Consider the following 103901-nt stretch of genomic DNA (forward strand, 5'->3'; position numbering starts at 1 on the left):
CCAAGACCTCGTCAAGGTCTTTCACACACACAAAAAAACCCCACAACAGTATCTTACGTTCTCCTGTAAAATGCAACACAGGGACAAAAACCACCGGCACTGTAACGGTTAGCTGCTCCCCCACCTTCCTCTTTTTCTAGCTGTTTTACTTTCCAAGCAGATTCTTGCGGTCCGCAGCCGTTGCACGCCGCCCAGCTGTCTCCTTACCGGGCGGGCCGGTAGCTGCCTTTTCCCGTACCCCACGGCTGTGGCGAGCGGGAGAACCAGCGTGTTTTGTTGAGGCAGAGAATCGGTACTGGGAGGTGCTGTTCAGAGCACAGCGGACACCAAGCGACCGGGATGTAACGAGGAGCCGCCCCCGACGGCAGCGGAGCTCCCACTGCCCCAGCTCCGCTCCCAGCCGCCTCCCGGAGCGCCGCGGCCGTGCCCGGGCCGGCCCGCACCGCCGCCCTCCCGCTGCCCGGGCCGGTCCCGGGGCCGCTCCGCTCCGTCCTGCCGCAGCGCCGCCGGTCGCCTCGGCAACCCGCCGGCCTCCCCGCTTCCCGCCGCCGTCCCACAGTGCTTTGCGCTCCGGCCGCGCTGGAGCTCCCTGGTTGGAGCGACAGAGGGGGCGGGGCTCTTCCCTCAGGCGTCCGGCGCTGAGGGGAGCTGGCGGGGCTGCTTCCCCGCTCCGGAGGCGCCGCTGGGAAACCTTGTTCTTTCCCGCCGCTCCTTCCTAGGGGAGCCGGGTCTACCCTCGCTCCCCTCCCCGAGCGGGCGGTACCGGCCCTGGGCACTCCCGACTCGGCGGGGACCGAGGCTCCGCGCCGGCCCGCTCGCCTCCCGCCGGACACGCCTCCCGCCGCAGCGCGCCGCCGTCCGCTCGCCTCTCAACCGAGCCTGCTCGCCCGCTCCCGCCGCCCATTGGTCCGGCCTGTTATGAATATGCAGATGAAGGCCCGCGGCCGCCTAATGGCAGGCGGGCAGAAAATTAATATTCGCGTTACGGCGTGCGCATTGGCTGGCGCGCGTGCTCCGCCCCGGCAGCGGGGTAGGCTGCCCCCTGGCGGCGGCAGGAAGGGGCGGGCGGCAGGCGCGGCGCCGGGAGCCCGAGATGGTGGGCGCCGGGGCGCGCGGGGCGCCGCTGCTGCCGCCCTTGCTGCTGCTGCTGCCGCTGCTGCGGGGCGCGGCGGGCGGCCTCGCCGACAGCGTCGTCTGGGCCGTCAACGCGGGCGGCGATGCCCATGTGGACGTGAACGGCATCCACTTCCGCAAGGACCCGCTCGAGGGCCGCGTGGGCCGAGGTGAGGGCGGGGGGGACGCCGGTGCCGCGCGGGCGGCCCGCCGCGGGGGTGCCGGTGGGGCTGCTCTCGGAGCCCCGCTCCGCCGGGGGCGGCGAGGCCCGCCGGGGCAGGCGGGGGTCCGGAACTCACGTCCCCCCGGTGCCGTCCCGCCTCCCCCGGCCCCGCCGCGGAGGGTCGGTGGGTCTCCCCGCAGGGCTGCGGTGGCCCGGGCAGGCCCGCAGGCGGGTCTCCTCTCTGTCCCTCGGCCGCCTGGGCCCGGCGTCGCGGAGGGGGCGGCCGGGGGACAGCGAGGGCCCGCGGGGAGCACCGGCCCAGCCCCCGCACGGCACTTGTCACCCGCCAGGACCGCGGCCACCCCCGTCCTCCCGCCGGGCACTGCATCCTCCCCATCGCCGCGGCGGAGCGGGCCCTGGGTCCCGGTGGCGGCGGGATGAGCCCTGCGGGCCTCGGGCTGCGGGGTTGTGTAATGCCGGAGGGGAAGTCGCTCCTCGCGGGCTGGAGTGGAATTTCGGCTGGAAAGGCGACGGGAGCGGTCAGGCTGCCAAGCTGGCCGCATGCAGCCGCCTGGCTTCTTTTTTTTTTTCCCATTTTCCGCTGAAAGACACCAGTTTCCACAACAAGATCTGCCAGTTTGAAGCCCAGCCTGCAGTGCTGTCAGGAAAGTGCGAACATGCTTTGCCTGCTCTGTGCGGCTGAATCGCTCATGGTGCGGGGTGATGCCTGCCACCAGCAGCCTGGTCCCAACAGGGAGGAGCACAGGCTGCTGGCTGGAGCCCCGGTGCTGGGGCTGGGCAGGAGGAAGGTGCAGCTGGCTGGACTGCTCCAGTCCTGGCAGGGTGTTCAAGAACAGGGCAGGGACAGAAGCAGAAGTAGAGCAGATGGGATGTGATCAGCTGCAGTAACTATTGAATTGGTAGAGACAGAATGGAGACCTAATACCACACTTGGCTTACCTTTTCCTACCGCTCCTGAAACTGCCCTGGTTGTGTGAATTTTGTATGTTTCTGAAAATTGGTGCACCACTTGATTCACGCATGTATTGAAAGGATAGCAGTGCTGAGCTGCTCCTGCTGTCAGTTACAGGTGAGTTGCGGAGTGTGGAGATGAGCTGTCTGACTTTGAAGTCTATCCTTCGCTGTTTCCCTGTAGGATGATGAGGATTGTCCTGTGCTATACAGCTAGGACTGGCATTGCTTACCCTGCACAAGTGCTGTCCCAAGCGGAGAGCTGTTTTGGCACAGTGGATACAGGGGGAGGTCACATTTAAATACCAATATGGTTTGTTGGGAGTTTCTCGCCCCTGTGAATGCTGATGCCCCAGTCACACAAGGTGCCCTGGTTGCTGTAGGTCAGCTTATCTTCACAGACCTCTCACATGTGTGACTTGAAGGAGAATGTCCTTGTGGTCTTGAACAATTTATTTTTGAGTTGAGGAGAAAAAAAGGTCTTTTTCAAGCACAGTGTGACATGGCCTTCCCTTGGGGAAAGCCTGGGGTGTCTCCTCTGAACAGCAGGCTGTTACAGTAATCCTGCTTCAGTCAGCAGTGCCAGGCACAGCAGAGGAGACTTTACCCCTTTGAGCTCTCAGCTGCTTTTCCCTCAATGGCTTTTTATTGCACCATTGTTCGGTTTGCTCTGGGCTCCTCTCTGTGTTGATAGGCATGTAATGGCTACAGCAGAAATATGTGGCTGGCTGACTGGGAGGAAAGACGTAGGGATAGCGGATAGCGTTTCTGGGCTGTACTGCCTCTGGGCAAATTAAAACCTTTTTTTTTTTTTTTCAAGCCTCAGTTCAGATGCTGTGCCCTAAAGGACAAAATGTGCTGATGGCAATTACAGAATAGCCAGGTGCCAAACATAGTTGAGTTGCAGCCTAATGTGTACTGCTCGTCTCTCAGTGAGCTACCTTGCAGCACACTGTAAAAGCAAGCTCGCTTCCACAGCTATGTCAACAGACCTCTGATACGCAGGTGATAGGTCTTCCTCTCCAGTTACCTTCTTGGCTATTAAAAGACTTTCTTCCTACGCAGTTTCCTCTAATAGGAGCTGACTTCTGTGGAGTCCTTGGTTCACTATCACTGTAATCTGTAGCTGGACAGAAATATCTGTGTGGGAGGACAGGTTAAACTTTTCACCCTCTGTATTTCTGGTGATTAGAGTCTTCAGCCTTTGTGCCTGGGTAAAGAGAAGCAGAGGATTGCCTGAGTAGTTCTGTGTGAAACTGGAGACTAAGAACTGGCATTGATTTCCTCTCGCTCGTTTGCATTGGCTCCATCTTTGTCAACGTGGGCCGAGTTAGTAGTTCTTGCTTTGTCTTGGCCAGTGCAGTGTCTGTTCCCATGGAAATGGGGGTGGAAGTGGCAAGTGTCAGCAGAGAACTTCTGGATCAACTTCTCCTGCTTGAAGTGCCAGTGGGCGGATGGTGTCCACAGTCTTCCCTCCTGCCCCTACTTCACTGGGGATTTGTTTTGAGTTGGAGCTCTTGAGGTATGCATCAGTTTGCGTTTGTACGGTAACCCTGACACCATAAAGCATCAAGTTGGGTTAAGGTCTTTTGAGGGCTGCTCTAGAGGTGGTGAAACAATGAATGAGAAGAGGCAAATTTTATGATTTCTGTTATTTTCCTAAGTTACTCTCCCATTTGGGAATGATGTTTGGGCCCTTCTCAGCGCGCTGTTCAGATGCTTCCAGACAGTGCCCATTTCAGCTGGCTGGCTGTGAGAACAGCAGCTGATGGAGCTGCTGGTGCTTTTGAAACCCTTGTGTATCTGTCTTGCTTCCTTCTTCCTGTCTTCAAGCTGGCAGGTGTTGCGTGGCTGTGGTGAGAAGAAAGGTTTTTGTAAGATGTCTAATGCTTTTCGCCCTTCTGCCATTCCCCAGGTTTTCACTTGAGGAGGGTGAGTCTCTAAAACCTGATGCCATCGACTGCCAACTTCGAATCTGTTGAATGAATAAGTTGAGTCAGTCCTATGCTGACTTTTGGTTTTGTACTCAGAGTTCATGTTTTTCCTCTTTGCATCAGGAGTCAATGGCCAAGTCCTTTGGCTCTGTGCCCTGTTTGTGAAACAAACTCTTCTTCCTGAAGTGGTGCGAGTGAGTTTACTGTGTCTCAGACTGCAGCAGGTCCAGGCCTGTTTTTCTATAGGACTTGAGTTCTAGGGCTTTGGCTACCTCTGCTTCTGCTCCGGTAGTGCCGCCTCCTGGTCAGAGCAAGGAGAGGAGACAGCTCTGAGGAAGGCATAAGTGCTAATGCCATTAAGGAGTTAAGCACTTCAAGAGTATATAAAGTGTCTCTTCCGTGTGCCTCAGAAATTAACCCTTCCTCTCACTGGTTTGTGCTTGAAACCCAGCTTCTGACTACGGTATGAAGCTGCCAATCTTGCGGTCCAATGCGGAAGATCAGATTCTGTACCAGACCGAGCGTTACAATGAGGAAACCTTTGGCTATGAAGTTCCCATCAAAGAGGAGGGTGACTATGTGCTGGTGTTAAAGTTTGCAGAGGTCTATTTTGCACAGTCTCAACAGAAGGTAAGCAACAGCTCCTTCCTTGTCTTTTTGATGGGAGTTCCTGGCTAAGACTGTGCGTGTCTAGGTTGCCTCTGCTGCTTTGCATGCTGGAAAAAGGAGTGAAGTAAGGCACTGTTGGTTAACTTAGTTCCTAGAGCCTGCATTTGCTCTGAAACTTCGAGCTCTCTTCCATATTCCAGATATAGAGTTGGCCTGGAAAGCTGCATTACAAAGTATTCAAACATGTGCAGCTAAACATAACTAACACTAGAGTTTTATGGTCTGTTTAGGCTGTGCTGGCTTTGAGAAGAAGTGGTTTTGCCTTTTTCCTGAACACTGACAACATGCTTGTGCTGGAGGAATTATTGCACAGATTGAATCGGAGAGGTGATCTGGGTTAGATAACTTACTCAAAACAATTTTTATGAATGTAGTAAGACTTGACACTGGTTCAAGCTGATCCCGAAAGCACAGAGTTAAATTCAACCCTCTTTATTGCTCTTTAGAGAAGAATAATCCTTGTCCACTGTTGAAATCCCTCGTGTACAGACATGGAAGCAGAAGCACAAAGAACTCAAAGCCCTGTGATAAATTGGGAGAGAAATGGTGTGTGTTTTAGGTGGGCTTTCCCTTGACTTCATCAGCTTCTTTAGAGCCCTGCTCCTTAAGCACTGTGCTGCCTTCCTGCCAGAGAAATATTTCAGGGAACAGAACTGGTGGGGCTGGCTTACAGAATGAATGCAAAAAGCAGCCTCAGATTAAACTGAAAGGCTGAGGCATCTTTGGTTCCTCTTCCTTCATGTGGTTCTGCTGGGATTTCCCAGGTGCTGAGTGAAGTTTGAGTCATTACAGCCCTGAGGAGGACTTTCACTCTGAATTCACAGATGTGGTTAGCAGTTGAACATTTTACCTGCTTCAAACCCTGTGTCCTTCACCAGCTTGTTTCCTCTGCTCTGCTCTGCTGTAGGCTGTTAGTTAAAAAAGGCTTAGCTCCCTAGGGCGTGGTGTGCCACAGCCACCCTGGGGTGGTAGGAGCAGGTCCTCGGCCAGTGGGTGGAAAGAAAGTTGTGAAAGAAAGGTATGAGTTAAACCGGAATAAAATTGTGCTGTCCTCAGTTATGAACAGCAGACGTAGGGGTTATTTTAAAAGGAGGCGGCAGATTTCATGATATTTGAAAGCAATGTTAATTCTTCAGTGTCTTTACCTGGCTGTTTTCGGGCTCTGAATCCTTCCTAAGGGAGTGGAACATGTGTGGTGGGACAGTGCATGCTGCAATGCTTTCTGGTCCTGGGTGCATAACAAGCAGAGACCTTTTCTGTTCTGTTCCCCTTTCAACCATCATGTGCCTGAATCCGTTCTGACACTCTGTCATTTCTTCCACCCTGAAGGTATTTGATGTTCGCTTGAATGGCCACGTGGTGGTGAAGGACTTGGACATTTTTGACAGAGTTGGACACAGCACAGCTCACGATGAGATCATTCCCATGAGTATCAAAAAGGGGAAACTGAGTGTCCAGGGAGAGGTTTCCACATTCACAGGGAAGCTCCACATTGAGTTTGTAAAGGTAGTAAGCTTATATGGGCAGAGCCCTGATCTTCCTTTTCCCCTTCTTCCCGAGGCATGTGATGCAGCTGTGTGCTGGAGGAGGAGAGGTCATGGTGGGGGTGGGGGAGGGAGAATATTTCTTGCCTCAAAGCTGCAGCACTGGCTTCCTTCTTTGCTTTCTCTAGGGCTACTATGACAATCCGAAAATCTGTGCCCTATACATCCTTCAAGGAACAGTGGAAGGTAAGTACAGTTTTTGAGCCAGAAGGCTCTTCCCCCTTGGAGAGCAGCCTACTGCTTCTCAGACCATGAGATCATAGCTCTTGCTGACCCACCTCTGCCAAAACTGTTTCTCTTTCAGCAAGTTCCCACAGAGTGCAGTTGCAGAGTGAAATAGGTGTAGTGTCTTCCTACTCCTCCAAGTGCACAAAGCTGTGCCATTTTTTGGAATAAGAAAAAGCAGTTTGGTTTGGGACTTCCTGCATATGGGGTAGAGGAGAAGGGAACATGTGTGGTCAGTCTTAGCTTGTAGCTACAGATAAATTCCCTCTGGCCTTGGATGTCAGCAGCAGCCCTGCAGACAAGTAATTTACAGAGATCTTTTTGCTAATAGTTACATGTTTCTTACCTGGAGCTTTGTTTTACCTTCTCAGCTTGAGGATGAGGCAATGTTTTTTTTCACAGATATCAGTTCCTCTGGATAGCTGTGGGGAGTGCTAGTAAAGTCCTTGCTCTTTCATCACCCTCTTTGTAAGTCTGTGCTGGAGTTGGAGCCCCACTAGCTCCTTGAACAGGGACCCTTCTCTGACCAAAGCATCAGTTTCCTTTACTATTGGTCAAGGATTGCCAAGTGCTGCTGAAGATTTGGTGCATAAGCTTGTGGCCAGGTGGCGCCTTGCTGTGTGGGGAACCTGTAATTCGGGCTCCAGGCTCAGAGGACTGGATTTGAGTGGGGCCATGCTCCTCTGACAGGTCTGGGGTTGGGGCGTGCGGTGAAGTGAGGTAGGACCATTTGTGGAAAGGGTTGTTCCCATTCACACCTGTATCCTGCTGGTCCTGCAGGCAGCAGGTGCTTGTTCTTGACTAGATCTCACTGAGCAGCTGCAGTATCTGACTGTGTATGCTGTAAGTGTGCTTTTGTGCTGTAACTTCTCCTGTGTGACACGTAGGTGGGGTGGAGGGATGTAGTTTTCTTTGCATATTTAGTTGCTCTTGCATCGTGGAGGAAAGAAATAGTGGTGTGAGCCTCTGTGAGGGCGGATGCTCCTATTTCCTGGGGTGCTCTGGCCGTGGTGTTAATGTGGTGTCAGGTGCCCCGTTGCCCATGTTCGTGCTGGATTGGGGAGAGGGGAAGGGAGTGACTCAGGTGATTTTCTGGGTTACATCCTGGCTCCTTGCAACCTTTTGTCTTGTCCAACAGATGTTCCAAAGCTGCAGCCGCACCCAGGTCTGGAGAAAAAAGAGGAAGATGATGATGAAGATGAATATGATGATGGCTCCAGTGTTAAAAAACAGGCAAATAAGAACCGGGTTCAGTCAGGCCCACGCACACCAAACCCCTATGCCTCGGACAACAGCAGCCTCATGTTTCCTATATTGGTGGCCTTTGGTGTCTTCATTCCTACCCTCTTCTGCCTCTGCCGATTGTGAGAGCAAGCCCCACAGAGCATCAGCCAAGGGGCTGGGAGGGAAGGAGTTGGACCAAACACAGTTGCTTTCAATTTCTCCATATTGTTCATAATTTAAGGAAAAAAAAAAAAAAAAGATGATTCATTTGGAATGAATAGCAGGTCCAGGTAAGAGGGAGTTTACCTTCCCCCTGCCAGCAAGCAGCGAGGCCCTCGCCTTCCCCTTCGCACCATGTGCAGCCTCTGATCCTCCCTGGGGCATCCAAGAGTAAACTGAGTCCTGGCTGTCTGTATTGAGCTGTTGAAAGCTGATGCTACCAGTCCTGGGCCACGTCCCACACTGAGAGAAAGCTGTGTGCTGCAAGATCTCTGCCTTTGCTGGGAGGAATATGGTTCCTTAAGCAGGGAAGCAGCTCTTGAAACCAGGCCTGGGTACATGTTTTGGCCGGCAGTGTGGAAGTGTGTGGCACTGTTGCGTGACTAACGACTATGGAGGACGGATCCTGGCTCAGCATCTCCCTGAATGTGTGCAACACGATGTATGGTACTCGCCTGCATAAAGATACCAAGGCTCCAGCTAGCTGCTCAGCCCCTGTGGAGACGTCCCCCTCCTAAGACTGCAAGCTGCGCCGTGAGCAAAGGGATTTATCTGGCCTGATTTGCTGCACCAGTTGGGAGAAACTTTCCTAGCTTGTCAATTGTAATGTTAGATCCATCGCAGAGGGATTCTGCTGTAGCCTGCCAGAGGCTGACGTTGTTAGCGTCTCATCAGTTGCACTTGTTTTCTGTATTGATTATGGCTTTTATTTCCTTTAATATCCTTTTCTTTTCAAAGGTTTCATTTTAAGCCCAGGTCCTTGTTTTGCCCTTTCTAGCAAGTGACCTCTCCTTTGGAAGAAGCTGAGAATCAGAAGACCTAGAGAGGCTGTTCTGAACTTGTTCCATGACCTTCCTGAAGGTTAGCTCCCTGCCCCGTGACTGTGAACAACCTGTGCCATAGGACAGAGTGGAGCAACCTCGCAGATGCTCCCTGTGAGCTCTCGTTCCCTGTCGTAGGGACCAGGCCCACCTGCAGCGGTGAGAAGTGCAGTGGGGTTGGTCAGTGTCTTCGGTTAGCTCGGCCTTTTGCGTATCAAGGCACTGCAGTGAAGGGGCAGATGTCCAGCATTTCAGTACTGTAGAGCAAGGTGGTTTGTTGCCCTCCAGAGATCTGGAAGTGAGCAGAACACTGGAGACAAGGTCACCCGCTTTCCCCAGGGATATTTCTGCAAGAGGCTTCTGTTTCCACATGCAGAGCCTGTGTCTGCCTGGCAGAGGCTGAGCGGAGCGAAAGCCCTCGCTGTGCCTGCTGATCCAGAGCTGCCGGCCCCGAGGACCTGCCTTCCCACAGTCTTGGCCTCTGACACGTTGAGCACTTCTGTCTGGCGGGAGGGAGATGTTCTGTATGCCAGAGCAGGATGTTGGGTCCATATGGGTCAGCTTTGATGCTGGTGAGCTCTGGGCTCACAGAACACTTTACCTCGTGCTATCTCTGTTGTTCTCAGAAGTGCTCACTCTACCCGGAGCAGTGGCACTGAGCCACGTCGTCCTGCTGCTGTTCCTCCCTGGGCCTGAGTTTTCCTAGTGGTTGTTCTTGGGTTTGATCCCCTGCAGCCTTTCTTTGAGCTGAGAAGGGTCTGCAGGATTCCCTAGTTTCTGGAAAGGAAACTGGAGGAGCAGCCTTTCTGTTCTGCTGGGCCCAAGCAGCTGAAGCCTTCGCCTCCTTCTAACCCGCAAGCTGTGATAGGAGCTCGCTAGTTCCAGAAGGGGAGCTGGGGGAGGTGTTGAAGCACTGCTCTCTGCAGCAGTGGCACTGAACCTTGCCTTTCTGGTCGCATACGTCACTGCTAAAGGCCTGACTCTAATTCAGTGTCTATGAGCTGAAAAGCAAGCGCTAGGACCTTAATTACCTTCTCTCCAATTGCACAAGAGGGTCTCTGCCACAGCTGAGGGAGAAGACAGGCTTTAGAGAGAGCAAATCTTAAGAACAAACCTTAGGATGAAAAGGTGGTAAGCTTGAAGTTGTCAGCTTTGTCTTCTAGCTGCTGTTAAAATCCTAGTACTTAAAAACTCCTCTAAAATAAGCTCTGTTTTGCTAGGTGAGGTGCCTGCAGAGATTCTCCAGCATTTTTGGAATTGCTCTAACTGGAGCACAGAGACATGTAGATTTTTGTCAGTTTTGAGAAGCATGAACTGCGCTGATTTGTTAAGCAAAGAACCTCGGCTTGAAAGCGAGCTTCTCTGTAAGGAGCTGTTCTCCTCCAGGCCTTTTAGGTTGCATTTTATTTGAGCATCCTTGAAGCAAGGAATCATTCAGCTTCTTGGGCCTCACCCCGTAATCTCTGCACCTTGCCTAGCATGAGAAAAGGGGCGTGTGTTTAGGTGTTCAAAAGTTGGAGACAAGTCTTCTAGGACAGTTTACCCCTGCCTCTCCTGGCAGCCAGGGCACCTATTTGGTGCCATCAGCTGCCCTAAGACAAAGCTGTGCAGAGTGTGATCTGTTGAGTTCCAGTTGCTCAGTTCCATTGAATTTGCTTATTTGAATAAGAATAGGGAGGAGGAATAGTTCATCCTTCACGGCTTCAATTTAGTTGTTTTGGCTCTGGTTTTATGCATCTTTGTCACTACAAAGCTGGTGTCTGGGTAGTTGGGGGGGTCCTGACTCTGTTACGGTGCTATGAGCAGTTTTCCTTGTTGGTCCATCCCTTCCTGACAGGTTTGCCTTGGAAGGAGCCTTCAGACAAAGTGTGTGGAAACATAGGAGGATGGTAGGGATAACCAGTCAGCACCTTGCTGGGAATGGCGTACTCAGGCTGGCTCGGCTCCCCTTGCTATCTCTGTCTGGCACCTGCAAGCCAGCCAGATGGGTATAATGAGGTACCTGGTCCTGACCAGGGAAAGAGAAAGTTTGGGTTGGCTGTAGCTTTCCAGTACAGGTGTTTCGGGGAATATCCAAGACTTTGTTTAACTGAGACTGGTTAGACACAAGCCCGTTTGTGCTTTGTTGCCTCCCGCCAGCAGCAGGAGGAGCACGTGTCCCTGTGCAGCAGCGTGGGGAGCTGGGTCAGAACAGACCCTGGCTTGATTTGTGGAGCAGTTGTGTAGAGAGGGGCAGATAAGGCAATTTTAATGAAGTTCCACTTAATGAAGGGAAGACGACACCATCAATCATGTTTTGGGCCTGGATCCAGCCTCAGCGTAGTGGTTCCAAAGCCCGTTTTAACTTCCCCCTCATCAGCCCCTCCTTTCTTACCTTTAAGCCAGGCCATTTTCCCCTTCTGTGTGTGTGTGACTAAAACAACAGCTCTGACCCTTGAGTATCCCAGGTGGCAGCGAGCAGAAAGCCAAATGAATTCCTTTCTCTTTTTGGTGCCTTTGTCTCAGGCTTTGAATAAAAGTCTATTTGAAGAAGCTTCTTTTTTTTTTTTTTTTTAAGGAGCTTCTGAGTTGTTTTTTCTTTTTCCCCAAGGGACGGGCATTCCCTGCCCTTGTGATCAGCTGGGGACTGTCTCACTGTCCCTGGATGCCAGCTCCGGAGGTCACAGCTGAAGCAGAGAACTGTGAACGAGTATCTTTGGTTCCAGCCCTTGAGGTCAATGGAAAAAAAGCCTAGCAGGGGATAGAAGAACTGGAAGAGCTCCTTCAGGTCTGGTCTCCCCCAGAAATCTCCCTAAGGCAGGATGGAGAACTTGCAGACACTCTGGTGCCTGTGTGTCTGTGCAGTTCAGAGCTGAGTGAGTCACGGCTAGGTCCTGGTAGTCGTATGGTGTTTACAGCCTCTGGGTGCAGAGTGTGGCTTGGGGGGGTCTTGCCCACCAAACTCGCTCAGTGAGGGCTTGCCCTGCACTGTGTAGGACTGAACAGGGAGCAGACACCCATCCTTTGTCCCTTGGCCTTCCTTTGGGTTGAAATGGGATTGCAACAGCCAGGGAAATGTCTTGATATGGGAAGTCTGGGCTGGTGGAGAACAGCAGGAGGAGGGAGAGGACCAGCAGAGCAGCTTCAGCCCTTGATGTGAGACAGATTCTGAGCAGCTGCAAAGTACCAAGTGTTTCAGGCTCTGTTTGATGCTCAAACGTGGGAGAGATCCGTCTGCTTCTTGCACTTATGTGGTGGGGAGGGAAATATCCTTGCTGAGAATCCAAGGGAAATGGGAGCTGGGCCAGCACTGAGCTAATTTACCTACTGGCGCTCCTGCATCTCTGCAACAAATGCCAAAGTCTAATACAATTCAAGGATGCTTTTTTTACCGTCAGCCTGGTTCCACCAGTCTGTCTTCACTGGCTAGTCCCAAATAGGCTCAGACAAGTATCCTCAGTGGCACAAACAACATCCGGCTGGAGCTGTGAAGGCTCAGAAACGTGGTTACACAAATAGGCCTCCTGTGCTGCGCCCCTGCTTCGTGCGCTGCCCAGCGGGGCTGGGGCACGTGCATTTCACCTTGGATCCGTACGGATTTGTCCCGGGAGTATAGTAGCAACCGCATGGAAATGGTGCTGGGCTGGACGGGAGAGGTGAAAGCAGGTCCATGTCTTCCGGGACTCTGGCTTGCTCAGAGTTTATTGCTGTATATTAAATACTATTTTTGGAGATTGGGGGGAAGATGTGGGAGGGGGAGGGATGTGGTGGTGCTGTTCCCAGTCTGATCAGCGGGATGCTACTGCAGGTTATTGATCGGTTTTGATTTTTTTTTTTTTTTCCAAAAAAGTGCTTTATTTAAAAAAAGAAAAAAAAATCAAGGAAACAGAATTGCTTTCCTCCCTCCTAGCAACAGTGCTGGCTGATTACAAAATGTGAATAATCTTTTGCAAACATCAGAGGTCTCTGCTAAAGAGTTTGTGTGGTGGAGATTCCAAGGCAAGGGGCAAAGTACAGCTTAAGCCAGTTTAACTGGGGAGAGCGTGAATCTAGGAAACGCAGGATCTCTGCCCTGGAGTTGTTCCCAGTCACGCGTAGCGGGGATGTGCTTGCCCATGCTACCACAGCTGCTCTGTCACACTGCAACAGTTCCTGAGCTAGGGTGCTGGAGAGAAGTGTGTCTGGAAACTTGCTGGCAAGTGGGGGTTTGAATTTTTTGTGTTTTTTACGGGGGCTCCTTGTGTTCAGGGCTTTCCCACTCAAGAAGCAGCCAGGTTGGCAAAGCAGCCCTGGAGACCGTGAGAGCAGAGGCAGGACTCGTGCTTCATGCCAGGAGGCAGCAGCCAGGACTGCAAGATGCTGGGCAGGTGACAGTGATGTTTGGGTCCCATTGCTGTAGCAGCTTTTAGCGTTGGCAGGTGGTCCCACTAGTGGCTCCGTGGTGCCTGCCTGTGTAGGCTGGGACATGCGGACGTGACCCCGTGCCGTTGGCATGAAGGACATGTCACAAACTACTTGAAGCTGCAGATCTAAGTTGTCTGTAAAGGCTAAAGCAGTGTGGGGAAAGATCTCCATCTGTGCTTGTTGCCAGTACAAAGAGTTTTGAAGGAGGATTTCTTATTTTACTGTCTATTGTTTTGTGTTATAACAACTTGCAGTGACATTTTTTTTTGTTTGTTTTGCAGCAAGCTTGGGCCCCGGGTAAAAAGCACAGATGTCTATTTCTGATTGCATTGGCTTTGCAGGGACTAGTTTGGGGGAAAAGATGGGTGTGGGGGTGGGTTATTTTATTTTTGGTACATGGTAGCGGTTTTTATTTTTTAATTTCCCCAGGATGTTTGGTTGAGGGAATGTTCTGAAATCTACTGTCTGGCAGTTTTAACCAGCAGTGTGTTAAAGGAAAATAAACAAAATTATATTGTCACTTGGATGAGGTGGTGCCTCTTTTCTAGTGGTGGGGGTGGAGGAGCCCCCTCTGCTTTACGGCTTGTGGTGCGGGAGGCCAAGGCTGACTGCACTGCAGAGGGGACTGCAGGCTGCTGCCGAGATGCAGTTTAACATCCCGAGATGCAGTTTAACATCCCACTGCTGCTGCAGCCCAGAGCCTCTCTCTGCCACTGTCTGCCTCTGGTTCAGCTCCGGTGTTCTCTTGCCAGTTGTTTTGGGTGATTAAGTGCAAGTTGAACAGTAGAACATCCTCTTAAAAGTGCTGATGTGGACCTTGTTGCTTCCTGCTCAGATCAGGAACACCAGAGATGTAATCTACCTTCTGGGGTTTTGCAGGCTGCCCTGATTTCAGCCTGAAACTGCGTCAGAGGCAGTCAGAAGGGGCTGTAGCTGGAGCAGAGAGAAAGCATCACCTTCCTCTAGGTGCCTGCTCTCAAGGGTCTGTCCGCTCTTCCAGACACCCTGAGTCTTTGGTCTGTCCTTCCTGAGGCTCAGCATGGAGGGACCAAACCTGATGCAGTGGGGAGGGTTTGGGAGCGCTGGCATGGGCAGGCTTGTTTGTAATACCATTCGGTTGGCAGTAGCAGGCGCATGCTGCTTACAAGCAGCAGCAAACATCACTAACCACTGCTCTAAATCTGTTTCCAGTCATCTTGAGCGTGTTGAGTGCTGGCTGGAGCCTGAAAAGAGGATGCAGATGTTTCTTGTTCTTGCCCCGGTTCCCTGAAGGGCTGGAGGTGACCCTTGGCAGCTCTTCAGCGCCTGCTGCAGGCTGGTGGGCAGCCCCTCTCGGGAAGAAATGCCGCCTTTCCTCGGTGCGGTGCTCCCGTGGGACCTCCCCAGTCCGTCCCGCCAGGCTCGGGAGACTTGTCCGACGTCTGCCGCTGTCCCCCTGGGGTGTGCGCCCGGGGGGCCCGGGGTGGCGGTGACAGTGGCGCGGCTGGAGGCTGGCTGAGCCGAGGGGAGCCTGGCAGGGCACAGGCGCTCCCTGGGCCACCCTCCTTGGGACACGCATTTCTGTCACTGTCCCTGCCCGGAGCTGGGTCCCAACTCGCCGGGGCCAGCAGCTGGGGTGTCCCCAGGCCAGGGCAGCAGTGGGGTGTGCGCTCCGTGGCATCCCCGTGCTGACTTCAGCGGGAAGTGCCTGCCGCCATTCCCTACAAATGGGGACACCCGCTCTCTGTAATTATCCTCTGCGCGGCGGCGTTCAGATTTAATTAACGGGGGACCCCAGATGCCCCCGCTGTGCAGGGAGGGGGGGAATCTCCCGGCTGCCCGGGGGGGGCTGCAGCGGGAGCGGGGTGCGGGCTGGCGGCTCCCAGTGCTGCCAGCCTGGGAAGGGAGGAGCAGCGGGAGGGCTGCTGGTGGGGTAGGGGGTGGTTTTGCTTGGATCTTGCGTTATCCTCACGTAACTCCCAGCGTTTCCACCCGGCCTGTCCCACTGCCCCCCGCCCGCTGTGGCGGCCCCGGGAGGGAGGTGCCGGGGTTCTGCGGGCGGCGGGTCGCGACGCGGCGCCCGGGTCCCCCCCTCCGGCCGCGCACGCGGCGGGCCCTGCTTAGCTTCGGGGGCCTCCTCTCGTTGCTAGGCAGCGTCCGGTCCGCACCCTCTGACCCGCCGCGGCCCCGCCCCTCGCTCCCATAGCTACCGAGGGAGGCGGCGGCCATCTTGGCGGCGGCGGGGCGATGAGCGGCTCGAAGGCGAGGGCGGCGGCGGCGGCGGCGCCGGAGAAGAAGCCGCCGCCAGGGACCGGGGGGCCGCTCAGCCGCCTGCGGGGGCGGCGCGGATCGGCCGACGCGGCGCCGAGGCCGCCGTGGACCGAGTCCGAGTTGCTGGCGCTGGAGACCGTCCGGCCCGAGCACGTCCTGGGGCTGTGCCGGGTGACGGAGAGTGAGTGCGGGCCGGGGCGGGGGCGCCTCGGGCCGGCGGCGCTCGGCCGGGGTCCGGCTGGCCCCGCGGTGCCGGGCGGGCAGCCTCCCGCGCTGCTCCGTTAATCCCCCTTCGGCCGCGGCGGAGGGGGCTGCGCAGCCGGGGTGGCGGAGCCGGGCTGGTCCGTGCCCCCGGGGCGGAGGAGGGGGCGGCGGGAGCGGCGGAGCTTGAGCGGCCCGGGTCAGCGCGGCCAGGCGGTGCGCCGGGGCTGGACGCGGCGGGGGAGTGTGCGCCTTGGCCGGCGCTGGCCGCAGCGTGCGCCCGTCTTCTGCTTTGTTGCAACTTCCAGAAAGTTTGGGGGGTTGAGAGGTTCGGGGTTTTGGTTTGGTTTTGTTTTGCCTTGTTTTTTTTTTTCTTTTTCTTCTCTTGGCTGCTGATCTCTGCTTTTCTGTCCCGATTCCTTCCCTTTCTTGCTCTTCTACCTGGCACCTGGCGTGCCTTTGTTTCTTCTAGCCCCAATTTTGTCCCGCTTTCATAAAGCTTCTGCAAAACAACTTGCAGTGCCTGTCTTAACGGGCTGGGACTAACTGAAAAAGAAATTATTTTGGTAATTGCTTAGAGATCTTTTGAAATGCTACTATATGTTTTCTCTCTCTTCTAGATTATTTATGCAAACCTGAGGACAACATTTACAACATTGACTTCACTAGGTTTAAGATCCGTGACCTCGAAACTGGAACGGTGCTGTTTGAAATTGCAAAGCCATCTGCAACAGGTATGTCATGCTCACATTGCAGGGAGGCTAGAGAGACTCGGAGAGCTGGGAAGGTGCAATGCGGGGCCCATGCAAACCAAGCAGAAAGGTCCTTCAGTATGTCCTGGTGCCTAAATTCCTCTCCTTTATGCATAAGATTGAGTTTACCTCTGCTGAGGAACTTGTTGTAGAACATGAAGTGATTATTGTGAGATAGGGCATTACAATCAACTGCAAATTTTCCCTTGTTGGCTGGTTATGGTACAGAGTGTCTTTCATGTGCTTTGGCAATTGCGAGAGGGGATATCCTGTGAGGTTGAGGGTGGTTTCAGCTCTGGAGCTGCTAAGGCTGCACCAACTGTTACAGGAGATAGGAGATCTTTTCTGTATTACTTAGTGCCAGTATGAGTCTCAGACCAATTAAACACTTGATACTCAGTGCCTAAGTTTTAGCCAGCTCGTCCTGCTACACCCGCTAGCCAGTATTGCCTTACGTGTACGCTGTTAGCAGAATAACTCTGAGCTCGTGCGTTTTCTAGAGCAAGATGAAGAGGATGAAGATGACAACAGTGAACTGGACGCTAGTGCAGGCCGCTTTGTTCGTTACCAGTTCACCCCAGCATTTCTCCGTCTTCGGACTGTTGGTGCAACGTGAGTATGTGTTCATAGAAAGGAGAATCAGATGTTTAGAAAGTGTCACTTGAGAGTTTATAACAAAACTGAGGCAAAGACTAGAGAAAACACATCTTACACTACAAATATCGAAGTCTGTCTTTCTGGAATGATCTGTTGGATTCTTGTGTAGCCTTGGGTCCAAGGCTCCGTTCTTCCCAATAGGAAGAGGAGTATGTTATCTTAGCTGGTTTTTCCTGCTTTTTGCATGCAGAGTGGAATTCACAGTGGGAGAAAAGCCAGTGTCAAACTTTCGAATGATTGAGAGACATTACTTCCGAGATCGCTTGCTGAAGAACTTCGACTTTGATTTTGGCTTCTGCATTCCCAGTAGCAGGAACACGTGTGAACACATCTATGAATTCCCTCAGCTCTCAGAAGACCTTAGTAAGTATCTCCTTTCCCGCACCGAGTTGTGCTTTGTTTGTGTCTGTGCATGTGCTCATTTTCTCCTTCTCTCTTCTTGTGAAAGAAGTGACTGGGATGGGGGGACAGGAGTAAATAAATACAGATTCTGGGTTTAAGCTGTGTGTAGTCCTGATTGAATTACAGATTCGTGCTGCAAATTCTCCTTCTTTGAAAATGAAAGCCTAAGACAACCTGTGTTACAGCTCATAGGCTGCGAGAACTGATCAGTCACAGGGCTGACGTGCCTGGTGCCTAACAGTGTAGCCCAGAAGACAACACAACCCTGAAAAAGGGTTCACTTGGTAGCCGTGCATCTGTTTTCAGCCCTTGCTTGTTAGAGCTTGAGCCTCCTGCTTTGGAACAGAGCTGGCTCTTCTCTGAGAGGTGTGTTTTTTGAGCCTACCAAGATCTCTGCAAATACACCTTGCGCAGGGTATGTTTGCCCTCGGGGGATGGATAGAGCAGGAGCACGTGGGCCCTTCTGTGGCTGCCTAGGTGCGGGAGGACGTGCAGAGTTTGTGACCCACCTGTGTGCACGTGGGGAGTGCCACCGCTTTTGGTACGTGGATTGCTACCCCTCTGTTACAGACGGGATTGCTGCTCTGCTCTGTGGTGGCTCGGAGAGTTTCTAAGGTCATCTTGTGCGAGACCGCTCGATCCCTCTTTGTTTGCTTTGGACAGCACTTGCCTTGTGAATAGGCAGAATAGGAAGGGGCAGGCCAGAGCTTTTGAAGCGCGCTCAGGAGAGAAGTTTACGTCTCTTTCTTGGATAGGGCAGAGCATCAGCCTGGGAAATCCGGGAGGGTGGCAGAGTCCTTTTTACTGTCCAGTGGAGTGTGGCAGGCCTCTGAATGTAATTGAGCTTTCTCTTTCACAGTTCGTCTGATGGTTGAAAACCCGTACGAGACCCGCTCAGACAGCTTTTACTTTGTGGACAACAAGTTGATTATGCACAACAAGGCCGACTATGCTTACAATGGAGGACAGTAATCGTTCTGTGTCCACTGGATGCTGTGATGCTGTTAACCATTCCAGGTGTCCAGGAGTGGACTGGAGTTGCTGTCTTGTGCAACAAGGCTTCTTGCCAAACCTTTTCTCCTTGCATGAGGCCGAAAAGATGAAGAAACATGAAGCAAAGACTACAGCTCATGAAAGTAATCTCCCTGCAACACTTCTCTATCCGACACTCAGTGTATCCTGCCTCTCATTCTCTATTTCTGGTTACCTTCTGGTACCTACATTAGCTCATGGATCAGAGGCACTATTGGAAAATTCTTACTGTTACAGTCTTTATAGTTAGGTTGCACCTTTAATGATTCCGATGTTTCACCAATTGGGTGACTGCCCTCTTTCAAGAGGTCAGATTGTTTGGGTAAGCTATTTCTTAGCAGGGAAATTTTACCCTTTCAAGTAGCCAGTGACGCCTGAGGAGCAGATCTCTTCTTCAGTTGGATAGATCATCTCTTTAGTGCACGATGGTCTAGTCTGTAGCATGGCAGACATTGCATTCTAGGGTGCATCCCAATATTCTCCAGTGGGAAGGATAAAATAAGAGACTAATTCAGCTTCTAAGCGGTGCAGGAATCTTCTTTCTGCCTCCAGGGGCCTGAGCTGCCCCTGAGAACAGTTTAATCTGTGTCTCGCCAGAGATTTCACTGGAGATATGAGGTAGGGGAATAAAGGGGCTTTACCCAGGTTGGTCGAAGAGTCAGTCTGATAGCATTTCTGTTGGAGCTCTTGTGAGCAAATTGTTGCATTTTGGAGCTCATGGGTCAACCTTAGAGCTGAAGTTAATCTCACTATGTTTACTGTTTCTCCTGCTTCCCTCTGCGTTGGGATTTTTGCTCTTTCTACAGAATGTATTGCTTTTTAGATCGACAGCGCGTTGTCAGTCTAGCTGGGGTGGAGGGCAGGTGTCAGTCTCGTGGGGCTTAGAAGAAAAAGGGAGAGTATGGAAAATTGCTTGAAAAATGTGTAGGAAGCAGAGCTTCCTAGGCTTCAGTCTTTCTATACTTTTAAACCTGAATGATCTGTCAGAGGTGCTGGAAGGAGAGATGGTGACGTTACCAGCTCATTTGCTTTGTTTCAGTTGAGGTATTAGTAGCTAAAAGCTTCCCGGGTCAGATCCCTCAGTGTTACGGAGCGGGATTCTTACAAAGTGAGAATTTACATGATTCTCTTTTTAATTCTTCGAGCTTTGCCTACTTAGCTGCTTATTTATGGTTCAGGAAGTTCTTCTGCCAAGGTAGTTATCGCCAGACCAGAGGGTGTATTTCACAGCTGCGTTTGGGATCTGGGGACAGGAAGTGGCGTCGGGCAGTGGGAAGAGGAGACCCAGAGTCTTCCCAGCAGCCATGCTGGGGCCCAACTCCTGACCGTGCAAAATCTCAGCTGACAAACCCCTGCTCTGCCTATTTTGCTGGCTCCCAAGACTGGCATTTTTCCTGTCCCCTCACTAGGCTGGTCAGTTGTGTCTCTTGTACGTGGGAGTTAGGTTGTGCCTGGACTAGAGACATTTGCTAGTATTAGTTCCATTCGTTCCTTGAGACAGCTGAAACCTCACTCCTTGGTGGATACCGTTGGTTACCTGTTGTGTTAAGGTACATTCAGCGTAGTGTGTGTTTTAGCAGGATTAAGTGGGGTGGGCATCACGGCCTGGAGCCTGTTAATGCGTAGAGAGCAATAGGAAACCACTGCCTTTACCTCGCAGATTAATGATACTAATTTTGGTGTAGAAGACCAGCTGGCATCGGGGTAGGCAGTGAGAGTAGGTGGGGTGGCAGCCATGAAAGAATCTTCAGCTCTTGGGAAGATACTTAATTATGATTAACCACATCAAATGACCTGTTCTGGGTGGAGCATTAGTCATAAGCAACCACAACAAATGTCTTGGGAATGCGGAGGGGCAAGGTCTGTCTGGTTGAAAGCGAAGAGCAATTCTGCGACCATCAGTCCTCTCCAGTGTCTCCAAAGGCACTTAGGCGATCTCATTTAATTATTTCAGAATTAGTTAAAGCTGCTTGTAAGGTGGCTTGAGATGCCTCTTGCAGTGATTGACTTCAGAAGGCCTCGTGCCGTGCCAGTGAGGTGGGAAACATTTGTTTTGCTGGAAGTTACTTGTGACAAGGCAGAACTGCCTGGAAGCGTGGTTTTTGTCCTGAAGTGTTCTGAGATGCTCAGGACAGTGTCTGAAGAGCCTTCTATAGTCCTTCCCCGGGAAATTTTAGCATCTTGAGCTGAATTTGTATGTAGTATAAATCCAGGTGCCTTTAAATGTTACTTTTGTCACATTTTCTGTATGAAGCAACCTCTTGCTTTTCTTAAGAGTGTGATGATTCCCATCTGTTCTCTATGACCCTGCGTAAAGGTTCTTAAAAGGAAGGTGGACTGTTGCCAGAGGGCGCAGCAGAAATTACTGTCCGGGCAAATGCCGACTTGTGCGAGCTGTTTGTAGCTCTGCAGGCCGGGGTGTTGGCAGCGCCGTGGGTGCCATCTAGCCGCCGCTTTGCAGAATGCGACCGAGAGCAGGAGGGACAAGTGTCAGAGGCCTTTGATGCTTATAGGCAAGTGAATTCCTGTCTTTAGGCATTACCTCTGCCAGCAGTGATGAGAAAAAAGCGTTGAAGCGGTTGCTTTCCCATTGGTGAATGTATCAGCTATTCAGCAATAAGAAAAGGAAAACTGGAGGGAAATCGGAAGACTTGCAGGCAGCAGTAGCACCCCTCAGTTTCTAGCTAAATTTGTTTGCTTTGCCACATGAGAAGTTCTTTGCCCAAAAAGCATGCTGCAGAAAAAAAGTCCCTACAAGAGGGCAACCCAGCACTAAAAAAGTAATCCAAAAAGTCAGGGCTTTCTGAACGGCTGTCCCCACTTCAGCCACTTCCCTAGGGTTCCTTTTCTCTTAGATGCTTTCTAAAAGCATCTGCTCTTTGTGGCAGGAATGATGTCTTTGGTAAATGTGGTTTTACAGAGCATCTTCCTTCTGGATTGTGTGCTCTGGTGCTTTAATGATGGCTCAGAGCTACTATGCCAGTGAGCTAGGAAGAAATTCCAGTGGGATCTCATTGCTGTCAGGCAGATGGCCTGTCCTAGCCAGGTGCTGAAGGCGAGGGAGATGCTTTCGGTGTCAGCTGAAGTTTGAGCAGGGGAAAAGGCATCTGTGCAGACAGCTTCTCGCAGGTCCCGTGCTGAGTTGGAAAGAGAAGAGAGTTGGGGTCATCCTGTGTTCTGCTCTGACAAAAAAAGGGACCAAACCCACAAACTCATGCTGAATCTTTCCAGTATTTGTCCTCTTAGCACCAGGACCTCTTTTTCACATTTTGGAGCCAAGTGCTTTGGATCCATGCAAGCAAGCTTCCTGGGCAGCTATTTTCATGATTGACTGAGGAATATGGATTGCGCCTTGTGAAGGAAGGTCGTCTCTTGTACGGACTGGGTACTGCTGTCCTTGTCCTCCATTTTCGGTAGGAAGTGTCTTCCTCTGTGTGTTTTCCTTAGGATTCTCAATGTCTCTTGCTGCAGAGAAGCAGCAGCCTCCTCTCTGGTGTCTGAGGATGTTTATTTCACTTACCCAAGGGTTCAGGAAGATTAAACCAAGTGTTCAGCAGTTGGAAATGAATGAGGAAGGTGGTGGTGGTGAAGCAGTGAGGTCCAGACACGGTAACTGCTTCTCAGCTCTGTGTCTCGTGACGTCCTCTTCAGCTGTTTGCCGGTGTTTGTCTTCTGCCCTGCTGTCCTGTCACATCGAGCTACTGAGCCTTGTGCTGCCCCAGCGCGTGGCATCGGGTCTCATCCTCAGCCTCGAGCACTGCCATCTCCCCGCAGCTTTCCGAGGAGGAGGGAGGGGACCAAGGGACGGCTGCCATCGCCTCTTCCTCTGCAGCAAGGGAAAAACGAACACCAGCAACCACCGTCTCCGCCTGCCTGGATCCCGGTGCCGGTACAGGACACGGATTCGTATCTCACAGCGTGGCCTTGGGGCTGCTGGCGCCGCCTGTCGCTCGGGCCCTCCTCCGGCGGCCGCCCGGGCCCCTCCAGCCCCGCCGTGCTCTCGGGCTGCCGGCGCGGTGCCCGGGTGACGGGGTGTGTGTGTAACCGTTACGTTGTCACCAGCAGCAGCAATAAAGAAACCTCCCGTTTTCGCAGAGGCGGTGCCGGTTTGGGGGCGGGGCCTGGGCGGGGGGCGGGGCCAGGGCAGGGACGGAGGTGGCGGGGCTGCGCCGCCAGGGGGCGCCGCTCCGGCGCTTCGCGCGTGCGCTGTGCGGCCGCCGCTCGCGCTGCCCTGAGGCGAGGGGAGGCGGCCATGGCGGCCTTGGCGGTCCTGGCCCGCGGCGGCCGGGCGACCGGGGGTGAGGGCGCCGGGATTCGCCTCGCCCCGCCGCGGCTGCTCGGGGGGCTGCGGGGCGCACGGCGGGGGTGGGAAGGGGCCGCGGCCTGCGCGGGAGGCGGCGCCCCGGGGCCCTTCAGCGCCCGAGGCGTGTTCCCGCGGCCCCGGCCGCCAGCCCGCGGTGCCCCGGCCGCGCTCCCGGATCCCGGCGCCGGGGGAACGGTGTCCCGACGGCAGCCGCGTTGCAGGAGTCCCGCCTGGGCCGGTTTCGACCCTCCCCTGGGCGTGAAGGGAAACAGCGGCGCTTAATTCCTTTCCTCCTTGCAGCGCTGGCCTTGGGGCGCCTCCGCTGGCTGCACACCGTGTACCAGACTGTCGAGCTGCCGGAGACGCACCTGATGCTGCGTCAGACGTGCCGGGACTTCGCAGAGAAGGAGCTGATGCCTCTCGCAGCTCAGCTGGATAAGGAGCACCGCTTCCCGGCCGAGCAGGTGGGTGCTGCTCCTGCCGAGAGGTGGGCACGGGAGAGGGAGACTGGCCCGCCCAGAGCCCCACTTCCCGCTGCTCTGCGGCGGGAGCGCCTGGGCCTGAAGCAAAATGTACGTTAAGCTCTGGCCTAGTAGAAAATAGAAGTTTAGACCAACCTTTTGTGTGGAGGTCGTAATGCCTACAGGACTTTTTGAGATCTACTTGCGTTTCTCTGTGTCTGGCTTTAGTACAATTGAATTTTCAGTTCTCTTACTGACTTACCTGTGGGCTGTGATACAACTGACTTGTCAAGTCAATGAAACGCTTTTATAGACTGCACAAAACCGTAGAAATGGTTTATAGTGAGGAAGCATGGATGACCTGAGTCCATTTCAGAGAAAAGAAGTGGTCAGAAGATAGGAGATGCATGGTGGCCATCATCTGGGGCTGTGAAGAAATTGAGATTCCAGTCAACTGGCATACATAGAACTAAGTGCTGTCTTTTGTTCATCCTCTGGATTTGAGGTGAAGGACTAGTGGTTGGGGTGCCCTTACAGGAGGGAAAGTATTTGTTTAAAATTCCTCCTGAGTCCTATTAAAGCAAGCAGAGGCTGGTAATATGATTATTTCTGCAACACCAAAAGCTTGACATCTTAAATATAAAAACAGAGGAAAGCTTGTTTTTTCTCTTGTATGTTGCCAAATGTTAACAAGAGACCTAGAGCGAGGCAGTCGGTGCTCTGGAGAGCTGATGGTTAAGAAGCCAGGGGTCCAGCTGAGGAACTTGGGGTGGAATAATTTGGAATGTAACCAACAAATAAATTCTCTTTTGGGAAGCAAGACCTGGCTTTAATGGGAATGAAAAAAATCACCTTCTTGCAAACTGTTCTGTGGGTCATTCATTCTGTAAAATCTTCCCTTGTGCAGTCCTAAGCTGAAGCTCAGCAGACCCCAAGGTAAAGTTCTAGTGGTTTCTATCAGCTAGATTTCCCTCCGAGAGCTTCCAGCTGACTGGAGACGTGCGAGGGGAAAAGCTTTGGTGGGAGGCTGAGGAAATGCTGGTGGGGTTGTCTCTCCCAATTTCACCTTCAAAAGGCTCCCTCCTTTCTGGTATTGAAGAGAGCTCTTTAAATAAACAAGAGGCTCATCTTGGGCAGCAGTGCCACATGCAGCTCTTGTTGTCACCGGGACCCGGGGACACCCGCGTTTGTACAGTCAGATTCCCATTTCACCAGGAGCTCTGCGCATCTTTTCCTCCACTTGTAGCCCCTGTCGTTATCCCCGTGTGTCTGTGTGTATTTGCTGGGACACTGGTGGTGCAGAGGGTCTTACTTCTCCGTTCCCTATGTGCAGGTGAAGAAGATGGGTGGCTTAGGGCTGCTGGCTATGGACGTGCCGGAGGAGTACAAAGGAGCAGGCCTCGACTACCTGGCCTATTCCATCGCCGTGGAGGAGATCAGCAGGGGCTGCGCGTCCACGGGTGTCATTGTCAGCGTCAATAACGTAAGTGTCCGGGTTGTGTGTGAGGGACAGGCGTGGAACCGAGAGTTATTGGAGGGGGGTGCGCGGGAGAAGTGGGCTCTGTTCCTGTGGTGGGCTCTGGTGTGTTGGAGAGCACTTAGACATTAGGGAGTTACAGGGTTTCTTGTACCCTCAAGAGGCACTGACTCAACTCTCAATTCTTAAAGTCCCTGTATTTAGGGCCAATACTCAAGTTTGGCTCCGAAGAACAGAAGCACAAGTGGATTGCTCCCTTCACCAGCGGAGAGAAGATCGGATGTTTTGCCCTTAGTGAACCAGGTGATTGACTGTTACCGTTCCTGTTGCAAAGAGCTTAGGGTAGCTTCTTCCCTTAGTCAGGTTTAGGGTGGACTTCAGGTCTGTCAAGTTCTAGCAGTTCATAGAAAGGTGGTTTGTTTATAGCAGTTCTGCGGAAATGAAGTCTCGGTGCCCAAGGTACTAACTGCCGTCCCCGTGGTCCCTGCTGAAAATTGTCATCCCCTCTGTGTGAGCAGAGCTCTGGAGACGGACAGGCCTTAGGCACACGGGCCTTTCCCCTTCCCGTTCGGGTCCTGCGGGAGGGACTGTGGTGACACTACCGCAGTTACAAGAGGTGATGGGACGGGGCGGGGGCTGTGAGGTGACGCCCCAGGCTAGTGACTGCCTGAGCCTTGTTTGCTGGTGCCTTGCTCAGGAAACGGCAGCGACGCAGGGGCGGCGTCCACGGTGGCACGCCTGGACGGCGACGAGTGGGTTCTGAACGGCACCAAGGCCTGGATCACCAACGCCTGGGACGCCTCGGCCTCGGTGGTGTTTGCTACTACTGATAAATCCATGAAGCACAAGGTGCGTTCCGTGGGTCAGCCAGGAAAAAGGGGGGGGAGTGAGGAGCTGTGCAGGAGCAGCACGAAAAGGCTCTGGGGACACTGTATTTTGAGCCGTGCAGGCACTGAGCAGAGGAGGGGCTGACGGGCGCTGGCTTTGTTCTGTCTTAGCTCTCCCCTCCCTTCTCCTGGTTACCTAGACATGGGGCTTCTAGGAAGAACGGTTGGAGGGAGCCTGTTGACAGCCAGATAAGCGGGAAGTCGGCCCCATTCCCAAGAGTTTGGGTCTTGTTGCAGGGCATTAGCGCGTTCCTGGTTCCCATGCCAACCGCTGGGCTGTCACTGGGGAAGAAAGAAGACAAGCTGGGAATCCGAGCCTCTTCCACTGCCAACCTGATATTTGAGGACTGTCGGATACCCAAGGCCAACCTACTGGGGCAGCTGGGAATGGGCTTCAGAATTGCCATGGTAAGAGCTGGCTCGGGGTGCAGCTGTGGTGGTGTAGAGCTCAAAGCAAGGCTAAAAGCGGTGGTGAGACCTGCTGGCTGTGCTGGCTAACATTAAGCACTTGACCCCTCTTGCCAATGTGGGAGAAATCATTCACAGAGCTTCATGAATCGTTAATTTACCATAGACCCTTGACAGCACTTTTATTGTCGACTCAACGTGGCATTTCTTGGATGAGGGACTGCTGATACTGCTGAGGTGGTGTGTCAGCAGGGGTGGTGTATTTTAATTTTTCTGCTTTCCCAACCCACTATTCCTCCAGTTTTTACCTGTAGATAAAGGGAAAACGTGGCATTTTCCCTAAATACTGTGGTAGAGTGTCTTGGAGGCGCAGGACAACCTCTGGATAGTGTCTAAAGGTGGGTGAAATCTGAGTTACGGCATGTGTGTGACTTCTGAGGGGGAGCCAGGCAGCTGCGGAACAGCGCGTTCCCTGCGGTGACACACTCCCCGTTGGAAGTGTTCCTTGCGCTCTGCAGGGGCAAAACACCAGTTGTTGGCCTGACTTTCTGAAAAAGGCTGAGCTTCCTGGAGAACAGCCCGTTCCATTATGTCCAAAACTAAAAGAGCCCATCAGGCACCAACCGCTTTTTTAAGACGCTCAGCCCAGGACTGAGAAGATGAAGCCTTTTCTTGCTGCGCTGTAAATTCTTCCTGTGCGTAGTGAGGCAGGGAAGCAGTTAAAAGCCCAGTGGGCAGGTGGCTGAGGTAAGTCACGTTATTGACTCAATTCACTGGTCATTTCTGAAAAATGCTTGGTGAGGGCAAAGAGGAAAACTGACCAGATTGCTTTTTTGGTTTTTTTTTTGGTTCAGTGACGTGAGCCAGGGGTCTAGCTGAAGGGGATCTTTTCAGCCTTTCCTAGAGCACATGCCCCTTGTGCTGTTTTGTTTATTTGCATTCACTCCCTCCCTCCCCGCCCCCCGCTAATAAGAAGCACACCCCTCCTTTCTGCTTTACTACTTGTAACCCGGCTTCTCTCTGCAGTGCCCAGGACATCTTACATCTCTGTTCGTGCCTAACCAGGACTATTCTGAATCAAGGCGGTCTCTGACCAGAGAATACGAAGGATGCAGCAGCTTCCCAGCAAGATCAGAAATGCGAGCGTACTGGTTTTGATCAAGTGTGACTTGACTGACTTAACGCATACATTTTGTGTCTTTCTCAGCAAACTCTGGATGCAGGAAGGATTGGCATCGCCTCACAGGCTCTTGGAATAGCACAGGCAGCTCTGGACTGTGCTGTGGATTATGCTGAGAAGAGAACGGCCTTCGGGTCGCCCATCACAAAGCTGCAGGCCGTGCAGGTACCAGCTGGGCGATGGGTCAGTGCCACACGTTGCTGGTGCTGGTGGAAAGGTCCGTGAGGGCGCTCGGGCACGGCTGCAGGCACACAGTGCACTTTGCACTGTCCGGGATCAGCAGGGTAATAATTTCTGTTTTCAAACGCCGTTAAAACTGATCCTTGGGCTGGAGGCGCTCCTTTGCCAGCAACACGGGCCTCAGGGGTGGGAGACTTCTGCCGTACGTGCTTGTGCAGGCAGAGCCCGCCGCCTGCCACAGCGGCAGCGTGCGTTTGTCCTTGCAGTTCAAGCTGGCAGATATGGCTGTGGCCTTGGAGGGCGCGCGCTTGCTGACCTGGAGAGCCGCCATGCTGAAGGACAACGGGAAGCCCTTCACAAAGGTACGCCCGACCCTGCCTCTGCCCGCCAGCGGCGGCGCAGGGCACAGGCTGACGGCAAGAAAACCGCGCTACGTGCGGCATCGCTGCGTGCGGCGCTGGCCTGGCCGGCGCTGTTGGGGTTTCACCCACCAGCGGATCGTGGACACTGTCGGCTGTCCTCGGGCAGCCTGCGAGCCCTGGCTTTAGCCGAGGGGAGAGGGGTGGCCGCTGTCAGCTGGCACCGGCGGTCAGGCCTGTGCATCCGCACAGCTGGTCTGTGAGCGGTCGAGCTCCTCGGGCACGTGAGCTGTTCCTGTTGTGGTAGCTGCACCCTCAGCGTTGTTCTCTTCCCCAAAGGAAGCGGCAATGGCCAAACTGGCTGCGTCGGAAGCTGCAACGGCCATCGCTCATCAGGTGACTGTGCTGAAAGGGAGCTTGTGTTGTCGCACAAGTGCTTGGGGAAGGTGGGATGGAATTTACTACATCTTTTTTAACAAAAACAAACCAACCACCCCCTATGGCTGAAGCTGGTTAGCACAGCCCTCTTCCTGGACTGGAGGGGCGGGGGGGTGTGCAGGGATTTATGCTGGCCTGTGGCAGGTGAATGGGTAAAGTCTTCTTGTGCCTGCTGCTGTCCAGGGCAGCGCCAAGTTTTGAGTGGGATGAGCGATGGGGGAAGGGAGCATGGGTGCAGCAGTCGGGACTACTAGTAAGAAGTGTGCAACATAGCGAGCAAATGGAGCAGGACTTCTGGTGTCCACATTTATTTTTCTCTGTCCTTAAAAGTGCCTGAGCTGACCCTGGCTCCCTAACAAATACCTCTGAAGGGATTCATTCACTGTCTAGGACATCAGTATTGCTCTTACCTAAATCCTGTGTTTAGTCCTCTGATTGCAAAGGGGCTGCAGGCACCCCCCCATGTCTGTCGTGTCCCCCGCCCCGTTGTGCTAGCTCCTTTTAAGGTGGCTGTGTTCTGTAGAAAACAAATTCCTTGACCCTGCTATCTTTGTTTCAGGCCATCCAGATCTTGGGTGGGATGGGCTACGTGACAGAGATGCCAGCAGAACGCCACTACCGCGACGCTCGTATCACTGAGATCTATGAGGGGACCAGTGAGATCCAAAGACTGGTGATAGCAGGTCAATTGCTGAAGGCCTACCGTAGCTGAGGCAGCTGACTAGAGCAAGACCTGCCCCAAAGTGCCTTGTAATGGTGCACAACAGTGATTGAGTCATGGCCCTTTGAATGACCCTAACGATGGAAGTTTTCCTCACCAATGAGTAACTGACCCTCTTGCTAAAATGTGCTGAATCTGTGGACGCAGTGCGGCGCGTGGAAAGGCCGTATCTGGGTTTGTAAGTGATGGCCGTGAGGGCAGGAGGGAGAGGCAGCCTGTCCTTGTAAGGGAGCACAGGTCTTTTCCTAAACTGGAGTGGTGTTTTGGTTTGGTAGCAGCAAAAGGACTTTGCTAGTCAGTCAGGTCAGCAGCTCGCCTTGGGCGCGTCCCAGCCGCTGCCTGTTTGGCAGCTCTGTCACTACCTGGCACGGGGTGACCGGTGCCGGCTAGCGGCACTGAGAGGCGTGAGCGCTGGGCCCTGGTCCAGGCTTCTGAGCAGCTGTTGGCGGGTTCCAGGTGTGGGCCACAGCTGGACTGAGCTGCCTGGGCACAGGCTGTGCTGAGGCCATCCTTGCGGCAGCGCACGCTTCCCCACTTCAGCAGGAGCGGAGCCAGACGGGAGGACACGGGCCCTACCTGCGCACAAAGGGCCCTCCCTCAGGCTGGGGTCGCTGTCTCTGTAGATGTAAAAACAAAGGTCAGGAAAAAACCCTCCATCACGCCCCGCAGCCTGCTCACTCCACCGCTTATGGATGCAGGTGTAAAACAAAGGACAGAAGAGCTGCAGTGCCTGAGACTGATTTCTATTAAAAAAAAAAACCCAACAAAACCACACACACCAAAACCCAAACAACCTCTGTTCCCAAAGCTGCTTTTACTATACTGATAACTACCCAGCAGGAAAGAAAGTGCCTGAAGTGGCAGTAGCAGCCTTTAATCTCTACACATTTTGGGCAACAAGGAGGAAGTGAACAGCAGACACAGAAAACCTCACCAGGAAGCTTTAGCAGTAGCACGTATCCTCCATTAGTTATCTTTGGCAAGACGTTAACTTTTGGAAGATCCAACAGCCAAAAGAAAAATCTCTAAACTCATGAAGAGAGGGAGAGGATTAAGACTGCAGCCTCTATGGGCCGCCTCCTTGTTCTACGGATGAGTACGCCAGAGGGAAAGGGTTGTTTTCCTGCAGTGCCATTTATTTAGATTCTATTGCACGTAAGTGAGCAGAGAGGACAAATAAAACCTGATTTTTTTTTTCAAAGGACCCCCAGTCCCCACTTTCTTTTTTTTTTTTTTTTTTTTTTCTGCAAATGTGAATTCATTTAAAGTATTTTCTTCCAGTCACAAGACACAGAAGCATAAACCAGCAGGGTTTGCACGCACCAGTTAGACACGGCTCAGGTGCAGCGGGTGCTCACCAGTCCCGGCAGTATAAATAATCCCTTTGAAGGTCGCTAGAGGGCAACTGCATGTTGGGGCAAAGTCTTCAAGTCTTGAATTTCTCCTTGCTGCTCTCCCACACCTAAGGATTAACAGACACGGAGCCAGGCAGTGCATTCACCAGGGGTATTTCTACTGGAAAACCCTTCTAGTGACTCTGACTGTGCTGTAAATTATGGATGGCTTCTACGAGCCAGAGACAACTTTTCTAGCTTGATTTCAGTCCCTGTCACCACTTTGATGATGGCTGAAGGCTCGATCTATGATTGTGTAGGAGAAACTGGTATTATTTTACACTTATTTCTCCTTGCAGCCACTCAGCTAGAACAGGGGCTCTAGGGCCACTTGCTGCAAGGAAGCAAGGACGTTGGGAACGCAGAGTTACTGTTCAGTGCTCGTCTTCACTGACCTCGTGGGCTGAGGTCCAGCTGAATCCCCAGTGACCCAGCGCAGTCAGTCACACTTAGGCCATGCCTGCTGCACTGTTTCCCCTTTCTTCATCTAGCTGCTTCTCATACAGCTGCTTTCCCGTACCGTCAGCACTTTCAGACTGTGCCTCTTCAACATCACGCCTCCTTCATTTACCAGCTCTAAACGCCGGCAGCTTCTCCAGAGCAGAGTGAAATTGCCCCTGTACAGGCACCGCGTCTGACCTATGGGGGAGAACAGCAATGACACCTCAGCTGACAGAGAACACACCTGGGGAACTTACAGACCAGACGTACCAAATGCCCTGTGGCCCGTCAGCACAGGATAGGGGCAGGCACCATCAAGGAACTGACTGTCCTGGGGGAGCCCTGCTGCTGCGCCAGTGACTAGAACCTGCTTTTGGGAATGCCTGGATCACGCACCACGCACCTCATTAACAAGCTGCCTGCAAGCGCTGGCCTCTGGCCAACAGCTGACCTGGCCAACACCTGCGTACTTGGCGCTAACTTGCCCTGCTGCACCCCTGCCACCTTACATGGCACACCATCAAATCACAAGAAGGGTGGAGCTGGTCAAAACCCACTGCTCTAGGTCCAGCACACCGGTCAGGTTCCTGAGCCCAGGAACATCTGAAGATACTCTAGAGTTCTCTTTTGTTAGTACCTAAAGTCATGCTTTAAGGGTGCACAGGCTGTCACACAAGCTTTCCAGTAGCTTCCCTGCTGCACAGGTCCAGAGAGGGGTCAGTAACACAGCGGTGCTGTGGGGCAAACGGCACGGTTACGCACAAAGGCCGCCCCAGAGCTCCGAGAGCAAAGAGCTGGCTTTTCTCAGAGCCAGATACCAAGAGCCTACTCCTCGCTGCTGCTGGCTGAGAGAATTTTGGCTGTAACGCCTGTGCGTCTGCTCCTCAGGGCTGTTGCAGAACTGCTGAAAACGCAAAACACAAACAAGTTTTGCAGCGTTGAAGAGGGAGCTGCTGCCGAGAGCCACCCCAGACAGCACTAACCTGGCTGGGCCTGTAGGGCCTTTGGGAAAAGGGTCTAGTTACAGGTGAAGCCAGAAGTTTTTATCCAGTTACAAACTCGGCTGCACTGAGATGGGAAGGTGAGGTCATACATAAATTAGAAAGAGGTGGGGAAGGAGAAAAGCCACAGTTATGCTTTTCAAGGACATTGGGGCTTTCCCTCCCCCAGTGCTGTAAGCGCATGTGGAAGTGGTACAAGGCAGACTACTGGGAATGAAGCAGGGGCAGCCCTAACCAGAATCCTTTCTTGGGAAAGAGTTGCACTGACAAGGAGTTACTCCCCGCCCCCAGCCTTAGGTTTAATGTATTTTATATCATATATAAAGCTCACAGTCTCTTCATGCGAGTTCCCAACAGACTAAAGGAAGAGAGGAGCTGTTCTGGGCTGCCCCAATTCAATGCACACAGGTGAGAAGTACTTAACTCTTCCTGGGGAGCACAGATCTGAGCCACCTCCTTCTTGCCCCACTCCCCAAGAATGAGGAGCTGCCTGCAGCCTGGATCCCCTTCTGAAGCATCCGCCTTCCTCGGAGCACAGCGGGACGGGGCTCACCTCTCAATTTCACACAATTTTGAAAAAAACCAGAAGCGCCATCTCAGCATTCCAAGTTTAAAGCAGTGTATAAAATGTTTTACAGGACTCAGCTGAAATTGCTGTAGTATTGCTTTCACATCAGAATAGTCTCCTCTAATAGCCTTTCCCGACAGTGCTATCTGTAAGAAAAACAGGACAAATTACTTTGATTTTAAATTAAAATTTTGTTCTGCCTAAGTTTAGAGCCCCTGTTATACACACAGGCAACAGCCACACATCCAGGTTATGTTGGGGATCTTGGAAAGCACAAACCCCACCAAATCTGAAAGACATAGTGAAGTGAAAAAGCAAAGTACCTGTAAGAGTAACAGGAAGAAGAAATGGAATAAGGATAAGAAAATGTGTTGTGACTGGAATGAAAAATGCAGGTTTCTACTGTTCAGCTAAAAATTAATTTCAAATTCCACTCACTCACTGCTTGTGTAAAAAGGAAAATACTCGTGAGCCTTCCCTGCACTTAGCCCTCCAGGGAGGTCGGTACTAAGCTGGCTATGTGTTTCCTAATGGACTTCTCCCCTACTCTCACGGAACACACTGTGCTTCCACGCTCCAGACAGGAAAACTTCATCTCAGCAAAAAGCTTCTAAACGTCCCAGGGTTGAAAGGGCAGCGCCGGCCACCCTGGTGTGCTCCCGCGCCTCTGCAGGCAGCGCAGCGCGGCCTCGCAGCCCGGCCGGGCGCGGATTCAACAGCTTCCTGGGCTGCTCCCAACAGGCCACTACAGGCACGGAACGACCAGCTGGCGTTTCTAACAGGCTTTCTCCGTGCTGGCTGGCCAGACAACCCCAGGTCATTTCTGAATTCATGATGTTTGCAGGATTAAGTGTGACCTTAGGGAAATTTCAAAATACAAACAGTAAAATTTCTAAGCCGACTATTCCCAAAGACGCAGCAGAAAACCCACTCCAGAACTGGTCACAGGTTTGTACACTACCATTCTGGTCTGTGTCCTGACAACTTTGCTATAAACACGCTCTCGTCTATCACTTTTTTACCAGTATCCTTCTACCTTCCTCCAAGATGGCTTACGGTAGTCAAGCAAGTATTAAAATATTTTTTCATGACAACTTTTCAGAAGGGCAGGTGGTTTGGCAATCTCACTGCAGGACTTTGTGTCAAGTAGTTTACTAAGGAGTTCAACAAAACGTTAAACCAAGAAGGGAGGAACAACCATGCCAGACCCCACAGGGACAGGGAACGCTAGGCCCCCGGTGGCCTCCGGAAATCCAAAGGACCCGAAGCAGCTTGTACAGTTTCACCCTCAAGCTGAGAAGACGCGTAGTCAGCCAGACTGGAGAGACAAGGACAAGAGGTGCGTCTGCCCAGAGGGCCCAGCAGCTGAGCAGCGGGGTGGGAAGCTGTTTCTAATCCCCCTGAATGCTGAGGTTGTTCTAGACAGGAGAGCTGCGGGACAAAGCTCTGACAGCTCCAGCTCACCAGCCGTAGGAGAATGCTCTTCCCTCTGCAGGTGTCACGGCTCTGCATGGAGAGCAGCGACGCTGCAGTTAACCTCTGCAGAGCACCAGAATCCTCCGCCCGCAGGTGGCGGCTGCCGCTCCGCACTGGAGGGGCAGCAAACCCCTCCCAGGGCAGACTGCGCACCCGGTGGGTGCAGGGCCACCACAAAATTCAGGGTTTCACAAACAACCTCTTGCAGTTACAGCTCAGCCTCTTACCGTGGTGCAAGTCAGGACGTCACACTGTGCAGGAGGGCAAAGCTCAAAAAGGAAGGCCAAGATTTTTCTGGAAAGCTCATTAATTATTACTAAGCATTTGTCACTTAGCACTTCTAGAATTTTTCCCAGAATGCCTTTTAAGTGTAGAAAGTCATTCAATGGCATGCTTTCCTGGCAGGGACTAAAAAATGCCACTGCCAAGCAGAGACAGACCTTTTATTTTCATGGCAAAGGCAGGAGGGAACTCCCGAGATGTGCACTGCTATCAGGCAGGCAGAAGGGCTGGGAAGATAAAGCAAACTGAATCTAAAGATGTTATTCCCCTGCTTAGAACCTCTGGGGGAAAAAAACCCCAAACAACAAAAAAGTGTCTTTTTTTCTCTCTTTGAATATCCTCAGCAATATTTTATTCACCTTCAGTTAGGTGTGTAGCCGATAACCGATGCCTTTCTTTTGGCCCAGGCTGCCTGCGAGTCTGGGACCTGACACCTGCTATGAACAGTAAAGGCAGATCGTTAACGAAAAACTACTTACTTCATTAAAAAGTGACAGTTACCTGACGATGAGCATTGCAGGCACATGCTAGAGGAAATGCTTTCAACTAAGTGAAGGAGACGAAACAGGGGAAAAAAAAAAATCTAAAAACTGAATAAATCAAGTCACACCCTCCCCCTGCCACACCCGCCCCCCCCCCCACGTGCCAGATCTTGGAGCCCCCGGCAGGGCCGCGCGGCTCTTACCCGGCTTCAGCTGTCCCGCCGCCGGAGATGGGGTGCGGCCCCGGCAGCCCCTCCGCCTGCGAGCCGGGCAGACGTGCCTGAGAACAGGAGGGCAGCAGTTAGTGACAGGACACACGTGGCGGGACAAAACCTTCTGCCGTGCTGGAGAGGCTTGGCTGGGGACATCTGACAGCGCAGAAGGGAAGGGGTCAGCTGGTGCAGCGAAGCTCTTACCTGTCATAAGGAATCCGTGCCCCAGAGCACCGTTACCGCTCAGTCAGATCCATCCTTAAACGCTCCTCTTCTCCTTCCAGTCAACTGTTACCGGCATCTATCAAACTCACGAGAGCTACGAGCTTTCAGGAGAGTTCCCCAAACCCGATTTGGCAGAGATTTTGACGGAAAAAAGTTCTGGTTACCTCAAGGAAGCCCTTCAGTCAATAAAACAACAGAACAGGAACTGCTGGTTTAAAGTAAAAAAAATAAAATCCACATTTTAACAGGCCACAGGTACAAAGCAGTCAACACACAAACTCCAACCAGTCACAACAGTAAAGGACAGTTTTCGTTTTCTTTTTCTTTTTTCCTTTTTTTTTTTTTTTTTTAAAGGGGCAGGGGCATGGAAAAAATACAGCACACTAATGAAACAAAATGCAAAAAATACAAAAAAATAGAAAATAGAAAAAATGTATTTACAAGTGATACATTACTATGATCGGAAAGCACAAAGACAATTGCTGCTATAATACATGCACTGGGTCAAGAAGGAACTACTAAAAACCTGCAAGGGAGCTGTTTGTAAAAAATGAAAATTAAAAACAAAAGAAAACAAAAAAAGAAAACAAGACCCCCCACCCCCTCCCCCCTCAAACGAACAGGGTTGGGTTTGAACTTTTTTCTTCCCTAGTTTGCTACATTGATCAAAATCAAATATCCCCTAAAGTCCATCAGTACGATCAGTACAAATACTACACTGGGTTTTAAACTGCAGGTTCAGTTGTAGGAGGGGGAAAAAAAAACAGCAGCTCATTGTAGATCCATATACAAGAAAGCCATAGTAAACTGCTCTACATGCTAAAAATTACAGCAAGCCCCTGTCTGCTACATAGCATGATCTTAGCAGGTTTTCCTTTTTATTTATTCATATATATATCTATATGTGTGTATATATATATGTATAAAAATCGTGCCCTTTTTCACTGCAACATGACATCTGGGTGGAAATGTAACTTGTTACAACAAATTTTTATATGTATACTGCAAGAAGTCACTCAATGTCTGTGGATTTAATAAGTAACCTCACACCACAGGAAATATTTAATAAATCAAAAAAAACCAATATTGTGACAGAAGACCTTCTGTCTCAGTTCTTTTCAAAACCGAAGTCCAGCAGGAAACTGGTCCCAATGTCCACGAGGGGTTCTCTGAAGAAGCTTCAGTTTGCTTAACCGTTTTTTTCTTTTAGTGTTCACGAGTTTTTGAACGACTCCAAGCCGTTTTCAGTTTCAAGTCTGTCTCTTCCTCTCTCACACAGGTGATAGTCTGGCACTAATCCATCTGAGTGAGGAAAAGAGGAAAGTGGCTGCAGTTGCACAGAGGGTCCCCAGTTCCACATCTGCGGGGAGATACGGAGTCACACGGAGCTCCAGGATCTTAGCTTTTTTTTCTTTTCCTCCTTTTAACACAAAGTCCTTTCATACAAGTCCCGTAATTGGTACCTTCCCAAGTACCAGCCAGTCCAGCTTTAGGAAACGACAAAGCCACAAGTTAAAGTGAAAAGGACCAAGGCAGAAGTTCAGGTCACTTTCTATCTGTTCCATCATACTTCCAGGAAACGGGAGCTGCTGGACTTGGAGTGGAAAGGCTCAGACCACATGCGACGTAGATCGCCCTAGGCAGGAAAACAGCAGAAGGACCACGCCCTCAGAAACTTTAAAGCCCACTCAGAACTCAGATTTTAAAGTGCATATATAATTGCAAGCATGTCTTACAGCAAATCTATTTGCAAATTAAAATAAAGACAGTAAAAACTAAATTCTTTCCCTGTCAGGCCAGAACGTCTTATTTGGGTAGCAGGTCTACCCAAAACGGGTTTCTGATAGGAAGGAAATATTTATGCAGGTGGAAAATTCTGCCCTTTCTCACGCTCCACTCTGCAGAGTGCTAGATGTGTGTTTCAACACCAGCCCTGTAACAGGAAAGGCTACAGCTTAAAATTTCGGTTCAGAACAGGTGACTGGAAAGGGGTAACCAAGGATCTGCCTCTCCCATCTCTGTTCGATCCTTGTGCACACGTTCTTTCATGACCAGCTGGGCGAGGACAAATTCACTCACTCAATTAAAACAGCATTTAATACTTCAGAATTTAGTTAGTTTATAATTACGGGTACTTTATGCACATAAATTATCTCCTATTTCAGGAACGCATCTCTCGGCTACTCAGCCCTCCAAAATGAAGATTCACCCCAACGGCAGCGGCACCTCAGTTCTGGGCCAGGGCTGCTGAGGACACGTGTCATCCTCAGGAGAGCTGCTGCCCCCTGCACGAACACCGAACCCGCTTCCAGCTGACCCCAGAGCTTCCTGCTGCGAGTGCTTAATCCTGTCTTACCTTTAAATAGGCCATGGTGAGGAGCGGCAATAAAGTGAACGGTACCAAGTAGAGCAGGGCAGGCTGGGCTGCCCGGTGAATACGAGAAGCTACTGTTGCAGTTAACAGACCTGTAAAAGAAAGAAGTGACTGTAAATATCTCTAGGTTGTGTATGGGTGTTCTCATCGTTTCATCCACAAGCGGCTCCCTTCCCTCCCATTCTGACAGACAGGCTGTGGAAAAGTGACTTATCTGTGCGTTGCCCTCCCTGAAGACAACTGACTCAAACAAAACTGTGGAAAAATTATTCTGTTTTAATCCTAGGCTGTGTTCAGCCCCTTGAATCTCAAAGACTAAGCTAAGAATAACTCAAAACGCCACAGAAGGCGAAGGGGAGGAAGTCGAACGCACCACACTGGAGTGCTAGTCCAGTGCTGGCACCTCGAGACTGTCGGTCTGAGGCCCCAAGCCTGAGGGACAGGGGGCCGAGAGGAAGGACTGTACACACCAGGAACGACTTTCCCGGATACTCGCCGAAAGGGAATGTAGGGGGAAAGACAAGGTGAGGGAGGAGGGAGGCTGCTGGTAGGAAACGATCTTTCCTCGTCATCCTCGGGAGGACTGCAGGAGGTCAGGATGTGCACACACATGTCCTGACCTCAGGGAAAAATCTGGTTTGTGTTAGGGAGCAGAGGGATCGGTACATCAAATTACAAACAGCATGCCAGCTGCGATACTTGCGATTTTCTGTTTGTACTCAAATGTCACAGCATCATAAGCATTAACAGCAGAATACAAAAATGCAGGAATCCTCTAGACGAATTACCCAGATGTACCCCTGCACAGCATAATCCAGCTAGAAACTCCCATGTTTTTCCCATAAAACAGGTATGAGCTACGACACCTTCTGCGCTAGTAAAGCGAAGTATAAAAAGTTGCTAACAAAAATACTGTTAATCTCTTTCAACCTCTAAATAAAATACAACAAAAAAGACCCTCTTAAAAAGAAGACTGTAGAAGGGTTTTTCTCCCTAGACCATGCCAACGAAACCCAAAGAGAGGAGGATTAAAAAGGAACATAACCAAGCGTTCTCTCAAAGCCTCTTTATGCTTGCTTTCATCATCTTTTAAACCTACTACAGTAATCCCACTTCTGCTCACTAAGCAGCTATCCATATTAAACTAATTACTCACCTACAAAATATCCAATAAGTGTGCAGTGAAAGTAAGAGACCTTCTGCATACGTCCAGAGATGTTCCCTGGCCCTGGGGCACCACAGGAATCACTGTTGGCTTGCTTTTTGTAGTTATCGTAACGCAGGACAAAGCAGAGCAGAAGACCTGGCATCACAATATCTCCGATCCCCAGCATGGAGAAGTGGCTGCCTGTGGAACTAGAGAGCAACTGCAATTGGATTCATGCCCAAACCTCAAGGTGACAAGCTCTAGCCTCCTCCACTTTGGTTCTGAGCTTCGTTTTGCGCATCCCTTCTTTCTAGCGGCAAACTTCTATGCAGTAGACGCTAAATGCTGGCTACTGAACATTTTTTCCTTGGTGACTTCACCACCGCCTCAGCTCAGTTCTAAACGTACCCATTTTGACAGAAATGACCTGTTGCTCCAAAGCAGTTTGTTTCTACCAGCAGTGGTTAAGCTGCTTTTGCTCTTAGCTCACTCAACGAAACCCATCCATCAACTCAGTATTTCAATCACCTCTCTCTTCTAAGCGCTGATGGGCGGTACCAGCTGCCCCCTTTCTCATCTGTTTGGTTAACACCGACAGACACTGCACTGTCATTCCCATGTACACAGATCGCCTCTAACACAAGGCAATAAGGCAATGTATGGACTTCTCAGATCTCTGGCCTCACTCAGACAAAACACGCAGAAAACTATAGTCTCACCAGATTCCCAGAAAAGAGCCAATTGTCAACTAGATGAAGAACTAAAATAACCCATTACCTTAAATTCAATATATTTTTCATGAAAATGAAGCCAAATAAAGTTCACACAAAGTTGACAAAATTATAATTTCTGTTTTTATCATTGCAGACCGTCAACTCCTAAACTGTAATTTCAGCATCCCAACATCTAAAGAAACAAGAATAAATATGCCAACAGAACCCCCGGCAGAACTGCTGGCGCACTGGCGCTTACTGCCCAATCAGGCCTGCTCACGTCTGGTTAAACATCTGAGACATCAAGGAACCCCTGCAGCAGAGAGATGTGGAATAACCTCCCTCCACACAGCACTTGCCCGGTAAGCTGTCCTTTCTAACTGCCTTCCCAATCAAATAATCAAGACTGTTCTGATGCTACGACAAACCTCAGGTCTTCTGCTTTTAAACATTCGGTCAAAAATCCTACAGCGGCAGTGGAACTCAGACCGGTACGTTCAGAGGCGCATCCCATTCTGAACAGGGCACCTTTTCACCTGATTAGGATCATTTCTGCACACTAGGAGTCAGCAAATGCGGAGTGTCCAATCCTCACTGCTCACTACATAGCTTTTATCATGAAGAGGGAGTGACTAAACAGGGAACTAAGCTGATATTTCCCAACAGAATCAGTGCTACTACGAAGTACAGGGAGGGAAAATTATTCTTATATAATACATGAAAAGAAGTGCTGGTTTTACCTTGGAAATACAAGTTTACCAGGCAGCGACAGACGGGGAACATCTCTACCCACATTTGGTCCCAGGTGAAGTTTCCGGGATAAAACGTCAAGAGGATTATCAGCCGGTTGTGTGGCCACTTTCACCATAACATTGCTGTTAAAGATGTAGGCAGAAAAAAAGACCTACGGAGCAAGGGAGTCATCTGAAATTACAAACTGCAATTATACAGCAACTCAAACTGCGTGTATTTTTGCTTTGCCTATTCAAGAGGAGAAAGGATATCGTCCAAACTTCCCATATACATATGTTGTGTATACGATAAAAGGCAAAATGTATTTCAAAAATTCAGATAAAGGGTTTTTTACACTAATAATCCTCAAGAATAACTGGAATGTACTTTTTGGTATCCTGATATCAATCAGTATCTTGAGATCCTTTGGCAAAGGATCTGCCCGGACTGCAAGCAGGTAGTCCAGGATTATAAAGGCAGCTAACAAGATACCGAAAATATGAGAGAGCCTGAAAGCAGCACAGAGGTAAGTGCGGTGCTCATCACACGCGGAATGATGCAACACGTGTTTCCAACAGGCTCTGAGGCTACAGCTCATCACACTGGGAAGCGGACTGGCTGCCAGAGCTGTCAGCAGGCGCTTCTCCGGATCAGTGCGCGGTGTTACGCAAAGGTAAAACAAAATCCTTTCAGTATTACAAAATGTGTTCTGTCAGGCTTCTTGTAAAAGCGCAGTAAGATTTTGCACCAGCCTCACTGGCTATAAATCAGTTTGCATTCCTGTTTCTGCTAATCAGAAGTTGGCACGTGCGTACTCTGTGCGAGCGTGGATAAGGCTTTGTGTTTACTTGGAAATGCTTGTTCTGATCTTCAGCCAGGCTTTCAGAATTTGAGGTCCAATTTCTTTTCTTAAACAATATGCCAGAGATGAAACATTCTAATCATGTTTCTGCTTTTGCCAACTAATGAGTGAGGAAATCATTTCTGCATCCTGCTGTAGACTTTAACGTCTCAGAATGGAGCAACAGAGCTGATCTTCTGGCTTCACCAGATTTCATCAACTTTATACCAGTACGACTCATGTGAAAATGGCCCAAGGCCAATTACAAATCCAAAGGATAAAAACAGTTTTAGCAAAACCAAACAAAACACTTACCCAAAAGACATCATAAATTAGTAACCCAGAGAGTAGCAAGCAGGAAACCTTCAGGCTCGGCAGCCGAACAAAGGCTATCATTGCAACACACAGGCCCATGGCCAGAGCTACAAAATGCAAGCACATAATTAGTTCATTAAAAATAGAAAACAAAACAAAACAAAACAACCCCAAACCAATACCTCCCCCCAAAAAAACACCCCAAAGAAGCCTCTGTTTGTACCTCTGCAGCACTGCATGCACTAGATGACTGTCCACTATTGCCAGATGGTGAAATTCTTCTTACCAGAGTTAAGAAAAGTCAAAATACATTCAGTAGCCAACGGCGAACACGCCCCCATGGAAGCAGAAATCCCTCTGCAGGCACGACTGCCCAATCCACTCCACTTCCACTGCCCACCACAAAGAAGTGTTTTCATGTCTTGTGCCCTAGAGACTCTTATCTCCCTGTGAAATGCTGACTACCCAGTTAAAAACAGAAGCAAAAAACAAACTTCGAACTCTTTGTGCCCCAAAGGTTTATGTTTAACCTCTGCTTTTATAATACTAGGAGGTTTTCTAGTAAATGCATAAAATAAATAAATTCCTTGACTGTTAATTCAGAAATAGCATGGTTATGTGACATGTTTAGAACATGATGTGACAAAAACCCACTCAAACCAACCTTCTGCTTGGGCAAGACTGTGTAAGACTGCCCAAACGCAAACTATGAAATACTATTGTTTAGATATACAGGGACTTCCCAGTAACAAAAATCTTCATGAAAGCCTGCCTACCAACGGGGAAAAAAATGGGCAAGTCTTTTCCTAACCCTTCTCCCAAGGGTGAGTTTTCAGCCCGATCAACAAGCTGAACGACATGCCGCAGCTCAGACATTAGTTCTGTTCCAAGGGGAACTTTGTCAGGGTAGAACACTAAGATGTTACACTAAAAAAAAAAAAAAAAAAAAAAAAAAAAAAAAAAAAAAATCCGAGTCTTCACATTTGTGTGATTTCTTGTTTCTTTAGGCCTAGCCGTAGCTACCAAAGATACTCAACTGGCAATTGATATATTTCAACTGGCTACAAGTAAATCCCTAGAGAGATACTCAAAATAAAAACGTAAAATTAAAAAGTAAATCAAGTTTCATCTACGATATCAGTATATTTACAAGGAATAATTAAGCCCTGTTGGGACCAGATTACACCTAAGTATGCAGACATTTGTAAACAAAATGTGTTTGTCTAACATGACACAGAAAACGTAAAAAGTTGTAATCCCATTTTGACCAACTGAAACCGCAGGGAAAGGGAGTCATTACATCTATGCCGACCAGTGCGACAACTTGACTAGGCCAAAATTTACAAGTTAACCTTCAGATTCTCACGCTGTAATTATGCCACTGTGAAATGACCTCACGCTTGCATTTCACCCGAAAGATGTGGAGTTCTTCCATCAAAACACTAAGGAAACATTTCCATACAGATTCAAGGGAAGAAAGTGCCACCAAATGCCTGCCAGCGTGGCTGCTTGAGCGCCAGGGACTGCATCCCAGCAGTGACTTTGCCAAACCCACCTTATCTTTTGAGAATTGACAAGCTTAGCACAACACCAAGTGTCACAGCTGCCAGTTTTAACAAAGTAATGGGATTACTCGGACAAAAACGTACCCTAAATCATGCCGCATGACTGTAACTAGCTATAAAATGTAAGCAAATTACTGAGGTTTAAAGAATTTGACACAGCAAAGCAGCGAGAAAAAGAACTGCATTCAGTAATTCAACATAGCCCTCAGTTACAGACTTCCTCTGGCAGAAGAGCAAATACAAGGGAACAGTCTGTCTTAAATCAAAGAGGTTTCTCTAAAGCCAATGTTAATAATAACTCAAGCGAGCCTATATTTAGGAGAGGATTTCTAGGTTATAAGTAACTAGAAGTGGAAATATTTTAACCAGTGTGAAGTTTTATCTGTTGTTCACACGCTTCAGTTCTCTATCACCGAAGTGAACGCAGGCCCACGTGCAAGACGCTGTTATCACACTGACCAAATACCGAGTAGAAAAGGAGATGGGAAAAGAGCCCTTTAGATGACAGTGAAATCCACACGCCAACAACTGTGCCGTTCTGCAACTGCTTTAGGACGTATTGGTAAATTTTAAAACCAGAAGGGAAGCAAGAATGCCCGAGAGCAAGCAGGGCTACTAAAGGCTAAAGTGCAGTCAAACCACCAACAGGCTTCTCTAAACGGAAGGCAGCGTCCTTTCCCAATTAAAAAATCTTGAAATCATATAAGAAACAAAATCATCCATATTCAAGCTCACAGATGGTGTTGACAAACTGTATAAGGCAGATCTCCATTGAACTATACTCCAAATTATTTTAAAAAGAGAGAGAGAGAAAGAGAGGGGAAGAGAGGTAGCCACAGAAATGGTGGCTCTGGGTTGGAAGTGCTGGACAATGCGTTGGTGAAGCTGAATAAGAAAGAACTGAAAGAGTTAACCTTCAATTAACAGAACCAATTAACTTTGCAGTCCCGGCAAGCACACTCCTTACAGAATAAGGATATTCTGAGCATTAAGAATATTCTTGCATATGTGATTAGACTCTGGATACAGCGTCTTTTTCAGCTCTACTGCACTACTGTGTCCAGAACAGATGAAACCACCGAGATGCTGGTGGTGTGGTGTCTGGTTTACAAAGCATTATGCAAGCTGGCAAAGCTTGAACATCCCCCACAGGCCACAGCCGACCTTTGAAAGAAAACAGGTACTGAAGTTCTGATCTAATCATGTTCCCATAAAACTCTCAAAGTCTATTTTAAAGCATAGGAATAAGAACACGTGTCATGAAGTAGCCTCTGCCCGACTGCTGCAGCAGTTCAGGTGTGCAGCGGTGCCGGGGGTATCCCTGATGGTTCGGATCACTCTGTAGCTACCAACAGACACTGCATATACATCTACAGCATTCCTGTAGTACATCTCCAGCTACGTCCATTCTTTAGGAAAGCTTTTAACCAGGCTTTACCAGAGGACAGTGACCATCCTCGATGATTCTGTCATCAAACAATCCACTCTGAGAAATAGGCATTTCAAGACCTATAAATGCACATCATCACATGCCAGAACAACCCCCTGGAGATAATATCTGCTCATTCTATCCTGTAAAATGTCTCTGGCTTTAGAAACGGTTCAACCAGCTACTGTACTGACAGGGGAATTGTAGTATTTGAGCAATGAAGACTGTTCTGGCAGGAACTGCCATACCTCGATTTTGTCAGGACTGGAAATTACCATCAAGTATTTCCCCTCCTTTTTACTCAGCTCTAAAGCAGAAATAGTCTCTCATAAGGAGAGAATTAACTGCACAACAACAAACCATACACACAAAAATTGAGGTGCATTAAGGAGAAACGCCTGCCCCACTTCTCCCTCCCGCCGCCGGCCCAGGCGATGGGAAGCACGTTCACAACATCTGTTTCATTTTCTGCCCACAGCGAAACAGCAGATCGTCGCTGTGCGAACAGGGAGGAGGAGTCAGATCACAGCACACCCAGCAGCCGGCAGGCGCTGGCTTAAGGACGAGCCAGTGCTCCACTTGCATATATTACCGAGCAGTACTTACAGCCCACATTTCCCTACAAACAAGATTAATTGGGGTCTCAAGTATTCAGAAAAGCAAAGGCTAAAGGCACAGATGATGCGATCCCACTTGCAGCAGTACAGTGTGAGGAGTCAAACTGCAGTCTGCTTCCCTGATGAAGGTCAATAAATGCTGTTCCCTATTGAATGTCACTGACAAACGTTGATTTAATTGGATTTGAGCAAACGACAGGAGGCTTACCTATGTAGTTCAAGCTCCCTTAATACAAACTACACAAAATATTCCAAAGCTAGACAGTATCAACACAATTCAGTACATCATAAACAACCACCAAGAGAAATAAACCCCAGAAACCACTCTGCACCAGTAGTTCAGTACTCTGCAGACCAATTTCCTCAAAGCCCTCTATTGCAGACTGAAGCACTCACAAAAATAGCTATTTTTAAGTAAATGTTTCTGTTGATAACTCAGTGTAGACAAGTCTTTTCAGATTTTGCCCAAATCCACATCTGACACTCCGCTCAGCTTTGAAGCTACTGCAGATCAAAAATCATCCTTGATTTCATGGTGGGCTACTCTGCTTAACACAAACCAAACCTCACCTGCACTTTTGCATTTAGTTTCTGGGTATCTTTAAAAGGTATTCCCTAACATACAACAGGTGGAAGTTTTAAATGCAGCAAAAAGCATGAATGAAACACAACACCTATATACACAAGAAATAATCAAGGTGTCACGAGAGGTTTCAGTGCTAAGGACTTTCTGCCCCCTGTTATTTAGGAGGAGCTGGAAAGCTGATGGGGTGTATCTTTTCCACTGCAACAAACAATCTCAAGGGCAGATAATGTTGTCCCAGCTATTTTTCCTTAAGCAATCACAACCTCAGGGTGCCATTTCATGAGGTGTCCTAAGCCAATTTAGCTGCCTGACACCGCTGAGAAGCAGAGGTCCTGCTCCTGGCCACCTCTTCATCCCTTTGCTGTCATATCCACTCCAGCCTCTCAGATCCCATCATGCTGCCTCTTACCTTTTGCCAAATTTAGCACATACCTGACTGCACAATAATCCAATTCATCTCACAGCAGCAGCAGAAAAATAGCCTGGCAAAAAAATAGCACGCTGCCATTCTAGTGAGCTGAATCAGTTTACCATGTGATTAAATGAGTGCCAGGGCTAGCACAAGAGATTTGGAAGGCAGGAGGGGAAGAGGAAAGCTTTTTTTTCGGAACAGTAAGCTGTGAATTCAGTTCAACCACCATGAAAAAAAAAAATAAATCACACCTTCAAGCCAACTGGATGCCTGCCAGCTTCACCCATCTCACCATCCTAACTGGCAAGCATCAAAGAGATCAAAGACAACCAGCTACTGTGAACTGTCTCACAACAAATTATTTGATCATCTGAACCAAAAACCAACAAGATGCACAACAAAAATTAACCAGATTGTTAAGATCAAGTTATGATTCATAAACAACCACTGTCTCCACACATCTTTAACTAAAACTGACGATTCACCCCACACCACACAGATGCAGAATATCTTTCATGAGTGTTCTGGCACTTCCTTGGAAGCTTTTACAAACCAGAAAAACAGGTGTCCCAAACACTACCCTGGCATGTTCCTGACAGCGGTTGTTTTCAGGGAGTCTACCACACAATATTACAACTCAGCAAGCCATTAATATTAGCAAATTTCACCAACCATCACCAGGTGACTGGAGGTGTCAGAACAGGCACAAAACAGCAGTAAAATCCCTTCATTCACATACTCACCGTCCATAAGGAGCCAGTGGCCGGTTAGGACCCAGATAAGGACAAGCATCACAGACAGAGAAAATGAGAGCAACTCAGCAGCAGTGAAACGCCCGCAGCAGCCAAACGAAATCCTAGGAACAACATATAAACATTAGCTAGAAGACTTTATGTTTCCATTTAAAGAACAGAAAATGGACACTGCTGGAACAAGGCTCAACTGCTGATGAAAGATGCCAAGAACAACTGAAGGGAAGTTCCTTTGCCACAAATAGGTACCAAAAAAACAGCAACAAAACAAAAGCTTTCCTCACATTCAGATGATGTGTGTAAGGCCTGAACTAGAGAGATGGAATAAACCCTGTAAATCCTGGCACCTCCCTTGAAACTGTTCCCGTAAATGCTACTCCTGGAACCACCTAAGACAGTGCTTTTTGCAACATGAACTCCAGTCGCAAGGTAAAAAAATAAAATGTTTCAAAACATGACATTAACAACTGTAATTTTCACCAGTCTAAGTACAGTCTTTGAAAGAGCTAGCATTCAAATCCACAGTCAAACATTAACATCTAATACCAAATCCCAAATTCTGAAATCTCAGCCAAAATAAGCCAAACTTCTTAAAAACCAGCGTCGGGAAATCTAGTCCCCTGCAATGGTACCACACCTCCCAGGCTGGCAAGCGTGCGTGACTTGCAGAAATTATGCTTCCTAGTTTCAAAGTGGAAACATGGTGTTGCAAAAAAAGTATGCACAAACATCAGCCCTGAAGCCCTGAGGTTAACGCTTGTAACCAAAGACTCCATTAAAGAATTCTTATTAAAAGAAATAAATACAACATACACAAAGAGGAGCAAAAGAATTCTCAAGTCCTTACTTGTTTTGAGGTGAACAAGGCCGTGTTAAGTACTGGCACATCGGGAGCAGAAGGAAAGCGAAAGCTATTGTTGCAAGGACTAGAAAAAGAAGAGAAGGTACTATTAGTTCATTCAGACCTAATTTCTACAGTACACAAACAAGCTTCTCCAATTTGAAAAAGCTCTTGCAACACTGTCCTGTTATCATAAGCTGCAGCATTATTAAAGCAAGAGCAGCTAAAGGCTCCAAGGTTTTCTGCAGCACTTCTATTGTCAGTATGCTTGCAAACTTCAACCAAAACAAATGCTCTCAAAGGAATGCAACGCCCCATCCCCAAACCTTTAAAAAAAAAAAAAAGTCTTAAAGCTATTCATGATCATGTCAGCAAGAAAAATAGTTCTCAAATATTCTGAGAGTCCAATAAAATGAAAGAACTTACTACAAATTGGTTGTGAGATTCTTTCAAAATTCTTCAACATGTGACACAGACTAAGCCAGCATAATAAAGGGTTTTTTCCACTTTTTAACTCAGATAGTCAGGGTTTTTTCCCTCATCTCACTCAACCCCCTTTAATCACTACTGAAACACAGTACAACTTATTTTAAGTTATATGCAGTAGCCAGCAACTTAAATTTTTTAAAATACGAAGTGCTTTAAGTTTTTGAAACCAGGATGATAAAAATACATAAATATCCAAATAGACTGTTTCCATAAACATTTTCTTTTTAAAAAAGCATACTTACCCCACCCACACATTTGTAAAAACATTTAGTAACTGCTGGTATTTCTAACCATTTTTCCTTCCAGTTTTTTTGAAAAATAGCAACACTATTTTCACTACTATTACTATGAATTTGAACTGAGGACTGTTTCAAAGGCTGAAGCATGAGGGCAAGGAGACACATTCATGTCAGCAGCACACATCCACAACTGTGGTAGCAAGAACAGACTGAAATAAAAATGGAGGAGTCGCTCAACATTTTCTGCATGCTGCAAATCATCTTTGTGTTGTCTTCCACTCATTCTTTAAAAAATTGGGGTGGTTGTTGTCGGTTTTTAAAAGGGATTTTTTTTTTTTCCTCTTCTCAAATGAAGACAACGGGAAGGAATCAAACATTCTCTTCAGTACACAGCTTAAGCCAACTGGAGAGAAGAAATTGGTTTGGTCAAACCATAACTTTCCCTCAATTCTGCTCTTTCTGGCAGGAATAAGATTTTTTTAAAAACAAAAAAAAGCAATTCATTAAAAAAATTTATTTAAAAGTGTCACTATGCAGACACTCACAGTTCTATCGGTATTTCAGAGAAGAGAAAACCAAGCAGAATGGATAGGGAAAGAATGAAGAACGTGGCAACTCCATATATGTTGAATCTTTTCGGAGGTGCTTGGCAAAGACCACTACGCAGCAAAACCCGTGCCCCAGTTGCCCCAAGTCCTGCACGCCTCGCTGCCTGCCTGCCCTGCTCCCTTTTCACCACAGCGGGACTGACCCTCCCTCACCCCAGACCGCCCCTCTTTGCCCTTGGAACCTCTCCTTCCCCGTCCTCCCCTCCAGCTCTCAGCAGGGAACCCTGTGCCTCCTGTCCTGGTGTCCCCAACCGCTGCCACCGCAGAGCTGGGCCCATTCAGAGCGTATGAGAATTCAGATGCCATCACACCAATGCCCAGTGCCCATGAGTACCCACTCTCAAGCTCCTTCTTGACTATCCAGGCTTCCAGTCATAAGTTTTATCTTCCCTCTAGTCTCAATTCCTATTATTCAATCGGCTTAACTCCTGTCTGCAGGCAACATGCCAGCTCTGCAGCTCTGCCCTCTGCTTAGCGGCTGGTCCTGGCCCTGGGCTGTGTGCCGTACCTACCCTTGCTCCTGACTCTTCCCTGAAAGGCAAACCTTGGTGCAAGGAAGATTTAAAAGGGGTTTAAGAAACCAGACATCGGCTATAATTTACAAGTCCTCCCACATCAGCCTCTAAAAATCTACAAAAAGAGGATGTAAAATAGCACTGCTTGCGCTTCAGGGGACAGAGGGACCAAGTCTCACAGTTCCCAAGGCTGGCAGGGCCCGCATCCTGCTGCATGGCCTCTAACAAAGCTTTGCACTGTAGAGCTTCTAGGGCCACAGTCCCCTGTGCTTAGTGACATCCTCTGATGCAAGAGCAAGGGAAAGCACAAAAGTATCATAAAAACAGGTTCAAGAATAAAGATACCCAAGGGCACTGATCCAAACAGACCCGATCCTCTAAACCTGCAACAAGCCCCAACTGACCCAACAATATCAGCTAATTACACACCACAAATGTTACAAATGAAGTTATAAATGTCAAGGTCATTCTGGAAATAAATAGACCAATAAGCTTGACAAAAGTTGTCTTTTGTCATAAATCTTCTCTTATAATACCTTACATTTATGTGTGTACATATATTGCCCTAGTACCTAGCATATAGTAGAATTTATCTGAAGTAATAATTTATTTTTAATGGGAAAGTTATAGATCAAAGTTATAAAAGCAGTACTGAACAGACCTCTACAGGACTGTGCCTCCAGAATTTGAGGTAGGAATCTCAAGACTCAGGTCAAGAACAGAGATTTAGATTTCACCCATCAACATCAGCTCTGTTTAAGAGCTGGAGAGGATGCACAGCTCAGGACTTAGATCGCGAAGGAAAAAGCCTGCCTTAAATACACATGAAGCAGGAGAGGATGAGAGGTATTTAGGGGTTTAATAATCTTCACAGACTCAGTATGTGGACTGAGGAGAACAATTTTTAAAAGCTGCTGCATAGTTGGAGCAGTAGGAAGAATCTTACTACCCTGAACAGCAGCTGGTCTCAAAGAACTACAAAAAGATCAAAAGGCCAAAGTTTTCAAAAAATCAAAGCCCTGGTATTTACTTAAATGACAAAATATAAACAATAATAAACAGGATCAGAGGACTTGCAATTGATGTGTGGACAACAGTTTCATTTCTGTTCCAAATTCAAGCAGTGCAAAAGAGTAATACTCAAAATGCTAGTGAGACCAGAAGTACTCCTGAAACAAAGGAAAACTGCATAAAAGCAAAAAACAAAATTAAACTAGGAAAAGAAGTCTCTGGATAGGATCTCCAGAGTTATGCTATGATCCTGCAAAGTACCTGAATGATGAAATACCATGTACAGTTCTGAGCACTGCTTTATAAACAAGTAGGTTTAGGAAATCTCTAAGTGGAAAATACTTCTCAAATAATACTTGTCACTTTATTAATAGCTACAAAGACATGAAAATACAACTGTGAAACCTGATGAGTTGGGTTTTTTTAAACATACTACAACATGTATTATAATTCCTATCAACAATATCTAATTACATCCATGCTTTCTGTTCTATTCCGATTCTTATAAAGAGAAGAAAACTTAGTCACCTGCTGTGCATATTGTAAAGACAACTTGAACTGAATCAAAGAAGAAGAACATAACTAGGAGAGACACAGACGCTCCGATCGGCAGGAACAACGCCTGGGTAGAGTCAATGGTTTGAATACCTGCAGAAGAAAGAAAGTGACACTTAACTCAGGCTATTTCTTACCACCCACACATTGACAGCCTGTCCTCACCAACCCAGCTGAGGACTCTGACAATATATTCCATTGCCGTGCTGGTGCAACAGGCGTTTACTCCAAGGTCCTCGTGCACTGCCATAGCCAAGCCCAGCAGTATGTGCAAAAACACGCCAGCTGAACCGCACGGTCGCAGGGGTGGGTGCGTACAGCAACGGCCCTGTTTTGCAGAATCCAAAAACTGAAAGCGGGAAGAAAATGTGTGAATTTTTTCTGGTGCCATATCGATAGAATGAGTAACAAATTTCAAGAATTAACGTCATTTAGGGATTAGGAATCATGCAGTAATTATGTGTTTGCTTCATTTTACACTGAGCAACATAACCATGTTGAGCAGAGCATATGACAGCTTTACTGACCCTCTCAGCACGAGGTAAAGAGCCTGACCAACGGCAGAGCTGCAGACAGCGTTAGGCTGGGTGAGCTCATGCAAGGGGTGCCGCAGCTTCAAATTCCACTTGGGTGAAGGCCACCATGCACTTAAATTGAATCACTGATTGCAATCACCAGATAACATCAAGCCTAACAATAAAGGGCAGTTTTCAAAAAAAACCACCCAAGTCTTTTACCTGTGTATGAAACTACCAACTCAGTTCAGCGTGCACTATAATTGCCTTTTATGCTAAAATCCAACAAAAAATCGTGCTCACATTTTATAGCTGGAAGCAATTTTAAACACTGTGGAGATACTGAAGTATTTTATTCTGATTATTTCCCCCAGCTCAGCCATGCAGTGTGACTACTAGGGATATTAATAATGGGACTGGACATTCGGTACTATATTTTATCGTGAGTTTTTAGAATTACTAACAAAATTGAGAAGATCAGGCTTTGAAAAGCCCACATATCCCTGCAAATTCTATTACTTAACCAGTCTCTGTAGCTGTGTTTACGTTTGGTCATGAGTGTATGCGGGGGAGAAGCCATAAGTAGTAACCCAAATAAAAATACGAGACACACTTGTAGAACATTAAAATAACAGGTAAGATCTGAAGTAGTCACTTGATAAGAACAACCCAAAACGTCTCCAATGAAAAATTAATACAAGACTCAGCCCTTGACGAGATCTAAAACCAGCTTAACATCACTATGTTATCCCCAAATAATTAGACACTGCTGCATGAAGGAGGGTTTTACCAGTTCCAGGATTTCAAGGATAAGCTTTTAGGTTATCAAGCAGAGTATCTGCACACACGTCTGTACGCACGTATGCGGAGACATACACATGCAAGTAAACACATTGTTTGTGTGTGAGAATGTGTCTATTTTACTTTTTCCCCGTGGAAGAGTGGCAAGTTGTCTAAATAACAGGTTACCTACACAACCCGTAGTTACCAATGCACCCGACTATGTTGAAAAACCTCAAACACACATGAAATACACTCGCTACAACTTAGTATCTGTCATAAGTAGTTAACCATTTTCATTAAAGATAAGTTAAACAATGTGCATAGAAGCCATGACACTTGCATTGTATGGTCATTTATCAGTTCAGGTTACAGACCTATTATTCTTAAACATAAGTAGCACAATAAATTTTAAAAATAAAAAGCAGAAGAACTCAGTCCCTTGGGATTTCTATGTTACTGAGGTCTGGTACAAAAGGGTAAAGTACAATACAGATAGTCCAGTGATGACAGTGCAAAGACACAGAAATTCCTTGTCCTAATCTGTGACAGATCTAGTTCTTCCTACTTTCAGAAAGAACATTTATATATTCACATGCCCTTCAACTTCCCAAGGGGAAAAAAAAAACAAAACAAAACAAACCCCCCGAAATTACATACTGCAAACTACTTTGGCATACAGGAATTAGTGCCTGTAGCGTTAAATGTCAAAGTTCTTCATTTCATTTCTGATCGTTTTGACAGCTAATCCCCTTAATGCGCTCGCTCCCCAGCCCCAGACTGTCTTCTCTTACTTCCCAGATGCCAAAAGCCTCAACTGTTCATTGCTGAATCACCAAGCACAGCAACCTCTCTGCTGTGCTGTGAACAGAAGCACTGCTCTCACAACTATGTCAATTCCAAGAGTCTATATGAAAAAAAAAAAAAGGCAAAGCAAGCAAAAGCCACATAGAACATAACATATGTTATTTAATTTATAATTTTGAAGCTATATTTCTTACTTTAAACAAAGCAGCCTTAGCATTCAGGGTTTTGTGCCCAGGGCTGCACATACCTCACTCCTGTCTTCTAAACTTGCAGAAACTATTCATTCAAGAGCCTACTCACAGAATACAGCCACATAAATTGCTGTAAGTTAAACTCAGGTGTGAATTTACAGCACATTGTCTACAACACATTCCACTCTAACTGTTCACATACATCTTTTTACCCGCAAAACAGCGCATCTCAAATGGCCAAGCTGCCTGGAACCTATTTATAGATTACAGAGGGGACAATCACCACGTAGGAGCTGACATGTTCATCTCCACTCTGAATAGATTGTATATAGACATATATTTTGTTGTCCATTATAAATGAGTGGCCCAAAGCCATGTGAACTCTACACTTCAATTTCTCTATTGACAAAGCTGGATCATCCGTACGGACTTGTCAGCATACCATGAGATCTCTCATTGCTTACGGACTGGCTAATACGTCACAGTGACAAACTCCAGACAAAAAGAAATTACACTGCCTTCTTGTAACTGTGTGGTGGTTTTTTTTGAAAGTAAAGCTGTTTCCATTTCCAGTAAAACCTGACAAATTGTGCAGCATACAATTTTTATGCATTATGACAATGTTACATTGATGTTTTAAACTTCGCTTCCACAGGCATGAACTAGATAGCAGTACTCGTGCACAGCAAGACGGCAAGTGCCTAGACAAAACAGTTCCACTGTATCAGGTGGATCTACAACACACGTAGCTGAAACACGTGGACACAGACAGATGAAGCAAAAGAAGATGCAGCATGCTGAAGTGAGGAAAGAGAGAAGGAGTAAAGATAACCCTTACTGTTATTGGTGCTGTTGCCATTAAAAGACCCAGCTGTGCTGCTATTGTCTTTCTCTTTGTCTTGATTCTCAAAGTCCATGTTAAGAGACCTGCAGGAAACAAAGGAAACTTGTTTAGGCTCATCAGCTACGGTCTCATTACCATCCTGCCACAGCACCTTCTGCCTGAAAAAGCCCTTTAATGCTGGTTATTAGAAAAAACGCCACACATAACAGAATTATTAAAAAAAAAAATTTTTAAAAAATCCTTACAGTTACAGATGAGGCACCAAATCACACAGGTTCTAATAGTGAGACTAGTCACCACAGTGTCTGAACTGGTGAGTGTTAGCAACAAACCACAACAAAGACATTTATCTGCCTTACTGGGAAGTGTAGAACATGATGGAAATGCAATAAACGTTTCAATTCTCTGATGAATTTGAACTCTTTCTAAGTTCTCATTCTGATTCTTTTCATTCAAATTTAATGATCGGGTTTCATTTTTAAAACAGTATTATTTCTTTCTTCTAAATCTTGTTATGAATGATGACCAAAACTGGCTTATAAGTAATCGTCTGCTGAACGTAAGGTCTTATTTCATTGAAAAAGTATCAGCAAAGCCTAGAAAGTAACCAGATCTGTGTTCTACATACATGCAGAACAGATGACTAGAGGAAGCTCTGAATAAATAGTACAAATTGATACAATTTAATTAATCCATTGGAGATGACAACATTCCCCTATGTACCCAGCTCAGCTATATTTGATTCATCTTTTCATTTTGATATATGCACTTCAAAACAGTTCCAAAATAACACAGTGTTCCACCCCTTTTGCCACAGTCCTTCACTTCGATGGATCCTCCAAATTACATTCTAATAAATTTTGGCATAACTTTCTGAATCAGGGGAATTTCCCTTAAGGTCTGTTTTGGCCAGCAAGCATTTCTATCGTTAAATTCTACGCTGTTTTTAACAAAAACAGCAGCAATCAAGTTTACCATCATAGTTTCTCATTCTGATACATGCATGTTATCCATGATCTAGCCGCATATTTAATTTATTCAAACAGGCTACAGAGAACCACCAGAAGCACTGTACAGCTCCCACTGTGCAGCTCCTGTCTCAAGTCCGCAGCAGCATCCAAGTGTTTCAATAAAACTTCCAGGTCAACAGGCATTCAACTCCTTTTCAAGTTTAGCTGTGAGTAACAGCGCTATGCAAAGTAAACAAATTCTATTCATTTATCAGACAAGTAAAAAACACACCACAATCTTCTATACAGCTCTATGGGTATCAAAGTTCTCTCATTTTAGTGTGTGTAGGTTACCCACTGCAGTGCACAGGTGAGCAATGTTGTGCTGCAGTCACACAACCTGAAATCACGCACATACAGGTCTACAGCAGAGACAGGTGTGGTGTACTAAAGAAAGAGGGGTTGAGCAGTTTCACTGCATAAAACAAAAACAAGAAAGAAACAACTGGTTTGTTTCTTCTACTTCTATTATGCAAGCGCTCCCAAACAGTGGTATGAAATTAAAGCAACTTTTGGGCTCTGGCAAAATATGAGGAAGCTTCAACCTCAGACACACAGTACTTCTACACAGACTATGGATCATCAACTAAAAAACCTAAATTTTTCTCTCAAGCTACAAAAATCTGGTAGGAGGCTGACAACCCCCCAGGACTTGATCCAAGATTCAGCCAAACAAGGTAATCCTTTTCTCAGTGCAGCGTTCCATTCCTCTCTGAATTAGTGCAGTCCAGCAACAACTTCACACCATCATTCTCCCAGTGGCATCAGGCAACTCATAATTTAAGGGATTGCTATCAGCAAAGAAAACTAGCAATAAAGTATTAGATCTACTGCTTATAAAGAATTTCAGCCCCTCTCCTTTCGTTGCAATAGTGTCAGCAATTATTACATTATTACCTATAAACATCCTTACCTCAAAAATAAGCATAAATTAGGAAATTACTTTCACTTAGCAACACAGCTGCTCATCCAAGACCACTTCTGAACAATCTCCAACCATTTTATGATTTGGCTCTTCCCTCTGCTACAAATTATCTCTAACATATCCAAAAAATTGAGAAGTGATCACTAAAACATCCTCCAAGAAAACATCCTCCAAGACAGTTAAAAATTATACTGTAAAACAAGACACACTCAGAACTACTGGACTGTAAAGAAATGGCAAGCTAAGAAACATTTACTTTTTTGTTCAAGTTTCTGCCGGGCTTCCAAAGGCAACATTCAGCCAGCACCTCCCATCAGGCAATAAACTGCACAGTTGTTTCTTCTGTGGGTCCTCACAGTTGAAGTTGGTAGGATTTCTAGCACAATGTTTCAAAGCAAGCACAGCTCAGCCTCCCACAGGGAACCACTCAGTAGGGTTACACTAAGGCCAAAGGAATGAGTAAGCTGCTGGCACATTACTATCATGAAAGTTCAGATTCAACTATGGATCACTGCCACTGCAGCAAAGCTTCGGGGAAACCCTGCAGGAGAATATTCTTATGAAACAATGGAGGAAATATGAAAGCAAGTAAGTGTCTATAGAGCCGCTTGCAGATGCAATATATTGAGAAGTTCCTTCCTGCTCTACTCAGCGCGGACAGTCACCCATCATAACAGCTCTGGGACTATGAGAATTGTGGGTTGCCACAGAATTGCCACATTTCAATTGCTCTAAATAAAAAATTACAATCAGAATCAGTCATTGACCCGAGACAGTTTATTTCAATCAAATCCCAAAGCGTATTATAACACTGCTACAGTTGCCTGGAAAATGTTCCTGTGAGATTAAAGGACAAGTTCCAAGGCAAGATCTGGAGTGGGAATAAGAACAGGGGAAACAGTAGCAGAAAGTGCACGTAAAAATGTTTTCATTGCCTACATGCAAGAAGAGTGCCCGAGTCCCACGTCTCTGCCAAGAACATCTCACCTTCAGCAGGTATTTTACGTGCACTCACTCGTGTGTGCACATGCAGATAACCTTCGTAGCATGCGGTGAGACGGTCTGTCCAAACCCCTGGTTCTACCCCGCCAGCGCTGCAGCTGTAGATGCTGATGAACTCCAAGCACAAACTTTTGTTGTTGTTGTTGTTTTTTGGTTTTTTAATTGTGAAATATGCATCCTGATTTCCATAAATGCCGGGTCACAAAGCCGACCACAAGGACACCGTTTGAACTACTTTCTATTTACACACGTACTTTAGATACCCAAAGCCCAGAGACAGAAGACAGCAGTTTCATCCTGCGCTTCTTGGTATGGTTTAAAAGCAGACACTTGAACAGGCAGATTCTGGGCTAAATCTGGCTTTACATAAGCTGAGCGACCATGTCTGGGTATGTGACAGGATAGAAGAAGATTTAGCTGTTACCTGCCTGCAGAGTAACCCCAACATTTAAATCACAGAGAAGCACTGGACAGGTGGCTGGCTTGCAAGAACCCATAGGAGACAACCTGTTTCAAGCTAAGCTCACATCTTTAAAAACCCGTAACTAACACATATACCTGCACGCTCCAGTTTACAGCTTGTAACAGTTTAAAGAGTTATACTTGCCCCTTTGGCAGTCAGTAACAAAGTACATTGAGTTCAAGGACCGAGAGAGTCAGAAGGTCTATGGGAGAGACTTTCAGAAGCACTTGAAGCTGAAACTCTTGACCCAACACAAATGTAGGAAGGAAACACTCACTCATCCACAGTAAGACAAGCGGGAACTCAACTCTACAAACTGTACTTCATTCTGGATGTGGACTTCACCAATGATTTATCAGACATTCTTCTGACTATCTTGAGGGTTTGGGGTTTTTTGGTTTGTTTTAGTTTTGGACAAATGCTGCTTGTATGAGTAAGGACAGTGGACCAAGTCTTTCCTTTGTCCCCCTGAAACCTCTTTCACTAGATTAGATCCACCCACCATGCACGTGGATTTTATCCTAATGACTCACCCACCCAATTCTTTCTGATCCTATTACTGCACTTCTGTTTAAGTCACTTGCCAGCAATACCACAGTAACTATTTGCTTCTTTTCAGATTGAAAATGAGAAACCAAACCCACTTTCTGCAACACGAAGGTTAACTAAGGAGTGCTGTTTTCTTTTCATCTTATGACAGCTCCATTTGAGACAAAGCACTCAAACCTAGATGAAGACATCACTGCTGTCATTTGAGAATGAGCACCCTAAGCTGTAACGTTCGTCCTTCCGGCAAGTCACTTTTCTAAGAAAAGCCACCCACTTTGCCAGAAGTTTTCATTTTACTACTTTACAGATGAGTGTAATTTGGCAACTTACTACCACACTTGAATTTCTTAAATAACTTAATTGCATCTTAGACCGCTTTGTTAACACCACCGTACAATTTTCTGTAAAAAACTGCTTTTGACTTCTCTTGCTGACCAAACAGAATGGGAATTTGTCCAAGTCACCATCGTAGCTGTGGGTTTCATCTCAAGACATCTGCTAAAGAAACTACATATAGGAAATCAATTAGGAAATTAATTTTAAAACTATGGGACCCTATCTTGGTCTGCAATAGCTTGCATCTTGGGGTCTTCAGGATACACACAAAGGAAGTGGACGAGAACAGGGCATTTCCTCAACCAATGTGTACCCATCACCATTCCACTACTTCATCAAATAAATTAGATTGTTCTGAAGTTCGCAGTCCTTGTAACGTGAGCAGTTTTAAATGTAAAACATAGGACAAGATGGTAAAAGAGCATATGTATATAGGAATAGGATGGCAAACAGCAGGGGAGAATTTTTTAAGAGCAAGGAGCTCTGAGAAGGGCAGGCAATTTAAGTTCAAGCACTCCTGCTGTTTTATATTGCATTATGTTTTCACAATTGAATTGTAATAAATGATATGGCTTCTTGCAGCCAGATGCATAGTTCCTGTTTACACAACTGCATAAATTCAAATAGTTAAAAATGGAGTTAGTCCCCCAACTATACACTAGATTGACTCAAAACCTGAAGAAAAAAATGAAACAAATAGAACCTTTTATTCTTTTTCATTTTGATCATCTCTAGATTTTGTTTTCATAAAGCCTGCTGTTTTAATTCCCTCAGCAGCACTGTTACCTAATACTTGCTAGCAACAACAGACAGCTCTTACCAAAAATTGTCTCTTTGATTATATGATTTTATTAACTTATGATAGTGATTTAAAACCTCTTCTCCTAACAGCTGCAGCTTACATCATATGTATGACCATGGCTATCACCTATTTCAGGAACACTCACAGCAGTTTAGAGACTTCAGAGTGAATGTATGGCCTTTTATCATAGGCTTGTTAAATGAAGCAATGTTCTTGAAGAATCGGAAAGAAAAACATGCTGTACTTAAGTTTGAAAAAAATAATACTTTCATGCTGTGACTAATTATTTTTTTAATATGTCAGTATGAACCTCATTCCTTAGGTGCCACTACATTAAAACACTGTATAATACAAGATGCAAGTCTAAAGGGACAACTATGTTTTCTCTAAACTATACTCAAGTCTCCTAAAATGGGGCAAATTTGATTTTTGAAGATTCAAACTTATCCTGCAGCACTTCTCAGACACTTTGCTAGAATTCAACACTGACAGTGTTTCCCACTTCTCTATTAAGCTGTTACTCACACTCAAGTAGATAGCACTGGGACTCTGGAATCTCTGTTTTATAGGACTTGTTTGCAATCACACCAAGGACATGCCGAATCGACCAACACTGAAACATTATATATAAAATTCTACTATCGATAACATTACATTCCGATCTCTCTCCAGAATCCTTTTATACCCTCCAAACTACAATTTTACAAAGCTGTCTTCGAGGACTAACTTCTAAGTTATCTTCTATCTGCCTGTAACTTGACATACAATTACATCTTTTAGAAACCCCAACTAGCTATTTTTTCTTCCTTTACCATTTCCTTTTCAGAAGCAAGAAAGATTTAATTTACATTAGCCATCAGTCTGAGCAAGATACAATGAACCAAAAGGCATAAAATGCATTCAGTTTATATTTTTATTCAAAAAAGAAAAATTCTGCAGAACCTTAAAGAAAAATCTTACCTGAAACTGCCGTAGACTATGAGAAGAATAGAAATCAGGAAGGTAGACACTTGACTGGAATCCACAAGGGAATATGCCCTGAAATTAGGAAAAGAAGGCAGGTATGTCATCACGAGTGTCCATTTCTCCAGTGCCATTTGCTAATTCTTTTTCTTATTCTAATACAAATAGAGAATCGGATGACAAATCTTTATGGCAGCTCTCTCTGAAGTTCTTGTACCATCTAGGAATATAAAACCTGTAGCTTGTAAATTAACTTTTTATATTCAAGACTGCAGCACACAAAATCTGTACGACCAAAGGACAATTCAAAAGCCCTGCAGTAATTTGTTCTGAACTCACTTCGTTCAGATTTTTTTTCCCTCAGGCACATTAAAATTGCTTCAATTGCAACTAATGCAACTTTGCACATAAATAACACTATCCTGTTTTCTGTAAGACTTCTATGTCTTAACTGATAATAGTTGTTGCAATGTGATAGTGAAGATTCATTCTGTCCAGAAAAAAAAACAAAACCCAGTAACAAACCAAAAAACCCCAAACCTCACAACAAGCTGCAATATGCATTTATTAAACCACACACAAACTTCCCTATTACGTCTTGCACACCACTTGATTCAGGGTTCCCGATAGAAATTTCGGCAGGAGGCTGAAAGACCAGCTCGATTTAGATCAATTTCCTGATACAACATACCTTTGTGTTCAAAGCACAGAAATACAAATATTAATATTGCCGATTTTTCTTCCTATCCTTGACAGACCAAACCCTACTCTGTAGCTTACACTGAAACTTCTTTTGTCCCGGACATGGGGACCGAAGGCAGCCTCAGCAAGCTCCCAGCTGGCAGCCAGCTGGGGAGAGTGGGGTTGATATACTAGGGGACAGAAAATTCTTTAAGGGAGACCTTGAGGAATGGACCAACAAGAAGATGACAGATCGCAAGACAAAAGAAATGATCACTCCCTCTGCTTAGCACTTGTGAAGCCCTGTTTCAAGGGCTGCCTACAGTTTGGGGGCCCAAAAGAGAAGAACAGGGGCACACTGAAGCAAGCCCAGCAGAGAGCCGCCACGCTGGCTAGGGTACAATGGACAAGGAGTGGCTCTGGGAGTCAGACAACAACTCCCAGCAGTTTTTCCACAACTTGTGCTAAAGTAATGGAAAAGGAGAAGAATAAAGCCCAATGTTAATTGCATTAGTCTTACCCTACAAAAAAAAGATAAATAAACAGTTCTGAAAAATAATTGAAAAGCCTAATTTCAGCAAGACTATGGATATGGAACAGAGATAACTGAATTATATGATAGTTCCAAATTAAATATCACTAAGCTAATAAAAACTAAAGCTACAAGAAAGCTAAAGAATCACTCATCCAATTCCCAATTTAAAAGTAATTTAGAAAAAAATACCAAACCACTAGACACACACTTTAAAATACTTTTTTTAACATATAAACACAAATGCAAACCTTCTACTGTAGAAATTTAATATTAAACATCACTGAAAAACAGACTGCCTCTTTCAGATTAAATTATATACTTGTGCAGTAAGCTTTTAAGAAACGAGAAACTACTTTTGTTAATTATCATAAATAACTTCAACATTACCCCACACTAAAACTGAAATCATATGTCTTATTTGCTCATAAAGTTGGCCAAGACATAAAGACAATCTTAAGCTTCATATATTTGTTTTATTTTGGTCATATTTGGTCATATTTCCAGGCTGTGGAACAGAGGTCTCAAAAGCATCCATGAAGATCAATATACTGAATTGCAAATACATGCCATGTGTAACTAAGCACTTACAATTAGTGTATATATATACACACTGTTCAGGTTATATACAATATAGTTATACACAATATAGTCCATAGCATATTATTTTTAGCCAATGATTACAGCTAAGCACAGACCAAGAAGAAATGGCCTAAGAATGAGAATACTAGATTTATGTTCTGTTACTAACTTCAGTTTCAGAGAGAAGCATTCCCTCACTCAACCCTGAGCAAAGGGAAAGGGAAACTTAGTATCCTGGTTGGATTTGAGAATCAATAATGGAATTAACCTATTAAAAGAATATTCAGGAACTCCGAATCTATAAGAATAGCAAAATGATTGAATGGAATTTCAACTGGGATTAAACACGTCCAGGGTTATGCACTAAACTTTACTAACTGATGTTCGTAGTTTTATGTTCATAAAATTTTATCTTCATAAATTGGCAAATACTTTTGAGATGAACAATGTTTTCTATATAATTCATCATTCAGTGGCAACTTTGGCAGCTATGATAATTAAAATGCCATTTCATCATAATTACTAAACGTCAGTCGAAACAAGGCTGTAAATGTTAGAAAGACTTTTATATAACAGATAATAAATAAGGATGATACATGGATCACGGACCAGCCCTGTGCATAATCCATTAAGTTTCGTATTGAAAACTGAGGGCCCTTTGGCACAATGAAAGAAATGGAATACATGCAACCCATTCTAAACAACCTACTACACCATAACCCTGCTGAGAGGCTGCAGCGACGACTAGGACAGCTATCTGCTGATTCTATGCAAGGGAGAAACGAGAATTAAAGTCCTTCCATCCTGCACAAGAAAAGTGCAATAGTGTAATTAGAAACTCATCGCAGACCAGTGATGTTTCCTGACTTCTCTCCTTCACTTCACAGAGATCCTATAGCAGGACATCCTAAAAACTCAGTGTTGGTATCATGATTACAGTCTAGGAAAACTCATGTTCACTGATACTCCAGCAAACAGGGCCAGGGAGATACAGTCAAACCTTCCTTCTTCCTGAGGCAGCTGGAAAAAGAGCAATGCAAAGCACACGCAGTGTGCCAAGTCTAAGAGTAACTGCACGGCAGGAATCAAGCAAGCAGCTCGGGCATGTCCAGATTCCACACAAAGTTTCCAACACAAGTAGCCCACAAGCAAATTTCAAGGATAATTTTATATTGCTGAAGCAAATCTCATTGTAATAAAATACTGCATCTTTTTAATGTCTAATTTCCCTACATTAATATAATATATTGCACAAAACCTGAAAACAGAACTGCTTCCTAAAATCCTAACCACTGCGCAGTTCATTAAGGGACTAAGAACTCTTGATCCCAAATAAACACTTTCTAATGCATTAATCTAGAGATAATAAGCAAATGACAGCATCACAGGAAAGAATTGAGTCGCAAGATTACTTCAAAGTTTTGAATATTATCCAAAATGCCAGCCAGTGAGCTGCAAACCCATTTGTATTTTTAACTGAAATTTAAATGACCTTCTACAAGTCCAGCAGAGTCCACGTGCATACAACTGGATTCTCCCATAAGCGAATTTCAAGCATGCAAGCTCGCATACTCCCACAGCCAGACATGGCATCAGTGCTATGTTCTTCTCAAATGGGATCAGCCAAAACCAAAACAAAACCCCCTACTTAGGAAATTTTTCAGAAGTTGGAGCAGACTTCATGCAGTCCCATTTAACCAGCCTTCCACTGCACATATGAAAATGAAACCATCTTCCTTCTACAAGTACTTTTGTAAAATTAAGTATTTCATCTCAGAACAAGCAGTGGAAACTTATGCAAGAAAATGCCTGTAACAAGCATGTGCGTAGTTGTCCTTTGACTTAAATACTGATTTTTAAAAGCAATTCTTAGTACTTACTACATGACAATCCATGAAGAAAAGAAAAAGAAAATTCTTCATTCACATTCTGAAAATTAATACTGGATAAGGCCATGCTAAAGACTGCTGTCTTTTGAAGGACTTACTTTAGTGCAGCTCATGTGCATGCCACATTACAAGAACAACTAACAACCCATTTCTGAACTGTAGCATATAAGCAGAACACTGCTCAAAATACACAGACACCATTGGTTTTCACAGGGAAGTACATTCTTTAGGATTCTTCTACTACTACACCTGCAATGCATAAATCCACATAAGGAAGTTGTTTTAGAAGTTACTTAGTCAAGCTTTCAGACAGATTCTTGCTAACTCAGTCAAGTAACAAATAGCTATTTATAGTTATCAGACTATAATATTAGAGCCATATATTAGACCCAAGTACTTCATAAAACCAAACACACTGATGGCTTACTTTTCTCTGTAAGCTCCTTTCCCCAGCCAGCTAGCAAGAGGTAACTTCCCAAACGCCTTCTCTACAACTCTGAACCTGCACCTTTACATGGCTGAGATCCATTTTAGCAAATTCTCTGCCATTAGGCTTCTATTTCTGACAGCTTCATGGGCAAGTGCTTACAAGACAAACCCTGCTAGGGCATGCCAAGACAGAGACACAGCAAGCACTGTTCTATAACATATTCTGTGTGTCAGCCCTACAGCTATACAGTGAAAGTATTGTCCGAACAACAATCCGAGCAGTGAGCTCTCCAGCCTGGCACAGGCTGCTCCATAGACCTTTACCTACAGAACAATTCCAGGGATGCCCAGCCACTGAGACGCACAACCACTTCCACGCGTCCCAAACAGTAACCATGCAAAATACGCCACATCAGCTACAGCTGGCGTTCCAAGCAGCACTCTCCCTTCTTCTGGGAAAACATGAATAACTTCTGTATTCCCAAGGGAACAGAGACATGCTTCATTCCCAGCTAGAGAAGATAGTAATCAGCTAATAAAAGCTGCCACAACAACAGTAATGGTGTCACATTAGAGACACTCCCTTTCTTCTGTATCAGTTGCTGCAGGACAAGCCCTCTTTTCCCCTGTGGCCACAGGTCAATGGTCACCTGTCTTTGACCGTGAACCTTCACCCTACAGGGTCTCTGCCATCTGACTGCTTAGGAATTTCTTATAAAATCTCCTCTTTTGGCCCTACTGTTCTCTTGTTACGTACTTACTTCTTAATTCCTCTGGTTTTGTTACTTCGTTTGCACTTCCAACTCCAGAAAATCACCCAGTCAATGCAAGCGCTGTTTTTCATGTTTCAGCTCTTCCTTATCACCAAAAGATAAGCAGTTTCTTTAGAAGAGTCTCAACAGTCCCTTAGGCAAAGCCTGGCACTTCTTTTTGCCCTCTGTGTTGAGCACTAAGTATCTGCAACTCACTTTGTTCAATGAAGACCCAGACAAAGACAGAACCAAGAACACTAAGAAACGTGTCTCCCGATGACAGCATGGAGCATTTCCCTCTACATAACCTACTTGTCATGGGCCAGTCTGACATGACCACAAGCCAACACTGCTATTACAAAAGCAACTTCTTCTCACCTTTTACCAGTCACCTATTGTCTTTCTTCATCCCATGCCAACACAATCATTTGCAAAACCACATGGAAAACTAGATCAGGGGACTTGTCTGCTTGAATAATAATGGAGAATCAATGGGAAGGTTTCTGAAGTGATTCAGATTCCTGATCTGACATGGTTTTGGACATAAAATCAAAGAGAAAAGACTTTTCAGTGGCAGCATTGGCTTAAGTACCCCAAAACCATTGCCTCCAAGATCTGGGAAGTTTTACGTAATTGAATTAAAAATCTCTTTCTGTTCGCACAAGATGCCTACTAAATGTATGATCAAAGAAATTCAGCCCCTCTCCTGACTTCCAGGTACAAAAGGAATTATTGTGAAAAATTCTGCCGAGAGGGGAATGAGAAGGCTGTGCACTGAAGCTTCCATAGCAGTGCACACTAAAGGCCTTGGACACGAGTCATTCTCATACAAAAGCTGCTATAACAGCAGCAAGATAAACTTCCCCTGCATTTACTGCACGTGTACGAGAACGCAAACAATAGAGCAACAACTTGAAAAGCGCGGTAAATGAACTAACTTCACTAAAATTCGCGTGAAAAGAAAAGATTGTGTTTCATCAGGTATTTTTCTTTATCAGTGATCATAATATCCAAGCATTTCCAAGACTAAGGAAAATAAAACTATAAAAGGAAGGTAAGCATGCTAGATAGGCTAGAGTAAGGACGGTTTAAAATAGGAGACAAGTCTTTTTTCTTTCTTGATGGGACCAAATCTACAACTTGCAGACATCTATCACAGAAATACACTCTTGACAGGAATGTAAGGAGACCATTTAATTCACTGAGTTTATAATTTGATCCTACTTTGGGGAAAGACAATCAGTCAGTCCTGACAGACGCTTACCTCACCTGTTGTTTAAAACACTCATTGGCAAAACGAGATGACTTTTCTTGACATCTAATGTAAGTCTTTCTGACTACAATTTTAGTCCATACTTTTTCTCCTATACAAAAAGTTCTTCAAAACTTACAGGGAGCTTCTCATACCAGACACAACTGGGGTAAACTGGATCCATACAGGAACTCACTTGCATATTTCAGTTTATGAAAGATGTGGCTGCTTGAGAAGTGACCACACAAAACTTTTAATACTCTTCAGCCCACACTAAAAGCCAGGACTGTTTACTCAACCAATATGGTAGTCTTCATCTACACTTAAAATATCAGGCTTATTATCAAATGTCCACTGTCTCCTCACCAGGTAAGTGACAATAATCCATGCCCACCAAAACATGTATCCCACTTTCCCAGTTTCCATTCTACTTGAAACAAAATTCCTCCTATGTAGGTATCAACATTGCAAAGGTGACAATGAAGCATCTCCTTCCCTGCCCTATTACTCATCATTCATTTTCAGAACTTGCTGAATGCATGTGTTCAGTTTGAGGGTCCCAACTCAGCAGACAGCCAATTACTCCAAACCAGAAAAAAAAAGAAGAAAAAACCTCCAAACCCCAACAACCAACTTTTCCTGGAAAACTGGTATTAAATGGCAAAATCAAGGATGGAGAAAGTTCCCACCTCCCTCTCCTCCAAGGGTTTTGTGTATTTCGAAAGCTATTTAACGTGTTTCCCTAGGTATCTATTTTCTTTTGATCACGCAAGAGTGTGCCACTCACAAGGCAAGTGTTTTCTTGAATCTACTTGTCTCTGATATCTTCCAAACATTCTACTATTTTATTCCTTAAAAGAAGTATGATAGAATACAGTGATCAGGACAATTTACTGCTAAAAGCAATCCAGTTTTGATGCACCAGCGCAAGGCATTTGTGAGCTATCACTGTAGCATCATTTATTAAGACGAGCAATTCAAACTCAAGGACTCCAGAGCACAGCCCGAGGGCACACAAAAGACAGGCACCACCACATACACAAAGATCAATTACAGTTAATTGTGCAAATACTCATTTTGGTTGGGGGGCAGACCCACTCCATGGGTAAAACCAATGCTACTTTTTTCCTTTAGTGGATTCCAGGTCAAGAGTGTAACTAAAAAGGCTATTTCAACTGCCTTACATGTGCAAAATATATACATATTTAAGAGCCTCCATTAGGCTTGCTGCCAAACCAAAGTTAAATCTGAGTGTAACAGTTAAAGGTATAATTTTAGGCGTGAAGTCATGGCACCCACAGCTGTAAACATATCTCAACACTATTCCATTCTTCAGTGTCATTCAGAGGAAAACCAAGCACATTGCTATGGCTTCACTTATGTTAAAGGAATAGCTCATTTTCCAAAATAAGTAAGTTTACAATTTCATCTCATTGTCACGTGCAGACATGGTCTACTAAGTCTGAGTAACTTATGGAAACATGGACCACAGAATCACAAGGATCATATCAGAAAAAAAACTTAAAGCAAGCCTGAAGTGGAAAAAAAAAGTAATCTGAGATGTCCCACTAAAACCCGATTTTCCTACGCAGACTTGGTTAGGGCTCAGGCAGGCATTTCAAAGTTGTAACCGGAGAATAATTCTGCTGTTTATCAGACCCATGGCTCAGAACAACACTTTCACGCTATTAGACACCAAAGAGAATTTTTTTCTCTCCCCTCCCCCCCCCCTTTTTTTTTTTTTTACACATCCAACTAAAAAACCCAATTTCCTCTTCCACTGTTTCCAGAAAGCTGCTTTCCTAAAACTATCACCCTAAAACCAAATGCCAAGCTCCCAACTAAACTGCTAAGAGAAAACACTCCTCTGAGCTCACTGTGAGAGGAAATGGAGGTATACAGCCAGTAAGGCATCAGGAGAGATAATCTTGTAAAAAAACATTTTCTGTTAAAAAACATTTTCTGTTAAAAACATTATCTGAGCTACGCTTTTGGTTCGCCCGACTGCTTGCCAACAGAACAAAGAATTACATGTTTCACAGTGTTTAAGAATTACAGTAACTGGAAGATTTCCAGTTTTCACATTCAGCTTGGAGCACTCACTTCCCCACAGGAACGGGAGCACAACTTCCAGTCCCTGCACGGAAGCATAAGAATACCTTACTCATTCAAACGAGCATTACTCCCCACCAACACAGAACAGCGACCTTGTACCTCAAAAGTATTCTCAGCTCCTGACTCCCCGACCGCTCTGGTGGAACCACACTAAACAAGGTACTTGGGAGCAAAACTTGCAATCAATGGTTAATGGAGAAAAATTACATCTTCAACTAAGTTGCACTGGACACACATATCTGTTTAAGTAGCCAGAACCAAAATTAATAACCAAACCCATATTTAATGTCTTTGACATTGCTGCAACAGAAAATACAGGCTTTTTTATTTCATACTACCCATTTGTAGACTGCATGGGAGCCTGAATACGTAATTTTCACCTCTTACCTATACACAAAAATAAACCTACTTTTTGTCGTTCTTTGTTTTATTGAGGAGGGTTGGTTGGTTGATTTGGTTTGAGCTTTTGCTCTAAAACAGACAAACAAGACCTGGGAACCTCCCCTTCTTTCTTTCTTTCTCAAAGAAAGAAAAAAAACAAGATGTTATGAAAAACAAGAAATGCTTTTACTGCCAAATATATGTCACCACCAGCCAAGGAATCCTCTCCAGCAGTAGATTTTGAAACTGTATCACAAGTGTACACAACTGCAAATATTTTTTGAAAATGTGAACAAAGCACCCATACAATAATGTCTGCAATATGGATCCCCACGGAAGAAAAGTTAGTAGGTATCATTTCAATGGTTAAACTGAACAAGAATGTGTGGAAAAACACATTTTATATCAAAATGCAGACCCTGTTATTAGAGAAAGTTTTACTCAATTTTGTATTTTAATTGTGTCATGTTTATTTTAACTGAGCTGTTTCAGATCAGCTAACTTGTTCCAGAACACTGGCATCCTACTACAGACCAGCCCCAGCAAACTGCTGAGCCAAGGCACAGCTCTGGTTTTACTTTTTAAAATAAATTACTACTTTAATCCCTTCTTGACAATTAAATCTAAAGGACTCCAGCTAAAGATAGGATTTGCCTATCTTGGTTTGAGAATCAAAAGTCTGAGGCAAGAAAGACTAACAGTCCAGCCCCACACTGTAAATTTTAGCCACCTTAAGTTAGCTCAGCTCTGACTTCAGCAGCATTAATAAAGCTCTGCCAACAAAACCTCTTTTTTCAAACATTTGCCATTACAATTTGCTAGTAAAACTTATTTTATTCATGGGCAGAAAAAGAAGGAGGTGGAAAAATTGCCCCAGCAAAGCAGTAAGCTGACCTGGCAAACTACCGTTTTTGTGAGGTGAGGTTTCATTGAGGCCAGCAGTTGCACAATTACTAGGTATGACGCAAAGACGAAAGGAGTCAACGCATGGCCAGGAACCAGGTGGGACCAAAACCCTTTCGGGAGCAGCTTACATCTAGGTCTGATGAAGCACATTGTAATACACACCTGAAATCCAAGTTTTACCGGTGCTACTGTAAATTAAACAAAACTAACCTTCCTATTTCCCTCTATCTAACCCTCTATGAAGAAGTTAGCACTGGTTTAATTAAGTTAGTTTTCAAAATAGACCACAGGTACTGTAGTTGCTGCAATCTACGACAATATTTCATAATATTTTGTGTTATTTCAGTCCTTCCAGATTTGTTTTCACTAGTAAACTCTACAGTTGCACCATGCAGTAGTATCCATCTCCTGAAAACTATAATTAAGTTATCTGTCCCCACAAGCCCTCTGATCACCCGTACACTTTTATAACCCCAGATACTTTTGCTACAGCTGCATAGTCCTACCACAGTGTAACATCTTGAGGCACAGGCCAGCCACTAATGAGACTGTCAAGTAAACCCCAGCATCACTAACACGTAAGGGTACTCAGTGAGAGCCAAGAAGTAGCCATACTGCATTTGCAAGGGCCAAACTATTAGTATGTTAAAACACGTTTCACAAGAATGAGAAAAAGAGGTAAGACTCATTTGCTGAACTAAGTAAAGCAACTGTCTTGTCTGTAACTGTCTTCATAGTTTATCAATTTATAGAAGACTTCAGTGTACTGCAGAGGACAGATTCAAGTTTTGCTGTAGCATAACATAAATTGCCAAAAAAAAAAAAAATATAATGCTTTTGGGGAAGAATTAAGATCAGTGAATATCAGCACAAGATGTAAATATATAACTATGAAAATATCCATAAATACATGAGACATCTGACAAAGCAAGAAGGTTGCAGCTTAGCCACAAGAACGAACTGACCACATAGGAAAGTCTTCTCATCTGGAAAACTGTTTCCACCTTCCACAAATCATCAAAAGGAGGACTGGAAGGAGGGAGAAGCGAGGAGGTCAACCAAGATCTGTTACGCACAATCCTTCCTCACCAGAGCCACAAGCATATTTTTTTATGTATCAGATTCCAACAGACCAGTGAACTCTGCAAAGGTCAGTCCAATATTAGCCTACTCCAAAGCTCTGCTGAAACAGTTCTTCTATCCAAATTACCACTTTCAACTGTATGAATTTTCCAAAAATAGCCCTTTTTACATCAGAAAAAAAGGCAAATCAAGGGTGTGGTTACTGTAATTTAAGTCTACAGAGTACCACTGTGCAAGCTCTCTACAGTTTTATGCTAGACAGCCTCATCATGATCCAAACAACATTGCGCTCTCAGGAAGGGCTGTTTGGAAATGTGGTTATCCCCTGGCGCAGGAAAGTTTTGTGCAATTTTGACAGCTAAGACCTTTTTGAGTTATAAAGGTATCAGTTTATATCCCAGGCATATATGCAACCCAGAGTTTCCAGTCACTTGGTAGTACAGTTCTGCAGAAGACAGAAGACTGCTTAGTGCTAGGTTTCATTTTATGGCTCTTATTCTAGTTACGGGAAGAAGACAAAAACTTCCCCAAGGTGTCCACCTTAGGCTCCCATCTGCGTTTTGATCTCTGTAAGCCTTTTTCTACTTAACAGAAAATCTCATTAACAATGACTATAATCACCTAAACCATGAAGATGTTCCTTACTTCCCATTTACAATAAAATACATTTACTGCTTGAACAACGAGTACAAGTCTCTTCTGCACAAGAATCCCGCGTTCAATAGCAAAGCCCCATCCAATCTACACAGCGAGATGGCTACAACCTCACAGTTACTGCTGCCAGCCACGGCACAGTCAGAACAGACTCAATGTGGGTTCAATGTGGGTATTTTGCTCTTACAGGAGCAGGAAGACCTGTTCCGAGCAGGGTTAGAAGCCACTGCAGTAAAAATGCTGACAAGCAATTTTTATCATGACTCAACTTTATTAACACGGCTAATACAGCACAAGTTATTACATTCAGCCAACGGCATCTCAGAGGACTCTTAAGCCGTAACTAAAAGTTGTCTGAGCTGATAAAACGTGGGAGTTTTCATTATTTAGAATTAAATATTTGTCCCAATCTTCACTGCTGCTCCATCTGGACCAGGAAGACAGTGGTGAGCGGATCTCTCATCTCTGTCTCACAATTAAGAGATTTATATTGACTTTGCCAGCTATTGCCAACCCATTAATGTACAACCTCTGACTATCTATCATATGTCCTGTATTGTGAAAACACACAAATGTTTTCACTAAACAAACCAAAAAAAACAAACCAACTAAACAGAAAAAAACCCAAACCCAACCTTCTCTCCCACATATTCCAAGGGCACCACAATAAGCTCATATAATTGGTCATACTGGACTAGCCTTATTAAAACTGTGCCACTCAGACTTTCATTTTTCTAAATTTAGAAAACTGGGTGACAGTAAGACTTCAGCTCTACACTTGTTCACCTCAATAACAACAAAAAGTTTCTTGGGTCTGTAGCAGACTGAAAGCTCTACTGTAGTATCAGATTGCTTTTGCAGACACACACACAAAAGTCAAACATCTAAAATGAATCAATCTATTCTCCAAACATACAAATATGATCAAAAAGTCTATTGATATAAGCAGAAAGTATCGTTATTCCTGCAAAATCCAAGAAAGAAGTGCTATTGTGGAAAAATGAGCTTCAAGTGGGTCAAGGAACTACCAGCAGTTGAACCCAGAGAATTTAAGGTATGTTTAATTTCTTCATTGAAGCAAAAGCACTGACTGAAAGTAACACCCCTTCTATCTTCCAATATAAGTGAAAAGCAAGGAGTTTAAAACATAAAAAAAGAACCAAACCAAAAAACCCAAATCTTACATGTAGTTAGAATGAAAAGCTTTAAGTAAAATCTCACACCAGGTTTTCTCTAATATTGTAATGTTCATATTTCATTGTTCCGTACTTCATTTGTAGAGGAATAATGCACTGCTGTTCATAAAAACAGAAGTATAATAAAAAAAAAAATAAATAGCCACATATTATACTTTTTGAAAAAAAAAAAATGCAAAGCAATTCTTTACAAAGAATAAATTCCTTTAAACGGGCAAAAAAAATCAAGTATCATTAGGATCTACATTACTGGTATATCAAATGGCAGCTTTTTACTGCTGAATAGATTCCACCCAGAGAGAATGCACAAAGCCATATCTGAACGCACAAGGATTCCCATGATTAGTTCAGTTACAACTGAGGCAATGGAGGGGGGAAATTAAGCTTAAAACTGGAATTTTGCTCCTGTTCTGATGCAAGTCAATGACTCCCTATTAACTTGAGTTAAAATTCTCAAACCCACAAGCACAGGACACGCTCCACAAGGTCCCTTAATCAAAGGGAAAGCATGGCTATTTTACTTAGAACAGAAAGAAAACAGAAACAAGCGAATCTGAGAACTACATGTATTTATTACAGGAAGAAAATTTATGAGTATAAAGCACCACAATGACACACTACAAAGAAACAGAGACAATCAATGCAGCATGTTTCCAAGGTACCTGTGCCAAAGGCTCGGTGGCTCAGGGTAACATGAAGCCAGGAAACAGAACTTCAGCTTAAATTGTTAGTATGGCACTAAATGCATATAAACAGACTCTAATGCAATTAACTTGTTAAAACTGCATATGATTTAGTACAGAAGTCAATTAAGGTTTTACATTACGAGCATTATGATTTTCCCATATTACTGAGCCTACTAATACTAGTGTTTTGGACAGACACTTCTGTAGTCACATTTTTCCTGAGGTGTTCTCTCCTCTTCATTTCTCTTCTTTTTAATCCTGTTTTGTAACAACATACAATGAGTACAGCACAGGAAGGAGAGGCGGCTATTAAGGGGGAAGGCAGACACTGGTATTTAAGTGTGAATTCAGCTTTAGTGTGAGCAGAATTATCAGCCTGTCACTGGAACCAGTGCAGAAAAGAGTTCCTAAGATGACTAGGAGAGATAAGAACTGAGTTTATTTAGCCTAGAAAAATACGCGGTACGGGGAGAAGCCGGCACACAGGCAAAAGGAAACACCAAATGGGGAACTATGAGATTAAAATGATCTAAAATTGTGTAACTAGCAATAGGAGAATTCACATTCTTTCCCAACACCAAACAGTAAACTGATCCAGCTGAACAATTTTTGACCCCTCAAATCAAAGTTCATTTTCAGATCAACATCTCCATAGTCACTCGAACACTAGTGACAACACAAGAGATGGCAATTCTTCCACTTTCATGCATTGTGCTTTCGAGGGGGGTGGGGGTGCAACGACACCAAAACCCAAACAACACAACAAACAGACCTGCTCCAAACATATTATCCAATATGCTCTTTTCAGTCCCGAGAAACAAGAAAAAGAAGGGGAACATGTCCTACTGCTCTTTTGTACTCACTTATTCTAAGTAGTAGAGGTTTAATGAAACGATAATGTTCAGACAGATTATTAGAGGCATCTCACATGCCGAGCCTCTGAACATCGCCCTGCTTGTTAACAGCAAACTTTCCTAACAGCAGCCGTCATGCCTTCAATATTGCACCGCGTAAACCTTTCGGACAAACTGAAGTATATGAGGCTTCATGTACAGGACCAAGTGAAATTTATATCTGAACAGTATCAAATCATACCCACTTGAAAATTTAACTAGCTTTATCAGAGAGATACTGTCATTTCATTATGTCCCATTCTTCTACAACACAGAATTGAAATGTACACACCAAATCCAGTGTCAGACAACACAGAGGGTGAGTCTGTAGTATTTCTGCAAGCCCAGGGGTAACTAGGTTCAAAAGCCACTAGAAATCCCAAATGAAACCAAAAAGATGGTAACTTCTGTTCACATCCTCCTCTTAGTGTAACATTTGTTTTATTTCATTAATTCAATGTACTCATTTAATGGACGACGTATGCTAGACAAACTGGAAACACATGAGAGCAGCGATCCACTTGTAAAAAAAAAAAACGTTTTTCCTTAGGTATTCATCAAATGTTACAGCAGAGTCAGATTAAATCTTCAACAACAGAACTCTAACCCAGACAGAAATCCAGTCCAGCACTGCCAGAAGCAGCCACATCAGATTTTTCAAGTGTTACTAAAAGTCATGACACTTCCAACCACATGGACAGAAAGGAAAACTCATAAATACAAGTCAGGTTAACTCCTGGTTTTCCCCATCTTTAATAGCACTGCTCTGCAAAGTGCAAACTGATACTTCTGTATGAACCCTGAAGCCCACTGAAACAATAGTCTCTAATTTTTACATCTCGAAATAGTTTCCCTAAGGATTAGGGAAATAATAGCTCAATACCTGTAGGAAAAATACAGAACCACTGGGCTTGGTAGGGATGTCCATGTACCAGCAGGCTCAGAATGACTTAATATATGCCTGGCATCTAGGAGCTACTATAAAACAAACACTATGTGGTTTTGAAGACATGCTGCTGATGCTATAGCAGAGGACTCCACTTTCCAGGAAATTTTATGTGCTGGAAGCCTAAATGCTGATCCTTCAGCATCTATTTTGATTCATATTTTCATGTAATATATGTAGTAAATAACAAAACACAAATTAAAGTGAATGACCAGGTTTAAGCATTTCGAATAAACAAAACAGCCTTTTCAACTCAGCAACAGTCTCATGCTATCGTAATGCATACAGGTAAAATCAAATAGTATTTGTGGAGGTGAGCAATCTCTTATTAGATCAGCTAATATACAACTGGAGAGACATAAGCTTTTCAATAAATAAACACGAGAGGTTTTGAAATCCTCAAGAGTACATAAAACACCTACATATCAGTTAGTAAAAAAATTGCCTCTCACCACAAATATATTTACCATCATATCAACAATATTAGAAAATCAGTATAGTAACTAACAAAACTTTGAAAATCTTAAGTTCTCCTGCTTGAGGAAAAAAAAGAGAAGTAGTGTAGAGCTAAAGATACTCAAAATGTATGAAGAAAATGAAAAGGGAATGTTACAGTTCTCTAAGCAGCACCTGGAAACTGATAAGGGAGAAAAAAATGCCCCTCAGCTGCAAATGCAATTTTTTAAGCGATCAATATTGCTGAAAACTGGAATTTCAAAACACATTAGTATATTGGCATAAAACTTTTCTTCTAGCCGTTCAAGTTTCAAGTTAGGCACCCAGGATACGTTTTTAAAGCAGTATTCTGTACAATCAAGGGTGTAAGACAGGTCATGCAAAACAGAAGTCTAGCTCTCTACAAAGTTAATTCAGTTAATCCATTTAACTTTCACATCTTTCTTGAGGTTTTTTCCCCATACACAGACAGTGTATATGGGAACATCTTAAAACCTTCATATACAACCTAAGTTTTCTTCCCCAAATCCTATATTGTACCTGTAATATTTTTATATTTTTCTGAATCCAGAAAACTGTCTAACACTGATAGAGAACAATTTTCTACTAATCAGCCCATCTCAATCAAAAATCCACTTTTTTTTTCAGCCAGAATGCAAACACCCAGAGTCCTGGAAACATTACAAATGTATTTCTTATGTCTCCCATAACCATTCCTCCCTTTCTAATTTGGCACCTCTGCTCGGTTTCATCCTGTTCTGGATTCCCATGTCTCAAAGGCACCTACAAAAATACTACATAGGTAAATCCTCCCAATATCCTTCTGTAATCCTCAGAGTTACTTCAAGCAACAGACCAGTCTGAAAATAAGAGTCCCCTGGGATTCTGGAGTACCCTAGGAAGCCAGAGATTACATGCTGTTGTGCTGCATTTATATTTCTGCTGGTATTTCTTGATCAGGAATAAAATGCTTTCCTGGAAAAAGTTTTGTAGTGAACATCCAGATGTTTAACCTTCCCAAAAATAACCAAGCTCACCCTTGGAATGCTCTTTTAATCCCAGAGCACCCTACAGGCAAAAGCACTCACATCAGAACTAGAAGATACACTCAACTCCAACAGTTAAACTCAGAAAAACACAGTATCACAAGATGACAAAGCTGACTCAAACATATTAGCATTTTTTGTTGATTGTTAGTTTAAGTAGCACACATAAGCCATCTACTAATTTAGATATAATTCACATTTGTCACTTTGCTTTGATTCCTGTAACTAAAAACTATACGTTGTTTTGAGCGCATAACAATATTAAAATGCTATTTCACTTTCACAGCATTATTCAGATTTGAATGTACAGACTGATGCCTAAAGCCGATAATTTAAAAAATATCACTTAATCATCCTTAATATTTTATTTGAAAATCCCTTTTGCATAAGAAGAAAAGCACAGTGAAGATGCAGCTACCATAAATTTTAAGCTGTTTTTAAAACACTATTTCATTACTGCTTGTGTTTGGGGGACTTTTTAAGTCAAGATTTCATGCATGAGCAACTGCATCTTGTGTTTTTGAAATACAAAAAGAGAAAATTATCTTAATCAATGTGTAAGTGATTAACTTTCATCAGCCATGCATAAAGTTTCGAATCAAATACTACAATCACAGACAGAAAAGTAAATTATGTACATTTCATTCACAGACATCAACTCCAAAAGTTTACAAAAACAAAGACACAGAGTGCAGACCAAGGACTGTGTTGCTGCTTCAGGACGTTCCAAAGGTAATTTTAATATCTGAAGTTTACAAGTAACTTGTAGCTGAAACAAATTCATGCTCTGTGTGTTAAATTATTAAGAAAAAAAAATAACAAAAAATCAGCTTTGCTCAAATTCATTCCAAGCTAGAAAAAAACCACCACAACACTCTGAAAAGTGTGATTTCAGTCTACATACAAGTACTAATACCTACTCTGCAGCCATTTAACTGCCATTTTTGCACAGCTGCTGGTGTGTGAAAGTATCAAAAGCCTCTGGATGAGAAACAGGACGGGGCTTTGGAATTTACCTCTACTAAGTATTATTCTTCCCCATATCCCAACAGCGAAGATCCCAGTGACTGCTTGAGACTTACATCAGAGATCATGGATTGTCCAGACCAGATTTTTGTCAAGCCCAGCAAATGAAGGCAAGAACGATGCTGTGCCAGGGACGGACTAAAGCGTGGCTAGAGGAGCTTCCCCAAGGACCGGCACAAGCCACAGCTGAAGTCCCATGTCACTATATCTGGAGAGAAACACACACACACACACACAAAAGACTTTCCCTTTAGGCTTCTCTGTCTACCACTCTGGGAACTAGCAGAGGCTGATGATAAGGCTGCTCTAACACTTCACAGGAAGCAAAGCGCAGGATTAAGCAGTTTAAAATTAAAACCACACCAAAGTGTGAAGACATTTTCCCTGCCTGTTTCATCTCCTGTATTTTAATTTCAAGAGAGTTCTAAATCAAGGTATCCAAAATGCAAGAAAAGGCAAATAATTATGTAAAAGGAACAAAGCTGGGCAACATCTTAATATGAGAAAGTGCAAAAAAGTGACGAAAAAGCAACAGATGTGACTTGTGGATGAAAAACTGAAGAGAGCTTTGCTTTATTCAGGAGTTAACACTGGTTTGTCCAAACATTTTCGTCTAGTCTCTCCAGATATTACTGTAACACTCTTGGAAGTACAACTCTTCAAAAGCACATTTTCAGCCCCAAACTAGTTCTAAAAATACTAAACACATTCAGAGCCATGCCCACAGCACACATCTTATGGCAAGGGCTCACGTTTATTTGTGACACTGCAGGAGATGCTGAGGAGATTGCACTTGTGCAAGTCAGAGCGAAGTTTTCAGACAGCAGCTAGCACTTGCTGACACCTCACCAGGCGAATGGGAACACTTTCCTTTTTTTTCAGCTGTCGTGGTCTCTACAAATCTGTTTGAGATGTTCAATCAAATGGTGACGTAGCAAATGGATACCCAGGTTATTCGAGTCCTCCTACCTAGGGCATCCAAAGCGCTTAATTTACAAGACCATGGTCCCTATGCAGTCAGCGGAGAGAGCCACGCTTCTGTCGAGGGTTTGCAATTATCCTCTGGTCTCTCCGTTATGTTCAGGTATTTATGCAGTCCTAAACTTGGAGTTTAAAATTAAGATGATGTGAATAATCACCCCATACTTTCTGAAGCATATATGAGTAAGAATTCAATTAATCCACATAAACTTTCTTCAATAGTTGATATTTCCTTTCTCTGATGAGTAACTTACTGTGAAGGTACGAAACATATCGATTGACACTAGTATGATTTTGGAGAACTACATACAAAACGTATCAAATCCAAAATAGTTTTCACCCAGTTTATCTCATGATGAAGCCAGTCTTCATCCTTTTCTCTTTCACCAGTGCTCACTTACTATGTTCACCTAAGCAACCCTGTGGGAAACCACAGACATTACTAAATATTAGGAACTCTGTGGAAAGCAAATGCTGGATTTGACCAGGAATGTGATGACAAAGAGTTTGCTCTAGGCTTCTTTCATGTTTTAGAAAGCAAATTTGCTTATCAATTCCTTTTAGGGGGAGAATGACAGATTCCAGAAACGTAACCATCTATATGAAATCTTGTTTCATAAAACAGAAAGTATGAACCATAGTGTCCACGCTCCTAGGAATGAAGGAGGATAAATATCTAATCACACTGTATTTTTTATTAAGAAGAAAGACTAGAAAAGCACTTTCTCTTTTAACATTAGGCATCTCATTTTCTCCTGCAGTAGGTGTGCAATGGCAGCACTACCCAGTTAGAGACACGGTGCAGTATGAACTACAACAGAGCTGTATTTCACTCTAATGTCATCGGCAATGTTGACAATTTTAATCTTTTTGTATTAAACAAGAACTACTAATAATTTTTTCTGAAGACAGGACAGAGTATACAAGTTATCCGCCACAATTCAGACAAGACAGAATCGAGCACTAAAGAGAGGGGTCTCTCTGAATGTGTTTCTCTCTAGAGGAACACAAATCTAGCTCAGGGCACAATGTTTCCCCTAACCACACCCCTCCATGTGCACCAGCCAAAACAAGGCTCTTCAAAATATGTGGCTCTTCCCTTCTACCTTCAGTAGATAAGATACCATGAACCAGAAGGTTATATATTTTCGTTTGTAAACTCTGAGCTACCTTAGCAATAACTGTTCTATACATTTGTAAGACAGATAAATTGTGAGCATAAGCAGGCTGTATTCTTTCCCTTCCCACCTTTCTGTGCAATTCTAACAGTATCTTAATTAGAAGCATCAATGATTTGCTGTGATAATAGGGAAATAATCAAAGCACAGAATGATGATTTCCCTGAAAGTTCAAAACGGAAGACATTGACTAGAGATACACCACCTGAGACATCATTAGCAAAAGACAAACAAAAACATAAACATATCTACCGCGTCCAAGCCCAGACTACTGCACAACTGGAAAATGCCTTTACAAAACACAACACAGCCATACGAATGCTATGATGCTCCTCATGGTAGGCTATGAGAAATGTAAGCAACTGAGCCTGGAAATGTCCCAGCACATCCTTGACAGTTACCTAACTTAATGTTCAGACAATTGTCACAGGCAGGTTGTAGCAAAACAGTAGTGTCTGTAGCATTTCATTACAGACTTCCAATGCCATAGTACAAGCCATTTAACAGAAATTATTTTCTTTCAAGAAGCTAAACAATTACAGATTCCTAAAACAAACAAAAAAAACCCCAACCAACAAACCCACAGTCCAAGTGAATGCCCCAAAGTACAGAAGCTCTTCCTAAAGTTTGTGTACACAGGTTATTTAATTTAAAATAAAAAGTTTAGTGCTTCCAGAGTCAATCATTCTTTCTCCAGAACAGTTGAGTGACACTACAAAAGGCAGCTCTAGTTTCTGGCATCTTAAAACAGAGGATGTTCTAGAACAACAGAAATATTTCTCTTTATAATTAGCAAATAAACCAAACAATCTGAAGTGTCAGAATAAGCAAATAAGCCAGAAAAGGCATCACGGAATTGCCCCGAGCTAACTGCCCATACAGACAAGTTTAATGCCTAGTTACATGGAATTTCTTTTTAAAGAGAGAGTCCTTTCACAGTTAATATTGGGGTTTTTTTGCTAATACTAATGATCTGTAGCACTGCTTGTATTTTCTAAGAGACAAGCACTGTACAGTAACAAGTCCAAGAAGTGATACAACAGAAATATTTTCAACTCCAGCATATACAATGCAAAGCTGCTATTTAGACAAAATGCCGGACTAATGGCTACACCCCAAACTGTACAGAAGATCTAGATTCAGAAGCACACACGGGCTCATAACTCCCATGTTGAATACAGAGATGGAGTATGTCTTAGTGTGAAACTTACACTTGGTACAGAACACAATGGCTTGTTAATAAGCAAAGCAGATAACTGATTACCTTGCCATTAAACTCTGCTGAGATCACGGACTTCCAATTCTCTCGTAGTGTCATGAAAACAACAACATGGATCTTAAATCCAACCAACACAGTTACATAAACGGTTTCTCAGCAACTCTCTTCACATTTTCTACTCAAGAGAGTTTTTGTAACTTTCCAGTAGAGAAAGCATAGCTTGGCTAGGCAGCAAGGAGGTTTTGTAGCCACTCTAAAACAGAGCAACACCCTAAGAGGAATCACGAACTACACCGCTAATCACATGGCAGCAGAAATACAACACGTTCCTTGAACCTTCCCCAGCACACCTTCACATTCATGTCACCTTTCCTCTTGGGAAGAGAGGAACCCAACACAGGTCAGTCACTTCCCTAACTGAAAAACAAAAGCAAGTTCTGGTACATTCCTTGTCCATTTATACCATAATAAAAAGATTTGAAAATATTACTTTTGTGATGAAAATGGCAAATGGCATTAGAGTTGTGCAGCATTTTTATTATCATTTGGTCTTATGTTCTCCCTTTGCCTTGTATCAGAAACGGGGGCATGGCGTATCTTTAAAATTAGTAACATAAGATTTAAAAAGCAAGCAAGCAAGAAAGCAAGCAAGCAAGCAAGCAAGAAAGCAAGCAAGAAAAAGCTTAGTTACAAACATGCAAAAAATTTAACTAAGGAGCCCCTCCATTATCAAGAAAACATCCACTGAGCATTGATTTCTAAAAAAATATCTCAACATATTATAAACCCAAGACACTTCTAGTTACAAAACATATACTACTCAAAGCAAGCTTTGTTTCCAAAATAAGAGCACTATAAATTTCTATTAGTTGGGCATTTTGCACAGTCACTGTCCTTACGTGTCCACAACCTTAAGAAATCTAAATACTTGCTTGATTTTACAGTGTTGAATATCCTGCATGGAAAAAATACGGTACATCACTCCTGATAAGGCACCATACTTTCTAAGAATCACGAATTCACATCATTCCTACAACTATTTTTAAATTACTCCCTTTGTTCCTCTCTCTTGCACAAATTGCCAGCAAAAGAATTAATAAGCCCGAGAAGTGGAGGATAACTTGGATCTCTTCAGATGATTGGGGGCATTGTTCAGTGTCCGAAGGGGTCAGGCGATTCTGTTAACTCACTTCAACAAACAGATCTCAATTTTGAAAGACTATGCCACTGCAGCCTTTCCAAATTAGTCATCTAGATCCTATTAATAAATTGCCATGGAGTTCTGGAACCCTGTTCACGCAGAGCTATCCATTTCCTATGCAGTACCAACATACAGGAAATTCAACAGCAAGTTTCCTAATGGCATGGAAAAATTCCATCACAAAAAACCTCCAATAGTTGAACTATAAACAGTAAATTCAAGACTACTATAGTAACAAGGGATAACAAATTTTCATGCTTTACCATAATGAAATGAAACTATAACCGTGTTTTCCAGAACTGAAGCAATAAGTTATTTGAACAAGGTTCCAGACAATTGAGTCCTTAACATAAGAAAACACAGCCTGTCTTCTAGTAATGCAATTCAGCCTCATCCCAGACACTATCAGTCACCCGAGTCCAGAAACAGCCTTTTTCTGAATCAGGTTGTTCAAGATAAATACTCTAAACGACTAATAGCTCAACCTCACCTTCCTCCTCTTACAGTCATATTACCTGTGCATCAGACATCGGCTGAAGATCCAGGGCTCAGTGCATCTAATGCGCAACTGAGCCAAGGTGCATCTTCCCGGCCACATTTATCAACATTCAATCACACGCAGAATATTATGGCTGTCGTGGTGCCAGCAAGCAGTTAAAAAAGGGCAATGACAAAAGAAAACAGATTAATTATGTGGCAGAAAGGGAGGACTCTCGGAGTATGCAGGGAAATACCTGTACGTCTGTCAGCTTGCAGTATTCTGCAAGAGAAATCTCAGTGCGAAGGGCAGAGCCTCGCAGCAACACTGCTGGGCGCAGACTGTCCTTCCGCCCGTTCAGGCAAGTGCAGATTTTGCACAGCCACAGTGGTCAGAAGCCTGCCAAGGTGTCTTCGTTGTGTGAACTGAAGCGACTGCTCAGTTTGCTACACCGAGAGCTAACCAAGCAGCCCTCAGCTGAAAAGCACGAAGAATCAAGCACTAGAGACAGAACAAGCCATTTTGCCTCGTGAGGACCTAATAAACACCTTCACATTGAAAATCTTATTGTAAAGTACTGTAAAACAAATACGTGATCATTTTGGCAGCTTTGCTTGGACAGGAAACAACACACTGAGCAAAAAGAATAATCAACTATTTAAGACAATAAATCTTAACAAATGTGTAATCTAACTTCTTATGGGATACCGAGAGGCAGGTAACAGGTTAAACAAAAAAAATTCAGACCAAAGTAAGTATCTCCATCTGAAGCAACACTGAGAACACCACACAGAAAAAGCACAGCAGGTTTCCAAACAAGCACACAAAGGAATACCACTACTCAATGCTGTATTTGATCTCATCCAGAAGCCAAAACCAGAAGATGAAGTTGATCCTCTTCTATGTACACAGTTTCACTCAAGACACATACGTTGTACTGGAGAGTCCTTGAGTGGCCTAACTCGCTCTCAATGTATTACCTAAAAATATTCTGTGCATATTCCTGCTTAACTTCTTCATCTTGTGGCCAGCTCCATCCTTTATTACCAGGCTCTCACTCTAGCCCTGCTCCTCATCTTGCATGGGCATCCCAAGGTTCTCATCAAAGCTTCACTCCAAGAGAGCAAACTGCCCCAGACCACCATAAAGTCTGTGCCCAGTTCTGGATTTTGTAGCTGTCAACACATCTAGATCCAGCAGTACAGATATTCTTCCACTAACCTTGTTCTAAGTATCTGGAATCGAGACCTAACAGAAGAGGTGTTCATTCACATTCATAAGGTTTCTTTCTGTAAGTGGTAAAGCTGATCACACAGATCAGAACTCTAGTAGCAGAACATGCTGCAAATCCCACCTTTTTGGTAAGTCACTGCCTCCTCCTAAAGGAAATGCAACAACTGAGGCTCATCAGTGGTTCAGAGACCAAGAAAGTGCAAGAATACTTGTACTAGAACCATATAACTGGTTTATCTGTGAGATACAGGTGTTTTGGCAATGAGTGCTACAGAAAAGCTTAACATGTACATATGCATGCACTACTGGGAAGAACTAATTAAATTAAATCCCAGAACAGGTCCCAGGAAGATACCCTAGCAGACACCCCAGGGTCTCTATCTTTTCTAACAACTAGGGATCATCACTTTGTAGTTTATGTAGATTAAAAAATGCAGCTGACCAAACTGATGGAAGAACACTCACCTAAGACTCCATGTACAAAGACACTATGAAGTCATCTCAGGTATGGAGGACATTGATCTGAATTCTGCATTGCTTCCTAGACAAAATGCATCTTTCCATCGCAGTACAAAAAGTATTTTTTCTTATTTTGAGGTTTAATTTTCACAGCAATTCCCATACTTAAGTTACAAATATGCAGAATACCTTGGATCTCTCTAGTATTTTTTTAAAAGATATCAAAATATAGCAGGCTTTCTAATCAGAAAAAAAGGTTGTTTATTGTATCACTAAAGTCAGAAAAGAGGATGTTATCTCATCTATATTGACTCTCCTATTGACTGAAAAAACAAAACAAAACAAAACCACATCTTGTACCTCTGACACTTGATTATGTGCTTGGAAATCCAAACTCTTTTTAGCAATGTATTCAGATGTCAGACCAAAAAGTAAAACTAACGACTAATAGTTTTACCAAAGTGTTTAACAATCAGGCCTTACATCAACAAGCCAAAACCAAAGTCAAATCGATCAATATGATGTTGTTCTACAGAAAGAGCAGCTCCGAGCGCTATCGATGAATTGACTTACCCACACAGTACAGGATTATGATACATACTTTATCATGACATGCCTGGGAAAAATTTTGTAAAAATTCCATAAAAGAATGAGTTAACACCATCAGCACCAAACTATGACTCTTCAGTGACAATGTTCAAAGTACATTGCTGTATGAGTCAAAGCCATAGAGCAGCCAGGCTGTCTAGCCAGACTTAAGTAGCTTTCATCATGCCGGGTCTGTAGCAAGACAGAAAGATAAACACACCCCATGCATGAGAGCTGACATCCTGTGACAGACCGGACAGGGCCTGATCTCTGCCTTACGGCCTGCACGCAACAAAAGCACGATACATTAACGCACTTGAATGTCAGGCTTAAGGCTGACACTTGAGTGTCAGCAGTTTCGGTTCCAGGTGGAAAAAAGAGGCAGCAGAAGAACAGACGGAGCCTGTTTTCAACAAATCCTAGCCCAAATATCTAAAAGCATTTGTTTGTGACAACAACCAAAGGTAGGAACATTCTTTAGAGAGGGTGCTTTGGGAATCTTATGAAACTCTTCCAGTAAAGCACCCTTCAGAGAAGAATTTCTGGTTCACGGCAGACTTTTTTTATCTTTTGATTTAGCTTTAAGGTAGCTCTTTTTTATGTTCCGTCTGCAAAAACATTAAAAAAATAAAGGGAAAGATAACTAGCTGGAAAACTAACATTGGGGTTCTTGTAAGGCACTTAAGTATGATAAAGAGGTTCTTTCTGTTCTGTACCATCTGTAGCTGCTTACAGCTGCATCTGCTTTAGAAGTAGTCATGTTAGCAGAATTTTTTTTTAAAAAAAAAAAGTGCAGCTCCACTATTTAGCTTTAAAGTTTCCTTTTTTGAGAGAAAAAAAAAAAAACAACTCTTTAAACTATTTTCAACATAAAGCTTAATTAGATTCTACTCTTCATCTTCAAAACCCTGCAGAGATCATAATATTCCCCATGAGAGCTTTTAGCCCTTTTGATAACTTCTCAGAGCAGCTATTCCACTGAAGGTACAGGATCAGCCACCTCAAGAAAAGAATTCACAGAGCAGATAATCTTTCCTCCAGCAAACAGACAATCAATCTGAACTTCTAAAAAGGACCAGAATGACCTTGTGCCATCAAACCTAGAAAGCAAGACACAAACATACCTCACCAGTCTGCAACACAGGCTACAGAAATGCATGTAAGCCAGCTCTGTTTGCCTCCTGCTATTTCACCAACCTCACCTTTAGCTAACAGTCACCCAGAAAATGGACTTCCCATTGACTAAATAAGTCCAAGTTATGTTACACCTATTTTATCTTGCCAAATGGGTCTGACACAGATGACAGTGAGATAAATCACAACTGTAGCCTTGAAAGTGCTAAATTTGGTCTCATACGTCCAACATACCCAGACCAACAGCTGGTTGATCCTAATTGCAATTTTTACTCAGAATTCATTGCTGAATTTCTACCCACTATAAAAGTTTCCAAATAAATGTAAGTGAAGTTTTAAATTGGAGCTAGCTATCCAACAGAAGGGATGGCAGATTGCCAAGTGCCACAGACACCAGAACTAACACTGCTGCAGAGAGCCATAACTCAGCTGCTGTGTTCACCTCTGTCCTGCTAATCGCACTACCGCAGAGCTCAAACATTCTACTTCTTGCCCAAGCTACGCTATCTCAAGTGGAGTAAACTGGACTTAGTAATCCAAGTAACACTGAAATTAAAGTAAATCATGAGGATATACACTTGCTACCAGCTTAACCTGAGTGGAGAAACCCCCAGCAAAGCCATCTGTGCATCACTGCCGTGGAGACAAGTGCACCAAATCTACATGCTGAGACCGCTTGATTTTTTGTACCACCTGAAACTAGGCTGCACCACGAATCCAGCCGTACAGTCCTTTTCCTATTCCAGCATCAAGTTGCTATTTGTTGTACTACTGGCATAAGAAAATGGTCTAGGCATCTTTGCTTAGTTCCCAAACTTCTGTGATTCAGTGGAACACTACCAATTCCTAACATTTCTATTGACCTCTGTAAACTTCTGACAGACTTTTAAAGTTATTTAAAATTATGTATCATTGCAAATTTACTAGAAGTTACCTTCTGGATAGTTATCAGATGAACAAAAGGACTTTTTAAAGATACCTCTGTCCAAAACCAGCAGAGTCCATAGGAATGAAGAAGTAAATTTGGGCTTTTGAGACAGAAAGCAGCAAGCAGAAAAGCACTGACCAGGTACAACTGCTCAATAACACCAGAGGACCAGAGGGTGCTCAGCTTTAAAAGCCAGTACTTCACACTGCATAGCACATTTTTCTTCTTTTAGCAGCTGGACTGAAGAATAATCTAGATTCAAGCCTAGTCCTGCAGGTAAGCTTGCCAACTCATGCCTAACGTTAAAGATTGTGTGTGTGAACAGAGGGTGGAACCCCCCGGGTCTCGTCCTCCTTCCCCCAAACTAGCTCTGTTGTGGAGACACCTGCAGAAATGCAGCTAAGGCATAAAAATGGGGAAGAACCATCTCACAGTCTTCAGCTACATACCCATGCTACATGGGAAAATACTTCTGTGGGTCAAAAGCCTATGAACTAGCTACAGGAAGTAAAGGAAGAACATCCAAACCTGACAGACACAGAAGAAAATACTGTTTTCAGAAGGAAAGAGAGAAGAAATGGGAGTCAAACACCTTCATTTTCCTTTCAGATTCCACTGGTTAGGGAAAATGCTACCATATATAAACTGGAAGATATGATTGTATCTCTCCAAAGTCTACATGGGCAATTTCAGTAATAAGTGAGGCATCTTAAGCAAAGATTGTGCAATAGAGAATAATTTTCTTAGTGCGTTCTCCTCTACTTCCGGACACGTTTAAAGAACGTCTGTTCTGACATCCTGAAAAAAAAGTCACTCCATCCTCAAACCCTGTCCCCACAAGCAAAGTATAAGGATAGTCTCATTCAATATATTGATTATTCTGAATCCTTGTTGTTGTAGGATATTAAAAATGTTCTGGTTTAATTGATGAGTTACCAGTTGCACAGTATCTTTCCAAAACGTCAGCAGAACATTCTGACTTTCTGACACCCCTGTCCATACCATGCCACTTAATGACATACAGGTATGGAGGCTACCCAAGCGAATTTGGGACCTGAGGCTTAGACCTGGCCCTAAAAAGAAATACGCAACAGAACCTACTAATGAAGATGACAGCACAACAGCTACACAATTAACCAGCTCCAGGGTAATGTCATCATGGTGGTTCCAGTGGACAGACAGACACAGCATAACCTGAGAGCTGAGTTTCTGCAGGGATGGCATATGAGTGGAGAACCCTGGTCTGGCAGATCAGAGTACTTCAAGCACAGACACCACTTGTAAAAGACGTAGGAGAAAAGATCATCAACGTTAGCATCCTTAGAAGAATTAAAGGGGGAGAAAGGGGATCAGGAAGTGTTGCAATGACACATATGCTCCATTAATCTTATTAAATCACCACCTTTCAAAGTCAGTTTGATTGCCTGGATCCAGTTCAGCTAGCACACTAGCTTGTGTTTCACTCCACTCAGCCCACAGAAGTGGCTGAATCGTTTCCAATTTTAACCTTAAATCAGTTACACTAAAGCAACGCAGCACCAAAAAGAAAATGTGCACAATGATTTTTTTTCTACCAATTCCAGCCCTGGTTCTTCCTGGAAACTTTACTCAAATGTCACCAGAAATAAATTAAGACCATTTGACGAAATGGCTTGTATCAATTATTTGCTTTTAGAGTATATCATAATGCTTAGAGTCATCATAAAATGTCAAAGGGCAATAAAGGTGGTGGCACATATGGCAAAGATGTTTATACATCACATTACTGAAATAATGAAATAAAATAGCTGAAATACTAAAAAATTATCAGAATCTGCTCTTCTTCCAAATTTTAGGAAAACAAAATCTCTGCATTTTAAAAAGCACAACACGTATTTCTTGTAGGAAGGTTTCATAAGTACATTTTTTTTTTTTTGGTGTTCTGTTTTAGTGACAAATGATTATTAACAGAGATTTCAGCAACTGAAACTAGTATTTAAAACTGTGGTATTCACCAAAACACAACTAATCTCAGAAGAACTTAATACCCTCAACTAATTTGGTCTGTCTGGTGGTCCCCACACAATTCCTCAAATTCCAACAGCATCAGGTTGCTTAACTCATACCAAAATCCCGAAGTGCGCAAAATAAGCAATGACTTCACTGGATCGCACCCTTCAATAGAAGAAAGAGATGCTCTCAGGTTCATCAAACCTGAGACAAACCACAAGAAAAGGCAGCGATAATGGGAGATCCACACACCTAACAGCTCACTTCCTAGGACACAGGAAATCATATTCAGGTCTTCTTCTGTTTGTGGGAATCCAAACTTTCATCTCTAGAAAAAGTCTGAACTACAGCCCCTTCAACCTTCCAAAGTACCTTTTTATCCAGGCACAAAGTAGCACCCAGGTCCTCACCAACCCCAAATTAGTGTTTTGATCATTAAGGCAGAAAGGCATGCCTGCTTCCTGGCCCAGCAAATATTTACAGTATTCTATATGAAGTGAAACATGTAAATGGACACACAAAGCTCAGCCTCTGAATAACACATAGTTTGGTGATGAGAGCACTCCCCTGGAAGTGAGAGATGCAAGGTCAGAAACCCTGGGGGATGGAACTGATCTCCTATATCCCGGCCAAGTTCTCTAATCACAGGGTAAAAGCAAAGAACCATTAACTTCTGCTGCCACAATATCCTGAAAAGGCTAAAGGCAGAACTGACAGAAATCTTAATTAAAATAGGTACTGCACACCAGCACCAAGAAAATAGTGACTTACGTTCTTGACTTTAAAATTTTTCTTAAAGAATTATCAATATATTAGTAAATACAGCTTTTGCATTGAAGTGGGAATTTTTTTTCCCCTTTGTTAATCAGAGCCATTCTATACATGTACTTTCAAGTAACTGTAAACTTCAACTAATCCCATGCTCTTTGCCTTATTTGTCTTTCAGTCCAGTGCCGCAGACAGTCCCTCCCTGCACGACATGCAGTCCGAGATAGCAAAAGCTAGAGGGAGGATAACAAACAAGTGAAGTGAGACCGGTACTGAAAGACAAACCTATTAACTATAAACCTGATAGTCTTAAATTTACTGAGGTTTAAGTCACTTTTCTAACGCCAGATACTCATGCACATTCACACAATGACATCCTTGTCCTCAGGAGGCTTCTAACAATTGTTAAAATTTTATGTGGCCAGTAATTTCAGTTCCTGAAAAATGTAAGACTAAAGGCCAAACTCCATGTTTGTATGTTTCACAACAGATTTTAGACAGTATACACAATAGAATTTCACCTATTTTGCTTTGCAATCTGCCGCCTAAAAAGTGCAATACTTCAAAAATTCAGGTGAATTACTTGTTTTGTTTCTGTTGTAAACTGCCTCCCATCCTCAAAACACTTTAATTAGTCAGTTAAGGTCTCTCAACCTAAACTGAGCAAAGCAAGTAAAAAATCTTGAATGCAAAAAATGATTTTACTAGTACTTGACAAGTTCTGTCAACAAGCTGCAGCTCCTCTTACTCCCTGCCCTCCCACACACACATCTAATCCAGCCAACCAAGACTTAAAAGCACTACCTCAGTATTCTGGAAGAGACTGTATTTTAATTCATGGCAGTAGTATGTTAAATGCTAAATTCTCAGACTTGTGAATCTAGAAAGACTTTTAACACCATCCGATTTGAATCCTCCCAGGAGCAAAGCCAGCATTGTACGTTTACACTCATTCCAAAACCCTGTAGCTTTATTGATTACTCTGACACATCATTAGACTTAATTTCCACGCCCTTTGCATCATATAGATAAGTTTCTAAATATATCACCATTTCACTCATCAAACGTTTGAGGGCTAATACAAGAATCATTCCACTGATTAAAACATTTAAGAGGGAGTTTTTGAGATTAGTGACTCAATATAGCTGCTTCTTTTTTGTTCTTAGTTTACCCTCCCAGTCTGTCTCCTAATCATCACCCTGACAGGACATGCACGCATTGCAATCATATTACTCTTACGCAACACTCTGGGAAAGGAAAAATTTAAAATATATTTGGTTTTGGTGTAGAAATCTCCTTCTTCTCTCTTCACATATGAAGGAAGCTGTGAAAATCTTTAGTGCATTCCAAGGGCAAAAAAAAGAACAAAGCAATCTCTATTGCCAGACTGGGCAACAGTAAAAAGGGAGGGGGTGTTACATCAGGCCTTGAAAAACAGTGAACACCTACTAACTGAAGATAAACAAGATACACATGCTGCTGTGCCCTCCAAATAGGATCCAGTGCAAAAATCTCACCACAAAGTGCTAGAAATTAAGGAAAGACCAAGTATTTCACAAAGGTCCTGCTGCTTCCATCCTCATCTGTGGTAATACTGCCAACAGCTCGGTGCCTGAAGATAAAATCCTTGGCATTTACTAACGTCTTACTCACACACGTAGACATTGGCAATAGGCAAACAGCTCTTCCCATATTTATTCCCTCCTCTGCTGTCGGAGGAACTTTTGTCACTACCCAGTCCCATTTCCTTGCTGGAATACAGACAGGAAGCTAAGGGAAGACAGGTATTCCACCACCTCTTTCCTCTCTCAAGCCATTCCACTTGGAGGAAAATAATTTCAGCTCTCATTTAATCTCGAAAATCACGAGCAACCTTGCAATGCAGCAGTCACGTTCCTCTGTGGCTTGTGGATTTGAGTAAAAGCAGTACCATACGCAACGCTCACAACTTCCTTTATGATTGCAGGTACTTGGCAAAGAAAGTTTCTCCACTCACTACTGACAAGTATTTTATTCAAACACCCTGTTTTTTAAAAAAGTGCATATCCTTTGAAAGAGCATTTCCATCTAGCACTTACCCACATTTCACATTAAAATTAGTTTTTCCAGGATGACAGTACTCAGTTTCACCAACAAAATTCTCAGCAGATCCTCCTTTCAGGGATAACACACCTGCATCTGAAATACTGGGCCAGCAAGACTATTTAAAACATTAAAAAAGAGCTAAATAAAAGTACAGATGGTTATAGATGTGGGCATTACTGAAGAAAAAAAGAAGAGGTTGTTGCAAGAAATAACTCACAAGAAAAGTGACAAAAGACAACTTATGTATTTAAAATTAACAAAGGGATGGGGGAAAAGCATAAGTACCTCCTTCTTATAGCTTATTAAAAGGAAGTAATTGTAATCAACTTAATTTCATAACTAAAATTAAAATATAAACCCACCTTAAAATCTCCGGTTTATATTTACAAAACAATAAAGACAGCAAAATGAGAATTAGTTCGCCTCTCTTCAAAACAACATCATTAACAGATACGTCAATCACTGAAAAAAGCCTGCTTTTGCTAAGTGTTTGACAATGCTCATGTCCAGTAATCAGAGCTCGCAAGCGCGTTTTTTTCAAGGGCTTTCTAACACTTCTGAGACAACTTAAAAAAAAATGAAACAAAAAATAAACCTTTATCATATCCCATGAAGCTACAGTAATTCTACAATGCATCTTGATAGCTATGCACTAAAAGAGGCGTAATCAAGCCTTACACTCCCAGACAAAAAGGAAGCACTACTGGGGCCAGGAACCAATTTACATCTATACAAAGAGAGGTACGGGAAAGGATTTTTCTTAATGTCAGATTATGTGTTTTCAGATGTGAAACAAGGCTTCTGCACAGCAGCTTAGGCACTACACGGAGGAACAGGGAAAGCACTCGTTCTGAGAAAGCAGCCTTTGCAACACAGAAAAAGGACCGGGGCCGGCAAGCACACAGACTGATTTGCCAACTTCCAAACTGTGCAACTGCACTAATTACTGGGCACAATTCTGTACAACTCTTCCGTACAGAAGTACCAGCTTCCTCAGCTGACAACATGTGTGTTTCTCCTAAAAGCACTAACGCACTCGCCAATTTTATGCTGAGCTGCATAACCATAATTAAACATAAGCAAATGCAAGATTGTTGCTAGAATGTTGCTGGTGGAAGTAACCAAACATGCAGCCACAGAGAAGAGGGCAGAAGTTCTAGAACACAGCTCCTCACTCTTGAAACTGGATTTTTGCTCTTTCCATAGCTCCCAGACAATGCTGGTCATGGGTCAAAAGGTGAAGTGATAGAAACCTCAAAAACACGAGGATGTATTAGTGAATACAGACACAAAATCACAGTGTTTTGAGACAGAAGCCTCATATCCTTGTTCTGTTACAACCTCAATACTGTAAGAAAGAACTACCGTTCCTGTGATCCACCTAGCAAGCAGTGAAGGACAACTTAAATCCCAAGTTCGTTCCCCTAAAACACATAACCTAAAGAAGAGTTAATCCTCCTCTCAGCCTCTGTTACAAACCTTCCCATTAGAATACTACTATGGCGAAGACACTCGTTCAAAAAAGCAGGGGAGCTAAAGCTCCAAATAATGTACCAATGTACAATTGACATTTTGTTTCATTTAGGTATTTAAAGAAAGCTGACAAATCCCAGAGTAGTTTATGAATTTATAATTTCATTCTGCAATTAAAACACACTATGACTGCCAAAATCTGAACTAACGTTGATTTACTGTAACAACACGCAGTTAATCCTTTAAATCAAAGATGTCGTCTTTTTGCTGTTGTTTTAAAGCAGAGCAGACCACTGCCTGAACTGAGCTCATGCACACAAAATAAGAACATCTAAAAAGCAAAAGACCAATACGTATATTGGTTCGTGACAGAGAAGTGGCAGAAGATGCGGGGAGGGGCTGCCAAAGTCTCAACATGTGGCAGGACAGAAATCTTCATTGAGTTCCAAGTTTTGAAAAAGTAATGGGAAAGATTTCCAGAACCATTCAGAAGCGGAATATTCCTTGCATATTCAATCTCTTCTCCACATTCAGCATACACCAAGGTCAAAAGCTGAGACTTAACTCCGTCTTTACCAAGAATATCATAACTTCTTTCAAAAAACATAAGAGACAACTCTGGATGGTATCACTGGAATGAATTTAAAATGCAGTAAGAGTATCACAATTAAATTGCTGCAGTGGTCAGGTCAATAGAGCGGATGAACACGTAAATTATTTGAGATATTTTGGTTGGGATCTGTGACAATGCAAAAAACCCCAGAATTATATGAAGAAACCGAATCCTGTCTGTTTGATCCACTGCCAGCTAGGCCCGAAACAGTGTCAGGACACAGAAAAAAATGCCCTCTCATTTGTTACACTTCATGTCTTCCCACAGGAACTGGTCTCTTCCTCCTCATTCTATTTCCTGTATACAGTGCAAGCCTATTGTCACCAGGTGAAAACACACACACATGCCACCGACTTACCAGCCAGCCCACACTGACATAAACCTCCCTTTAGGCAGAGAGGTTACCTGCAGCCTCACAAAGCGGGAGCAGGTACTGTCCCTATCCCAGGCCCAGAGGACGGCAGCTCCAGCCATGAAAGACGCAGCTCACCTAAGGAGACCTCCGGGACAGCGAGATCTGACAACCACGCTAATGCTCTCCCACTCCCCGGCTGTCAGCGGGGGGGGAATCCTCACAGCCCAACCACCCCATCCCCTCGCTCGCACGACGTCCCTCCTCCCTTCCCCCTAATCCCTCCTACTCAGCCGCGCTTAAACCTCAGGCCACAGCCCCTCCGCCGGCAGCTCCCTTTATGCCCCAGCCCCCACCGCAGCCCGCAACCGGCAGTCCCGCCGCGAGAGGCGAGGCACGGCGCCGGCTCCCCGCACACCCCCCGCACCTGCGCCGCCCTCCCCGCTCGGGACCCCATCCCCGCGGCGGGGTCCCGCTCGTCCCCCGAGCTGGCCGGAAGGAGGCCGGGTCGGAACACCCCCTGCGGCCGGCCCGGCCCGGCCCCGGCCGGGGCCGCTCCCCTCCCCACCCCCGCGGCCCGCAGCGCCGGCGCCCGGCCTCAGCCCCGCGGCTCACCAGGAGTAGGTCTGCTCCGCCATGGCTGCGGCTGGGCGGCCGGCCGGCTGGGCTGTGCGGGGCGGCCAGGCCCCGGGCTCCTCCTCCGCCTCCTCCTCCGCCTCCTCCTCCGCCTCGCAGGCTCCGGGGCTCAGTGGCGGCCCCGCTGCGGCTCCCGGCCCAACATGGCGGCGGCTGTGAGGAGGGAGGGGAGCGAAGGGGGGGTCCCCGCCCGGGCGGGGAGGGAATGGCGGAGAGGGCGATGGTGGTAGCGGGGAGGGCGGAGGCTCAGCAGCCGCGACGCGGGGCCGCGCTGGGGCGCCGGCGGCGGCTGGGCCTCATGGCCGGCGAGGCGGCGGCGGCGGCGGCGAGGGGCGGGGCGGGGGCGGGGAGGCGGCGGGCACCGGGCGGCCAGGCCAGGCCGCGCCGCGTCCCCGCGCTCGCGCACGGCGGGGGCGGGGCCGGGCCGGGGGCGGGGCCGGGCGGCGCACGGGATCACGTGCCCACAACACCCTCACGTGCCGCCGTCGCGCGCAGGCGCCGTGGAGGGAGGGAGGGAGGAGGCGGCGGCGGCGGCTGTGGCCGTGGGGTGCTGGTTGTCGGGCCCGGCCGCGAGTCGCGCCGCTGCTCAGCCCCAGCCCCGCGGGTGGGCCGGTTCGTTGCGGTCTCCCCGCGCCCGCAGCCCGGCCGCTCCCCGCGGTGCGGTGCGGTGCGCCTGGAGGTGGGAGCGGGCGAAAGAGCCGGAGCCTTCCCCGCCAGAAGAACCGAGCGCGAGCTGCGGGTGGGTTTTGAGGCTGGGGGGGGCCTTCTCCGAGCCGCGGGCGGCGGAGCGTGGCTCCCGAACCGGCGTGTCCTTCCCCGCACCGAGCGGCCGGAGGAGCAGCGCCCCGCAATCCACCCGCGCCGAGGCAGCGCCGAGCTCCTCGGGGCCGCCGCTGCGAGCGGAGGCGCGGGCCGGGCACGGCGGCGGCTTCGCCCGCTGCTGCGGGCGGGGAAGGCGAGTGGGGGCTCCCCCGGGCTGCAGGGGGCCGGGGGAGGGCGGGCCGGGCTTGCGCGGCGGCGGCCTGAGGGACCGGGAGAGCCGCTCCGGTTTGGGCGCCGCGGTGCCGCTGCCAAGCCCGGGAAACCGGCTGCTCCCCGCGCCGTTGTGGCACGTCGGCTTCTGCCGCCGGGCAGGAGGACGTGACCGGCCAAGAACGACGTGGAATTGCAGCGGCGGTGGGGTTTCCTTCTGGGGGAGGGTTGGGTGGGAAATGCTGAGCTCGGGTAAGAGAAGTCACAAGTTCGAGTGTTTAAATTCACAGCCTGTTTCTAGAGGTTGCTCCGTCTGTGAGTTCGTTACCTTTCAAACAAAGTAGGTAAAATAAATAGGATCAAATACTCAAAATATTTTTTTAAGGCAGTTTAATGTTCAAGATACTTTGACCAAATAAATAGGCTTTGTGTTCTCCCCAGCCCTGTATCACAGCTCTGCAAATCCCAGGCAGAGGAACTGGAGCCGTTGATACCAGTCTTGTTTCTCCTCACTGGTTTCTCTAGTGCTGCTGCCAAATCTTCAGTCTTTGGTTATGTTTCTGCCAAATGCAGAACTACTGCCTTGCCATAGTTTTGTGCACTTGAGTAATCCTTGCCTCCTGTTACTTCACTTGCAGCAATTTCTGTGAGTGGGGCTTTGTGGAGTTGAGAGCAATTGTTCCCGTCCAGCTGTGCAGACTCATTCATTGTTCCTTGTAGTGTGGGAGGGAAAAGAGCCAGTTTTAACTTACAGTTGGAGGTGATGTAACCACATTAAATATAAACAGAACAATGGCCGGGTCTGGTAAAAATAGGTGTTTGTTTAAAAAAGAAAAAAGTCTGAAGAAATTATATGCCTTGATATAATTTAGTTAAAATCTTTACAAAATTAATGGGACACTGGGACATTCTCATTGCATCTACAGAAATACCAGATGCCTCTAAAATAGCATTTAGAGCCCACTCTATTAGTGGATTGAATAAATTATTTCCATTTTGTTCATATTGTTTATTCTTTTAAATGGAAAAAAACTTAGGCTGATGTGTAGTCATGACACAGGATTAAAAGTAGGGAACAGCTCATTTCTTCTGTTACCAGTTGCCTGTGTAATCTTGGGCAGCTCACTTCATCTCTGCTAGCTCGCTTCCTTCATCAATAAAAAGGAAACTCCAATGTGTTCCAGGCACCTGAAGTTTTGGGGCACTGCACAAGGAAGATGCTGCATATGCAACGCAGACTGACTTGGTCTCGGCGGAGGGAGCGCCTGGGATTCTTGTGCTTCACTTAAACAGTGCTTTTAGTAAGATGGGCTGGACTTTGAAGGCTTCTCCCCCCTGCATGCTTCTGTCCATATGCATTGAAAACAAGGGATTTGGGTGGTTGTCACACCTCAGCATCCAAACCCTTTGTGCTTTTCACAGCCCTTTGGCCTTGTGGACAGGAATGACTTTAGAGCTCCTGACGTAATTGGCATTCACCTACCTACTAAAATCTGCTTGAGAACTGGATTTATCAGCTATGAGGTGGAAATACTCAAAGTACTGTGACCTGCTGGGTCAGTCATGGCAGCTAGGTGTACTGGAAGGATGAGATGGTGAGTAATGCTAACGTTTCCTCTCATCTAGCTCAGGCTGGGCTGCCTTGAAAAACTTACCCTCCCATTTGACCATATAGCTCTTTGCCCTCCCAGCTTACACCCCACACACAGTACTTGTGCCCAGTAGGTATAGAAAGCTTTGGTGGATCCGATGCAAGGAGAGAGTGAGTCATGTTCAAAATACTGAGCTGTGGGGTACACCGCCTAGTCGAGCTGTTTGGGTGGAAATTCTGGTGTTTTCATATACACACAGACCGTGTTAAAAAAATGCTCAGCTTCTGGGTGGGACACGCACAGTGGAGAAGTTCCCTGCCTTTATTCTCCCCCAGCACAGCAGAAAAATCTACAATAACAGTCAGAAAACAGACAAATAATTTGGAGTCCTCGCTCTGCTGTAGTGCAACCCCAGTGTCTCTGGGGTGCCTGTTTATGCCACCCTTTTCACTGATTATCTACGACAGAGTAAATGCAAGACGGAAAAAGAACCTCTCCCTCCTTTTGAATTCATGCAGGGAAAGATAAAACAGTGCTTCAGCCTTGTCTTGGTACTAAAGAGCCTTTCTTAATTTTTTTTTCCCCTGCGAGTAGGATGTCAAACTGATACTGGTATCTATAAAACAATATCCCTGCTTTGTGGCCTTATTGAAATGGCTTCCAATTTCTCAGTCTTGCAAAATTTCCAGCACATTAATTTGGCACAAATGATTTATAGTTGATGAGCAATTAAAGTATAATTTTTTTCAGCATCTCAGGCTTTGTGACTAGACTACTAAATGATTTTGCAAGCTCGCTCTATCATTACAGAAGAGCGGTGGGATGAATTCACAGGAGAAATTTATTCCTCCTTGCAGACCCAGCATCTGCTTTTACTGCAAATTGGGGATCTGCTTGCATTCCCCAGGTAATTTTCTCAGCATATCTTTTGTACAGTCTTTCTTTGGACCTACAAGGGTGCTTTACTCTGAATTTCAGTGACAGTTTACTCTGACATTACAAAGTCCTTCCAAAATACCTGTTCTGTCTGGAATCGTTGATGTAGACTGATGCATTACTTATGCCTGTCAAGGTATTTCAAAACCATCCGCAAACAAAAATAAGGCGGGGTGTGGGTTTTTTTCTTTTTCTGTTTGGAAGGGTAGCTCCCAGAGGCAAGTGTGCTGGAGAAAAATCAGATGAAAGTACTGGCTGCAAAGAGTCCTCACCTCCAAATTGCTTAAATGTCAGTAGATGACATTTAGGTAACCATGTCTTGATTCTGCTATAATGAAGGTGAAAAGAGAACCAGAGTAGCTTCATGTAGACGCTTCACCTTTCAGGAAAGGACATGACAGGTAGAGTTGTCAACCTGCTTGGTTTTGGGAGGAACAAATAGCATGGAAATGAGCAGAAAGGGAAGGCAAAAAATAAATCAAGAGATCCAGGTTTGACAGTATAGCTTAGAGCTACACTAGGCTATTCTGCTTGTAAGATCCTTGTGGGATTCCCCTTGATAAAAACAAATTAAAATGTACACTGACCGGTATGCGTGCCATGATTCTCTTCACTACCACCTAGTGGGAAACTCCTTCATGAACTGAACTCCAGAGCTCCTGCTCTCCAATTTCACCCTCACCCTGACGGTAGAAACAGTGAGTAAACAAAGGGAGAACAGATGGATGGCTGGGAAGAAGGACACAGTCCTGTTTCCCCCTGCAGGAAGAGGAATGTAGAGAAAAAGCCTATAATTTAAACCCGTTATGCCCTATGGCATTATCACACCATGCCTTCTATGGCTGCTTCCAGGCCAGTTCTCAATGGCTGTTACACCTTAGCCTCAGTTTAACTGAGACTCCCAAAGCTTAACAAATGTTGTCTTTGGACACAAAACCATTTGTTCTTCTGAATGCAACCGAATCCTGCAAACAGCTGTAAGGAGAAACTTGCGAAGTTACTCCAGTGGCTCAGGTCCCCTTGCCCTCCTCTTGGCGCTGCAAGCTCAGGTTGTTCTGCTGCTGGTTGTACTACTGAAAGTACAGAAGGAGGCACCCATGAAAAACACAGCTTCCTCCTCTGCAAAGTCACATTTTCAATTATAATCACATTTTTACAACAAAGACTACTAAATTAAAACATAAATGGGTATATAGTTGGAACACTGAAACCATGTATTCAAGCGAGGCCTCTCCCACTGAGATACTCAGGGTTTGCACAAATAGCTGAATTCCAACCCTATGAAAACAACACATAAATGACAATTATCTCAGATTTTTCATGCTCCTGTGTGCTGTCTGGGAGTAAGCTCCCGATGCACAAATAATAGTTTGATACTTGTGTAGCTTTCTTTTCCCTAACCACAGAAATAAGGGTGAACATTACAATAATAGTTCTCACATTTCAAGGAGGGGAGGATGTTAATGGCATTCAGGCCAATAAAGCATTTAGCAGTCTCAGCAGGAAGAACAGTAAAATGGTAAATAATTATTAAAATAACTATTTCTCTGTCTTTCTTTTGCCAATGGCAATTTTACCACCATATTCAGGGAACTATACAGGCTTCCTCTGCTTGCACTTTTATCATAAATACATTTAGGGTTTTTTTCCCCCCTCTCTTTATGTTCCTTGAAGCCACATTACATTGGCTCTGTCACAGCAAATTACTATATTTTTCATCAGGTGCACTTAATAATGGATATAAGTAATGAAATGAAAACAAAGGTAAAAATGTTGTTGATGGAAGAAGTCATCTTTGGGAGTCTATTCTGCCTTCCATTCTGTTGACAGAACTCTGCTGTCCATTACTTTGGTTTTGCCCTGGTCTAATAAGCAGAATACAGACCAGTAAGTCTAAAATAATAATGTTCCTGTTGTGTACCCATTTATACTTTCATGCAGTCATTCTCAGTGTTAAGTAATAATTAGTAATTCAACTACTTTATCACATGTAGGGGAGAAGGGATTACATTGGAACAGTTCATAGAGACAGACTATTATTTACCAATAAAACTGAATTCCATTAGAGGAACCCAAGACATCCTTGCCTGGAAGGATATGGGAGAATGACAGGAACTCAGTTTTATGAGGTAACTGTCACAGTGTTATCAGACTGTCTGCTACTTCAGGAGAAAAGAAGAAAATAAAAAAAAAATACGCATAGAAGTTGTATTTAAGTGTACAGAGGGCAACGCAAAGTAGTTGAACATGTTTAAATAATCTTTATTGAACGTGCCATTAAAATAAAAATCAGACTTCTTGTGATTACTAATTGATCTATTTCTCCAATCTGCATCCAAACAGATTTGCAATGTCACATTGTTCCCAAGCCTGCTAGTAAGCTGACCAGTTTAATGTTGTAAAGCTGCTTACATTTTGTCAATGAAGCACTGAATTTGAGGGGTCTCAACCACCATACTAGTTATGCCTAAGGAAAAACAAGCCACTCTGCAGGAAAAAACCCACAACAACAGATACTGCAAACATGAGAAAAACAAGCAGTTATCACTGAGTGTCTTCAAACTTCAAAAGCTTCCCCTACCACAATTACAAGATCACATTAGTCAGGGTGACTTGAGAATCAAGTCATGGCCCAGCAAGTTGTTGCAATTAAAGAAATCAACATGTACGAAGCACTGTTAATAGGTGAAAATGGATACAGCAAACCTAAGACCTTTTCTTTCAAGCATTCATCCTCAAGGCAAAATCCCCAAGTACGATTCCGTTACAGGAGAGTGTTGTCTGGATTACAGCACTCTACAGTTTAGCTCTTGCTCTACCATAGAACTATAATCTAGCTGGTTAATCTTTGCAGCTTCCACCCTTGACCTCTGCTATTCTTACTACCTCACAACTGCATATTGTAGCACTTGTAATAGTCTGAGAAACACGATACTGCAATCCTTAGTGCCAGGGTATAAGAGGGGTGCTGGCTAATTCGCAGCAGGAGCCTCCTTCCTGCTTCCCAAACGTTCAAGTCTGACCACTAGCAATTTATAGCATTTAAGAAACACTGAAAAGCTTACTGGTTTTCCTGAATTGAAGAATCTGACATACTTAATGGAGTGCTAAAGCATTCCCTAGCGGTCTGGCAGGTTACAGTGAATGTAAAGTTGGCAGTGTAGAAGTTCATTTCTTGTTTCGTTATTTGTCCAGGCTCCTACCATTTAAAATGGACAATTCTAATAGACTAAGGAGAAAAAGCCCTTCAGGATAAAGTGATATTTACCACCTCCTCAGGATTTGAAAGGTTTCCATAATCAGCTAAGGATTTTCCACATGGCATCCAGTTGTAGTGTTCAGGGAGGTCCTAATATACAAACAGATGGTCGCTTCTGTTTTTATAGATTTCAAAGTTCATTGGTTTCAAGACAGGCTGTTTTAAGAGCCCCTGCAGCTGAAGGTCTTCAAGGCAAGGAGATGCAACAGCAACAGGACTTCTGGATGCATACGGAATCCTTGAAACCACACAATATAGACAGATAATTTGTTGCTATGTTTTCTTCTCTTTACAGCTTCCCTTGACAAATACTGATGTTCTTTGTCTAAACTTAATGGTCCGTGTCCCCATCCCCCCTCAAGCATTCAGCAGGTATATACACTTACAGAACATGGACTGGACAACCTTTTTAAACTAGAACAATGGTAATATTTTCCACCTTAGTTTAGGTAAAAGAAATTACACTGCCAAAGACAGAAGTAAGTAACGCAGTATGACAGAATCTTCTCTGTCACACATTGCAGGAGGCCCACCATCTCTCTTTGCAAAGTCCTTGAATTATAAGGACGTATCATGCAGAAACTACATGTCACAGTTAGATACTGTAATTACAACCGACAATTACTGTTATCAGCCAGTTGGCAAGTTACCTGGGGGGGTGGGAAATTAGGAAAACTGTAATAACAAAATAGAATGCATGGAAATGCTATCAAAACATTAATAGAACAATGCCAGAAAAGCTCACTATTCTTTAAATACTCTTTATTAAGAATATGGAAAAAAAAATCTTTAGAAACTAAAGATGTCTTTTAACATTAAGGTTCACATGAAAATTTCTTACATTAAATGTTTTTACATGGACTCCAAATTGTTTCTTCTTTTTAGCCACACAAAGAGTCTTCTGTACCCAGCTGAGCTTTTTAACTCACTGCAGTGAGGGGACCTGTACTGAGGGTGCAGACGCCATCTGAAACGAAAGCTAACAGTTAACAACAGTCCTGGTTGAAAGGGTCAGCCCAGCAGCCCCACCGCAGCTTGCTGTGCCTGGAGGGAGGGGGGGGGGGTCCAATCTGCAAAAGAGCTCTGTCCTTCAGCTGCTGACTTAGCATGTTGTCACAGGAGCCTGGAGAGCATGGCTAATGGTGCCCACAAAGGGAAAACAGGGGCCAAGGTCACGCTGCAGCATTGTCTTGGGACATTACTCAGTTTGGGGACAGTCCTACTAGGCTCCTCTTAGCTTAGGCTCGATGAGAGGGTGTAGAGAGAGACAAGTAGCTGCCCCTAGGAAACCTCCATTGAGACATAGTTTTAAATCCTTCTCCCATTGATCACACAAGGAATCGCTTGCATGAGATGCTTGTGCATCAAGTCCACATCAAGTTATTCCCTAATTTACCCACTCAACGGAGATAGATTCATTCATATTTTCAGACCAGGAAAGACAATTTAGTCATAAGGGCTCCCTGAGAACTGCACTAAGTGACTCCAGCTGAGCTAGCGAGCATCTTTTAGGAAGTCACCCAACAGGTGGGAGCAGAACCTTAGAGCAGGGCTGGTATTAAAAGGGGCTGAAGGTAGCTGATAAATGGTAACCACAAGCCTGCCCAAAGCACTTCGCAGAAGAAGCAGGGCAATTGATGATAGGGCAGGGACTTTCAGTATGAACCAACACCCAGGGCTATTCTTTATCATGTGCTTGAATCACAAGTTGAGTGGGGCAAGCCCTGTAATCCCCCTGAATTACGTGGGTACACTGCTCTTGCTCATCAATTAAACAATAAACATAGCAAGCTATAATGGAGATACTAGTATTTGCATACTAAGATATCCTGCAAGGCAGAGCCAGAAGTGAAAAAGTCATTTAACACTTGATGCTCTGCCATCAGCTGGAGCTCCAGAACATCCTGTGAGTCTTGAGAACATTCATATAAACCCAGTGGTCCCACTTCGCTGCTGGGGCGTTGCACAAAGGCTAGTGAAGCCGCCAATGTGGCTTCCTCTCAGCCCAAAGCCTTTGGCAGGCACTGAGACTGGCTGAACCTCACCCCTGCCAGAGCTCTGAGCGGGCTCTGCAGCCTTCCAATGGCAGCACACAGCCAAACGCACCTCTTCCTTCTGGGTACTCCACCTCCTTCCTTCTCTAAAACTAATGGGGACAGAAATAAGCCACACTTCTCCATTCTCATTTTCCTGTTTTTTTCTTTCCATACCTTACTTTTCCATACTGCAGACCTTCTACCCCTTCATTTTACTCTCCTCTCTTGTTTCCCTCCCTTTCCCCCTCCCCCTGCTTTCTCTCCCTCTGCACTTTGTGAACTGCTGCTGCAGTGCTGAAGTC

General features: G+C 45.1%; 4 protein-coding genes across 5 annotated transcripts; 3 read left to right on the top strand and 1 right to left on the bottom strand.

The window, feature by feature from the left end:
• Nucleotides 1-1093: 1093 nt before the first annotated feature.
• Nucleotides 1094-8016, top strand: MLEC (malectin). The gene is made up of 5 exons (XM_086474339.1): nt 1094-1283; nt 4634-4812; nt 6181-6357; nt 6524-6581; nt 7759-8016. Exons 1-5 carry the CDS (start codon nt 1094-1096, stop codon nt 7986-7988), a joined length of 834 nt encoding a protein of 277 aa, XP_086330465.1. The 3' UTR covers nt 7989-8016.
• Nucleotides 8017-15493: 7477 nt separating this feature from the next.
• On the top strand, nt 15494-22226 carry UNC119B (unc-119 lipid binding chaperone B). 2 transcript variants are annotated; one of them, XR_015183916.1, is made up of 6 exons: nt 15494-15698; nt 16339-16452; nt 16971-17082; nt 17318-17490; nt 18389-21974; nt 22087-22226. XR_015183916.1 is itself a non-coding variant. In XM_086473915.1 (5 exons), exons 1-5 carry the CDS (start codon nt 15494-15496, stop codon nt 18499-18501), a joined length of 717 nt encoding a protein of 238 aa, XP_086330041.1. In that variant the 3' UTR covers nt 18502-22226. The 2 variants fall into 2 exon arrangements, 1 of the variants encoding a protein (XP_086330041.1); XM_086473915.1 differs by having other exon boundaries at nt 18389-22226.
• A 587-nt stretch (nt 22227-22813) lies between these two features.
• ACADS (acyl-CoA dehydrogenase short chain) lies at nt 22814-29698 on the top strand. The gene is made up of 10 exons (XM_086474443.1): nt 22814-23018; nt 23129-23328; nt 24659-24808; nt 24994-25105; nt 25500-25651; nt 25927-26097; nt 27305-27442; nt 27724-27819; nt 28156-28212; nt 28814-29698. The coding sequence occupies exons 1-10, from the start codon at nt 22814-22816 to the stop codon at nt 28964-28966; spliced, it is 1434 nt and encodes a 477-aa protein (XP_086330569.1). The 3' UTR covers nt 28967-29698.
• Nucleotides 29699-35363: 5665 nt separating this feature from the next.
• On the bottom strand, nt 35364-94815 carry SPPL3 (signal peptide peptidase like 3). Its single transcript, XM_086474147.1, has 11 exons — nt 94784-94815; nt 59982-60059; nt 53929-54017; nt 50771-50890; nt 47387-47465; nt 46531-46643; nt 41179-41285; nt 40031-40194; nt 38587-38786; nt 37413-37522; nt 35364-36692 (listed from the first exon to the last, which is right to left on the bottom strand). Exons 1-11 carry the CDS (start codon nt 94804-94806, stop codon nt 36621-36623), a joined length of 1155 nt encoding a protein of 384 aa, XP_086330273.1. The 5' UTR covers nt 94807-94815; the 3' UTR covers nt 35364-36620.
• Nucleotides 94816-103901: the final 9086 nt, after the last annotated feature.

Source organism: Leptosomus discolor, chromosome 16, assembly GCF_034619465.1.
Source record: "Leptosomus discolor isolate bLepDis1 chromosome 16, bLepDis1.hap2, whole genome shotgun sequence".
In the NCBI taxonomy this organism is placed as follows: Eukaryota; Metazoa; Chordata; class Aves; order Leptosomiformes; family Leptosomidae; genus Leptosomus; species Leptosomus discolor.

Coding starts and splice junctions, on each gene's coding strand:
- MLEC (XM_086474339.1), top strand. CDS start 1,094: ATGGTGGGCGCCGGGGCGCGCGGGGCGCCGCTGCTGCCGCCCTTGCTG. Junction 4,813..6,180: donor TTGCACAGTCTCAACAGAAG/GTAAGCAACAGC, acceptor TCCACCCTGAAG/GTATTTGATGTTCGCTTGAA. Junction 6,358..6,523: donor TCCACATTGAGTTTGTAAAG/GTAGTAAGCTTA, acceptor TGCTTTCTCTAG/GGCTACTATGACAATCCGAA.
- UNC119B (XM_086473915.1), top strand. CDS start 15,494: ATGAGCGGCTCGAAGGCGAGGGCGGCGGCGGCGGCGGCGCCGGAGAAG. Junction 16,453..16,970: donor TGCAAAGCCATCTGCAACAG/GTATGTCATGCT, acceptor TGCGTTTTCTAG/AGCAAGATGAAGAGGATGAA. Junction 17,083..17,317: donor CTTCGGACTGTTGGTGCAAC/GTGAGTATGTGT, acceptor TTTTGCATGCAG/AGTGGAATTCACAGTGGGAG.
- ACADS (XM_086474443.1), top strand. CDS start 22,814: ATGGCGGCCTTGGCGGTCCTGGCCCGCGGCGGCCGGGCGACCGGGGGT. Junction 27,443..27,723: donor CAAAGCTGCAGGCCGTGCAG/GTACCAGCTGGG, acceptor TTGTCCTTGCAG/TTCAAGCTGGCAGATATGGC. Junction 28,213..28,813: donor CAACGGCCATCGCTCATCAG/GTGACTGTGCTG, acceptor TCTTTGTTTCAG/GCCATCCAGATCTTGGGTGG.
- SPPL3 (XM_086474147.1), bottom strand. CDS start 94,806: ATGGCGGAGCAGACCTACTCCTG. Junction 60,060..94,783: donor GCGGAGCAGACCTACTCCTG/GTGAGCCGCGGG, acceptor TCCTAATTTCAG/GGCATATTCCCTTGTGGATT. Junction 47,466..50,770: donor CTTTACAATATGCACAGCAG/GTGACTAAGTTT, acceptor TTCTTTTTCTAG/TCCTTGCAACAATAGCTTTC.